General features: G+C 50.6%; 3 protein-coding genes, 2 long non-coding RNA genes and 2 pseudogenes across 22 annotated transcripts in view; 2 read left to right on the top strand and 5 right to left on the bottom strand.

Annotated features, from left to right (window-relative positions):
• Positions 1 to 28,416: 28,416 nt before the first annotated feature.
• TMEM44 (transmembrane protein 44) lies at positions 28,417 to 77,943 on the bottom strand. Of its 14 annotated transcripts, none has more exons than XR_016232453.1 (12): positions 68,234 to 68,472; positions 64,939 to 65,065; positions 63,107 to 63,200; positions 61,983 to 62,149; positions 61,719 to 61,805; positions 57,656 to 57,826; positions 56,095 to 56,241; positions 54,532 to 54,636; positions 48,871 to 49,029; positions 36,028 to 36,060; positions 31,206 to 32,170; positions 28,417 to 30,559 (listed from the first exon to the last, which is right to left on the bottom strand). XR_016232453.1 is itself a non-coding variant. In XM_089330824.1 (11 exons), exons 1-11 carry the CDS (start codon positions 77,803 to 77,805, stop codon positions 32,060 to 32,062), a joined length of 1,254 nt encoding a protein of 417 aa, XP_089186950.1. In that variant the 5' UTR covers positions 77,806 to 77,943; the 3' UTR covers positions 30,191 to 32,059. The 14 variants fall into 14 exon arrangements, 9 of the variants coding, with proteins under 9 accessions (XP_089186950.1, XP_089186944.1, XP_069928445.2 ...); XR_016232454.1 differs by having other exon boundaries at positions 30,191 to 30,559; positions 31,438 to 32,170; XR_016232455.1 differs by lacking the exon at positions 36,028 to 36,060 and having other exon boundaries at positions 68,234 to 68,471.
• LOC138849313 (complement component 1 Q subcomponent-binding protein, mitochondrial pseudogene) lies at positions 39,185 to 40,501 on the bottom strand (annotated as a pseudogene).
• LOC138849451 (checkpoint protein HUS1 pseudogene) lies at positions 43,745 to 45,660 on the bottom strand (annotated as a pseudogene).
• Positions 67,162 to 80,550, top strand: LOC138849314 (uncharacterized). The gene is made up of 3 exons (XR_011387991.2): positions 67,162 to 67,726; positions 79,976 to 80,111; positions 80,289 to 80,550. It is a non-coding gene; the product is annotated as an uncharacterized LOC138849314 (long non-coding RNA).
• A 1,952-nt stretch (positions 80,551 to 82,502) lies between these two features.
• On the bottom strand, positions 82,503 to 125,781 carry LSG1 (large 60S subunit nuclear export GTPase 1). 4 transcript variants are annotated; one of them, XM_002716520.6, is made up of 14 exons: positions 124,191 to 125,781; positions 122,424 to 122,550; positions 117,888 to 118,008; positions 117,642 to 117,728; positions 117,116 to 117,202; positions 112,533 to 112,593; positions 111,598 to 111,774; positions 105,617 to 106,033; positions 100,816 to 100,917; positions 100,591 to 100,734; positions 93,097 to 93,220; positions 90,743 to 90,822; positions 86,632 to 86,805; positions 82,503 to 83,027 (listed from the first exon to the last, which is right to left on the bottom strand). In XM_002716520.6, exons 1-14 carry the CDS (start codon positions 124,287 to 124,289, stop codon positions 82,848 to 82,850), a joined length of 1,980 nt encoding a protein of 659 aa, XP_002716566.3. In that variant the 5' UTR covers positions 124,290 to 125,781; the 3' UTR covers positions 82,503 to 82,847. The 4 variants fall into 4 exon arrangements, 2 of the variants coding, with proteins under 2 accessions (XP_002716566.3, XP_008264912.3); XM_008266690.5 differs by having other exon boundaries at positions 105,617 to 106,027; positions 124,191 to 124,379; XR_011387986.2 differs by lacking the exon at positions 90,743 to 90,822 and having other exon boundaries at positions 105,617 to 106,027; positions 124,191 to 124,380.
• A 9,095-nt stretch (positions 125,782 to 134,876) lies between these two features.
• Positions 134,877 to 138,883, bottom strand: LOC149127029 (uncharacterized). 2 transcript variants are annotated; one of them, XR_016232450.1, is made up of 3 exons: positions 137,952 to 138,883; positions 136,078 to 137,700; positions 134,877 to 135,899 (listed from the first exon to the last, which is right to left on the bottom strand). It is a non-coding gene; the product is annotated as an uncharacterized LOC149127029 (long non-coding RNA). The 2 variants fall into 2 exon arrangements; XR_016232451.1 differs by having other exon boundaries at positions 136,078 to 136,193; positions 137,952 to 138,879.
• A 1,276-nt stretch (positions 138,884 to 140,159) lies between these two features.
• Positions 140,160 to 140,759, top strand: part of FAM43A (family with sequence similarity 43 member A) — a 3,146-nt gene continuing 2,546 nt past the window's right edge. Inside the window, exon 1 of the mRNA XM_008266697.5 lies at positions 140,160 to 140,759. This exon is cut by the window's right edge and continues 2,546 nt beyond it. The gene's annotated coding sequence lies outside the window, so the exon portion shown is untranslated.

Raw genomic sequence — 140,759 nt, 5'->3', positions numbered from 1 at the left:
CTGATGGGATAGTGTGATCATCCAGGATAATCTCTCTTACTTAAAGCAAACTAACTGTAGATTCTCCTCACGTCTGTAATATACCTTCCCGGCAATGTCTCCTCACATCTGTAACATACCTTCCCGGCAATGTCTCCTCACGTCTGTAACATACCTTCCCGGCAATGTCTCCTCACGTCTGTAACATACCTTCACAGCAATGTCTAGGTTAGTGTTTGATTAAATCACTGGGGATTAAAATCTAGTGAACTTTACACATGAAAAAGACTCTGACATCCCTGAAATATTTCTCTTGGAACTTTGGAAGTCATTCACCCCATATACTGCATATGCCTATTTCTGTTTTTAATACATATTTTTGTAGGAAAGATTGATAGAAAATGCGCCTTAGGTATCATGTTTCTTTAGAAACGTTCATATTCTTTGCCTTGGACAGGAACTCTCATTTCATCTGCTAATAGAGAGGCACGAAGGCCCCACAGTGACCAGGTTCAGTGTTAACTTCCAGTCCAGTGCAATCATAGTTGTGTCTCCTCCCTCTGGAATGAACTCCTCTAGGCAGTGGGGCTTCAGTTCACAGGGAACAGGAGCAAAAATATTGCTAGTGGATCATTAACAGTCATGGTGAGTAGAGTCATTCGCTTTTCCACGCCTGGATTCCTGGACCTGTGAGTCCCGGCTATGGAAGCAGCAGCAGCAGCCATTGCACACTACCCTAGAGAACACACAGCACTAAAGGAAATCACCCAGGCCCTTGAGGTGGTGCCATTCAGCTGGTGCTGTAACTGGGTTCCACCGTGCTGTCAAGCCAGCTGCTTCAGGATGATAGGAACGTGGTGAGCCCCGGAGCTCCGTGAGCAGGGACCACTGTCACACTTCGTTTGCTGTGAAGCAGGTTCTTAGGACAGCAGTGCTGTGTGGAACAGTATGATGAAGACAAGGCTTCTATAGACCCAGGCGTGGTATTCTTGGCAGGTAAGGGTGTGCAGAGTATCCAGAGTAAGTAGCTGGCTCAGTGAAAACAAAAGACTGGCCCTCCCATGATGGAAATGGTCCAGTGTAAACAATTCGCCAGCAGGTAGCTGGCTGACAACCCCAGGGTCACACTGGGTTCTCAGTGTTGGTCCCTGCTGCTGGCAGATTGGACACTCAGCAGTGACCATAGCCAGGTGAGCCTTGGTGCATGGAAGCCCACATGGCTGAGCCTTTGCACAGCTCTCATCCTGCCAACATGGCCACTGTAACCCTGAGCCCGGTGGGCAGGGATGGGGCTGACCGGGGGAAGAGGTTGAGCAGTGTCCAGAGCACAGGCCCTCCCATCCACGGGTGGTTAAATCTGCCCTCGGCCGTGGCTACCCTTTGGTGAGCATTCACCCAGACAACAAACATCCCATAGTCTCTGCCTATTCTGAGAGATCTACGGGCTGACCGCTTCTCCAGAGTCCAGGTCACCTCATGCTCGTTTTAAGTCCCTGACCATCCAGTCAAACCACTGGCCACTCCCATGCTACGGGCTGCGAGTTTGTGTTCTTTTAAGATGTATATATTAGGGGATAGATGTTCGGGCCAGGGGTTGAGGCACTGTTTTGGAATGCCCGCATCCCTTATCAAAGTGCCTGGTTCAAATCCTGGCTCCTCTGCTTCTGATCCAGCTCCCTGCTAATGTGCACACTGGGAGGCAGCAAGCGATGGCTCAAATACCTGGGTCCCTACCACCTATGTGGAGGACTCAGGTGAAAATCTGGGCTCCTGGTTTCAGCCTGGCCCAATCCTGACTGTTGCAGCTGTTTGAGGAGTGAACCAGCAGAGGGAAGATCTGTCTCTCTGTTTCTCTGCCTTTCAAATAAAATGCAAATAAATAATTAATTTAAATAATTAAATAAAATGTGTGTGTTGAAATCCTAGTCCCCAGTGTGATGATCATGGGAGGTGGGACCTTAGATCCTAAAGGAGGAGCCCTCGTGAAAGGAATTAGTGTTTTTATAAAGACAGACTCAAGTGAAGTCGCTTTTTCTCTCCACGCTCTCCAGCCACTTGTGGACACAGAAGACAACTACACATCAAGAAGAGTCTTCGGCGGCTGTCAGAACTGCGCACACCTTGCTCTTGGACTTCTCAGGCTCCAGAACCATGAGAAACACATGTTTGGTGTGTTCACCCCCGATCTACCGTATTTTTGTTTCAGCAGCCTGGATAGACTATGAGAGCTCATGAATTAGTATACACCACTGCCTTGAGCCATTTCTGCTTCCAGCCATATTGAACAAGCAGGTTCTTTGCTCAAAGTTCTATCTCTTGGGTGGTTATGCTTTCCCCACTGTCCTTCAGGAATGTTCCAGAAATCAGCTGTAATGTGCAGCGCTCCACCTCTGGGTGCTGCCTGCACACCATGCAGGAGCACCTATGAAGAACCGTTTTCCTCAGTGGTCATAGTGCACTTCCTCCTAAGGCCACAGGGAATCTACAAGCATCAAGATCGCAGCTCACTAGACTAATCCTCCACCTTGCGGCGCCGGCACACCGGGTTCTAGTCCCAGTCGGGGTGCCGGATTCTGTCCCGGTTGCCCCTCTTCCAGGCCAGCTCTCAGCTGTGGCCTGGGAGTGCAGTGGAGGATGGCCCAAGTGCTTGGGCCCTGCACCCCATGGGAGACCAGGAGAAGCACCTGGCTCCTGCCTTCGGATCAGCGCGGTTCGCCGGCTGCAGCGCGCCGGCCGCGGTGGCCATTGGAGGGTGAACCAACGACAAAGGAAGACCTTTCTCTCTGTCTCTCTCTCTCACTGTCCACTCTGCCTGTCAAAAAAAAAAAAAAAATCCCTTCAAAAGTGAAGGCTAAGTTGTTGCAAATGTCCCCTCCTGCAACCAAAAAAGAGGCACAGCACCTGCTGCAACCCTCGGATCTTAGAGGCAACTTGATCGCAGTTCCTGCTTGTGAATTTACGCCTACAGACAAGAGCGGGACCCCTCTCATCATTTGTTTTCCATAATCATGATGAAAATACGTCCGATTCACCCTCCATCTCTGTCGTTCCACCTTTCAAGTAGGTGAAAATAAATACTACAAAATAAACATTAAATTCAGGATGTCTGCTTAGTGTGCCCTTAATAATAGATTCTGTCTGGTCCAACTTGGTGTCCTTTGTACCATGATCATGTAGTTTTAAGAGCCACTCTGGTTTTTGTTGTTGTTGTTCTGTTTTGCTTTTTTTTTTTTTTTAATTTGAAAGGCTGAGTTAGTTACAGAGAGAGAAGGAGAGATTAAGAGAGAGCTTCAATCCACTGGTTCACTCCCCAGATGGCTGCAACAGCCAGGGCTGTGGCAGGCCAAAGCTAGGAGCCAGGAGCCAGAAGCTTCTTCTAGGTCTCCCAGATGAGCGCAGGGGCCCAAACACTTGGGCCATCCTTTGCTGCTTTCCCAGGTGCCTTAGCAGGAAGCTAGATTAGAAGCAGAGCAGCAGAGACTTGAACCAGAGTCCATATGGGATGCTGGCGTCACAGGAGGTGGTTTTATCTGCTATGCCACAACACCAGCCCCAGAACCCAAATATTTATTAGCCTGAGATTAAGCAAAGAAACAGACCACTAGGAGATAAATATTAAGAGATTTATTTCAAAGAGTGGGCTTATGCTGCTGTGAGAACTGGCTAGGCAAGTCTAAAGCCCACAAGGCAGGGCAGCAAGGGATAGGCCGTCGCTGCCCCAGGCGTTAGCAGAAGCTTCTGCCTACATATGGAATTTCTTCTTTGGGGAAGCCTCAGTCTGCCCTGGACGGCTTTCAAGGCCTGATTGGATCAAGCCCTCCTGGGTTATCCATGATCATATTCATGACTTAAAGTCAGCTGTTTCTGGGCCTTTTAAAACTGTACTTATTTCCATTTTATTTGAAAGGCAGAGATAAACAGACAGTGAGAAGAGAGATCTTTCATCAGCTCATTCCCTGCTCCAAATACCTGCAACCAGTCAGAGCTGAGCGAGGCTGAAGCCAAGAGCCAGGAACTCCATCCAGGTCTCCCACATGGGTGGCAGCGCCCAGGCACTTAGCCACCATCCGCTGCCTCCCAGGTTGCACATTAGCAGGAAGCTGAATCAGAAGCAGAGTAGCTGGGACTCAAATCAGGAACTCTAATATGGGCTGCGGGCATGCCAAGTAGATTCTTAACCTCTGCACCAAATGTCCACCCTGATTACAGACATTAACTACCTCTATCAAATACCTCCACTTCAATGCCCGGATTAGTGTTTGATTGAATAATAGAGATTGCACCCTAGCAAATGGACCAGCACTATGTCCTGCTGCAGTTTGCTCAGTGGAGAGCCTTTTAGCAGACAATGCCTGCAATCATAAATACACCTTAAGTGAATCAACTGCCATGTGCAGACTGCATCCAAGAGGAAAACGGCTGGAAGGCTGAGAGAACTAAGTGAAGTATTATTCAGGCTTTGTCTGGAATTGTGTCTCCTGAAATCCACATGTTGGGGTTGTATTTGGAGACAGGGCTTCACGACAGGACCTGCCAGCCTCTGCAATCACATGAGCTGGCTCATAATTTTTTAAAAATCGCACGTGTGGAGAGAGAGATGCAGACTCTCATATTGATTCTGTGTCTCTGAGGAACCCTGATCAACACAGAGGGCAAGCAGGAGAGGAACATCACGAGGGAAGAATGGACAAGTAGACAAGTCGACGAAGCTGACACAGACCGTGAGCAAAGGGAAGAGAGACAAGAATAATTCTGAGGCTTTTGAGACCAACATTGTGGTGTAGCTGGTAAAGCTGCCACCTGCAGTGCCGGTATCCCAAATGGGCGCCAGTTCAATTCTGGCTGCTCCACTTCTGATCCAGCTCCCTGCTGATGGTCTGAGAAAAGCAACAGATGATGGCCCAAGTGCTTGGGCTCCTGCCACCCAGGTGGAAGGGCCATTTGAAGTTCCTGGCCCCTGGCTTTGGCCTGGTTCAGCCTTGGCCATTGCAGCCATTTGGGGAATGAACCAGTGGATAAAAGATATCTCTCTCCCTCTCCCTCTCCCTCTGTAACTCTTTCAAGTAAATAAATAAAAATATTTAAAGAAAAAAAAGAATAATTCCAAGGTTTTGTGTTGGGAGCTGTCCAGAAGAGCATGAGCTTAGCAGAAATAAGGAAGTCAGGTGGAACGGGAGCTTTGATAGAGAGGAAAGTGCATCTCATTTAGCCAGACTGAGTTTGCGAGGCATGTATTAGGGACATCCAGGAGCAGAGGTACAAGTTCCCAGAGGGCCGTGGTCTGAAAGTCTTTGTCTCCCTCCCCCAAATCCCTGTTGAAATTTCAAACTCCAAGGCAACAGTATTAGGGGAGTGGGGACTTCAGGAGGTGATTCTGTCATTAAGACCCTCAGAACTGAGACCCCAGAGCTGCCTTCTAACCTGGGGGGACACAGCAAGAATGTCCCTTTAGGAACCAGCAAATGGATCCTAACGGGATCCACTGGATCTGCCAGGGCCTTGATCTTGGAATTTCTAGCATCTAGAACTGTGACAAATACATTTCTGTTGCCTACAAGCCACGCAGGTTGTGGTATTTTGTTCCAGCAGCCTGAATGCAGTAAGAGATGCAGGGAAGTGAGGACTCATTCTTGGAAAACAGGTCTAGACATAGAAAGTAACGAGATTCATCTCTACAGTGGAGCCGGATGTTCAGAGTGGAAGAGCTCACACAGATGATTTCAGACCTTGTCCAGCTTCGGCTGTCCAGAAGGAGTACGGAATCTGAGACCATATCGGGCTCTCTCATAGTCCTGGGGCCAAATATTCTTTTTTCTTTGAAGATTTAGTTATTTATTTGAAAGAGTTACACAGAGAGAGGAGAGGCAGAGAGAGAGAGAGACAGAGAGAGAGAGACAGGTCTTCCATCCGCTGGTTCATTCCCCAGTTAGCCACAATGGCTGGAGCTGTGCAGATCCAAAGCTAGGAGCCAGGTGCTTCTTCTGGGTCTTCCATGCAGGTGCAGGGGCCCTAGCACTTGGGCCATCTTCTACTGCTTTCCTAGGCCATAGCAGAGAGCTGGATTGGAAGTGGAGCAGCCAGGACTCGAACCAGCGCCCATATGAGATGCCGACACTGCAGGCGGTGACTTTTACCTGCTGTGCCACAGTGCCGGCCCCAGGGGCCAAATATTCTTAACATTATAACATTATCTTTATTTCTATGTCTTTCAATTACATTGTTGAATGGAGGCCATCGTTTGAACCTTCCCACACCACTCCCACTGTGTGGTCGCCTTGTGTCTACTAACCAACGGAGGCAAGAAACTCACTGCCTCCCTAGGTGGACCATTTCTGCTCAGTCAGAAAGAGAGAATGGTTGACTCTAGAGGGAAGTCTAGGGGGAAAAGGGTTTGAAGGGAATTTGCCAGTAAAATGGAGGCAGTTGTAGGGGAACAAAAAAAAATTGGGATCAGGGAAGCCGAAGAAAGGGCAAATCAAGACAGTCCAGGAGAATGAGAAGTTAGGCTTATGGGGTTAAACATGAGGATTAAGGAGAGGATGCTTCCAGAAGCTTGGTGGAAGCCAAAGTCAGTTCTCAGGGGGCTAAGACGCTCTTGGTGGGAAGTAGGTAGCAGTGATGGCTTGTTCAAGGGCTCCTTTAGTTGACTCTGCCTGGCTCCTGCCAACAGCAAGTGGCTTCGAGCACTGTTTGGTACTTGAAGCCGGAGATCGCTCCTCTGTTATAAATACTCAAGAATAAATGAACACAATTTGAAAGATCGATCTAGGAGAATCCAGCTTTGAGTGATTATTTTATGGGGGGAGGTGAGTTTTGCAGATACACTTTATGATTACACACACACACACACAGAGCTAGGCTGGAGTTTTCTGTTGCTGACCAGCAACCTGTGGCAGGAAACAATAAGGATTTACGATCCCATTTTGAGGGTTTCATTTATGTATTCGAAAGGCAGAGTGATGGGGGCAGGGGGGAAAGGATCTTCCATCCTCTACTTTACTCCCCAAATGGTTGCAACAGCCAGGGCTGGGCCAGGCCACAGTCAGAAGCCTGGAACTCCATCTGGGACTCCCACAAGAGTACTTGAGCACATTAGCAGGAAGCTGGATCAGAAGCGGCACTCTGATGCGGGATGTAAGCATATCAAGCAGTGGTTTAACCTGTTGTGTGACGACACCCATTCTGTATCCTATTATTATTGTGGATCAGGAACTCAGACATGGAACAGTTAGCAAACTTGCCTCTGCTCCAGAATATTTGGGACGTTGGCTAAAGACCTAAATGCAGAGGAGCTAGAATCATCTAGAGTCTTACCTGGGACTGGACATGGCTTCCAGGCATGGCTCACATGTCTGGCAAGTTGCCGTTGGCAAGTTGGTTCTCTCAGTATGATCTCTCCACAGTGTAGCCGGAATGTCCTCACAATATGGCAGCTGGCTTCCTCCCGAATGAGCCATTCAAGGGCCCAAGGAGCAAGCTGATTGATCTGATTTTATTTTAAGAGGCAGAGAGCTAGACAGAGAGCCCCCGTCTGGTACTGTGCTCCCCAGATGTCTCCAACGGCCAGCCTGGACTGGACCAGGACCAGAGTCAGGATCCAGGAATGCAACCCAGGTCTCCCATATGGCAGCAGCAACCCAATTACTTGAGCCATCACCACTGCCTCCCAAGGTCAACGTTTGGCTGGAAGCTGGAGTTGGCAGCAGAACTGGGTTTTAAACCCGGGATCTCCAATGTGGGACATAGGTGTCTAATCGGTGTATTTAACACTTGGCTAAATGCCCACCCTGGCAATTAAAAAAAATGATAATCTTATACCACCAGATCTGCAATATCCTATAGGTCACATGAACCAGTCCTCCTCAAAGCAGAGCCGCACGCAGATCCCTCCGCGGGCTGGACACACTCCTCTTGCTGTGCAAGTGTTAGGTGCGCATCGTCTCCGTCCACTAATGGACTTACAGCTGATGGGAAGGTGGGGGAGCCACACAGGGCACAGCTAAGTAGACACAAGGCAGCAGATTTGGATGCAGAGTGGCTTCTCACTCTTTGCAAAGGGAAAGCTGGAAGTCTTCTGGGGTGGGTCTGACAGGCTCCTGGCAGAGGTTTCCACTTCGGCACACCACGGTTAGATGTCAGGACACCCCGGCAGTGGCTCCCCTGACCTGCAGGGTGACTGGAGACTGGTCATTTGACCTCATCCCCACCTCCAGCACCAGGCAGGAGCTTTGCTGCTACCATGTTTTTCCAAAACACTAGTAGGTGAAAGGTGTATGGGGGGACTTAGAGCAAAAGTGTTATTTTGGGGCTGGTGCTGTGGTGTAACACATTAAGCCTCTGCCTGTGGTGCCGGCATCCCAGATGGGAACTGGTTCGTGTCCTAGCTGCTCCTCTTCTGATCCAGCTCCCTGCTAATGGCATGGGAAAAGAAAGGAAGTCCTTGGGCCTCCACACCCATGTAGGAGACCTGGAAGAAGCTCCTGGCTTCTGGCTTAGGATCGGCACAGCTCCAGCCATTGTGGCCATCTGGGGAGAGAACCAGCAGGTGGCAGATTTCTTTCTCTCTCTCTCTCTCTCTCTCTCTCTCTCTACATATATATATATATATATCTATATCCCTCTCTCTGTAACTCTGCTTCTCAAATAAATAAATCAATCTTTTTTAAACAGAAAAGTGTTATTTTGCTCAACAGTCACCCCCTGACGTCTCTCCACACTGTGTGACGCTGTGGCAGGTGCGTTGGCATGGAGCTGGAGGCGAACACCTGCTTGCTCTGCCTTGCTGTCCTGGAACAAGTGTGTGACCTGGACAGAGATTGCCCTGCCCTGGGCTTTTCCACCCTGACTGTCCAATGTGCCACCTGCGGGAGCTTGTGGACAATGCCCTCCCCCAGTCTCACCCAGGTCAACTGAATACCCTGAGAGGAAGGACCTGGCATGGGTGTGTTTTTTGAAAAGCTTCCTCTGCCGGCCAATGCTGCGGCTCACTAGGCTAATCCTCCGCTTAGCAGCGCCGGTACACCGGGTTCTAGTCCCGGTCAGGGTGCCGGATTCTGTCCCGGTTGCCCCTCTTCCAGGCCAGCTCTCTGCTGTGGCCCGGGAGTGCAGTGGAGGATGGCCCAAGTGCTTGTGCCCTGCACCCCATGGGAGACCAGGATAAGTACCTGGCTCCTGCCATCGGATCAGCACGGTGCACCGGCCACAGCGCGCTGGCCGCGGCGGCCATTGGAGGGTGAACCAACGGCAAAAGGAAGACCTTTCTCTCTGTCTCTCTCTCTCTCACTGTCCACTCTGCCTGTCAAAAAAAAAAAAAAAAAAGCTTCCTCTGTGAGTCACTTACCCTTCTTGGTGAACAGCTCTCAGCAGAGAGAGGCTGAGGTCTGGGTCCTGACCCGGGTACACTATGAGTCGGCAGCGGGACTGGGACTGGACCTAAAGTGATGTCTGCAAATCCCTGTGTTCCCCACCTGTGGAACCTCGTGGGTTTCTGCAACCAACATCATCCTTGCTGCTGCAGGGAGCAGTGGAGGGCCAGCACCACGTGGGAGGGCAGCAGGGCCAGGCTCTGCTTCTCACTCCTGACAATCACTGTCTCCCCAGCGGTCTCCCACTGCGTCTCCCCTGCTCTTCCGGGTAACCCACCAGGAAGACAGCAGCAGAGGGACTGCTCTCATGTCCTGCTCCATCCTCTTCCAGCCAAGAGATGCAGGAGCCAGCAACCACAGAGAGGAGTTGACAGCGAGGAGGTCGGGATCCTGATTTTCAGTGTTTGATTTACGTGCTACGAGACCGTGGCCAGATCCTGTCATTCCTCTGAGCCTCTGGTCTCTCAGCTTGAACACGGGGCTCTAGACCCTGCCCTGCCCACCTCTCACTGGCTTGGCAAAGGTCACTCTCACTAGATCTCTCTAAGCTGTAACAGCTACTCGAATGAGGGTCTTTATTATCCCAGGAGTGAGGCTCGGATGGAAGCACAAACCCTCAAGAGGATTCATTTTGTGAAGAACTAGAATATTCTGCCCAAACCACTTGGGTGTTGGGAATGGATCTAGGGGAATACACCTGCTGGGGGGTGTTGGGGGAAGGTTAGCAGCTTCCTAATCTTTGCAGAGTGAGGCATCCTTGGTATCTCTGAGCTGTGTGAGGCACTCCAGGGCACACAGAGGAAGCCTACACAGAGGCTCTGTCTTTCCCTGGGTGGCAGAAGCTGTCTCAGAACCAAGGAAGCCTTCTGGCACCTGTGTTGGGGCAAAGCAAAAGACATAATCGTCCTTACTGCAGTCTATTGTACCCGGCACAGGGAAGATTTACAGATAAGTATTGAGTGAATTGATTCCGATACAAGGTAATGTCCACAGTAAGCTGTCTATTCTCTTGAGATCTGCAGCTTATCAGGGCAGAGGTAATAGATGCTACTAAGAATTAAATTACTAGGGTTACAAAGGAAGTAAGCAAATTAACCTCTTCAATTACAGAGTAATACATGTTCTTAGTCTGTGTTGCTACTAGAAAATATCCAAGGGGCCGGCGCTGTGGTGTGGTGGGTTAAGCTGCTGCCTGCGGTGCCAGCATCCCATATGGGCACAGGTTTAGGTCCTGGCCATTCCACTTCCAAACCAGCTCCCTGCTAGTGTGCCTTGGAAGGTAGCAGAAGATGGCCCAAGTGCTTGGGCTGCTGCACCTGTGTGGGAGATCCAGAAGAAGCTCCTGGCTTCTGGCTTCAGCCTGGCCCAGCCCTGGCCGTTGCAGCTATTTGGGGAGTGAACTAGAGGATGGAAGATCTCTCTCTTTGCCTCTGCCTCTGCCTCTGCCTCTCTGTAACTCTGCCTTTCAAATAAATAAATAAATCTTTAAAAAAAAAAAAAAAGAAAATATCTGAGACTGGACAACTCACGTTGATAGACATCTGTTTCTCATGGGTCTGGAGTCGAGCAGTCCGAGACGGAGGCCCTGGTGGGTGTGCTGTCTGGGCCTGGGCAAGGCAGCTCTTCACAGATGGTGCTTGGCATCTTCGCTGCCAAAGGAGATGGAAAGGCTGAAATAGGGGCCCCCAGTCATCCCGGAACCCTAAGGCCCAGTCATCTCCTAACGGCCCCACCTCTTTCATTTATTTATTTATTTATCTTTTTGAAAGGCAGAGTTACAGAGAGGCAGAGGTGGAGAGAAAGAGAGAGAGAGAGAGACAGAGAAGCCTTCCATCACTAATTCACTCCCCAGATGGCTGCAATGGCCAGAGCTGTGCTGATCTGAAGCCAGGAGCTTCTTCTGAGTCTCCCATGCTGGTACAAGAGCCCAAGCACTTGGGCCATCTTCTACTGCTTTCCCAGGCCACAGCAGAGAGCTGGATTGGAAGTGGGGCAGCCAGGATTCGAACCGGTACCTATTTGGGATACTGACACTGCAGGCACCGGCTTTATCCACTACACCAAAGCTCTGGTCCCGGCCCCACCTCTTAATATTATGGTGTTGAGGGATTAAATTTCAACATGAATTTTGAAGGGAACAAAAACATTCAAACCATGGCAAAATACAGCTTGTAGCAAAGGTATGGATATTATAATTGTATTACATGTACATACAACAAAAAGAATTGTTTCACAAAATTTCACTTGAGAATTTTTTTAAAGATTTGTTTCTTTGAGAGGCAGAGTCACAGAGAGAGAGAGAGAGAGAGAGAGAGAGAGAGAGAGAGAGAGAATGAGGTCTTCCATCTGCTGATTCACTCCCCAAATGGCTGCAATGGTTGGAGCTGAGCTGATCTGAAGCCAGGAGCCAGGAGCTTCTTCCAGGTCTTTCATGTTGGTGGAAACTGGGCCATCCTCTACTGTCTTCCTAAGCCATCAGCTGGGAGCTGAATTGGAAGTGGAGCAGCTGGGACTTGAACCTGCACCCTTATGGGATGCTGGCGCCACTGCAGGCATTTGGGGAGTCATTACTTCTTTGCAGGTGGAATCCCCTCCCCCTCATTCCCTCCCTGTCTTGCTGCCTCTCAAATAAATAATGAAGAAGAAAACACAGTTCAGAGGGCCCTGAGGTTAGCAAATCCCAGGAACGGGATTCGGACACTGGTCTCACTGGCAAGCTTGCTCTTTTGTAGTCCAGCATAGGCAGAATCACCTCTTACCAGCAAACCTGGGTTGGGGGACCCCTCCTAGAGATGTGGGTTTTTTTCTCACCTTTGACCCCTTTGAGAAGCAGAGGGGAGCCACAGCCTGCCGCAGAAAACAAAGTGCAGCTGCACACCAACATTCCCCAGGGCTGCAGGGGGCTCACAGAGCCCCAGGAGCGGCAGGGCCGCCGCTGGGTCTACCAGGGCCTCCCTGCATCTGAATTCATGACCACTTTTCGCTGCAGAGGAATGGTGAGGCGTTTGCAGTCGGCAGGACTCGCGAAGTCCACAGCCGGGGGCTGTCATTCTCGAGCTCCCTCCGGAGCCCAGGCCAGGCTTGGCACCGCAGCCGGGGCCAGGACTCTGTTCCCATCTTCCCCTCACAGCCCCGGCATTGTTCTCCAAATCCCTGGGTGATCTGAGCAGATACCCTGGAGACACGAAACAAGGCCCACCCCGGCTTCCTTGAGCAGGACGGAGCCCGCCTGTGTGCTTTTCTTTCGTCTCAGAAAAGCCAAAATTAGCCTCCCTGTTGTTTCTTTTCTCTGGAGCCTCGGAATTGTATCTCAGGAAAGGATTATTGTGCTCTGGGGACCCTATCTTATCGGGGGTGCAGGGGGGGAGGCGACCCGTGAAAGGAGAATGGTATTTGACAAATCGGTCTGATTTGGACAATCACATGACTTTCCAGTAACTGCCCACCACCGTGCCGGTCAAGCTATTGTCCCAGCTCCCAAATATTTAGCCAAGTAGGAGGCCTGTGCGGGCTGGGGAGGGCGTGAGCATGCGGGCAAGGGGCTGGCTTGGTGATCTCTGCATTTTCTTGGGACTAAGGATGCACAATTTTCATTCTATGTCATCAGCTTTGAAGGGCTGAGAGCTCTTAGGGTGGAAGGAGACGCCTCGGCAGGTGCAGGAGTGGGAGAGACCCCCGAGGGCCGGCCTCTGAGCCCAGCCGGATTCGGTTCTTCCCTGTCTCCCGGCCGGCCTGGCTGCCCCACTGAGCCTTCTGAGCTGAAGTGGAAATGATCTCTTACCTCTCACCAGCTCAAAACACAAAATGCTCAGAAAAACAAAATCACGCACAGGGAGCCCAGGGACAAACGTGACCTGAGCCATCAGAGCTAAAGGTTTCACACAGAGAATTTAAGGCCTGAGCAGTCATTTGTTCTTATGCAACTTTTCAAAAAAAAAAAAAAAAAATCCCAGGTCTCCAGGGAGAGAGCGTGCGAGCTCCAGGCTGACCTCATTGCCAACAAGGGACATTTAGGGGACAAGGCTGGGAGGGGGCGGCTGCACGTGAGAATGTGTGTTATCGGCAGGGAACACTTTTCCCCTGCACTCATGTGGTCATCCGTCTGATATGGCCGTGGGTGGAGGTGGGCAGAGGGGAAGGGCGTGTCCGGCGACAGAAAGAGCCATGAGGTCATCGGAGCACCGACCACTGGCAGCAATTGTCTTCCCAGCTCGCATTCCCAGGGGGTTACCTCCGCTCCCACAGAGGCTTCTGATGCTGGATTCCTGCTTTGGGCCAATGTTTTCTCCCGACTGAAAACACCACCTGACAGCTAACCAGACCTTGCATATGCTCTTTGGCAAGGACGCTATGAGACGCTATGAGAACTGCAGTTTGCTTGCAGTCTCTAATGCCGACCGCCTCCCACCTGATCCTCCCTGAGAGGCTACCCTGGCTTCTCCTAACCCCTGCCTGGGCACCACCCACCTTGGCCACAGCCTCTGCTCAGGTTCCCTCACTGAACCACCCACCCATACCCAAGACTAGGGGTTCCTCCCTGCTCCTCAACCCCCAGACCTTCGGAGTAAGCAGTACTGGGCAGGACTTGCAGCCTGAGACTGCGCTGTCAGCACCCCACCCACGTGCTCCGGCTATACCCCGAGCATGAGAGCCACGGCGCCGGCTGGTCTCTGTAAGCGCTGCTCTAGCTCCAGCTGTCTAGGAGGGAGGTGGTCCGAAGGGTGGCTGCCTCAGATGAAGCCGCACAGCCGTGCAGCCGCCCCCTTGTGCGGTGAGCTTCCGAACGCCGCATCTCAGTCTTCCCTCCCCCTATTCTCTGCTTTGACTACATGTGAGAATCGTGCCTGAGATGTTTAAAAAATCGCTCATACTATGGTTTCTAAGCAGAGATTAGCACATCAGGTGTTCACCCTCCTTCTCTAAGGAAGCTGAAGCCCGTTTTGGAATCCCACATGGTGGCTCCAACAGAAATGTAGGTCTAGGCACCCGGCAGTCTTGGGCGGAATGTCCATTATGGAGTCACAAGGGACAACTTTCTGAACAGAGTCAAGTATGGGCACTCCAGGATTTACCATGATAATTTCCTTTGGAAGAATGGCTTTGGGGACCAGCACTGTGACCTAGCTGGTAAAATCACCACCTCTGATGCTGGCATCTCATATGGGCACGGGTTCATGTCCGGCTGTTCCACTTCTCATCCAGCTCCCTGCTAATGGCCTGAGAAAAGCAGCAGAGGATGGCCCAAGTCCTTGGGCCCTGCACCTGTGTGGGAGACCCGGAGGAAGCTCCTGGCTCCTGGCTTCGGATCTGTGCAGCTCCGGCCGTTGCAGCCAATTGGGGAGTGAACCAATGGATTGAAGACCTCTCTGCCTCTCCCTCTCTCTCTCTCCCTCTGTGACTTTGACTTTCAAACAAATAAACAAATATTTAGGAAAAAAAAAATAGAAGAGCCTCAGGGTGAGTGTGTGGCTAAGTGGTGACGTCTGCATCTCATGTCAGAGTGCCTGGGTCTGACTCCCAGATCTGCTTCCAGGTCCAGCCCCTTGTTATTGCAGTACCCTGGGCGGCAGCAGGGGATGGCTCCAGTACCTGGGTCCCACCACCCTGCTCCATGTTACTGCAGTACCCCGGGCGGCAGCAGGGGATGGCTCCAGTACCTGGGTCCCATCACCCTGCTCCGTGTTACTGCAGTACCCCGGGCGGCAGCAGGGGATGGCTCCAGGACCTGGGTCCCATCGCCCCGCTCCGTGTTACTGCAGTACCCCGGGCGGCTGCAGGGGATGGCTCCAGTACCTGGGTCCCATCGCCCCGCTCCGTGTTACTGCAGTACCCCGGGCGGCAGCAGGGGATGGCTCCAGTACCTGGGTCCCACCGCCCCGCTCCCTGTTACTGCAGTACCCCGGGCGGCAGCAGGGGATGGCTCCAGTACCTGAGTCCCACTGCCCTGCTCTGTGTTACTGCAGTACCCCGGGTGGCAGCAGGGGATGGCTCCAGTACCTGGGTCCCACCGCCCTGCTCCGTGTTACTGCAGTACCCCGGGCGGCAGCAGGGGATGGCTCCAGTACCTGGGTCCCACTGCCCTGCTCCGTGTTACTGCAGTACCCCGGGCGGCTGCAGGGGATGGCTCCAGTACCTGGGTCCCATCGCCCCGCTCCATGTTACTGCAGTACCCCGGGCGGCAGCAGGGGATGGCTCCAGTACCTGAGTCCCACCGCCCTGTTCCGTGTTACTGCAGTACCCCGGGCGGCAGCAGGGGATGGCTCCAGTACCTGGGTCCCATCGCCCCGCTCCGTGTTACTGCAGTACCCCGGGCGGCAGCAGGGGATGGCTCCAGTACCTGGGTCCCATCACCCCGCTCCGTGTTACTGCAGTACCCTGGGCGGCCTCAGGGGATGGCTCCAGTACCTGGGTCCCATCACCCTGCTCCCTGTTACTGCAGTATCTCGGGCGGCTGCAGGGGATGGCTCCAGTACCTGGGTCCCACCGCCCTGCTCCGTGTTACTGCAGTACCCCGGGTGGCAGCAGGGGATGGCTCCAGTACCTGGGTCCCATCGCCCCGCTCCGTGTTACTGCAGTACCCCGGGCGGCAGCAGGGGATGGCTCCAGTACCTGGGTCCCATCACCCCGCTCCGTGTTACTGCAGTACCCTGGGCGACCTCAGGGGATGGCTCCAGTACCTGGGTCCCATCACCCTGCTCCCTGTTACTGCAGTATCTCGGGCGGCTGCAGGGGATGGCTCCAGTACCTGGGTCCCACCGCCCTGCTCCGTGTTACTGCAGTACCCCGGGCGGCAGCAGGGGATGGCTCCAGTACCTGGGTCCCATCGCCCCGCTCCGTGTTACTGCAGTACCCCGGGCGGCAGCAGGGGATGGCTCCAGTACCTGGGTCCCTGTCACCCCGCTACAGGAGACCCAGAGAAGTTCCCGGCTCCTGACTTTGGCGGGCCTCAGCCTCCAAGGTTGCAGGCGTTTGGTGAGAGAACCTATGGATGGAAGCTTGATTTCTGTCTGTCCTTGTGTGTCTGCCTTCTAAAGAAAATGAAAATAAATAAAATTTAAAACAAAATGAAGAGGCTCCCTGTCAGAGGAAAACGATCTATGCACACTCTTCAGGTTCCCAGGTGGCCAGAAAAGTTGCAGACCCCAGCGTGGACGTGTGGCAGGGAAGGGCTGTGGCTCCGGGAGCCGTGGGGCTGGCGCTCGGGCTGACTTGGCCTTCCAGGGCCAGCTGGTGTCCTGCGGGAGGGTGTGGAGGATAACTGCTGTGTTAGAAGCCCTAGGGGGGGTAGTTCTCTTAGCCCAGCTTTGCAAAGGGGGTGGTGGTCTCTTCTCCAAGGGCCACAGCTGGCCTGAGAGGCTGCAGAGATCAACTGGCAGGTGTCGGACCCGTGTCCAACAGTGACACCAGGAGGCAGGAGAGGGTAACCACAGCGACTAATCTGCCTTTGGTATGACTTGTTCATTGATCAGAAAACCTTATACTTACTCATTTAATAACATACAACCAGCAGTTGTGTGAGAAAGTCTCGATCACACCCATTTCTCAGAAAAGGAAATTGAGGCATGGGATGCCACGGTCTGAGAGCGGTTGCCAGGCTGTAAAGCCAAGCAGTCTGACTCCAAGGCCGCACCCCTAACCCTGGGCCTTGTTGCCTTCTTCGTGACAGCCGTGTTTCACTGAGCACATACTATGGGCTGTTATGTTCTCCATGCTTCTTAGCCTTCACCACGGGCTGAGGTGCTATTTTTACTCCCATTTCACACATGGGGAAAGTGAGGTACAGCAAGGAAAAGTGGTGGGCTGCTCATCTTTCACTCCCTCCCCTGCGGGAACGGAAGCTGGGCTGCCCGTGGCGGCACCTTCACGTTCCGGAATGTTCTCAGGAAACTCCAGCCAGGTGGGAGGATGCTGGGCTTCCTGCAGCAAGACACGTGCAGAGTGGAAGTGGAAAAACAGTGATGATGTGACACTGTTTGTACCCCCACATTTATGAGAGCAGATGGTCCCGGTGCTGGGAGCCCCACCCCACACGCACTGAATCAGCGCCCGTGAAGGGTGGGGGCAGGAAATCTGACTTCAGTCAAAACCCAGAACAAACCCCGGGTGATCCTGGGGCACAGCCAGGTTCATGGGCAGAGTCACAGCACCCAGAGAGCTGGCAGCAGTGAGCCCCACAACTGCTTCTCGCCCAGGAAGAAGCTGCGTGCAGCGTCTCACCAGGCCTCCTCTCCTGTCATGGAGGAGGACGGGCAGCCGAGCCCAGGGGCCCGAGACGCGTGGCCACACCCCCTTTGCTCTCATGGGTCTCTGTTCTCTACTTGGAAAAGCACCGTCTGTTCTTAGAAGCCAGGATCGATCAAACACCTCTTCCCTGTGTACACTCCCTGTCTAGGCTCCAGGAAGGGTGGAGACAGAGGGACAGAGAGGACAAAAAGTGTAAAGGGGTAACCACATTCAGGGCATGGCCAGTGACACCTGACAGCTGGCCCCTTTGCTCTGACCCATGGGACAGCCAGTGTAGACATTCACCTGGTCACCCTGGGACGGCGGGGGACTAGAGGGGGCTGTCACAGGGTACTGGGAAAGGAGCAAAAGCAGCATTTATGGTTTTACAGGAATCATTGTCAATCCTCATAACCACCTTTGTGAGACAGGTAACATAAATCTGCATAGGCCCATTTTGCAGCAGAGGACACTGAGGCTAAGAAAGGCAATCAACATCTCCGAGGCCACATGGCTGCTGAGTGGAGATTGGGAGTGCAGATTCGTTGTAAGACAAAGTAGCTTAGGTTCTTAAGGTTGAAAGGACCCTGATGTGTCGTCCAGTCCGACCCTCTGCTCAAGGGGGATCTTCCCGGAAATGTCTTAGAAGAGGGGTGAGGTACTCCCGCGAGCACGAGCCCCCCTGCAACCATCACAGCCTGCACAGGGTCCCTTATGCCGAGCTCACATCTGTCAGTCCTCTCCTGCCACCGAGAGGCCGCACCACGCTGATCCACCAAGGCCCTGAGTGGAGGCTGAGGGCTGCCGGCGCTGGAGGCTTGGGCAGGCTTGGGCAGGCCACTGACTCACGGGGCCAGTGCGCGTGACTCACTGCTTGCCTACGGGCACCCTTTTCCTGGTGTGGGTGCTCTCAGAGGGCCAACAGCCTCTGCCACTCGCTCAGCTCACTCCGGAGGCAGAGGGACATTGCCAAGGGTCTCAGTCCTACCTCCTCCAAAGTTCAAAGTCAAGTATACTCATACGATAAAAATGTACTAAGGGCCTAAAAGACATGCAGGGGAGTTTTAAGGAGAGAGACACACACAGAGAGAGGTGTCTTCCATTGGCTGGTTCACTTCCCAAATGCCTATAACAGCAGGGCTGAGCAGGCCAAAGGCAGGAGCTATGAGCCCACCCCCAACCCCTCCCCGGGGTGCACATTGGCAGGAAGCGGGCTCAGCAGCGGGGTAGTCAGGACTTGAACCAGCACTCTCCTATGGAACGTGGGCCTCCCAAGCTTCAGTCATTGTGCCACAAGAGCTGCTCAACATTTTAAGGAAATTTGGAGCTGGACCTGAAATAAGGGAAATGTACAGAGGAAGTAATGAGAATCACTGACACTTTATGCCATTTCAGAGCTGAAAAGGCCCCTGTGTGGTTTGTTATCAGTTTTCTCAGCCACCCAGTGAGACAGGTGGAAGAGGGTGAACATTTTTTTGTACATGGACAAGAGTAATGGACATGGGAGTCGCGCGGCTGGGGAGTCCCACGGCTGGGGAGTTGCAGGAATTAGGACTTGCCTGCAGGCCTGCTGGGTCTGAGGTCAATGACTGTGCCCCAAGTCGCAGGCCAGTGCTGGCTCCCCGGAGACCCCCAGGACTCTGACAGGGCCAGGCTGGTTCCCTGGAGACCCCCAGGACACTGACACGGCCAGGCTGGCTCCCTAGAGACCCCACACACACACACAGGACACTGACAGGGCCAGGTCTGGCTTCCTGGAGACCCCCCAAGACGCTGACACAGCCAGGCGCTCCCCACAGCTCGGCTCAGCCAGCAGCAGCGGTTGGTTCCCGCTGGGAGTGGCCCAGAAGGCTGCAACACTTCTGAGCCGGCTTTATTGTGTGCTATCTTATCTCAATAGGAAAAGGCAATTCGGGGAAGAATTTCCTTGTCACAGTGCTCCAGGCTTTCCGTTGTCCAGCTTTCTTAGGCCCGGCTCATCCCCTGGGTCTGACCATTAGTCACAGCCTCAGAGGTGCCTTATCAGGCTGCCTGAGATAGAGGGTCTATTTTTTTCTCAGGACCAGACAAACTGGAATCTGTCCACCCTTTGTGGCCTGCCATCAGACCACAGTTACGCGCCTCAAAACCCAGCCACTGTCGGGAACCGCTTGCAAAGCCATCGCAGTAATCCTGTTCTTTCCTTCACAAAACCCTTGGATTCCAGGGTCCTGGATGCCCAGAGTGATCGGAGACCCCGGAGGAGAACCAGCTCACCAGGGGCCAGCCGTGCCAGTCTTTCCTTTCTCCCCTAACTTTCTTTCCTTTATTTTTTAAGAACATTTCACTTTCTTATTCTTTGTGTAAAGATTTGTTTATTTGAAAGTCCGAGTTACAGAGAGAGGGAGGGAGAGACAGAATCTTCCGATTGCTGATTCACTCCCCAGGTGGCCACAATGGCCAGAGCTGGGCCAGGCTGACGCCAGGAGCCAGGAACTCCATCTGGTTCTTCCACGTGGGTGCAGGAGCCCAAGCAGTTGGGCCATCCTCCGCTGCCTGCCCAGGAGCATTAGCAAGGAGCTGGATTGGAAGTGGAGCAGCCAGGACTCGAACCTGCACCTTATGGGTTGCCAGCGCTGCAGGCAATACCTTCCTGCTTATTAATATTTTTCAATATTTATAATCTTGTGGGCTTTTGCCATGTATTCAGAAAAGAATTCTGAACACCAGTTCAAATAGAACAGAAACACGATAAGTTTTTAGGCTTTTTTATTCAATGAGAGAAATGTACAGGAGAGTGAGGGCTTTATTTAGGGGAGAAAGAAGAGTCTAGAGGCTAAGTTGGGTCCATACCAAGCACAGAGCAGGCCGGGTGCCACGTGGAGCAACGTTTGGTTCTGAGCACAAGTAGCAAAGGCAGAGAGCACTGGGCCAAGAGGCCACGCCCGAAGGCGGGACCCACCATATTCCGGGGCTTTTATTCATTCCCAAAGGGGAATGGTTACATAGTCTGATTGGCAGGTGGGCATCCAGGTGGGGTCAGGCAGGGGCATGAGGTCACAGAGAGGCTTGGTTGAGGACGTGGTCTTCCAGCTCACAAATCTAATCAGTTTTATCCTATCTGCCTGCCTACATCACAGGCTTTACCCTGTTTTTATTTTTTTTAATGTATACACTTGGTGCTATAAGCTTCCCTTATAGGACTACTTTTGCTGTACCCCATTTTAATGTTATATTTTCATTTTCATGTTTCAAGAAAATTTTAAATTTCCCTTTTGATTTCTTCATTGGTCCACTGGATGTTCAAAGCAATTTGGTTTGATTTCCATGCACTTGTATACTTTAGAGAAAGTCAAGTTCCTCTTGATCTTTTTTTGGTTTTTATTATTATTATTATTTTTTTTTTTTTGACAGGCAGAGTGGACAGTGAGAGAGAGAGACAGAGAGAAAGGTCTTCCTTTGTCATTGGTTCACCATCCAATGGTCGCCGCGGCCGGCACACCGCGCTGATCCGAAGGCAGGAGCCAAGTGCTTATCCTGGTCTCCCATGGGGTTCAGGGCCCAAGCACTTGGGCCATCCTCCACTGCCTTCCCGGGCAACCGGGACAGAATTCGGCGCCCCGACCGGGGCTAGAACCCAGTGTGCCGGCGCCACAAGGCAGAGGATTAGCCTAGTGAGCCACGGCGCCGGCCCCTCTTGATCATTTCTAATTTTAGTTCACTGTAGTCAGAGAAGATGCATGCTGCAATTTAAATTTTTCAAAATTTCTTGTGACTTGTTGTGTGGCTTAACATATGGTCTATCTTTGAGAATGTTTCATGTGCTGATGAGAAGAATGGACGTTCTGCAGCTGTTGGACGCATGGCTCTGTAGGGTCTGTAACACCCATTAGGTCCACAGTAGAGTTTAACTCTGATGTTTCTTTGTTAGTGCTTTTGGTCTGGATAACCTGCCCACTAGCAGAAGTGGGCCACTGCAGTTCCCAGCTATCATTGCGTTAGAGTGCATCCCTCCTTTTCAGCCTGATAAGGTTCATACGCTTCAGCTCTCCTGCACTGGGTGCATACATATTCACAATGCTCCTCTCCTCCTGTTGAGTCACTCATCATTATGTCCTCTCTGTCTCTTCTTACAGTCTTTGAATTAAAGTCTATTTCATCTAGTAAAAATATAACTACGCCTGCTCACTTTGGTTTTCCACTTGCATTGTATCTTTCGCCATCCCTTCCCTTTCAGTCTATGTATGTGAGTTTCTTGTAGGCTGCATATCATTGGGTCTCAGTTTTGGTTTTTGTTTTTATGCATTCAACCAATCTGTATGTTTCCATTGGGGAATTTAATCGGGCTACATGAAAAGTTATTGTTGTTAAGTAAATACACACCCTTCATTCTGTTTGTTTTTCTCGTTGTTTAATATATCCCGTGTTCCTTTCTTCCTTCCTTGTTTACCTGGCAAGCTGGCGGCTTTCTGTGTTGCTAGGGTTTCATTCTCTGGTATCTCACGTCCGTATCTCTGCTCTGCTGTGGGATGTCATACTTTCACACGTTTGCATGGTAGTTATCATCCTTTTGGTTCAAGTGTAGAATTCCCTGAAGCATGTCTTGTAGGCCTGGCCTGGCTGAGCTGAATTCCCGGTTTTTCTTGCTTAGACTCCTTTAAACTGAACAGCCATCTTCCTTTCTTCTTCTTTTTAAATGCTCTTAATTTCTTTATCTTATTTATTTGAAAGAGAGATAGAGAGACATCTGCCATGTGCTGATTCACTCCCCAAATGACTGCAATGGTCAGGTGTGGGGAGCAACTCGGACTAGACTAAGTTACTGGAATTAAGACTTATTCTATGCATCTGCTCTCCCACAATATGGTGCTGAGAAGGGAGAAACAGCTTCTACACAGCTGCCTCCAGTTCAACCAATAAACTGCAGGACCTGCTCCTGATTGGAGGAGAGCAGCGTACTCGGCGTGTGGGCAGCAGAGTTGGGATTGGTGGAAGAGGACTATAAAGGAGGAGAGAGACAACATGCACCAGGAACATCTGAAGGAACACCTGTGCAGCCCCCGAGAGAGCCGGCCGGCGGTGTGCCACTCCCCCGCGGAAGTGGGGAAAGTGGCCAGGGGGAACCGCCCTTCCACGGAGGTAGAAGGGACAGTAGCCAACCTGGGAAGAACCAGCAGCAAACCCGGGGAGGGCCGAGCAGACAAAAGAACAGCGCAGTGTCCTGTGTCGTTCCTCCACGAAGACGGGGAGCGACAGTCAGGTGCCAATGGCCTTTCTGGATCTCCTAGGGACTCAGCGACCTGAGGCCTCCCATGGTGCACGTTAGCAGGGAGCTGGGGTCAGGAGCGCAGGCAGGCCTCTGACCCAGACCCTCCAGAATGGGGATGCAGGCACCCCAAGCCGTGTCCACTGCTAAGCCAACGCTGTCCTTTTTCCTTTTTTCCTTTCATGACATTGGCAGCTTTAACACTTCAGCCCGACTGTCTTGTGGAATATCCCACAGTATGTATTTGTCTGGTTGTTTCCCTAAGCATACGTTCTTTTTTTTCTTTTAGATTTATTTATTTATTTGAAAGGCAGAGGTAGAGAGAGAGAGAGAGAGAGAGAGAGAGAGAGAGGTCTTCTATCTGCTGGTTCACTCCCCAGTGGGGCTGGGCCAGGCCGAGCCAGGAGCCAGGGGCTTCTTCCAAGTCTCCCTTGCAGGTGCAGAGGCGCAAGCACCTGAGCATCTTCTACCCCTTTCCCAGGACATAGCAGAGAGCTGGGTCAGAAGTGGAGCAGCTGGGTCTCAAGCTGGCGCCCATATGGGATGCCAGTACTGCTGGCGGTGGCCTTACCTGCTATCCCACAGTATGGGCCCCAAGAATATTCCCCATTTTTGATTATATGAATGTGATTACTTGATTAAGCCAATATTCTTATTGAGGTGATTTCATCATTGTAAAGAAACCCATTTCCCCTTGTAATAAGGAAAGTGATCTGTGGAGTGATATTTTGAGATCATGGCAATATCCTATCCCCAATAATCTTTCCTCCAATACTTTCAGCAAGTGGAGAGGTCCCTGCCAATTATTATTCTGGTGGTTCACTTTTTCAGTTTGTTTTTAGGCTATTTTTAATTATATGGTGGTTGGCTTTTTCAGTTTATTTTTACTTATTTGAAAAATAAGTATATATTCATTATAGAAAAATGCGTAAGATACTGAAAAGCATTTCTATATTCACAAAGCAAGATAAAAAATACATATAAGGGCAGGCATTTGGCCTAGTGGTTAAACCCGCAGTTAGGAAACCCACCTCCCACACTGAAGTGACTGGGTGCAATTCCCACCTCTGGTTCCTGACTCCAGCTTCCTGCTAAGGCAGACCCTGGGGAGCAGCAGGTGATGGCTCAGGTGCTGAGGTTCCTGCCCCTCCTGTGGGAACCATGAATTAAGTCTGGGCGCTTCCTTCGGCCTGGCCCAGCTCTGGCCACTGCAGGCATTTGGGGAGTGACCCAGGGAATGGGAGTTCTCTCTGTTTCTGTCTCCGCCTCTCTCTGCCACTCACATAAAACAAAGCTTTTAAAAAGATATATGTACTAGTACACAACAGATTTACTTAGGAATTTTCCTTTCCTGATGTTCATATAGATTTTATTTAGGGAGTCTATATGCATTTATGACCTTTTTAGTTTGCTTTTAAATTGTAAATATATATTATTTAATAAAGGTTATAAAATCTTTAAGAAGATAAAAATTACGAACTTATCAATGGCAAAGGTACTTATATATCTGAATTTTAATATTCAGAATAAAGTCTTTAGAAAAATTGTGAGGTTTTTTTCCCCTACCCTGCATTTAAGTAGTAACTTGGCTAACTTGGTTGTCAAAGCTTCTCAGGGGCTCTGAGTTTCAAATAAATAAATTTTTTTTTTAATTTGAAAGACAGAGAGAGAGAGAGAGAGATCGATCTTCCATCTACTGGTTCACGTCCCAAATGGCCACAATGAGAGGGGCTGAGGCCAGGCCAAAGCCAGGAGCCAGGAGCTTCCTCCAGGTCTCCTATGTGGGTGCAGGGGCCCTAACACTTGGGCCATCTTCTACTGCCTTTCCAGGCCATAGCAGAGAGCTGGATCAGAAGAAGAGCAGCAGAGGCTCAAACTGGCACCCAAGCAGAGGCCTAGCCTACTATGCCACAGTGCCGGCCCCTTTTATTTATTTATTTTGATAAAACATATTTTTTAAAAATTGCATCTGTACTGGATACCATAGACTTTTTGGGTCATTATCCTTAAAAATACTGTACAGCATAACATCTATTTATTTATCTTTAAAGATTTATCTATTTATTTGAAAGGCAGAGTTACAGAGAGGCAGAGGCAGAGAGAGAGAGAGGTCTTCCATCCGCTGGTTCACTCTCCAAATGGCTGCAATGGCCGTAGCTGGCCAGGAGCAAGGAGCTTCTTCCAGGTCTCCCACGTGGGTGCAGGGGCCCAAGCACTTGGGCCATCTTCTACTGCTTTCCCAGGTCATAGCAGAGAGCTGGACGGGAAGTGGAGCAGCCAGGACTCAAACCGGTGTCCAACCATATGGGGTGCCAGCACTGCAGGCCGGCGCTTTAACCTGTTGCTCCACATAACAACTATTGAGAGCCTTTCCATTGTTACAAGTAATCTAGGTGTTATAAGTAATCTAGAGATGATTTATAGGGCACAGGAGAGTTATATACAGATACTACACCATTTTATGTAGAAACTTGAGTGTCCTCAGATTTTGGTATTTGCTGGGATCCTGTTTCTCCATCATCCGTTAACAGAATCAGTTGAGGAGCTTGTTAAAGACTTCCAGAGCCTGTCCAGAGCTGGGCGATCATCCGGGAAGGAGCCTCCATCTTCATTTAACTTCACAACTGTAATACGTACACTGTCAGTGTGCACCTGTGAGTCAGAAGCAAAGGCCTACAAAATGGCAGTTCCCATAGGTGGCCACACCGTCCTCGGCAGTGACCGGTGGCTGCAAGACAGGAGGGCCCCGGTTCCACCTGCAGTTTAGGAAAAAAAAAATCTCTGGTCCTGGAGACTCCAGTGTGGTAGAGGCCTTTGTCTTTTAATTAAAATTCCTTCTAACTGAAGTTAGAGATGGCACCTGACTGCTTAAAGCTGTGGTAGAGGCCTTCCCAAGGTCAGAAGGAGAAAAAGGGAGGAACTTGTCCCGGGAATGAAACAGGGTTGTTACCTGCTTGCCTGTGAGGTTGCTCTCTGCTTGTTAGCACCGAGGGATGGTATTGGCCCCATGCTAGACAGCATACGGCTCAGGATGTGTGTGGGAAAAAACATCAGCAGTAACTATGTAGGCATACGCAGTATTTTTTTTTTTTTTTAAGATTTATTTATTTGAAGGTCAGGGTTACACAGGGAGAGAAGAGGCAGAGAGAGAGAGAGAAAGAGAGTCTTCCATCCGCCGGTTCACTCCCCAATTTGGCCGCAACTGCCGGAGCTGAGCCGATCTGAAGCCAGGAGACAGGAGCCTCTTCCAGGTCTCCCACGCAGGTGTAGGGGCCCCTTGGGCCATCTTGTATTGCTTTCCCAGGCCATAGCAGAGAGCTGGATTGGAAGAGGAGCAGCCGGGACTAGAACAGGTGGGCATGGGCAGTATTGTATCAATTCCTGCAGCCATGTCCTTTTAGAATATCCAATCAGGGGCCAGCTCTGTGGCGCAACAGGTTAAAGCCCTTGCCTGAAGCGCCCGCATCCCGTATGGGTGTCGGTTCTAGTCCCAGCTGTTCCTCTTCCAATCCAGCTCTCTGCTATGACCTGGGAAAGCAGTACAGGATGGCCAAGTCCTTGGGTCCCTGCACCCACATGGGAGACCTGGAAGAATCTCCTGGCTTAGGATCAGCTCAGCTCTGGCTGTTGCAGCCATTTGGGGAGTGAACCAGTGGATGGAAGACCTCTCACTCTGGTTCTACCTCTCTCTGTAACTCTTTCAAATAAATAAAATAAATATTTAGGAAAAAAAAGAATATCCAATCAAATGTATGCACGTAGCTGTATGAGGGAGACAAAGAAGCTAAAACCGTATATAAGACAACACCCCTCTTTGTTTGGGTCTCAGGCTTTTGGATGAAAGTCCACTTGGGCCTTATGCCCACATAAATAATAATAAGAGGCTACTTCCTGTTAAAGGCCTGCACATGAATTCCCCTACACGCGCGCTACGACACCCACCCGCAGGAAGCGAGGCTGGAAGGAGAGAAAGGCCAGCCCGCTCTGAGGCCTACATTGAGTCCGAGGGGGTTGGCCTCGGAAGCTGGGTGCGGGTCTGGAAGAACCGGGCGGCCCGTGAGTCCTCGCCCAAAGGGCCCGGCGGCTGCCTGCCCCGCGAAGACAGCGCTCAGCCACAGTGTCTGGCTCTGCGGGTGGCGCCTGGCGCAGGGCCTCTGCCCGTGTTCGCCGGTGGCAGCCCCGCCGCGGGAGCAGGGCAGGTGACACTGGGGCCCTGCAGCTGAGAGCGTGTTCCAACGAAGTCAACCACCAGAACTAGCAACAGTCAGAACTGGTGGCCTCAGATTAAAACAAACAAACAAAAAGGCTGGCGGTTGGGTGAGCAGCAGGAAGCAGAGTGCTGGGGGCAAAGGGGCAGGGCAGTGTTTCTCTTCACAAGCTTTTCGGTACAATCTTGAAGTAAAGAAATCTATATATAGGCACTATTTTTTTATTTTTTTAAAAGATTTTATTTATTTGAGAGTTAGAGTTACAGACAGTGAAAGGGAGAGACAGAGAGAAAGGTCTTCCTTCCATTGGGTCACTCCCCAGATGGCCGCAACGGCCAGAGCTGCGCCAATCTGAAGCCAAGAGCCAGGTGCTTCTTCCAGGTCTTCCACGTGGGTGCAGGGACCCAAGGACTTGGGCCATCTTCCACTGCTTTTCCAGGCCATAGCAGAGAGCTGGACTGGAAGAGGGGCAGCGGGGACTGGAACTGGCGCCCATATAGGATGCCAGCGCCACGTCGCCGTAGGCACTATTGTTACTTCAAAAAAGTTTAATGTATTTTAAATCAGAATAGTTTACAGTATAACCCAGGGCTGTTGAGCGGTCATAAATCCGCCAGGAACCGTAAACGGATGTTGTAATTATCTCCTTAAAAGCCTGCTTCAGTGAAACGCACCCTTGGGCACCTCCCTGCCCTGCGCCGCGGCGGGGACTGCGGACTGCGGAGTGCGCACGCGCCGAGTCGCGCGCCGCCCTTCTTCCCGGAAGTACCACCGAGAGGTCGCAGCGCGCTGTAGGGTGGCGGTGCGGCCGCCTTCTGTGAGCGGGTGGGCGCGGGGCGTCTGGCCTCGTTTCTGACGGGTGTTGGGAGTGGGTGCCCACCCAGCCTTACGAGCCCGAGGCGGCCGCCTGCTGCCCCGCTGGGACGGCCGTGGGCGAGGCGCACGCGGAGCCGAGGCCACAGCCGGTGGGAAGCTCCCCGGGCTTGGGAGGGTGTGCCGAGTGGTGCGCGCGGCCGATTAGCAGGGCATCAGTCAGCGGCGTTTGTTGACCTGTCCTGAATGCCCGGTGCCTTGCTTGGCTCTCACAGCGAGGGTAGGAAAGAGCGCGCTGGGTGTTCTCCGAGTCATTAGATCCAGCTCTGTCCTTGCGCTCTGTTCCCAGGCTCGCCCCTCCTGGTGCTGACCTCACGTGTCCACTTACTGAAGGGGTCGTCGCCTGCGCTGGGGGGAGGGTAGAGCAAAGCCCTCGGAGGTCTGAAATGGGAGGGAGAGGGGGAGGGGAGCGGGGAAGGGGCCGGAGAAGAAGTGCAGAGAGATGTGGAAGTGTTGGGAAATTAGAGGGGTGTTCCTAAGACTCCTCTGTCCTCTTCTTTAGTGATTGACACATTTAACTTCATTTTTTCCCCAAAAGATTGATTTATTTGAAAAGCAGAGTTACAGAGGGAAAGAGAGAGAGAGAGAGAGATCTTCCATCTTTTGGTTCACTCCCCAAATAGCTGCAAAGGCCAGGGCTGGGCCAGGCAGAAGCCGGGAGCCTGGAACTGCATCCCAGTTCCCACGTGGACGGCAGGGGCCCAGCACTGGAGCCATCTGCTGTTGCTTGCCTAGCTGCCTTAGCAGGAAACGCATCCGAAGGGGAGCAGCCAGGACTCAGACCTGTGCTCATGTGGGCTGCCTGCAGGCTGCCAGCCCCAGATTTGAGTTAAAGTGGATAGTAAGATCCAAACAGAGCGAGTATACATGATACAATGAAACCTATTTTTAAGGCATACCTGGAATTTGCCTTAGTATTATAATGCCTCTTGTAAGTTTATAAAGATGTCAGTAGTCTATGGGAGACAAACAGGCATGGTAATAAAATCAAACAGGAAAGAAAGGTGGCCTAACTTTCATTTCATGGATGAGGAAACCGTGACCCAGAAAGGGAAATGACAAGTAGCACACTGAATCAGACCCGTGGCCTGGAGCCTGGCCATGCTTCTTGGCCCAGTGCCTCTAAGCTAGGAGCTCATGCCCTTGTGTGAGTGTGTCACCAGATGACACACACAAATCTCTTTATCATGCTGACGCCCTAGACGGAGATAAAGCGGCTAGTTCTTGAGGATCTAGATAGGCTTTTAAGAAAATCTTAGTGATCAGAGCTCTCCCTAAATAATAGACTTCAGCAGATGAATAGGTGATGGGGTCCTTTTTTTCCTTTTTCTCCCAGAGGAGCATAAATAAAGATGAGGTAATCACTCACAGAAGATTCAAACCTCTGAAATCCCGTCTGTTAGTCTGACTCTTTGGTTGCCAACAGGAGAATGTGTCCAGGAAGTTTAGGAAGGAAAGCAACTAATCCTTTACTTAGTCTTTGCCACAGGCTTTCTAGTAGGCATGGCTCAGTCTCTCAGAAGTTGACGAGGGTGGTAATGGGCTCTGAGTCCTGCGGACACATTTAACAGGCAGCACGGTGAAGACTGTCAGATCGACCACACCTCCAGATGAGTAGGCAGCACGGGATGATTCCAGTGTCTTCCTTAGCCCCTTCCCAGTGTGGGTGACCCGCTGTGCTGCTCAGTAGGTCATCAGGGCAGGTAACTCCCATGGCCCTGGCAACCTGATCAATGGCTAGAGATGAAGCTGCAGTGGAACCCGCTCCTTGGAGAAGGGTAGTTTGGCCTCTTCTTCTTCTTCTCCTTCTTCTTCTTTTTTTTTTTTTTTTTTTTTTTTTTTTTGACAGGTCGAGTTAGTGAGAGAGAGACAGAGAGAAAGCTCTTCCTCTTCCTTTCGTTGGTTCACCCCCCAAATGGCCGCCATGGCCAGCGCGCTGTGCCGATCCGAAGCCAGGAGCCAGGTGCTTCCTCCTGGTCTCCCATGCGGGTTCAGGGCCCAAGGACCTGGGCCATCCTCCACTGCCTTCCCGGGCGACAGCAGAGAGCTGGACCGGAAGAGGAGCAACCGGGACAGAATCCGGCACCCCAACTGGGACTAGAACCCGGGGTGCAGGCACCCCAGGCAGAGGATTAGCCTAGTGAGCCGTGGTGCCAGCCGGTTGGCACCTCTTCACAGAGGCTCCTGAGGTCCAGAATTTCACATGCAGGCAGATTTCTCATTGAACGATGAAGCCCAATCCCAAGCCTCCAGTTTGGTGGGTCACCAGGAAGAGACGTGGTGCTCATCGGAAACAAGCTGGGGCTGTGATGACAGAAACTGGATGGTGAAGGGAGGGGCTGGGATGATGAGGTCTGGGGAGACAGCATCTGGAGCTCAAGTAGTTTGTGCTGCTGAAAGCACGATCATTTGATGTTCTTGGGTGAACGGATGGTTGCCAACCACCAGGATCCAGTTTCTGGTGCCCTGGAGAGCATCACCCAGCCTCTGCTTGGGATGTGTGTGTGTTGGGGGTGGGGGACAGCCTCAAGGCATACCATTCTGTCCCCATCACCTGCTTCGAAGATCAGCCGTTCCTGTTGTGCGGTTACTGCTCAGTCTCTAGACCAAACACATGTCCACCTGTACCAGGACTGTACACTTCTGCTCCCTGAAAAGTTGGGGCCCTAGGAGTAAAAAACCCATCAGTTGTGGAGTACCTGAAGGGAAGTCAGTCACTTCCTGTTCTGGTAGCTTCCATGACTATCAATTGCCAACAGAACCAAGCACCAATGCCCTAGTCTCTACCATCTGTTTCCTTTCCAGACCACTACCCACCCCCACCCCAGCCTGTACTGCACCATCCAATCTGACTACCTCAGATTCCTCCTTCCTGGACTAGATTCCACCCTTCCCTGCCTCCAGTGCTCTGTTCCATCTCATCTGCTGCAATGCTCTGCCCCCTCACACCCAGGCATCCTCTCACATCTCCTTCCTCCAAAGTACAACTTCAGTGGTTAAAATCACAAAGCAAAGCTAGCCTTAGCAAACTTTTCCCATGCACGATGACCAGAGACCATGGCAGCTCAAATAAGGGAAAGAGAAGGTGGCTTTAAGTTTACTTCTAGTTCAGAGGTCACCCAGGGGATTCAGATCTATGTGGGGACTTGCAGAGCCAACTTGCTTCTCCAAGACACCCACAGCTGCTGCCGGGGCATGCAGTACCCCTTAGAAGTGACTGGCAGCTGAGGCTGAGTCACAGGGTTACTGGGGTCAGCCAGGAGCAGAGCTGCTCCTTGGCATCTCTCCCAGTTCCCCTGGTGGCACACTTACCCCTGTCCTCCACGGTGAGTCACATCCATTCATTAAAAGCTTGTTCACACCAGTGTTCGCCCTCACCCGGGCGCCCTTCCCTTCACCATGCCCTCACTCGGTGATCACAGTATCAGAACAGTGCTACGTGGGGTTGCTGTGCTCCTGCCGTGCCTCTTACCCTCGGCATGCTCTCCGTTAGGCCTTGAAGCATGCAGTCCCCTTCATCTGCAAACCCTGCCTTGGCACATACCTTGCCAGGTTCTAAGAAGTCCTGGCGCCCAGAGCAGTTTGCTTTGTTTGTTCTTGCAACACCAGTGATCTCACAAACACTTGGTTGCCTGGGCAGTCCTAGCTATAGCTTCCAGCAGGTAACTCAAGTATATGACTGGAGAGCAGTTCCTGTGCACACCCCCAGGCCTCCTGGCGGGTGGGCCCACCTCTCTCGTCTGGGCTTAAGTCTTGCAGAAGAGGCTCTGCTGCAGTCCAAACACGTCAGCTGTTTGTGAAGTGAACTCATTCCTGGAACCTAGAAGGGATTCCGTTTATGGCTGAATCTCAAGGGAGTAGAGGGAAGGGGTGGGGGTGTGTGGGGGGGTAGAGGCCCTAATGTCCCGTGCGTGAAGGTTTATCTTCACAAAGCAAGAGCCATCTGTGATCTTGTGATCTTCAAACAAAGCTGACATATCCAGATCTGCCCACAGGACACACGGTCTGAACTTCCTGTCTGAGCCATGATGTAGATCGGCCAGGCTCACGAACAGCTTTTGGTTCCTCATTTTCCTGGGCAGCTTCTGTAGCGGCTGAAATCCTGCCATGGGATCCCTGCTGCGTTACTGACCATGGGCTCTGAGCTGGTGGGCTGGCTGCAGGTGTTAGTCATCCAAGGTCAAGTCTACAGGCCTCAAAGAGTCTCCACGTGACTGGGAGCCAGCCGGCTCCATGTTGCCCTTGTGTCCTTCCAGATTCACGTCTTCAGGGTCCCACTGTGGAGAAAAAGACACAAAGGCACTTTGCTGGAACAGACCCTTCCCATCTTCCATAACCCCTCCCCAAACAACAGCCTCAGTCGCGGCTTTCACCTGTTAACCAGGTGGTTGTCTCTGGGACCTGAAGGGGCAAGTGTGGGCATTAATTAATAGCTACTCTGAACAGATCAGCCTCACTTCCCTTCCCACCCCCTTCTCTACTCTTACCTGCCTTCCGCATGTCCTCATCTAGTGAGGCTGAGTCAGGTTCCCTTGATCCTGAGAATCCCTACCTCCCTGCTTAACGTTCCTGGAAAAGACCAGGCAAATTCAATTCATTATTTATGAATTCCAGGAAGCCTACCTGGAAAGCCGTGGCCCACTGAGCTCTCACCTGCTACTCACCTCCTGTTCCTCCATCAGTTATTTCCATCTGTGCAGGGACAGCCTGGCCTGCAGACACCTGCCTTGTCCTCTCAGCTCCTGGAGAACTGAGCTTGTGCCCCACATGGTGTCTCCTCTCAACCTGAGGCTCAGTGGACTACTCGAAATAGATACTTTTTTTTTTTTTTTTTTTGGACAGGCAGAGTTAGACAGTGAGAGAGAGAGAGACAGAGAGAAAGGTCTTCCTTCCGTTGATTCACCCCCCAAATGGCCGCCATGGCCAGCGTGCTGCGACCAGCGTGCTGCACCAATCCGAAGCCAGGAGCCAGGTGCTTCTTCCTGGTCTCCCATGCAGGTGCAGGGCCCAAGGACCTGGACCATCCTCCATTGCCTTCCCAGGCCACAGCAGAGAGCTGGACTGGAAGAGGGGCAATGGGGACAGAATCCGGCACCCCAACCGGGGCTAGCACCTGGGGTGCCTGAGGACTAGCCTAGTGAGCCATGGTGCCGGCCTGAAAATAGATGTTTAAAACCCACTTCAGGGCTGGTGCTGTGGTGTAGTGGGTTAAGCCTCTACCTGTGGTGCAGGCATCCCATATGGGCACCAATTTGTATCCTGGTTGCTCCACTTTCTTTTTTTTTTTTTTTTTTTTGACAGGCAGAGTGGACAGTGAGAGAGAGAGAGAGAGAGAGAGAAAGGTCTTCCTTTTGCCATTGGTTCACCCTCCAATGGCCGCCACAGCCAGTGCACTGCTGCTGGCGCACCGCACTGATCTGAAGCCAGAAGCCAGGAGCCAGGTGTTTCTCCTGGTCTCCCATGGGGTGCAGGGCCCAAGCACTTGGGCCATCCTCCACTGCACTCCCAGGCCACAGCAGAGAGCTGGCCTGGAAGAGGGGCAACCGGGACAGAATCCGGCGCCCTGACCAGGACTAGAACCTGGTGTACCAGCGCTGCAGGTGGAGGATTAGCCTAGTGAGCCGCGGTGCCTGCCGCTCCACTTTCTATCCTGCTCTCTGCTACGGCCTGGAAAATCAGTAGAAGATGGACCAAGTGCTTGGGCCCCTGCACTGACACGGGAGACCCAGAAGCTCCTGGCTCCTGGCTCCTGGCTCCTGGCTTTGGATTGGCCCAGCTCCAGCTGTTGCAGCTATTTGGGGAATGAACCAGCGGATGGAAGATCTTTCTCTTTCCCTCTCTCTGTCTGTAACTCTACCTCTCAACTAAATAAATAAATCTTTAAAAAAAATTTAGAGTGGTGGGCACTACCAGTGAATATTTCATTATGACTTAGATAAGTATGGGCAATTGAAACTTACAGGGGTAAGAATGAGAGGTTAAAAAAAAAAAAAAAAGTGGGATTGTAAGCACTGATGGAGCTGATTGCAAACTCCCCTGTTGTTCTATGAGGGATGATACGCGGTGGTCAAGGTCAAGGGGACCTCAGCACCACCCGTGAAGTCCCAGCCACAGAGGCAAGGGACTGGCTCCAGGCCTCCGGTCACTGACTTGCTCCCTCTTCTTGGGCATCAGTCTTCCCACGTGCAAGCCGTGGTGCTGCAGCAGCAGCTACATCAGACCTCTCCCATTTCTGAGCTGCCGTGACCGATGAGTCTCAGTCATAACGTCACATTTGACGTTATCAGGAAACCCAGGAAACAACCAGCAGAAGCCACGCAGGATGTGTCCGCCTAGGGGATGAACTAGGTGGGCAAGATCACAGACCCCCGCACGGCCATGCACTCTGAGACGCCCACTCCACCTACTTCGGAATCGTAAGCCGAAGCAAACAGTGCAGCCCTGAGGGGCCCCTGGGCCTCTGGCAGGTACTTCCTGCTCCATGCCCATTAGGAAACACGCGCTGGCTTTGTCTTGAACAGCAGGAGTGAGCCCAGTTCAGCCAGTGACTTATTGGCAGTAACTGAACCAAGAACTACTACTTGGTGATTTAAAAAGCTATCGTGTTGGAAAGGCCCCTTCATGCCGTGGCCCTGCAGGCCAGGGACAAAGTTCATTGGGTTCACACAGCTTGCCCCTCCCCGTATCTGGTTGTGGCTGTGCCGACCACTTCTGGAGCAAACTTCGTGGTTACTTGGGTAGGAGATGGGCTGGATGCCTTTGGCCAAATTCCTCCTGGACTTCATCCAAGATCCGGAGTAAAAGCTTGTCTGGCCCTCAGCCCCTGTGCCCCACCTGCCTGGGGTAGGAGAAGGGGCCGCTTCTGCTCTCGGGGATGGGCAGGGAGCTCCACAATGGATGCTTTTTTCAAGATGAGGTCCAAGGCCCGGGTCACAATTCCAGGGTGCTCTGGACCAAGCCCACTGGAGGTACCTACTGCTGGCTAACAAGGCTAATGCTAGGGGCCCATGCTAGACCTTCTGGGGTCGAGACCCAAGGTTTGGCATTTTAGCGAACTCTGAAGCTGATTCTTAGATACTCTGATATCTGAAAACCACAGCTCCTTGGATAGCTTCGTGAGTTAATCTTGCTAATCCCAACCAATCCAGCTGCCTACAAATGGAAACTGCCTGCCCCTTGAATCAAGCAAATTCTTTAAAGTGGAACAAGTCTCAGAAAGAATTTAAGATCTCTTTCTTCAGACTCCTCAGAATCGTGTGTTTTAAAATTTCACTTTAAGTAATAAAGACATTGCTGGAAACCAGGCATAAAAAGGACCTGAGCAAAAAGTGATCTGGTCTCAGAGACACAGTCCTGGGAGAGGAGAGGATAGGCCCAGGGACATGCAGCTGTCAGGAAATGTGCACATCTGCCACGGGAGGTGAGCGTGGCCTGGAGGCTGTGGCTGCCACCGTGGGACTGCTGATGGCAACGGCCACAGCCAAGCCCAGCACCGCTCCTGCTCGTGACCCACAGCTGTCCCGCGGGCGCACAAAACCCTGCTCCAAGCTATGCTCAGTTAGTGGGTTATGCATCTTCTCCTACCATCTGGGTTCATCTGAGTACCCTCCAAAGCAGAAGGAACTCTGAACTGAGAAAGCCCTAGAAATCCCACTGGTGGGGCTGGCGCTGTGGTGTAGCGGGTAAAGCCACCACCTGCAGTGCTGGCATCCCATATGGGCGCTGGTTCGAATCCTAGGTGCTCCACTTCCAATCCAGCTCTCTGCTATGGCCTGGGAAAGCAGTAGAAGATGGCCCAAGTCCTTGGACCCCTGCACCTGCATGGGAGACCTGGAAGAAGCTCCTGGCTCCTAGCTTCGGATCAGCTCAGCTCCAGCCATTGTGGCCATTTGGAGAGTGAACCAGCAGATGGAAGACTCTCTCTGCCTCTGCCTCTTTGTAACTCTGTCTTTCAAATCAATCAATCAATCAATCAATCGCACTTGTCTTTAGCCTTGCCTCTCATTTTCACATGTTTCCTAAAGTAAGGAATCTCTCCTGGGGCCCAGCCATCCAAAGAGGTCTGACACAAACAGGAACTGAATCAAGCCATAGGAAGTCCTTGCTGGAAGAGAGACAGCATGGTTGTGCATACCTGCTCCGAGTTTAGGGCCTCCCAATACTTCTGCTGCAGAATAAAAAGAGAAAGAGTGTTGGCCAGAGTTTGCCACATCACAGGGCAGAGCAGAGCCCAGTGCCAGCCCCTGTCTGCTCGGCGACCCAGCAGACAGCTCCGAAAAGGCCAAGGGACGGCTGAATTCAGCCAGCGGGAAGGCAGCAGCGGCTAGCAGTTACAATTTAGTTAAATGATCAATAAGGTAACTGTGATAATTATGAGGGGCAGCAGGTCCTGGGAAACAAATTACAATCTAGAGAGGTTTAAAAATTATTATCATTAGAAATTAGTAGTAGTAGTAGTGATAATAATAAATCTATCATTTATTAACTACATAGTTAAGATGAGTCAACACAAACCTATAAAACTAAGATGCAAATAAAATCTCCACCCTGAAATATGGGATATTATGCCCCAGCCAAGACTCATTTTAATCAGTGTTTGCAGCATGGTTGGTTCCACTCCAAACCTCAACTATGTCTGACTCAGGGTTTGGGAGGCTGCACCACATGGCCTGCTCTTCCTGCAGCATCTTATGCAGGGCTAGGGAGACGTGTATTGCTTTTTGTTGTTGTTGTTTTGTTTTTGTTTTTTAATTTATTTGAAAGACAGAGTCACCGAGAGAGGAAGAGACAGAGAGAGGTCTTTCATCTGCTGGTTCACTCTCCAAATGGCCACAATGACCGGAGCTGGGTTGATCCGAAGCCAGGATCCAGGGGCTTCCTCCGGGTGTCCCACATGGGCGCAGGGGCCCAAGCTCTTGGGTCATCTGCCGCTGCTTTTCCAGGCCACAACAGAGAGCTGGATTAGAAGTGGAGCAGCCAGCACTCGAACCAGCGCCCATATGGGATGCCGGCACTGCAGGCGGCAGCTTAGCCCACAATGCCACAGCACTGGCCCTGAGACATGCATTTCTGACTTGCAGCTCTGAATCTCCAAGTGCCTGTTACATGGATGTGTGTGTGTCTGTTACACTGCCAACGCAAACATCCACAGGCTTTGTGGTTACTATCTCATCAGAACAAAGCCTCCAGGCAGGTGGGAGTTGCAGCCATTAAGGAGCTGCTTGGGATACCCGTGTCCCATGTCAGAGTGCCTGGGTTTGAGCCCTGCCTCTGCTCCCAACTCCAGCCTCTTGCCAATGTGCACCCTGGGAGGCACCAGGGGATGGCTCAAGTGGTTGGGTTCCTGCCACCTACAACTGGCTGCTGGCTTTGGCCTGGCCCAGCCTGAACCATTGCGCACATCTGGGGAATGAACCAACAAATGGGAGATCTCTGTCTCTCTCATCACCTCTCAAATAAGAAGTAAAATAAACTAAGGAAAAACTAAAAACAAAACAAAACCGTGACACTAGCTTCCAACCAAACACCAAGAATATTTCCTTAAAAAGATTTTGTTTTATAAAACAAACCTTCTATTGTTCAATTGTTTAAAATTTTCATTTTAAACAGCTTTTTATTTACAGGATTTTCATGCATATACAAAAGTAAAAACAAGTCCAAAACCCACCAGGAACATATCCTGTTTTATTTGATCTAGCTCCCTATTGTTTTTATTTGCTAAACTATTTTAAAATAAATCATTGCGAGGGCCGGCACTGTGGCACGGAGGGCTAAGTCACCAGTCATGACACCAGCATCCCACATCAGAGCACCAGCTCGAATCTCAGCTACTCTGCTGCCAATCCAGCTTCCTGCTAATGTGCTTGGAAAGGCAGTAGAAGATAGGCCCAAGTAATTTGGCCCTTGCCACACACAGGGGAGACCTGGAAGGAGTTCTTGGCTCCTGACTTTGGCCTGGCCCCAAATAAACAAATCTTTTAAAAGTCATTTCATCTATAAATGCTTTAGAATTAGCTCACGGGTAAGGACCTTTTAAAAATCCTAAATACAGGCTGTTATATCTTAATGTTAGCCGTCGCAAAGCACACCGGGCACCGGAGTAAGGGAAAGGGTTTATTGGGGAACACCCTACAGACCGGAGTGAAGGGGCGGCGAAGGAAAAAGAAAGGGAAACTGTAAGAGAGACAGAGAGGAGAGGAGCTAGCAAGGAGAGAAGATAGAGCAGAGAAGAGGAGAGAGGAGAGCAGAGCCAAGAGAGAAGACCCAAGAGCCAAGAGACCAGAGGAGGAGGCTAGAGAGAGGAACTGAGAGAGAAGAGTCAAGAGAGCACGTGTTCAGGAACAGGCCCTTTTAAAACTTCACCCGAGTGCGGGCAGGGAAGCAGGAGCAACGAATCCTATTAGGACAGGGGTGGAGCCTGGCTCAGGTAGCTGGCCATGTGGCCACCTGGCTACAGCTGCCCCAGTTTCCTAACACAGGCCAGCGCCACAACTCACTAGGCTAATCCTCCGCCTGTGGCGCCGGCACACCGGGTTCTAGTCCCGATTGGGGCACCAGGTTCTGTCCCGGTTGCTCCTCTTCCAGGCCAGCTCTCTGCTGTGGCCAGGGAGTGCAGTGGAGGATGGCCCAAGTGCTTGTGCCCTGCACCCATATGGGAGACCAGGAGGAAGCACCTGGCTCCTGGCTTCAGATCTGTGCAGCGTGCCGGCCACAATGCGCTGGCTGTAGTGGCCACTTGGGGGGTGAACCAACGGAAAAAGAAGGTCTTTTCTCTCTGTCTCTTTCTCTCTCACTGTCTAACTCTGCCTGTCAAAAAAAAAAAAAAATCCTAAATACAATGCTATTGTTACACTCAAAAAAATTAGTACTAATACCTTAGTATTCCTCTTTAAGTGACATCCTGCCAGAGGGACATAAACTTGGGGAAAAAGAGATTCATTGGAGGAGACACAAATTACTAAATGACAGTTCCACAGACTGCAAACAACAGAAACGAGGGGTGGGGGCTGGGCACAACATCCCGTATGGGAGTGCCTGGATTCGAGTCCTAGCTCTGCTGCTGATCCCAGCTTCCTGCTCACTTGCACCCAGGTTGGCACCAAGTGATGGCCCAAGTATTTGGGTCCTTGCCACTGATGTGGGAAACCGAGATGGAGTTCCCAGCTCCTGGCTCCCATCTGGCCAAGCCCCACCTGTTGCAGGCATTTGGGGAGTCAATCAGTAGATGGAAGATCTCTTTGTCTGTTTTGCTCTGTCTCTTGCCTTTCAGCTAATAAATTAATAAATAAAAATTTTATTATTTTTGAGGAGATAAAACCAAATTTATTGTCCATCATTGTATGTTATATAAAAATCTAGAAGCAGTAAGTTTGTACAGAGAAAAAATGAGAGTGCAACAGTAATAATTTAAATTTGCTATTTTCCATGCTATGCACGGGTGTCTGGGGGTCAGGGCAGGTTCTGTTCATTGGCCACAGCCTGCCAGACAAGTTTCGCTGTCTTTACTGGCTCTCGACAGAACTTTTGAGGTCCTCAAGGAAAGTAATGCACTCCTGGTGCTCCAGCGCGGTGCTGGACTCCACCAGCTCATCCGCAAAAGTGTTGTCCACTCCTCAGTCCGCCAGGAAATCCACCAGGTGGTCATACAAGGCCCAGTCCAGGGATCTGTGTGGAGTGTGTAATTGGTGTCCTTCCACTCAGACTTGCCGGTAGCCTGAAAGCAAACTTCCCCGATAGAGAAAATGTCACGCTCAGCCGCCTCCTCTTGTCCAACCCCATCCTCCGGGTAGTGACAGTCCAGTACGAGGGCCTTCTTGCCGTCACTCTTGATAACTTCAACCACGAAATTTGGAGTTGATGCCAATTCAGGCTCCTGTTCCTCAGCCTTCTGTCATTGTGAGGGCTCCTCCTTCCATCAAAGGTTGGTGGGATGCTACTGTTAGTGTTGAAAGTGACAGCAATCTTCTCCCCGGCCACTTTGTTCACCTCTAGTTCCCAGCCTCCAGACGTCTTAGGAAGGGCTTTATGCTTCTGGATTTTCTTCTCCTCCTTAATCTCATCGGTAAGGAAATCCACAAAAGCTCTCTCTCCCTCTGTGTGCAGTGCAGGCAGCCGCAGGCTCAGGTGCAGAGCCCTGAGGCCACAGGAGGCAGGGTCCCTGCACCGAGCCAGCGCACACGCTGAGCTGCCCGAAGGGCCGGGTGCAAGGCCGGGGAGCGGGCGGGCAGCAGCAGCTGCCAGAGCCGTGGTGCGGAGACCCACGATGGCAGGGCCCAGGGCACAGGGCACGCAGCGAAGCAGAGGTAGCAGCACATAGACAGCAGCAGACATGTGCGGATGCAATAAATAAAAATTTTTAAAAAGACAAATTGTAGGGGCTGGTGCTGTGGCACAGCAGATAAAGCTGCCGTCTGTAGCGCAGGCATCCCGTATGAGCACTGGTTCCAGTCCTGGCTGCTCCATTTCTGATACAGCTCCCTGCTAATGCACCTGGGAAAGCAGCAGAAGATGGCCCAAATATTTGGGCCCCTGCACCCATGTGGGAGATCCAGATGAAGCTCCTGGCTCCTGGCTTCAGTCTGGCCTAGCCCTGGCCATTGCAGCCATTTGGGGAGTGAACCAGTGGATGGAAGATCGATCTCTCTCTCAAGATCTCTCTTTCTCTGCCTCTCCTTTGTAACTCTTTCAAATAAATAAATGTTTAAAAAAACATATAGGGGTTGAAAAGTTAAACTTACAAATGTAAAAAAGGTTAAAGAAAAATGCCAACCTTCACATTTAGAAAATACAGGCTTTCATGCACTTGACTGATAATTTGTGGAGATTACAGCTAGTCATATGTGTTTAATAAAAATTACTAAGTATGGGGCCGGCGCTGTAGCGCAGCGGGTTAATACCCTCGCCTAAAGCGCCGGCATCCCATATGGGCGCCAGTTCAAGACCGGGCGGCTCCACTTCTGATCCAGATCTCTGCTATGGCCTGGGAAAGGAATAGAAGATGGCCCAAGTCCTTGGGCCCCTGTGCCCACATGAGAGACCAGGAAGAAGCTCCTGGCTCTTGGCTTCAGATCGGTGCAGCTCCGGCCACTGCGGTCAATTGGGGAGTGAATCAGAGGATGGAAGACCTCTCTCTCTCTCTGCCTCTCCTCTCTCTCTGTGTAACTCTGACTTTCAAATAAATAAATAAATCTTTTTTAAAAATTACTAAGTGCAATGTAGTATCCTGGAACAGAAAGAGACCACTAATGGAAAACTTGGGAAATACAAATAAACAGTGCAGGTTTGTTAGCAGAGGTGGTGCGCCCATGCTGACAAATGCAGTGTGGCTTTGTAAGAAGTGAGCATCGGGGAGGCTGGGCACAGGACAGCCAGGAACTCTCTATACTGCCTTTGCCACTGCTCTGGAAACCTAAATTTCCTCCAGAATACAAGAGTTACTAAACCAAGCAAACAGGCTTGCATCTCTGGAAACCTTGCAAGTTTCTTTCCACACCGCTGGTGTCATGAGCAGCACAGAACTTACGATGAGTGCCCTCTAGTGGAAACAGTGGTCAGTATTTTTGAAGTTAACTTTTTAAAGGAATGATACTGTGCTAAGGACTACAATTAATAACCTGTCTGTGTAACTGACATTCCCCCAAAATGAAAAACAAATAAAATTTTATGGTCTTCTCCCTGTTTCTGTTTTAACAGTAAAATGTGTTCATTACAGAAAAATTTTCAAAGAAACAGATTTCCCATATTCTCTAAGAGCCTTTACAGTATTTTTTCAAAAATTGTTTTTGAGGCCGGCGCCGTGGCTCACTAGGCTAATCCTCCGCCTAGCGGCGCCGGCACACCGGGTTCTAGTCCCGGTCGGGGCGCCGGATTCTGTCCCGGTTGCCCCTCTTCCAGGCCAGCCCTCTGCTGTGGCCAGGGAGTGCAGTGGAGGATGGCCCAGGTGCTTGGGCCCTGCACCCCATGGGAGACCAGGAAAAGCACCTGACTCCTGGCTCCTGCCATCGGATCAGCGCGGTGCGCCGGCCGCAGCGCGCCGGCCGCGGCGGCCATTGGAGGGTGAACCAACGGCAAAAGGAAGACCTTTCTCTCTGTCTCTCTCTCTCACTGTCCACTCTGCCTGTCAAAAAAAAAAATAAAAAAAAAAAAAATTGTTTTTGCTATCTCTCTCCCTTTTAAAATTAATTTTAGCATCTTGTTTATTTATTTCATATTTTTTGAAAGGCAGAGCAACTACAAAGTGGCCCTCTGAGGGGCAGGCGTTTCCACAGGGGTCAAGATGCTGTTGGAGGGCTGGTGCTACTGCGTAGCAGGTAAAGTCACTGCCTGCAGTGCTGGCATCCCATATGGGTACTGGTTCGAGACCCGGCTGTTCCACTTCCAATCCAGCTCCCTGCAGATGCTCATGAGAAAGCAGTAGAAAATGGCCCAAGTGCTTGGGCCCCTGCACCCACATGGGAGACCTGGAAGAAGCTCCTGGCTCCTAACTTTGGCCTGGTCATTTGTGTAGTGAAATCAGTAGATGGAAGATCCTTCTCTTTCCCTCTCTCTCTGTCTCTTAAATAAATAAATAAATATTTTTATAAAACCATTTTCATATGTCATTTCATTTTGCATGATAAAAATCATTTTCACAATTTTAAGTGAAATAATGATTTTGTGGCTAGAATTCTTAAACGCCAAGGAAGGGAGAGAGGCTTTGCAAACTATAACTATGTCTCTGATTTTAAAACATTATTCAACATGATATGGCATCTTGTTTAACATTGTCCAGCATCTCTTGAAAAGTCATTCAAATACACTGGTTTTACCACATCAGAAGGAAAAAAAGGGAGAAATTTTCAATTTTGATGCTTTTTCCATTTCTTCACCTGGTGGTAAGCAACTCAGGTCTTTGTGATATGACCTTGAGACGATGCCTGTGATGCCTGCCCAGGGACAGCTGGGATTTCACTTGGTGGAGAACACGAGGACGCCCACGGGTGCTGAGCCAGCTCTGAGAGTATCTTCAAACAACGCTGGTCAGGGCTCCAGGTTCTGAAGCCTCACATGGTGATGGCGTCCTTGCCAGCGGCGACCCAAGGCAGCAAGAGTATGTGTCTGGATGCAGCCTCCACTGACGCCACCAGGGTCCTCTCCCGGGATGCAGGCTCATCACTGAATGGAATCCATCACTTGCTACAGCCCCCAGCCCCACCATCCTCAGACTGATCTCCACCCTCTTCCTATGATTGACATGACACGTTAGGCCTTCAACTCCTGCATGCGTTCCAGAGGAGACCAACTTAGCTCAACTCTGGCGACAGGTGCACCGGAACACGCCTCACCTCCCACAGGCACTGACTTACAAGTGACTCAACCACAGGCGCGCTTTGCCAAACGTCAGATCCGACACAGGGCAGGAACGACAAGCTTACGACAGCCCAGCACCAGCCTGAGAGAGAAGATGAGGGGCAGGGGCTCCGGGCCTCGCTGGCTGCTGCCCAAGCCCCAGGAGGGGAGGGGGCTGTGTCTTCTGTGCATTGAGGCACCACGTGCTGCAGCCCTGAGGTGGCAGAGAGGCAGCCCTCCTGTCCTGGTGCCACGGGACAGGCGCAGGGAGATGCCAGCGAGCTGGGCTGGAGTCTGAGCCACCCCTGCCAGTCCTGACTCCTCACCCAAGTCAACCAGAAACTGCTCCTTGAAGTCTGGATGAACCCAGCTTCTTACAGGCAAAGCCAAGCACACATGCCTAACGTGAAGCAGTGCTTCTCCAACTGGGTTTCTACAGAGCGAGGGAGCTGCGGCACGGTGAGGACAGGACCTCCAGCCCGTGGCCTCCGCGCCCGCGGTCCCGTCCTGCCAGGTGAGGCACTGAAATACTGGAGGGAAACGCTGTCAGGAAGCAATCGAAATGAACAATCCTGTTATGCACAGTATCGCATAGGGCTTTTGCGGCGTTCACCTGCTGTCCGGCAAGGAGCCTCATGGGCTTCTTGAAATCTATTTGCACTTCAGTCATTTGTTCTGGCTTCTGTCTTGCGAGGCATCTTCAGAGGCCAGCGGCGGGGGAGTTTCTGAGCTCTCTGGGGCCGTCACGCACGCTAGTTCAGTTTCTGTGTTCAAGTTCAGTTCTCCGTTGAGGTTTGCCCCAGTGACAAGGTGGCTGCTGCTGTTTGTCGTCTTGTCCACAACACTCCTCGTGGTCTTCAGGACAGGTAAATAAAAGCTAACGTCAGGATCTGGGACAGAGGGCTCCTGGAGGTTCTTCTAGAATCTTCTAGGAATAACTTTTGTCGGGATGCCATGTGTCACAATGCGACCACTGCTTGACACAGAAATCAGCTCCACGGAGGAGATGGTGAGGCATGGGGAGTGCTGACTGGTCAGCTTCATGTTCAAGGCCCTGACACTCTGGGCAGTCTTCAAGGTTAGAGAGAAGTTCTCCAACGACAATCTCATTGTTTTCTGCAGAGGCTCCCTCCATCGGAAACTCACTGCTCCAGCTCACACCACGTGCTCACGCGGCTGGCAGCCAGCGTGTTCCACAGGAGAAAGTTCAGCTTGTCTGGGCTGATGTGCAGGGTGTGGGGCTTGGCCAGCTCAGCTACTATGTTATTAACCCCAGCGAAGTGATTCAGACAGGCTGTGTCCACAATCTTGGCCTGGAACTTGGTGGCCGCGGCGGATTGTGTCCCGCCCGGAAACGTGGGGGCTCTGGGCGGTTCTCATAAATAAATATTTTTTTAAAAAATTACCTGGGCAGAAGGGGGGGCAGGTGTTTGGCACAGTGATCAAAATGCTGCTTGGGGGCCCACGCTGTGGCTCAGTGGGTTAATGCCCCGGCCTGAAGCGCCGGCATCCCATATGGGCGCCAGTTCGAGACCCAGCTGCTCCACTTCCCATGCAGCTCTCTGCTATGGCCTGGGAAAGCAGTGGAAGATGGCCCAAGTCCTTGGGGCCCTGTACCCACATGGGAGACAAGGAAGAAGCTCCTGGCTCCTGGCTTCAGATTGGCTCAGCTCCGGCCGTTGCGGCCATCTGGAGAGTGAACCATTGGATGGAAGACTTCACTCTCTCTGCCTCTCCTCTCTCTGTGTAACTCTGACTTTGAAATAAAATAAAAGAAATCTTTAAAAATAAATGCTGCGTGGATGCCTGTATCCATACTGGAACGCCTGGACTGGAACCCCCGCTCTGCTCGAGGCCAGTTTCCTGCTAACGTGCACCTTGGAAGGGTTGGGCTGGGCCCCGGGCGCCCATGTGAAAGATGCGGATTGAGTTCCCGGCCGTGGAGTCCCGGCTTCAGCCCTGACTGCTGTGGGCATTTAGGGAGTGAACCAGTGGACGATAAACATTAAGGAAGGCCCAGGGGCAGCAGCCTTCGTTTCCTCCACCGCACAAGCGCGCGGTCCTTTGCCAGTTTTCAGTTTCCGCCTGCACGCACACGCCTGCCCCGTTCAGGTGAAGACAAGGCTGAAATGCGGCATCCTCAGCAGATCCAGCGCTGGGGGAAATCAGCCGCACATCCTTGGTGCTGAGGCTGGCACGCTACCCACCGGGCACCCTGACCGGGCCAGCAGGCGGACAAGTGGAGTGGTTAACAAGGGAGGTTTCCGAGCAGCCGGAGCCGGGTGCACATGCCACGTCTGCCAGTTCTTCTTCCTCCTATCATGTTTTCCTGGAAAAATCACTTAGACTCCCGTAGTCCCAGACTCCTGCTGCAGGCGGACAAATGATGCTTGTGCAGCACAGACCACACAGCCCGGGCACACACCACGTCTGCAGCCATGGTCGGCGATGGGGACCGCAGTGGACGGCCTGCCTCGTTGACACGCCACTTCTCCACTTCCCTAACTCACTGCAGGAAGCAGGGGTTCAAAACAAGAATGTGGACGTAAGGCCAGCATCTCTGAGCTCCACAACGATGAAGGAGCATGCAGGAGACAGGCTGTTCGCCTTAACCACGCTGGGGCTCCTGGCCCAGGTCCCCCGCAGTGGGGAGTTGAAGGCAGCCAGTTTCCCTCGGTGGGAGGCTCAGGTGAAAGCCCAGGGGGGCAGTGGTGGGCCCAGTCGGTGGGAGGCAGGAGCAGCCCCCGGCTCGGCGGAGATGCCCTGGGTTGAGGGAGCCCGTGGGGTGGGTGCACTATGCCATCCTGGGAGCCAGGGGTCCCAAGCCAGAGGAATTGGCCATGGAAGGCCCAGCGCTCACCTGTCGGCTTCCATCTCTTGGGAGGGTGCTCCGGATGGATGAGGGGACAGGACCATTACCAAGCACTGCAGCCACCAGCCAGGGGCTGGGTTCGGGCCGCTCCATCTGTCTTTCCGCATTTCCTTTCAAAGTCCCACCATGGATGAGTGACAGACGGCCCCGTGACACCGTGGGGTTGTGCTCATCGCTAAAAGACCCTTCCAGGCTCACACTCAGCCACCGGCCAGGTCAGGATCCACCAGGAAGTCTGCTCTGAGAGGCAGGGCAGCGGCTCAGGCCACCAGGCCCCCACCCACAGGCAGCCACTGGATGAAATGCTTGGGGTTCATTTTAGTTTTCTTATGTTACATTTTCCGAATTTTCTACTGAAAACGTGTTTTCCTTTAGAAACAGGAAATAGAACTTACAAGATTGCACACCTGGAGAAAGCTACTGTCTCCTGCTCATGGATTAATCTCCGTGGACAGCGCGCCGTCCACGGTTGGGCAGAGAAGTGTTCCCACCTCTCTTTATGGGGCCTCAGGGCTTGGTTCCTTAGGATGAGTGCCCGCCGCAGGGGGTGAGGCAGGAGCGCCGATCAAAAGCGTCATTTCCACCTGTCTAAGTTAAGAGCACGCCCCATGCCCTTGGAGTTTTCAAACCTCAAACAACTGGTTTCTAAAAAAGAAAGAGACAATTGGGTCAGGGACAAAGAAGGCTAGCAGAACGGAGGAATGACCCAAACCCCTCCAAGCACAAACGTGAGCGTGCCAGCTCGCTGTCCCATCCCTACCTCAGCCAAAGGTGAGCGGTGGAAGTTTCCAGAGCCCACACTACTTCCCCCTCTGCCCGGCCCCTCCCTGCTCCACTTACCTGTCTGTCCCTTCCGCCCAGCCAAAGCAATGCTGTGGTCAGGCCCCTTCCTCTGAACTCCAGCCTGAGACCTCTGCCAGCTGCCGGCTCCAGGCTGTGGGCCAGGCGCCTGGGCACCCACACACCCTGAGACCGGATCCCAGAATCCGAAGAGGGCAGAGCCCCTAACTCAAACCCAGCTCTCCGTGACCACCAGTGTCCAGGGACAGAGAAAGGAGAAGATGACCCGGCTACCCAGGGCGGCCAGGCTGCACCTTATGCAGGGGAAGCTGTGCCAGGGCTGTGACTCTGGGTGCCGGGGAAGGAGCCATGACAGTGAGGGTTCAGACCTGCAGGAATGGAACCCCAGGGAACCCAGGAGGAAGGGCCCAGAGGCCTGTGGACAGAAGAGTCCCGGGCCAGGCCCAGCGCTGGGTGAGGGTCGGGGGGCTGTATGAGGCGGGCGGGTGGGAGAGGCCTGGCATGGCACGTGCAGGAATCTGGACCTCACCACAGTCAGGGGCTGAGTTTCAGGGTAAGGTCAGCAAATCTAGGGGGCTGAGGATGGCCGAGTGCTCCACCAAGGACACCTCGACCCCACACGGAGCAGCAGCCAGCACGTAGTGTTCGCACGGTCTCCGCGGCAGATTAGAAGGATGCAAACTCAGAATGAAAGATAGTCCTTCCTCCCCCGGCCGCAGCCGGCCACTTCCAGCATACACATGGCCACTACATTGCCATTAGCATTTTTTCAGACAAATGGAAACTTCCTGGGACCGGCACTGTGGTGTCGTGGGTAGAGCCGCCACCTGCGACACCAGCGTCCCATACAGTCACCCATTCAAGTCCCGGCTACTCCACTTCTGGTCCAGAAAAATAGAAGATGGCCCAAGTCCTTTGGCCCCTGCACCCACGTGGAAGACCTGGAAGAAGCTCCTGGCTCCTGGCTCCAGCCTGGCCCAGCCCTGGCTGTTGAGGCCATCTGGGGAGTGAACCAGCGGATGGAAGGCCTCTCTCTCTTTTCTTTTCCTCTCTGTAACTCTTTCAAATAAATAAATATTACTTTTTTTGTTTTGTTTTAAAAAAGGAAATTTCTGTCCGAATGGGACTGGGAGCACAAACAACTATGGGTCCCAGAGAGCCGGGACAGCTCAGAGCTGAGCGTGACACCTGTTCGAGTACTCAGAATGTGAACGTGCTGAGCTCACAGACGTTAAGCATTCAAATTGGGGTCAAGTTTATAAAAGCACTAGGCCTGGTGCCCAGTCCAGGGCCTCCTGTGTGTGACATCGCTGGTGCCATAGGACGGAGCAGGTGCCCACAGAGGCAAGAATGGCTTCCTGCTCAGGTGGGTTTGGGAGGCAGCAGAACTTTTTAAAAGTTTATCAAATAATAGACATAGGCATTTGGCCTATGTGTTTAGACACTGGTTAGGACGCCCTGGACCCACAACAGAGCGCCTGTGTTCCATCTCCAACTCTGGCTGCTGACTCCAGCTTCCTGCTGATGCACACCCTGGGAGACAGTGGTGAGGGCTCGATCTGGTGTGTTCCTGCCACACAGACCTGGATGGAGTTCCTGGCTCCCGGCTTTAGTCCAGCCCAGCCCCAGCTATTGTGGATATTTGGGGGAGTGACCAGTGGCTAGGAGCCCTCTCTCTGTCAACCTACATGTCCCTTTCTTTCTGAAATAAATAAATATAAGAGCTTATTGTTCATGCACTTATTTCTACAGGACTTGAATGTGCAGTGACTCCTGTGCTCCCCTGACCAGCCTGACCCTGAAGGCTGGGGCCATCCCTTGGGCAGGCTGTGGGATCCCCGAGGGGAGTCAGTCATTCAGCAGCTGCAAGGGTAATACGGGCAAGACTACTGAACGGCAGCGCCAGCCCCAAGCAGTGGGAAGCTTGGGCTGGGGAACCACACCCATGCGCCCCGCCCAGCAGGCCAAGCCGCCTACCTCCAAGTCCGAGTTGATGGAGGAGACCTCAGAGGAGCTGCTGGAAGACATGCGGGCCCGGATGACCTGAACAGGGGGATACGAGGGAGGCTCCTGCGGCGATGCGTCCCCAGCCCTCGTGTGTCCATCGCCGGGCAACCTGGTGGCGCTGCAGCTGGCCTGCGAGGTGTGCGGGAAGGGCAGGCAGGGACACTTGGTTTACTTCTTCATGTGTGAGCTGTCCAGGCACTCACACACTCCTATATCCACTCCGCACTCGTCCCCCGGCCATCTGGTCTCCCAGGGGCAGCCGGAGCTCGGGTTCCTGCATGCCCTTCCGTGAGGTTCTGTATGCGCAGCCGAGTGCACAGACCCGATTCCTCCCAGCTCCGGGATGGCAGCGCGCCCTCTGCTCCTTACGCACTTTGCTTCTTTTCGCCTGACAACTGGCCTGATGGGAGTTCTATATCGGAAATTTTGGGCAGCGCTGTAGGTGTTCACAATGTATTTAACCTTTGAGCCCTACTACTGGGTGTTTCCAACATCTTGCTTTTACAATCAGTGCTGGCTTTGGAAAGTGACACTATACAGACATGGTTTCAAAGGGCAGATTCCTAGAGAAGGAGCCACTGGATCAAAGGGTGTGTGTGTGTGTGTTTGTAATTTGGAAAGCTACTGCCAAGAATAGTGCAGCCCTTGGAGGCTTTACAACACACGCCCACCAGCAGCACAGGGCATAGAGGGGAAGAGGGGCGGGGGGCTAAGGGAGAAAGAACCTAGAGAGATTTCCTAGCATTTTTATCTACCGCCTGTCTATCACCTACCTATCGATTACCCACCTACCATCTATCTTTTATCTATCACTTTTCTATCATTTATCACCTATCATACATCCATCATCCACGCATCCATCCTGCACGGGACTCAGAAGTAAATGGCCCGAGTGCAAGAGAATGGCTCAGGAGCCCACATCCAGCAGGGCTCCAGCCTTGCCCGGTTCAGTGCAGCTTCCTGGGAGAGCACCCACGTCCAGGTGGCTGTCCAGTCAACACGTCTGAGGGCACTTCAAGTCCACGCAGAAGTTTTTCATAATACTCACTCTCCGTGAACTTTGCAAGGAAAAGAACTGCACGGATTTCAAACTTTTTTTGGTGCCAAAATACACCTATCTTTTGATTTCACTTTCCTTTGAAGTTTTGGAAGTGACTGTGTTCACCAGTGCACAGGGCCTCCAAGGGCACTGTTTGACCACGACCTTGCCCACCGAGACCTCCTTGTTCAACAGCGAAAAGCTGCTCCCTTAGCAGGCATACGACGGCAACACAGAGTCTGTTCCCTTTATAACAGCTCAGGCTCTGGAATCAGACTTAGCTTGAGACCTGTTTCAGAGATTTTTAAACTATAGGATCATGGGCAGGTTATTCAACATCTCTGTACCTCAACTGGAACTCACCATAAAATTGTCAATTGTTAATAACAATAGAAACAGTCATAGGGTTATGATGATGTGAATTAGTCATACGCAAACCAAAAGCCTTTATCAGATGCTCCCTTGGTGCCAGCCATCATGCTAAGGAGGAGGCTGCAGAGCTGGGTGGTCAGGGGTGTGACTCGGGCAGACAGGTCTGAATCCTGGCTCTGCCACTGGCAGGCTGTGTGACCTTGAGCAAGTTGCTTAACCTCTCTGTGCTCCAGTCATTTTTTACCTGGAACATGAGGATCACACCTCCCAGGGTGGCTGTGAGTTGACTCAAGAGTTAATCTAGGCAAAGCTCTCAGCCCAGAATGCCAGACTGCAATAAGCACGTGGAAGTGTTGGCTGCTGTTCCATACTCAGAACCTGGCCAGTGGTCAGCTCTCAACAAACAGGTGCAGAGGAGGTAGCTTCCTGCCCAGCACACAGAAGGGCTGGAGATCCCTGCTGGGAGCTGTCTTGGGGCTCCCCCTACTGGACACAGAAGGAAGAGGCCAAGGGGACACTCCACAGGCATGTGGCTCTGGTGGGAGGGTGGAGGAGGACCACGCTGTCAGCAGCAATGCACTCCAGACAGGTGGGGGGTGGTCAACGTGGTTACAACGTCTGCAGGTATTTCTTCTCGCAAGTCTCTTGATCTAAAGCTTTCCAGTGCAGAGCTTTGGCGAGATGCTGCCAGAGTTCCCGGTGCTAACACTGGCCCCGTACCTTCCCACACTGCCGCCCACTCAAAGATCAGCAGAGTGGCTGAGCTGGGCTCTGAGTTGAAAAAGCACGCTCCAAATCCCTCTGACATCACCGACATCACCCACAGGGGTGGCTGCACCCAGTACCCAAGGCACGAGAGCTGGTCTGGGCACCAGGCTGATCCTCTGGGCAGACGAGGACACCTTCAAAGCCTACCTAGACTGAGAGCCCAGGACCAGGGGCGAACAGGAGACAAAATGTACATCCTAGCAGGAGACAGACAACAGCGCAGCATGAGTGCTAAGTGCTTTGCAGAGAATCTAGAAAGGTATTGGAGTTAACAGCACAGAGGCTGGAGGCTGCTTCCAACCAGAGGGTTGGGGAAGGCCTCTGGAGAAGGCGATTGCCATGGTTTCACTGTATCCCCCCAAACGCCATGCACTGGAAACTTAATCCCCCAATGGCGTTAGTGGCTTTATAAGGAGAGGGAGAGGGGCTGGGCCAGCTCTGCCTCCTCGTGTGCTGCCCTCCGCCCCGGTGCACCATGCCCTTGAACTTCTTGCTTTCCAGAACCACAAGCCAAATAAAACACCACTCTTTATAAATTACTTGGTCTCAGGTGTTTTGTTGTAGCAGCAGAAAATGGAGACTGTGACATTTACACTGAGGCTTGCAAGATAGGAAGGATAGCCGTGGGGCCAGTGCTGTGGCACAGCGGGTTAATGCCCTGGCCTGAAGTGCCGGCATCCCATATGGGCGCCGGTTTGAGACCCGGCTGCTCCACTTCTTTTTTTTTTTTTTTTAATTAATTAATTAATTTATTTGGTAGGTAGAGTTACAGACAGTGAGAGCAGTGAGAGAGAGAGACAGAAAGGTCTTCCTTCTGTTGGTTCACTCCCCAAATGGCCGCTACAGCCGGTGCTGCGCTGATCCGAAGCCAGGAGCCAGGTGCTTCTTCCTGGTCTCCCATGCAGGTGCAGAGCCCAAGCACTTGGGCCATCCTCCACTGCTCTCCCGGGCCTCAGCAGAGAGCTGGCCTGGAAGAGGAGCAACTGGGACTAGAACCCAGCACCCATATGGGATGCTGGCACTGCAGGCTGCTCGGCTTCCGATCCAGCTCTCTGCTATGGCCTGGGAAAGCAACAGAAGATGGCCCAAGTGCTTGGGCCCCTGTACCTGTATGGGAGACCAGGAAGAAGCTCCTGGCTCCTGGCTTTGGATCGGTGCAGCTCCGGCCGTTGAGGCCAACTGGGGAGTGAACCATTGGATGGAGGACCTCTCTCTCTCTCTAACTCTTTCAAATAAATAAATAATTAATTAAATCTTTAAAAAAAAAAAAAAAAGAGGAACCAAACAGGGAGAATCAGGAGGAAGAGCACTGCAAGTCGAGGGGGAGATGAAAGCCCTGAGCGGCTACAGGAGGGAGCAGTGAGGACAGGTGCAAGGCGGGAGCAGGTGCAGAGAGCACGCGCAGGGAGGGGGGATCTGCAGAAGTCTCTGTAAGCAGATTCCATTCGGAGAGGAAAGAGCAGGCGGAGCAGCGTTTGAAACAAAGGAAGGGGGAACCTTCATTTGCATGTGTAAGGATCCTGCAGAAGGTGCCCAAGTGGGAAGCAGACCTCCTAGAGAGGAGGCTTTTATAAACTGGCAGATTGGGTAGCGCGGGCTGGGAGTGTGGTGCGGAGAGGAATGTCTGCCTTCCGTAGTCAGTGCATGGATGGGGGGGTGTCAGTCGCCCACTGAGATGAGGAGGACGGAAAGGCACACACGCCAGAATTCTGTGCCGGACGCACTAAGTGCGAGACGCCAGGTGGTGCCGCTGACTGGGCAGGTGGGCAGCCAAGGCTGGAGCTGTGCCCAGGGAAAGGACACAGGCACACACCAAGGGGGCGGCAAGATCGGTGACTGACTGCCAGGGGACTCGGGGGCCTCAGGAAAGTACTTGGATGGGAGCCCTCCCAGGCCGGGGCTCAGGGCCCCCCAGGGCCAAAGTCTGGTGGAAACGAGGGGAAAGCAGAGCCCACGAGGACAGCAGAGAAACTGGGAGAGCAGAGGCCGCAGCCACAGCAAGCGGTGTCTCCCTGGGGCTGGAAGTGACCTTGAGAAGGACAGTCTTAGAGGAACGGTGGGCTGACAGGGTGACCCTCCGGCCGCCTGCCCCCACCCTCCCTCCCGCAGGCAGCCCTGCAGTCTCCTGGGGCCCACCCCTGCATCCCTCTCCAACCCTGGTTAAGTTGCCCCTCCTCCTCCCAGGACCACCAGCTGTCACTTTCTGGCAGCCCTGCCTCTGGTCTCCTCTCCTCGAGGCCACGCAGTGAAGCCCCCAGTGCTGCAGCCTCGCGACTCCCCTCCCCCTCAGGGTGATGGAATCCCATAGTGGGACCCAAGCCCTGCCTCCTTGCTACCCTTCCTCCTCCTCTCACTCCTGAGGGTGCCAGACATGCACTACACACCACCAGCCCCACCCCACTCCCGCCCAAAGACATCCCTTTGTTGTGTGATTATTTGGAGCCAACAACCAGCAGAAGCAGGAGAGGCATCTACACAGAGCTCACCTCATCCTCCTGCTTCCTCCAGGTTTCCTCTAGACGACCCACGCCACCCCGGCCAAGGAAAAGGCTCTATTCCACAGTAATGTTAGGGACAAGGGACGAAACAGAGTCCACGTGCGTGCAGCATGGGTGCTGTGCTGGGCTGAATCCGAGGATGAGAACCCAGGCACAAAGGCCAGCTGCGTGAAGTTCCCCTTCCGCCAGGAAAGTTGAGTCTATGGCGGAGCCTGGCGTTGGTAAGGTTGGTTCACCCACGCAGCAAGGCGGCCCTCAGCTGTCACACCTGGCCTCCCGCCCCTCCCTCCCCAGATGCCCCAACCCTCTTCCTTTATTCCTCCGAAGCTGCCACCCCAGGGAATTAACAGGGAAGCTTGGTGCAAAGCTTTTGAAATCCACGTGTTCTTTTCACGACACTTGTTTTCCACCTGAGCCTTTGGAAGACCCCCAGCATAAGCCGCAGGTAACTGGCCGGCCACCTCCTTGGGCCACGTTTTTCTTCATGAACTTCTATATATGAGCACGTGCAAAACTGCTGCCTTTTTTTTTTTTTTTTAACTCTTTTATCAGTTGGTTGACAAGCCCCAGCCATTGAACCCAAGCGGGTAGAGAGAAAAAGACATTTCCTCCCCGCCACCCGTCTCCTCTGCTGCAGCCTTGGAGAGCTCCTTGCTAAGGACTTCCACGCCTTCTCCTGCCCATCCATCAGCAGGGCTGTGGGGAACGTCCACCGTGGGCCGTGGGCCATACAAGGCCTTTCCAGTCACTGGGTCCGGCCCTGCCAGGGCAACTGCAGGGGAGACTGGAAATTCAGTCAATCAGGCTAATCTGTAAGCTGATCACCTGATATGGCCTACGAATGACAGCCAGATGGCCCTTTGGCGAAAAAAAAGGTTCCCCACTTCCTCCAAGGAGCCTTCCATGACTGCTTCCCACCCTTCCACACATCAGGCTGGGGCCTGGGCTGCTCACCTGCTGCACGGGCTCAATGGTCAGCTCCAGGTAGTGACTGATGGCCGCCATCGCCCTCAGTGACTTGCCATGCGACAGGGTGGTGAGGGGCATCCAATCTGCCTTCTTTCAAGTGGAGACAGGAAGGAGAATTTGCAAAGTCAGGAGGCATTTTTCTAAGAACAAGGCCCTATTCTATTAAAACAAAACAAAACAACCCAGGGTATTTTGCCTGTTTTCTTATGGCAGGTCTCTCTTTCTGCTTCTTGTGTATCTCTGTGAGGTCACAGGAGGTCAGTGGTCCCCAAGCTCTGTGGCACAGTGGAATGAGCTGGGCATCTTAAAAAATAAAACGATGGGGACCAGTAAAGCCACTGCCTGCAGTGCCGGCATCCCATATGGACGCCGGTTCGAGTCCTGGAGGCTTCACTTCCGATCCAGCTCTCTGCTGCGGCCTAGGAAGGCACTAGAGGAAGGCACTTGGGCCCCTGCACCCACGTGGGAGACCCAGAGGAAGCTCCTGGCTCCTGGCTTCAGCAGCTTAGCTCTGATTGTTGCAGTCATCTGGGGAGTGAACCAGCGGATGGAAGACCTCTCTCTCTCTGTGCCTCTGTGTAATTCTGCCTTTCAAATAAATAGAAATAAATATTTTAAAAAAAAAGACACCACTTGGGACACCCAGTCTGCATTGAGTGCCGGCTCTGCTGCCAAATTCCAGCTCCCTGCTATTTGCCCCTGGTAAGCTCCAGTGCTTGGGTCCCTGCCACCGTGTGGGAGCCCTGGATGAGTTCCCGGCTCCTGACTTCAGCCTGGCCCCACCTCAGCTATTGCAGCATTTGGGGGGCGAACCAGGGAATGGAAGTTTTCCCTCTCTCTGCCTTCCTAATAAATAGCATTCAATAAATGATATTTTAAAAAATGGTTAGCTTTTTAGCCAGATCAACTAAAAAACAAAAGCAACGGAGCACTGTGCGGCGAGCACAGAGCAGACAGGTCCCGCAGCTGGAGCTGTACCTCGAGGCGGCAGCACCCCAAGGTGCATGCGAGCTGCACCTGGCAGCGCGGCCCCACAATAGGCTCTGGAACGCTGAGAGGGGGCGCCAGTGTGGGGGGCAAAGATGCACATGTAAACAGTCGCACATTCTGAATGAGGTCTTAGTGGAAAATCATGTTATTTTTAAATTAATACAGTCACTGATATTGGGCATGGGTTTGCATATCAATTAGAAAATAACAAAAGTAGAATTTGACCATTTCATCTCTGCAGTTATATTGTTCATGAAGCAATAAAAAAAAAAAAAACCACTCTTTAAAAAATTGTTTTTTGTAGCAGAAGGAAGGGTAGAGGAGGGCTCCTGGGGTGGCGCCTGCAGACCGGTCCCCAGCCACTGAAACGCTCTTGTGGCTGGGAAAGCCCAGGGGCTTAGTGCATTCAGGCCCACAGTGACTTTGGACACTGAACAGTAGCTTTGCTGTGATCAACTGGCCGAGGGCACAGGGCCTCCCAGAATTCCCAAGCCCCAGCCCTCAAGGCTCGTGCCCCACCCCCGTGCCAGCCATCACTGCGGTGGCACCAGCACAGACCTTGTCCCCGGTCCTCGCCTCCTGGCTCTCCTCCTCTTTGTCGGCACAGGTCAGCAGGGCTTCGGTGTCGGCGCTCTCTGTGGCTTCCGCAGCCAGGGCCAAAGCCCTCCTCCTCTTGCTCTTCATCGCGCAGGACAGCAAAATGATCTGGGACACCGAGGTTAAGGTTCCAGCGGGTGCAGCACCTTCGGCCCCACCCGCCCCGGACAGACGCCTGCTGCTGTGTCGAGGACATGGCCAAGCCTGGCTCTCTGCGTCCCCATCCCTACCAGGGCCCGTGCCTAACCAGCACTCCGTAAGGCCTGGTTAAACTGAGCCCCCCGCAGCAGCACAGGGGCGCCCTGGCTGGTGGCCCCGCGCTCCCGCCCAGCTGGAGCCCCACGGGACGTCAGCCGCGAGTAGTCCCAGCTGATAGGATCAAGGCGACGTCGCAGTGCGTTCCTGCGGGGCCCAGCCGGAGTCCTGAGAGGAGCCGCGGGCAGAGGCCGGAGCGGACACTGCGCTGCCAGGCCGCCAGCACCAGAAGCTGAGGCGGGCGGTGCAGGATTCTGCCCTCAGCCTTCAGCGCGGGGGCAGAGGGGGGCCTACGGCGGTTCCCCACGTCCCGGCTGGTCTCCCTTCCCCGCCTCTCACACGGACACGCCCACACACACACACACACACACACACCACACTCATGCAGCCACACACCACACCACACACACCACACACACACCACACTCATGCAGTCACACACCACATCCAACACCACACTCACCACACACATCCACACCACACACGTCCACACACATGCATTCACACACCACACACTTGCACCACATACACACACCACACCACACTCATGCAGCCACACACACCACACACACCACACACACACCACACTCATGCAGTCACACACCACACCCAACACCACACTCACCACACACATCCACACCACACACGTCCACACACATACATTCACACACCACACACTTGCACCACACACACACACCACACCACACCACACACACCACACTCATGCAGTCACACACCACACCCAACACCACGCTCAGCACACACCACACACGTCCACACATACGCACTCACACACCACACACTAGCACCACACACACACCACACCACACACACCACACTCAGGCAGTCACACACCACACCCAACACAACGCTCACCACACACTCATATCCACACACCACATACACATTCACATACCACACACTCATACACCACACACACACATACACACACCACACAATACCACACTCACACATCACCACACATTCACATATCACACTCACCACACATCTCACACTCAAACACCACTCACTCACATCACACTCACCACATTCACACAGCACATACACACACACTTTCACATACCACACTCACACTTCACTACACACCACACACTCACAAACTACTCACCACGCACACACACACACCACTCACTCCACACATACACACATGCACACACCACACACACTGACACACGCACACACCACCACCACCACAGCAGAGTGTCTGGGCATTGCAGCGGTGCCCTGCGGGGCCTGGGGTGGATACGGCAACGTCCAGCGCAGCTCGGCCGAGGGAGGTCAGGAGCCAGGGCGTGGCCCGCAGCAGGTACTCGGGCTGCCGGTCATGGGCCACGATGGCCGAGGCGTACAGGAGGCCCGCCAGGCTGGCCAGGGCCCGGGCCCACAGGTGGATGGAGGGAAAGGGCTTCCCCCGGCACTGTGCAGAGAGGAGCACGGGACCCTGAGACCCATGAGACCCAGGCCCCTCGGCGGCTCAGTGTGGCTGGGTGGGGGAGGCAGGCCCTCTGCCCAGGGCCGGTCCCCAGGGGTGCCACCCCCTTTAGTCTGCCAGCTTTTGCTCCAGCTGCTGCATCTCTGCACTCGGCCTCCGACCCTGGGCGGGGCATGAGGGGCCCAACCTCCGCCTCCTGGGACCACCAGTGCTGACCTCGGCCAAATGGGGAGGGTAGGAGAGTGAGATGCACTCCGGGCATTCTGAAGCCCAGATGAGGGCAAGCGATGGGAACACCCGCTCCGGGGTGCTGTGATAGGCAAGCAGCCTTGGCAGGTACCACGGTGCCCCACTCGTGTGCTTATACACACACACACACACGCACGCCACGTGTGCCCCGGTGGGTAAGGGGCACTTGCATTAACTCATTCTCATCTAAATGGACATCATTGAGTCTGTTAATCAGATGACCATGCTACATATGGGAGTGGAAAAATTCAGGGGAAAAAGCATGTTTTGGCCAACTTTCCCGCACGTTTTTATTTTAACTGGGAAGACTCTCTGGGACCGCGGCCTTTCCCTGTGCGTTTGGGAGGACTTTGTTCCCAGGCCTCCCCGTATCTGGCTGTCGTCCACTGCAGAGAGGTTAACAGAGCACAGCCGGATGTTTGGTTGTGAGCACCTGGCCGGGAGGCTAGAGGCGGCACCCATGCTCACATGGTAGGAAGCCACGCCGTGGCTGGTGGCCCCCGGGGTGCCCTGGCCCACCCCACCCCCCGAATCTGCAGAGGAGCATGACAGCCGGGGTGAGGGGGTGGCCTGCTGAGCTAGGCTCGGACTTCCTGCCTCTTGGCTTCCCTCTAGTCACTGCCCACCCTGGGGAGCCCTCCGCGTCCCCTCCCACGTACAGCTTCCACATTCAGTAGGGCCTACGTGGCACTATTTCTCTGCAGCGCCAGACATACAGTAGGTGCTTACTAACTGCTTGAAGGATGGGACTGGAGTGTGGCCACATGAGACAGGGGCTGGTCCTCCTGTAGCACAGGCGAGCCTTGTCTCCCAGCAGGATAGGCTGGTAGTGAGACCAGGGGAGGGGCTGGAGGCGGGGCCTGCCCCAGCCTCTGCAGCAGCCACCACGAGGCTTTCTGGACCAGCACGACCTTCACACCCCTCGTGCCATCCAAGGACTCACTCCTGGAGCAATAGGATCTTTGTCAGCAAGGCCACCCAGCCAGCCATTCCTCTCCTTGGCACCCCCACCGACGCTAAACTAGAGAAGCTTCTGGGAACCAGGGTCCAAGGCCATGGCTAAACCCTGCTGGGCTTCTCCCTAATCAGCGAACCCTAGCTCTGAGCTCTTCTTTATGGAACCAGAGACTCCTGGGCATGGCAGCGCCTCGGAGGCTGCTCAGACAATTCCAAGGCAATCTCAGGCTTGAATGCCCGTAGTGATGGGGAGCTCGCTACCTCTGAGGCAGGAACAATACTGACTGCTCTCTGCATGCCAGGCACTGTGCCGCATGTCCCACTGTGACATCCTCTTTACTCAGTGGGAAGTGCCCCACTCCCAGCCTCCTCCCAGGCTTGGGCTCGGCTCTATCCTCTGAGACCACAGAGTACAGGCTGCTCTTTCTGCCCCTAAACAGCCCCTGAGATCGCTGTACCCGCAGGCTTCCTTTCTTGCAGGCCAGATTAAGTCACTCAGTAGTCAGGCACCCAGCACGAGCAGCCCCGAGCTCCACTGGGGAGCAGAGCAGTCAGGGCCACCGCTGTGCAGACCAAGCTCCTGCTGCAGACCCAGGCAGCCACGGCGGGTGGGGGACACCAAAGGAGCTGCCTTCAGGTTACAGGAAACAAGGCAGGCGGGGGGCTGGCCGGGGGATGTTTCAGGTGGGGTGGGGGTTATACTCCACCCTGCCAGAAGGTGTTGACATTCTAAGCCCCAGAGCCTGTGGGTGCGGTCTTATTTGGAAACAGAGTCTTAGCGGACAGTCAGGTTGGGATGAGGACAGAAGGTGGGCCCTACTGCAACATCCTGGCACACAGAGAGTCGAGAGGGAAGGCTGTGAGGATACATGCACCTAGGCACCTAGGCAGCGCCATCTGAGGCCTGCAGCTGTGCTGCCCCAAGGCAGGCCGGGAAGGAGGCTGGACAGACCCTTCCCCCACACATCAGAGGGAGCAGCACTGCCTGCACCTGCACTTTGGACTTCTGGCCTCCTGCTCTAGGACAATACAGTTCCTTAAAAAAAAAAAAAAAAAAAAAAAAGATTTATTCAGTTGAAAGGTGGAGTGACACAGACAGAGATCTTCCATTGGCTGGAAATGGCTGCAACAGCTGGGGCTGTTCCAAGTTCAAAGCCAGGATCCCAGAGCTCCACCATCTGGGTCTCCCAAGTGGATGGCAGGGGTGCAAGCACTTGGGCCATCTTCTGCTTTCGCAGGTGCATTAGCAGGGAGCTGGACCAGAAGTGGAACAGCCGGGACTCAAACTGGAGCTTAGCTATGGGATGCTGGTGTCACAAGTGCTGGTTTAACCCGCTGGGCTACAACGCCTGCTCCTGAGACAATGCAGTTCTGAGGTTCAAGGTCTGTGGGACTTTGCTATTGCAGTCCAAGGAATCGAATACTTGCCCAGTGGTGAGGGGACCGCACTAGCTCCCAGCCCCTAGGCTACCTGGAGAGTCACCCCCAGGGGCTGCTGAGCCGAGCCCAGGGCTCCCCGTTGCCCTTCTAAGTCTGATGATAGGAACCTGCTGCAAACACAGGCCAGCAAGGCTTCCGGCGGTCAGAGCGCAGGCTGAAGCCTCAGGTCACTGGTCACCCGCCATCCCCAGTCCTCTTCCCAAGGAACCACCGCTAAATCATGAGGCTCTGGGGTTACAGAGTCTGTAGACTAAATGGCGGGCATGGGGTGGGCCCTGTGACGCGGGGTTAAGCCTCTGCTCGTGACACCAGCATCCCACATGAGATCGCCGGTTTGAGTCTCGGCTGTTCTGATTCCAGTCCAGCTCTCTGCTAATGCCGCTGGGAAGCAGCAGGAGCTGACTGAAGTACTTGGGCCCCTGTCACCCACGTGAGAGACTCAGGTAGAATTCCTGGCTCCTGGCTCCTGGCTCCTGTCTGGTCCAGCCCCGGGGGAGTGAACGAGCAGATGGAAGATCACTCTCTCTGTCTCTTCCTCTCTCTCTCTCACTTTGTCTTTCAAAAATAAATGCTGGGCTGCAACATTCATGGTGGGACATGTGGCCACGGTTCCCATCAGAGAGACAGGAGCAGCTGTCTCAGAAGTGCCTGCAGAGCTGATTTCACACGTCCACACAGCATCTCGCCAGTGCTCGGGCTTCCTGTCGGCTGCCTTTCCCTGGCCTCCACCTCCTGAACCCCCCCACCCCCACCCCGGGGAGCTGGCGCGACAGCTGCTAGCCACCCTGGCCCAGCAGGGTAAACACGCTCCACCCCGCATCACGGACAGCGCAGGAGCCTCGTCTCCCTGTCTGGCAACAGCTGACGCCGCTTAGACTTTCTAAAGCACCGAAATGCTTTGCCTGAGCCACAGGGAAGCCCAGCACTGGCGGGGGCCACCCTCTCACCTGCATGCACCCCAGAGTCTTCATGCCCTGCCTGCTTGCCATTTGCTCCAAGGAGCGGGGATGCAGGCAGCGGGCTCCCCACGTGGCCCAGGACTCCCTGGGGCCAGCTGCCACTCTGCACACAGACCCTGGCAGCTGCCATACCTGGGGGCTCCTCAGAGAAGCCTAAGGGTGTGCGTGGGGTGCACACACACCCCGCCCCATGACCTGGGGCTTCCAGGATGCTCCCAGATGCCCTAAGACCTGCCCCGTGACCCACGCTCCCAGCCCTGCCCCAGCCTTACAATTCTGGAGAGTTGGGGGATCTGGGTAGCCCAGGAGCCAAGGGCAGCGACGACACCCAGCAGGTAGCCGAGGATTTCAGCGTCGTCCTGTGAGAAAGAGGGATCCACTCTCAGTTTTCTGCGGAGACTGTTCCCTGGCTTTCCCCCAACAACGGTCAAGCCTGCCTGCCCCAAGCCCCTTCCTCCCACCTGGGGCATTTGGAGAAACCACGGCGGAAGGGACCTGCACGGCCCTGAGTCTTGCCCACAGCCACTCAGCCTCACCTGCAGCAGGCTTCCCAGCAGCCTCCGCTGCGGCCCCCGCACCAGGGCGGAGGCCTTGGGGACAGCAGCCCACAGAGCCCAGCCTGGGCCCAGGCTCAAGGGCAGGGCCAGGGCAAAGACACTGGCCCTGAGGCGCCGCCTCCTCTTCTTCTCTCGGGTGTTCCCACCTGCAAGAGACAACAGAATCCCACATGGCTCCTGGAACCCAGGACTCTCCTAGGGGAGAAGTGGTCACTCAGGCGGGAGGCCTCCCTGGCTGCTCAGCTCCGCCCCTTCAAGGCCCCGGAGCGGGGTAGGGGGACGCTGGTCACCACCCACCCCTCCCAGCCCTGTACCTGGCACTTCTCCTGCCCCAGGCAGGGGTGACCTTGTCTTTCACCACACAGACCTGGCACACGGCAGAACCTTACCTAGCCTAGCCCCTAGGCAGGCTCCTGCCCTAGCAGCTTCTGCCAGCCCCAGGAGCCTGGCGAATGCATCAGTGAGCAGATGTGTGTGCGCCCAAGCACCTGAACTCGGAGCAGGGTGAGCAGCCACAGCAGCATCTTTGGACGTTTCCTTGACATTTAGCCTCCCCTGAGCAGGTCTAACGACCTCTCTCCTGGCAGCACTAGGAAGCTGAGGGGTGAGGTGGGCATTCCCTCCGTGGGGATGAAGTCCAAGGCCACTCCTGCCCCATGGACTCAGAGCTGCTCATCCCACCTCTGTCACTTCTGGTCCTTGCCCTGGCTGCCATGGTCTGTGCCTATTCCTGGCGTCCAGAAGTCATGGGGTTCTGCTTGCCCACCCCAGACTTGCAGGCTAAATTATCACTGATCAACCCCCAAAGCCACACCCCAGCCTCCCTTTTTGGCCTTCGTGCGCCTGGAACATCCTTGCCTGCAGTCCGCTATCATGTGTTTCTCTGAAACCTGCAGCCCCCTCCCGGCCTCTGGTAGCCCACCACGTGCCCACACTCCCGAGCCAGCAGCTTGACTGTTTAGGGCCCTGGGCTGAGGTCGGGGCCACATTCATTCTTCAGTGCCTGGCAAGGGCTTGGCTCAGGGCGTGATGAGGAGCAGGCACTTAGGGTTCCCATGAATGAACGGGTGGATGAAGCTAGGGACAGACGGCCACACACTCACCCGAATGAGACTTGACCTTGGATCCGCAGACTGGGAAGAGAATGAACACGAAGTTCGCTAAATCAATGGCTGCTAGGTAGGCACCAGTGAAAACCTGGGAGCAAAGGGAAGTGGAGCGTTGGTGTCCCAGCGTCTTTTCCAGGCCATCCAGCGCCTGTCACCTGGGTCCCCTCCCCCTTAGGCATCACACCGATGCAGCACCTCCACATGCATTGCGAGGTGGCGCCTCCCACCAAGCCGGGAAGGGGCCGTTATCATCTCCATCTGGGTGTCTGGGTGCGTGATCCTGGGTGCGCGTCTGGTGCAGTGGCTGAAACGCCACGTGCGATGCTGCATTCCACATCGGGGGACCTGGTCTGAGTCTGGCTCTGCTCTGACTCAGCTTCCTGCTAATGTGGAAAGCAGCAGACGATGGCTCAGGGATTTAGGTCCTTGCTAGCGACAGGGAAGACCCGAAGTTCTGGGCCATGCAAGGGCTGTTGTGGGAATTTCTGGGTGGGGGTAAACTAGTGGATGGAAGATCTATCTCTCTGTCTCTCTCTATCCCCGCCTCTGTGTCTCTCAAATACAATGAAAATAAAAAATAAGTAAGTGTCTGATACAAAGCTATATGGAGGCCCACTGGCGGAGGTGAGAAGAGAACTCTGCCTTCCGCTTCCCACTGCGGGAAGAGTCTACGCTGTGTGACTTTGGCCTCAGCTTCTTCATTGGTCAAGAGGCCCAACACCACCAGTACCTCCCAAAGGCCATCAGGCGGCTCACTGGGGACAGCACTAGGAAAGCTCCTGGGCCAGAGGCGCGCACACTCCCTGCACGGGCACCAGCGGAGTCAGAGGTCAAGAGCAGGTGTCTGGAGTTTGCATCCTGGCACTGCTACTTGGGGGAGGAGGGATGACTTCAGGCAAGTTCTGAACGTTTAACCCCTTTCCGTTGGAGTTTCCAAACTTGTGAAACAAGGACAAGGAGAAGGAATACACCTGCCCCTGGGGGAGTGCTCTCAGGGTATAAGACATCAACACATGCAAGGTCCTTAGTACCAAGTATGGAGTCAAGTTTTTAATCAATGTCAGGTGTTGTTACTGGGCTTAGGCTGGCCCTTATCATATCCTATCAGCCAACGGGAATGACCTGCCTCTGAGAAGCTACTGCACAAGCAGAGTCCAGAACTCTCCAAATCTGCAGGGCTGGGCACAAGGGCACGACAAGCCCCATGGATGCCTCTGCAGGGAGGCCCACCAAGATTTCCTGGGGATGTGTGTTTTGGGACAGGACTGTTCTGTTAAGGTTCATGGACTTTTGGGAAACATGAAACTGCTTCTCACTTGCTCCAAAGCCTGCGCTGCCACCCGGGGCGGGATCCAGGCAGTGCTACATTAGCTGGGGGCGCTCGGGGCTCTAAACATGGTGAGAGCAACGGCAGGGTCATCGAGCGTGCGTGGTGTGCTGCTTCAGGTGACGGGGGACAGCAGTGATGAAAGTCCTCGCCCTCATGGTGCTGCCAGCATGCCGGTGGGGTTCACAGACAAAAGTAAAGAGCACCGAGTGTCAGGGTAAGCGTGGGAAACCGAGCAGGAACAGGTGACCCAGAGTGCTCGCAGAAGAGGCGCAGCATGATCTCACACAGGCAAGGCTTCCTGAGCGGAGAAGGACGGAGGTGAGTGGGGAACCATGCGGATGAAGGCTCAGCAGCATCGGAAGGGGGCAGAAAGACCCCCAGGGCAAGGCCCTGAGACTGAACTGTGCCTCGAATGTTGAAGGAACAGGACAGGAGCCAGGATGGCTGCAGCCGAGAAAGGAAAGCCAGGCCTGCGCTGGTCTCAGCGCCAACATACCTGGATGGTGAGCTGTCTGGCCAGGACGGCCCCGACGGTGTCGCACAGGCTGGCCAGGAGGCAGCACGCAGCACACAGCGCCGACTGCTCCCGTCTGCCTCTCCTTGTGCATCGCAGGTAGAGCAGCCTGGGGGGACAAGGGTGTGAGGCTGGGCACAGGCCCGAGCAGGTGCCTGGAAAGCACTCCCCCATCCCCACCCCGGGGGTTCAGCAGGTGGTTTTGAACTTGGTCCCTGGCCATGGCAGGAGCCACAGCTCATGAAAGGTGAGGACACCGCCTTTGCCACGAGGAAGACAGACCTTCCTCCTCCAGACCAGGCCGGCTCCGGCTGCGGAGCCAGCACCTGCGCGCACAGCCTAGCTGCCAGGCTGGATCTATTTTTTTCTTCGAAAGGGAAATAGGGGGGTTAGGAAAGTAGCTTGGCCACTGCAGGTCACTGCGGAGCTGCCCGTCGGTATCCAAGAGGCACCTTGTTTGTCTGAAATGAAAGTGAGATCCTTTCAATCCGCACACGCGGTGGGGGCGGCACGGCTTCTGCTGGCCTGGGTCCAAGCTAAGCACGTTGTTCACATGCGGGGAGAGCTGGGAGCTGACCTCCCCCTGAGCCCCCGCTGCCAGCCTTCCTCCAGACTCCGCACACACCCAGGAACAGGCACGCGTGGGCAGGGCAGGCGGGCCGGAGGGGCCCAAGCTCTTCTGTCAGCACCATGGACTGGAACTCAGCGGTGGTTCATGGTATATGTCTCCCGGCTTCATGCCTACGGAGAAACTGAGGCACAATCGTGGCCGCCCTAGCTTCCTTTAACCAGGGGCTGTGCTCACTCCACACCAGTAGCACTGGTTCTGAGCGCCGGCCCGGGGAACACAGGATGAGCACGGAGGCTACTGGGTCCCTAGTCACTTCCCCACCTGACCGCTCGAGCTCCGTCTGCGCTCCCAGCTCCCACTGGGAACATCAACCTGGACTCCTGAAAGCAGCTCAAGGCCCAAGAGTGAAGACTCTCCAATGAGAAACTCGGAGTGGGGCCAGAGGAGCATCAGTGCTTTCCACCACTCTTCTGAGAGAAGAGAACGCCCGGCCCCCGGAGCTCAGCTGAGTGGACGGCAGGTCTCTGGCCTCATGGGTGGCATTTTCGCTCTGCATCCGTCGCTCTCAGCGTTTCCTCAGCTCCCAGGGGCCAGGGGTCACGGATGACTTCAGTGCAGCCCCTACACCACTTACAAAGATAAGGGGACAGTCAGGGCCAGCGAGGTCCCCTAACAAGCAGGTATGTCCAGCGCCAGGCAGGGTGAAGAAGCAGAGCTGGTTCTCAGGCTGGCCGGCTGGTTAACCTGTCCAGGCCTGAGATTCCACAGCTGTGCCGGGCCTGGCAGTGCTGACCGCAGAGGGTGACGATGCACCTGCAGTCCACCCTGGGACCAGCGGAATTTAACCCTGACAAGCCTGCCCCTTTAATAGGGTCGGGGCTTTTGCTCTTTCCTTTCACTCGGCCAAGTCATTTAACCCCTCAGACCCTGAGTGCGCCTCCTCAGCAGATGGGGAGCACTAGCACCTATCTCCCAGGGTTGGGCCAGGCCAGGCCAGAAGGAGTTAATGAATGCCACACCTGGGGGCAGGCGCTGTGGCGTAGTGGGTAAAGCCACTGCCTGCAGTGTCGGCATCCCATATGTACGCTGGTTTGAGTCCAGGCTGCTCCACTTCTGAGCCAGCTCTCTGCTATGGCTTAGGAAAGACAGCCCAAGTCCTTGGGCCTCTGCACCCATGAAGCAGACCCGGAAGAAGCTCTTGGTGCCTGGCTTTGGACTGGCGCAGCTCTGGCCATTACAGCCATCTGGGGAGTGAAGCAGTGGATGGAAGACCTCTCTCTCTCTCTCTCTCTCTCTCTGCTTCTGCCTCTCTGTAACTCTGCCTTTCAAATTAAAAAAAAAAAAAAAGTGCCACAGCTGGCCCACAGGGACTGTTCCAGGTGTCTTTATTCATGCTCCAGTCACTGCACTTTGAAACACCATCAGGGACTGCCCACCGGGTGCCAAGGTGCTGGTCCTCTCTCCCTTCCAGGGAACACTTAGGTGGCACCATACTGGGCATTGCCTTGTGGATTTCTGCAACTGGAGAGCTCATCCCTACAGCCCAGGCTATGAGGAGCACTTGGCCAACCCACTGCAGGTGCAGCAAAGGCTGTGGCCAGAGTCAGGGCGTTGCCACACCCCTTCCCAGTTAAGAAGGCCTTGGGCAAATTGAGAGGACAGGGGGAGGTCTCCCAGGGTTAATGGCATAGTTGTATCAACAGGAGCGATGTTTAACAAGCACTTATTAAGTGTTTTGCAGGTACTGCCATTTAAGCCTTCCATTTATCCTATAAGGTATTATCCCCGGTCACAGGAGGCCCAAAGGTTGTATAACTTGCCCAGCGAGTCACAGGGAAAGAGCTGACAATAGGACACAGGACCCGTGGTTTCCAGTCCAGGGCCCTATCCACTGCACCACCCAGCCTCCTCGTGTTGGCTCACAGCCCAGCCTCCCGGCGCGTGGAATCCGGCTAAGTATCCGACTTCAGTTTACAGAGAAGTGCTCGCTGCGATCCTGCAACTGGGTTGCCCCGTCCACCCCCGCGATCCGCCGCTTCCTCCGGGTCTCCACGAGGGAGCAACGCCCTCCCCCCACTCCACAGCGCGCCGCGGGCCCGGGGACCCTTACAGCGCGTGGGCGGCGATCCAGCAGGAGGCGGCGCAGATCCAGAGGCCGAAGGAGATGCAGACGCGGTGGCGGGCGAAGCAGCGGTCCAGGTATTCCCAGTCCCAGAGCGCGGGCGCGGGCGCGGAGCTGGGCACCTCCCCCATGGCCCGGCCCTGTGCCGAGCCGCCCGCGTGGCCAAGACTCGCCGCGGACAGCCCGGGCGCCGCCGTCCCGCGCCCCCTTCTGCGGCCCCGGCGAGCGCACCGGGCGCGGGCCGAGATGGGCGCGCCCGCTCCGCGCTCCCGGGCGCAGGCAGCGGCGGCGAAGGCACCGGGGAAAAGTTTCCGGGACCGCGCGGCTTCCCAGCCCTCTCGCTATTGTCGGGGGTCGGCGGGGCAGAGGCCGCCCCCCAGCGGCGGGAGCCGGAAGCGGCCTTCGCACAAAGGCTGCGGCCCCCGGCCCGACACGGGTGCGGCGGCGCCGGCTCCCACGGCCCCTTCGCGGTCACCCACTCCCAAACCGCGGGGCCGGAGCTGGGCGGGCCGCTGCCGGCCGCAGCCTGGCACTTAGTCCCTTCCCCTTCCCCGCGCTCCCTCAGCCACACAATACACACACACCCTTGCGCCTGCGGGCCCCCAGCTCCGTGGGACCGGGGCCGGGGCCAGGAAGGAAGGAGCCAACGAGCCGAGGACCGGGTCGTCCCGACATCTGCCTCTCGTCCCCCTCTTAAGTGGTCGGGGGCACCGTCCGCCCGCATCCCGTCACCCAAGCCGGGCTTTCGGACGCCATCGCAGACCGCGCCCCGCAGCCCCGGGAGCCGGGGTCTTTGGAATCCTCCACCCCCCCACCCCACCCCACCGCCCCGCCACGCCCCAAATCCGGGCGCGTGCTGTTTTTCGTGAAGACACACTATTATTGTCAAATGTTGCTTACTGATTTTGGTGTGCTGAAAGCAAGACACGACTCTCATTTCACTGTTCGCAAACAGCGTTGCGGTGTTCACCCTTTCAAAGTGGACAGTTCAGGGGTTTTTAGTCTCTGTGGAGCTGTGCAGCCGCGCCACTAACACTTTCATCACCCACCCCTCAGAATCGACTCTACTCGTAGGCTGTTCACCTCCACCACCTGTCAAGGCTCCAAGCCTGGGAATCGCACGTGCACCCTCTGTCTCCTGGACCCCCCCATTCCGGCTCCATACGCACGGAGTCTTCCCATGGTGTCCCTTGGGTGACTACTGCTGTCACTGAGCCTGGTGCTTTTGGGCCAGTCAATGCTGCAGGAGGCGTCTGTGCCTCACGCCTTTTGATGGCCGGAGATTCACACACTGTGCGTGGACCACGTTCCGTTCCTCCGCCAGCTGTCACCCTTTGGCTCTCAGGAGTCCTGCTGCTGTGGGACATCTGTCTGTGAGCCTCTGTGTGCACACGGGTTTCCATTTCTCTTGGGTACATGCCGTGGAGTGGAATGACTGGGTCATATGCTGACACCATGTTTATTAACCTTCCTAGGGACTTCCAAGACCATTCTCCAAAGTGGACACACTGTTTTATGGGTTCATACTTTTAAAAAGTATTTTTCAAGACTTTTATTTTCAATTTATTTTAAAAAGAGACAGGGAGATCTTCCATCCACGGCTTGACTCCCTAAATGCCCACAACAGCCAGGGCTGGGCCAGGCTGAAGCCAGGAGCTCAGAACTCCAACCAGGTCTCCCATGTGAAGGACCCCACGTAATTGAGGCATCTGCTGGTGTCCCCCAGGGTACACATCAACAGGAAGCAGGATCGAAAGGGGAGGAGCCTGGCACTCTGATCTGGGATGCAGGCATCCGCAGAGGCAACTTACGCCGCTGTGCCAAGTGGCCAGCCCCAATTCCTGTATTTTTAAAAGTTACGACCACTCATGGGAGAAATGAGTGCTCTATGGTATGTCGGGCTTTGCTGTGGTCTGAATGTTGTGTCCCCTCAAACCCCACAGGCTGAAGCCTAATCGCCAGCTTGTCAGTATCAGGAGAGGGGCCCTTGAGGGGTGACTGCATCAGGAGGGCAGGAGACACAGCCAGAAGTCTCTGCAAACCGGAACCCAGACACCAGGCCTGCCAGTGTCTTGGTCTCGGACGGGCAGCCTGCAGAGCAGAGCATGCTCAGTTCTGCTGCTGGCAAGCCACCCAGCCTGAGCTGCGTTGCTACAGCAGCCTGCATGGACCAGGTGCGGGCCCTGAACTGGGAGCTGGGGACACGTGGTTGAGAGGAACAGACAGGGTACCTGCCCTCCTGGAGCTCACATTGCATAGCAAGGGAACAAGTAACGGTAAAGAGGCCAACTTGAGCTACTCAGATGACGAGGATGGAGTGACAGGAATGGGAACCGGTGAGAGCATGGTTAGAGGGTTCAACAGGTGGTGCAGGTTTCAGGTGGCTGAGCCAGGCCTGCCCCACTGAAGCTCAGGGCGGATACGCCTGTGCTGCGTCCGTCCGGGAGGCCTCTGCTTCCCTCCGACGCCGGCCAGGGAGTGCCTGGGTCCTGGGCTCCAGTGATCACCCTAGTGATGCTGTCGCCACAGCACGGAGAGCTGTGCCGTCCGCTGACCGAACCACAGTTAATTTGAGCCGCTGTCTAGGGTGTCTCCCCTCTCTCAGGTTAGCGTGAGCCCCCAGAGACCGGGCCTGCACCTCAGAGTTGCTCCACGGTGGCATCTGGCCTGCAGTGAAGACACCACGCATGTCTCCTGTTGCTGTGCCTCAGTTTGATGCCCGCCCCTGGCTCCTGCCAACGCAGGCCCTGGGAGACAAGACTGATGGCCCAAGTAGTCAGCTTCCTCCACCCATGGGGAGTCCTGGATCGAGTTCCTGGCTCCCAGCTGTGGACAGCTGGGGAGCGAACCAACAGATGGGGAGCCCTTTCCGTCTTTCTTGGCCTCTCAAATACATTTAAAAATATTTTTTTTAATTTTTTAATTTTTATTTTTTGATGGGCAGAGTGGATAGTGAGAGAGACAGAGAGAAAGGTCTTCCTTTACCGTTGGTTCATCCTCCAATGGCCGCCGCGGCCAGCGCGCTGCGGCCAGCGCACTGTGCTGATCCGATGGCAGGAGCCAGGTACTTATCCTGGTCTCCCATGGGGTGCAGGGCCCAAGCACTTGGGCCATCCTCCACTGCCTTCCCGGGCCACAGCAGAGAGCTGGCCTGGAAGAGGGGCAACCGGGACAGAATCCGGTGCCCGACCGGGACTAGAACCCGGTGTGCCGGCACCGCAAGGCAGAGGATTAGCCTAGTGAGCCGCGGCGCCGGCCAAAAAATATTTTTTTAATCCATTTGTTCCTCCTCACATACCCTGGACCAAGTTTATGTACCTCAACTGTTTTTTCTTAGAATAATGGTTATTTTTTAAAAAATATTTTATTTATTTAAAAGAGTTACAGAGAGACGTGAAGACAGAAAAAGGTTTTCCATCCGCTGGTTCACTCCCCAAATAGCCGCAATGACCATAGCTGAGCTGATCTGAAGCCAGGAGCCAGGAGCTTCTTCCGGGTCTCCCACACGGGTGCAGGGGCCCAAGCACTTGGGCCATCTTCTGCTGCTTTCCCCAGCACAGTAGAAGGGAGCTGGATCAGAAGAGGAGCAGCCAGGACTTGATCTTGCGCCCATATAGGATGCCAGTGCTGCAGGCCGGGGCTTTAACCTGCAGTGCCACAGTGCTGGCCCCAGAAAAATGGTTCTTAAAATTTTCTATGGGGCCAGCACTGTGGCATAGCGGATAAAGCTGCCACCTCCAGTGCCGGCATCCCATATGGCTGCTGGTTTGAGTCCCGGCTGCTCTTCTTCTGATCCTGCTCTCTACTATGGCCTGGAAAAGCAGTGAAAGATGGCCACGTCCTTGGGCCCTTGCACTTGAGTGGGAGACTTGCAAGAAGCTCCTGGCTCCTGGCTTTGTATCAGTGCAGCTCCAGCCGTTGTGGCCATCTGGGGAGTGAACCAGTGGATGGAAGACTTCTCTCTCCTCTCTCTCTGTGAAACTCTTTCAAATAAATAAATCTTTAAAAAAAAAATTTCTGTGACCTCTTAAAAAATCTGAAACAAAAACAAAAACCTTCACCCTTGAAAAATCTGAACATGTGCACCCACCCAACACAAAAGTCTGATAGTCATCTGGAAATTCAGTTACGGGTCCCTTTGGAGGAAAGGAACCAGGACTGAAGGCTGTTAGTCTAAGAGAGTAAGTCCTTTCCCGAGAGCCCCCTGCCTGAGCAGCGGGGCAGTGCGACCCATGGGTCTAGTCGGAACCAGTCCACCTGTCAAAAGGCAGAACAACCAGAGCCGGTGCTCTGCACAGGAGTCCTTGGTTTGCTGTGGCTGCTGTCTCAAATTACCACGCACTGAAGTGGCTTAAAACAGCAGAAGTGAGTCCCTCAAACTATTTTTAGAAAAGATTTATTTTATTTATTTCAAAGACTTACAGAGAGAGAGGTAGAGAGGTCTTCCATCCACTGGTTCACTCCCCAAATGGCTACAATGGCCAGAGCTGAGCCGATCTGAAGTCAGGAGCCAGAAGCTTCTTCTGGGTCTCCCACATGGGTGCAGGGGCCCAAGCACTTGGGCCATCTTCTACGGCTTTCTCAGCAGGAAGCTGGATCAGAAGTGGAGCAGCTGGGACTCAAACCAGCACCCATATGGGATGCTGGCGCTGCAGGCTGGGGCTTTAACCCGTGGTGCCCCAGCACCAGGCCTCCCCTCCCCTCAACAGTTTTGTAAGCCTAGAGTCTGAGATGAGTGTTACTGGACCAAGACACAGGTGTGAGCAGAGCTGCACTCCTGCTGGGGGTGGGGGTGGGGGTGCAGAGGCTGCTCCTTGTCCTGCCTCTTGCAGCTGCCAGTGGCTGCCAGCAGTCTCTGCCTTCACGGTCACTTTGCCTTCTCTTCTGCGCGGGTCACATCTCTGCCCATCTCTCCCTCTTGCAAGGACCCCTACGATTCCATTTATGACCTACTCAGATAACCCATAATCTCCTCGATTGTGAAAAACGCCACAAGGAACGAGGGAGTACAGGTGTCTCTACGGGGCGGTGGTTGCCTATCTTTTGGGTGTGTCCGGAAGAAGAGTTGCCAGGTCACGTGGAAGTTTCTTTAATTTCTTGGGGACCCTCCGTACTGTTTCCCACAATGGCCGCATACACGGTGTCCCACCACAAGTGTGCAGGCTTTCCCTTTGCACGCCACGCCAGCTCTTCTTGTCTTTGCGAGAGCACCTCTCCTGATGGCCCTGAGGTGGCGTCGCACAGTGGTTCAGTTTTACATTCCCCTGATGGTCAGTGGTGCTGAGCACCTTTTTATACGCTCGGTGGCCGTGCTTATGTTGTCTTCTGAGAAATATCTATTCAAATCCTTTGCCTCATTTTAAATCAGGTTATGCATTCTCTTGCTATTGAGTTGTATGAGTTCTTTATATATCTTAAATGTGAACACCTCATCTGATGCACAGCTTGCAGATACTTTCCCCAGTGTGTGGACTGCCTTTTCATTTTGTTGATGGTTTCCTTTGCTGTATGGAAGTGTTTGAGGTCGAGGTAGTCTCATTTGTTTTTGCTTTTACAGCCTGAGGTTTTGTTGTGATAGTCAAGATTTCAGTGCCAAAGCCAATAGCAAGGGTTTCTCCCCTTCATTTTCTTCCAGGAGTTTGATGGTTTCAGGTCCCATTTAGGGCTTTTCTCCATTTTGAGTTCGTTTTTGTCTGTAGTGTAAGATAAGGGTTCAGCATTATTTCTTTGAAAGTGGAAATTCAGGGGCTGACTTTGTGGCACCACAGATTAGGCTGATGCCTATGACACCGGCATCCCATATGAGCACTGGTTCGAGTCCTGGCCGCTCCATTTCTGATCCAGCTCCCTGCTTATGCACCTGGGAAAGCAGATGACAAGTGCCTGGGTCCCTGCCACCCATGTGGGAGACCTGAATGAAGTTCCTGGCTTTGGGAAGTGAACCAGCAGATGGAAAACCTGTCTCTCCCAATCTCTCTCTCTAACTCTGCCTTTCAAATAAATAATTCTCTCTTAAAAAAAAAAAAAAAAGAGTGGAAATACAGCTTACCTAGCACCATTTGTTGAAGAGACTATCCTTTCCTCGTTGTGTCTTTGAGTGCTTTTGTTGAAAATGAGTTCACCAGGGCTGGCGCAATAGATGCAATTCTAAGACAATATAACACTTTCCTTTCTCATCCTTCCTTTTAATTTTTGCGATAACACTTTTATTTATTTATTTGAAAGTCAGAGTTACACAGAGAGAGGAGAGGCAGGAAGGGAGGGAGGAAGGGAGGGAGGGAAGGGGGGGGCAGAGAGAGAGAGAGAGAGAGAGAGAGAGAGAGAGAGTCTTCCATACATTGGTTCACTCCCCAATTGGCTGCAACAGCCAGAGCTGTGCAGATCTGAAGCCAGGAGCCAGGAGCTTCTTCTGGGTCTCCCATGCGGGTGCAGGGGCCCAAGGACTTGGACCATCTTCTACTGCTTTCCCAGGCCACAGCAGAGAGCTGGATCGGAAGTGGAGCAGCTGGGTCTTGAACTGATGCCCATATGGGAATCTGGCACTTCAGGCCAGGGTGTTAACTTACTACTCCACAGTGCCGGACCCAACGATAACATTTTTAATTTACTTTATAATCACAGGCGTAATCCTCCATTAAATGAAGAGTTCAACACTTTTTTTTTTTTTTAAGATTTATTTATTTGAAAGGTAGAGTTACAGAGTCGGGGCAGGGCGGGGCGGGGGAGGGGAGGAGAGCACTTCCATCTGCTGGTTCACTCCCCAAATACCCACAGTGGGCCATTCTTGGCTGACTTCCCAGGTCATTAGCAGGAAGCTAGATGGGAAGTGGAGCAGCTGGAACTCAAACCAACGCCCACATAGGATGCCGACATAGCAGGCAGCAGCTTTATGCGCTACGCCACAGTGCCATCCTGAGTTCAACAAGTTAAAAGTAGAAAGACCACTTTTCTGCTGGTGTAGACAAGGGCTCTAACCAATAATCAATGTAGTATCACTTTAAATAGGGAAGTGTGATACCTGCAACTTTTGTTCTCACACTGCTCTGTCTAGTCAGGGTCTTTTGTAGGGCCATAAGAATTTTAGGATTTTTCACCCTAGTTCTGTGAAGAATGCCTTTGGGATTTTGATGGAGATTTGCGTTCTGTCGTTACGGGCATTTTAACAGTACCCTTCCATCCATGGACACAGATTATCTTTCTGTCCACTTGTGCCCTCTTCAGTCTCTTTCATCAGCCTTCTCAGTAGGCAGGTTTCGGTAGACAGGCCTTCTGTCTCCTTGGTTAAATCACTCCTTTTTTTTTTTTTTTTAAACTCTGCTGTAAATGGGATTGTTTTCTTCATTTCTTTTTTGACTTGGTCATGATGTGTAGAAACGCCACAGATTTTTATAGGTTGATTTTATATCCTGCAACTTTATTGAATTAATTTCTTGGCTCTGACAGTTTTTTTGGTGGAGTCTTCTACATATAGGATACGTTATCTTCAGTTAGAGGCACTTTTCCTTCTTGGAACCTTACGTTTCTGTTTCTTGTCTGATTGCCCTGCCGGCACTCCCAGTGCTGCACTGAGCGGAAGCAGCGAGACTGGGCGTCTTCGCCTTGTACTGGTTCTTAGAGGAAAAGCTTTCGGTTTCTGCCCGTGAATTCTGATGCTGGCTGTGGGTTTTGCCATAAATGACCTCTGTTATGTTGAGGAATTTCCCTTCTGTACCAAAACTATTCAGAATTTTATCAAGAAAGGGGCAGCCCTGCGAAGGCTCTCTTAGAGGTGGGAAGAGATAGGCCTGTGGAGAAAGGCAAATAGCAGAGGGGCTGCGGCTCAGGTGGGCGAGGAGGTGAGAGACAGAGAGACAGAGCCTGCAGCCCAGTCATGAGGGCAGCAGGACCTCATCTCTAGGGGACTCTTAGTGTTGTATCTTTTCACCAACACCTCCCAGTACCCCCACAGGGGCTCTGTGCGTGGCCAGGCCTCAGGAAGTGAATCAGCTCCTTTTCCAGAGTCCTTGGAGGTCTGGCAGCTGCCCAGAGTTGGTCAAAGATAACGCTCTGGCCATGGTTCAGAGTTGGCCAAAAAGAAAAGCTAACACGGGGACCGTAGCACTTGTGCGTCACGTCACTGCTACAGGCATTTCCTGTTGGCAGAGGCAGTGCGACTCGTGCATTGTCCTGCGGAGGAGCCAGGGCCGCAGCCAGCGGGCAGGCAGCCCTCAGGAGTGGCGGCCAGAAATCCCAGGCGCCTGGGGGCGCACCGGCCAGCAGCTCCCGAGCTTTCTCTGCAAGTGCACCGTTTCCAGAGTAAAATGCATTACTTGGAGGAGCGGCTTGTGGCTGCTACTCACAGAGCAATGTTCAAGACAAGTCTGCGCTGGACTGGTGGACTCGCCCAAGGGAGTAGATTCCAGGAGAATGCATCTGGAAGTCATGGCTTTTTCCAGTCCTAACCAACCCTGTGGTGGACACGCTGGGGTGCCGGGACTGAACAGGTGGCAGGACTGTTGGGGTCTCAGCTGTACCTTGGACTCTCAGCAACTCCCTGTGTGGCCCCGTGAAGGGGTCTTTACTTTGTTCCCTCACCGTGTTCCTCATTTGTAACATCTGATTGCCACAATTCACACACTTTATGATGCTTAGAAACTGCGAGAGGGCAATGCAATTGACAGACATTGAAATGTGACTACAAGGAAAGCCCCGCATTAAAAAATATTTTTGTTGGGGCCGGTACTGTGGCGCAGTAGGTTAATCCTCCGCCTGCAGTGCTGGCATCCCATATGGGCACTGGTTCTAGTCCTGGCTGCTCCTCTTCCAATCCAGCTCTCTACTGTGGCCCGGGAAAGCAGAAGATGTCCCAGGTGCTTAGGCCCCTGCATCCACATGGGAGATCCGGAAGAAGCACCTGGTTCCTGGCTTCAGATCAGCGCAGCTCTGGCTATTGTGGCCTTTTGGGGAGTGAACCAACGGAAGGAAGACCTTTCTGTCTTTCCCTCTCAGTCTGTAACTCTACCTCTCAAATAAATAAATAAATCTTTAAAAATTTTTTATTTTCATCTACTTGAAAGGCACAGAGAGACAAGAGAGAGAGGGAGAGAAAAGAGAGAGATTGTTCATCCACTAATTCACTCCCCAAAAGCCCACAACTACCAGGACTACACCAGGGCAAAGCCAGGAGCCTGGAACTCAATCTGAGACTCCCATGTGGGTGGCAGGAACCCAAGCACTTGAACCATCATCTGCTGCCTCCCCGGATGCGTTAACAGGAAGCCGGATCAGAAGCAGAGCAGGCTGGACTTGAATTGGCACTCTGACTATGGGATGTGGTACTGCAACACCTTCCCCCTACATTATTTTTTTTAAAGTTACTTATTTGAAAGGGAGAGAGAGAGAGATCTTCCATCCACTGGTTCACTTCCTGAATAGCCACAACAGCCTGGGCTAGGCAGGCTGGAGCCGGGACTCTAGAACCCTATCAGGTCTCCCACTTGGGTGGCAGGGGCCCAGGTACTTGAGCCATCATCTGCTGCTTTACCAGGAGCATTAGCAGGAAGCTGGACTGGATGCAGAATCCAATATGGAATCCAATATGAGATGCTGGCATTGCAAGCAGTGGCTTAACCCACTGCACCGCAACAGCAGCCTCGAGAGACCATGTACCTTCTTTTTTTTTTTTTTTTTTTTTTTTTTTTTTTTTGTGTGACAGGCAGAGTAGACAGTGAGAGACAGAAAGAGACCATGTACCTTCTAAGAGCCGATTACATAGAATACAGTACTTGAATATTTGCATCTGAGTAATTGTTTAGAGGCAGTATCAGTTCTTGCTGCAGAAAGAGCCCAGCGTCCTGCCGAGTCTATGCGTGCCACCATGGGGGCTGGAGAACACTGCTTCCTGAAGGGCAGTGGCTGGCAAAGCGCCCGCAGAGACAGGAGCAGCATTTCTCCTTATCATGACAACCATTTGCTTCTCTCTCCTGGCCCAGTTCTCTCTACTCCACTACGTGACTCCAGAGCCCTGCTGGTATTTTACTGAATACTTAGTGTCCCCTTACCCCCCGCCCCCCCAAAGTGTTTTGGAAAAATTTCAGATCTACAGAAAATGAAGGAACGCTTACCTTTCTTTCCAGACGTTAGATAAGGTCCTGCAATTGTTAACATTTTGCCACATTAGTTTTTTCTTGTACTCTTAACCATTTGATAGTGCAACAGGTTCCTGCCACTTAACTCCTAATGCATCAGTGTGTCTCCAAGGAGAGTGATGCAATCACACGTCTGCTGTACCGACACTATATGATCTAATCTGTCATCCGTATTAAAACATACTCAGCCGTTCTAATGATACCAACGCAGTGGGGCTTCCCCCAGTCCAGCATTTGATCATTGAGCCCAGGTCTGGAATTGTCTAACTGTTCTCTCACGATTAGGCTGAGGAGGGGTCAGCATGTCAAAGGTGACACCGTGCGCACCTGTCACACCACCTCAGGCAGCACAGGGTGTCAGGCTGTGACACTGTGGGGGACGCCAGATTGCGGTCAGTTGTTTAAGGTGATGTCTGCCAGATCTCTCCATTATGAAAAGCCTGTTTCCTTCCGTTTGTACTGAGTGGTGAGTGAAGCTGCACAATTGCCTGGCCCTCCAGTTCCCCACGTGGTGGAGTGGTTCCAGCTCCCACGGTGACCTCCTGAGGCAGTGACTGCGCTGGTGGTCACCAAGTGGAAATTCCGCCACTGCTACATTTACTGACCAGGGTTCCTTTGCATAAAAGTCCTCGTCTTCCTGGTTTTTGTTTTTTCTGAATATTACATGGACTCAAGAATCCCTTAAACACTCCAGGTTTTATTAATTCATATAAGACATTCTATGTGTTTCAGTACTGTTAGTCACATACTTTAGAAGTGGAAGAGATATACGCATGATCAATGTGAATTCCACCCCTCCGGTCCCCATCCACCTCTCACCATTCTGTCCTCTGGCTGCTGGGTCAAGTGGCAGTTGGTGGTTGTTAACCTTTAGCAGTTACCTTCTGAGGATGTCCCCAAGCTTGCGACTTCAAGTGTGGTCCCTGGATGAGCAGGATCAGCATGACCCATGGACTTGTGAGAAATGCAGAGGCTTAGGCCCCACGAGACCTAAGGAATCAGAATCTGCGTTTTAACGAGACACATGGATCATCTGTACACACACGGAGTCTGACAAGCATTGATCTCTAGACAGTGTTATGAGAGTGCTGGGTTCAAGTCTGTAGAGAGTGTGTACAAATAACAGCCAAGTATTAGGGAAGACTGAGTGGCAGCAGACATAGCACATGTCTTGCCTGAAGGTAACAAATCCTATTCTATTTTCCTAAAATAGTTGTTCTACTTCTGTATTCCCTGGTAGCTGAGAAACTAAGAAAATAAAACTTAAAACTCCATTTCAGTCAGAGAAATGACAGCAAGTGCCTAAAACCAGAGTTAGAAACACTGGGTTTTTTGAAATGCATTTCCCAAAATGACTCTCTAAAATAATCTTCCTTCGGTTGCTGCTGTTTTCCAATCATTGCAACAACAGCCATGGCAACTCCAACTGCATTATCTAGAATATGCAAACCAAACAGTTTGTTTTTATTCTGTCCTGGGAGGGACTCAACAGTTAGCCGCACACTATAAAAATACTATGGCAGCCACTCAGCACACTTCGTAATTTAGATAAAAGAATAGAGAAGGGTACAGTGCAGATAAGAGGCTGAGATTAGGGATAGAAAAAGAGCAAACGACATGCTGACGTCAGTCTGTCCAGCTGTGTTCCTGCAAGCTGGGAGCACTTGTCCTGGCAGGTGCTCCCCGGGGGCTCAGGCGCAGACCTCACCAGCCTTTCCCCTAAGTACCAAGGAGCACTTCCCAGAATCTGCCCAGGCACTGGATGCACTTGGAGGAGGGAGAATGTATTCAGACGCAGACTCATGACACCCCGGGAGGCCCCTGCACCTGCAGTCAGCAGCAGAATGGAGGATCTCACTTACCTCTACTGAGAAGATGCAGATGTAAGTGGATGTGCAGATACTTCGGTTTGATGCCAGCACCTTCACACCCCTCTCCCGCAGTTCCACAAATGAGAGCTTGTTAACTGTGAGCCACGTGCTGGTCAAGGCCCCTGGCATCAGGGGGAGTTCCCACTGCTCAGAAAGACGTGGGAAAGACTGAGCGGGGACAGTCTCCTCCACCTCACCACGACCTCCCGTGAGGGTCACAAGACTGGAGTCTCAGGCTCATCTCTATACACACAATTCAGTTTCAGCCCCTGTGAAATCAAAGTGATGAGACTGAAGGGGATATATTTCTTCTTTGTGTTTCCTATAGAGATCCATATGGAAGAGAAAGGAAAAGAAGTAAGATTGATTGAGGTCTTCTGACGCTGAAATCTGCGGGTCCTATGACGGAACATTCTACTACATAGAGCACACTCCACAGAAATGCACACAGCGTTCACTTAAAGGTGTGTATTATAAATAACTCTGCTGGCCAATAGGTAGCCACTAGTCACTTGTGGTTGTCTATATTTAAAAATACTTAGGGGCAGGCGCTGTGGTGTAGCAGGTAAAGCTGCCACCAGCAGTGCCGGCATCTCATTTGGGCGCCAGTTCAAGACCCTGCTGCTCCACTTCCAATCCAGCTCTCTGCTATGGCCTGGAAAAGCAGTAGAAGATGGCTCAAGTGCTTGGGCCCCTGCACCCGCATGGAAGAAATTCCTGGCTCCTGGCTTTGGGTCAGCGCAGCTCCGGCTGTTATGGTCATTTGGGGAGTGAACCAGCAGATGGACGACCTCTCTCTCCCTCTCTCTCTCTGTAACTCTTTCAAATAAATAAATAAATAAATATAAATAAATCTTTAAAAAAATACTTAAATAAAAATAAAAATTCACTTCCTCAATCACACTGGCTACATTTCAAGTGCTTAATAGCCACATATGGGTGTGGTCACTTACTGGCCAGTTCCATCATAACACAGTTCTATCAGAACGCCTATGGCAGCACCATTCTTAGAACAGGTAGCTTGTAATATAGCCACTCTAGACTACTACACAGCAGTGAGAGTGAACAGCCCCATCCCTTTGCTTTTAGAATGCACAAAACTGTTGTTTCCTCTTCACAGGAGAGTCTCTGGACAAAAGCTCTTTCCTCCTTGTATGTCTTCCGCTTCACCCTCAAGTGTGCACAGTGCACTGAACACAACATACAATAAATGGTTACTGAGGGTGCAAGGTTTGAATGATATCCCTGGCTTCTCCATAGACTGCAGAGGGGAGAGGGCTATTAAAACACAGGGCAGTAGGTAGATTTCTGGCTCACTGTCAGATTGTCCTGTTCACCTATCAAGAACATGCACGTGGCTCTGGGCTTCTTGGATAAAAACCTCAACTTCCTTCGCCTGCAGCGTCAGCTTTGCATATGGGCATGACTTTCAGTTCAACCCAGCTCCCTGCTAATGCACCTTAGAAAGCAGTGGAAGAAGGCCCAAGTCCTTGGACCCCTGTACCCATGAGGGAGATCTAGAAGAAGCTCCTGGCTCCCAGCTTTACATTGGCTCAACTCCAGTTTTTGGGGAGTGAATCAGAGGATGGAAGACCTCTCCCTGTCTCTACCTCTCTCTGTAACTCTTTCAAATAAATAAATCTTAAAAAAAAAAAAAAAAAAAAAAAAGTCCCCATTCAGGGTGTTCCAGTGTGGGTTCCTGATTCAGAGCAGAGGACTTCAGTTTATTTGGGAGGCAATTCCAGGAAGCGGAGGGAGGGAATGGCGGGAGAAAGGGGAGTGTGACGAGAGGGAGGCAATGAGGTGGTCCTAGCAGTGGGCAACAGGGGCTCCCCTCCACCAGGATGTCTTGAGGCACATGCAGAATGTACCCACTGTGGGTGGGCAGGCAGGGTGTTTCTACTAGTCCATCACTACTGGGTATCCCATTTCTAGGGAATGTCCAGCTTCGGCAAATCTATCCATGGAGGAACTAGCAGAGTGGTCGGAAGGGCTGAGGGGGTGGGAAGATTGAGCACTGATGGCTACAGGGTATGGGGTGAGAAAAATGTCCTAAAATCATGGTGATGGCTGTGCAATTCCAGGAACATGCTGGGAACCACTGACTTGTTAATCTTACACTGGTGAAGTACATGGGATGTGAAGGACAGCTCAGTTAAGACTCACGAAAAGCAAAGTTTAGACTGCAAGCCCATGCCGTGTCCCTGTGGCCTGAAAGGCTGCTGCGGACAGATCAGAGCACGCTGTCAGAGGCAGGCGCTCGACCCCCCTCTGCCATGGGTGTTTGCCCGCGTTCCTATGCTCCGGGAATGACGGGCGGCAGGCGCTACAGAGGGGAGCTGCACAGCGCCGACAATCCTCGCAGCTTTCCCGCCTGCTTCAGCCCTGACCTGGAATGCACTTTGAAAACCAAATCCTTGAGTGAAGAATCACTGACTCGTATAAAACTCGCTGACTTAGGCCCTGCTTTTCAGAAGGCATTAAGAATCCCCTTGCAGGGCCAGCATCGTGGCATAGTGGCTAAAGCTGCCACCTGGGCCGCCTGTGACGCCAGTTCCAGTCCTGGCTGCTCCACTTCCAGTCCAGCTCCCTGCCAATGGCCTGAGAAAGAGCAGAAGGTGGCCCAGGTGTTTGGGCCCCTGCACCCATGAGGAAGACCCAGAAGAAGCTCCTGGCCCCTGGCTTCAGTCTGGCCCAGTCCTGGCGATTGGCAGCCATTTGGGGAGTGAGCCAGTGTATGGAAGATCTATCTGCCTTGATAACTCTTTCAAATAATAAATCTTAAGAAAAAAAACCTGTCATGTTTCAGCAGATTGACTGTTAAAAGAATGTGGAATATCCAAATGGCAATTTACTTAAAGCAACAAAAGCACCAAAAAATGCTAATTTAATTATATTTTCAGAAAATTCAAACTGCAAATTAGTAAGCATGTGTCTACATGCACAGGCAGACACCATTCATCACTCATTCACTCATCCTGGGGCCAGCCTTCCACAGGAGCGGGTTTCTGCGGCTCCGGATGACCACAGGCGGACGTGGTGTTTCCAGGTGCCCCTCCGTCTTGACATCACTGGGTGTGGCTGTGCACCCCAGGGCAGGGTCCATCCTGTGCAGCCAGGGTCCTAGAAGAGCTCCACAGGAGGCAGCAGCCTCTGTTCTCTCCTGCTCCACGCAGATCCATTTCGGTTGCAGCCCAGGTTCACATATCCAGGTGCTTGTAAAGTCTACGACTTTTCTCTTTCTTATTTCTGTTGCCATGTTTTTTCCAGGGCTTCCCAGCCCCATTCTCAGAGCTCACAGTAGCTGCAGTCACCATGCCACTCCCAGGCTTATAACCCATCACGGCCTGGACTCCCTTGGTCAAGGCTCTCACATTCTCCTGGGGAAGAAGAGAAGACGTTACTGGAGATGGCGGCAGGCTGTCTCCTTGATGCGCTGTGCACAGCAGTGCGCTGGACCAGCAGGAGAGATCACCCAGTGGAGTCCCATCTCTTTCCTGGCCTTCTTTCCCCATCTGGTACCTAAGTCTCCCAGCATTCTGTCTTCAGTTCATCTCTTTCCTTCCTCTTCTCCCTTGTCAACTTAGTTTAGCTCCATAACTTCAAATGCCATCTAAACCATCTATGAACGCACTTCTATGCATAGATCTTTCAAAGTATTCATGAACTTTTTTTTTTTTTTAAAGATTTCGTTATTTCAAAGCAGAGTTACAGAGAGGCAGAGGCAAAGAGAGAGAGAGGTATCCCATCTGCTGGTTCACTCCCCAAATGGCTGCAACGGCTAGATCTGGGCTGATCTGAAGCCAGGAGCCAGCAGCTTTTCCAGACCTCCCACATGGGCACAGGGGCCCAAGGACTCAAGCCATCCTCCACTGTTTTCCAGGCCATAGCAGGGAGCTGGGTTGGAAATGGAGCAGCTGGGACTCAAACCGGCGCCCATAGGATATGCTGGAACTGCAAGTGTGGTTTTACTCACTACGCCACAGTGCCAGTCCCATCATGAACTTTTTGAAGATCCTTTGTTAATTAGACTCATGATACTAGCTGTTTTCTGGAATTCTCTATCTTGATATCAGAATTCAACCTGCCTTAACCAAAACTAGAAACTGACTCGACACAACAAACTTTTTTAAAAATACTTTTTTATTTGAAAGGCAAAGACACAGGGAGAGTCAGAGATATCCTCTATCTGCTGGTTCGCTCCCCAACTGGGCTAGGCTGAAGCCGGATGCCAGGAACTCCATCCAGGTCTCATTGTGGGGGAAGGGTAGCAGCAGGCCCCCAGCAGTCCCCACTCACACCAGACACTGGAGGCATCTGTCCCAGAGAACCCTGCAGCCCTCACAGGCTCTGAGCCCAGCTTGGGGAGCATACTGGGATACCATACTGAGCACTGTTCTGGAGAAAGAGCCCAGCCCACACTGTGTCCTCCCCTCCCCTGGATCTTACAACATGGAGCCATCTTGAGACCCTGTTTATCTAGGGTCCTATGAAACAGCCAAGCAGCTGCTCCCAGAAGCTCCAGGGATCCAGTCCCATAAGAAGCCAGGAGGCCCTGTCAATGCTCCCAAGACTCAGGAAGAACCAGGTGGCACACCTGGACAGCTAGGCCTACAGAAGCGCCAGAAACAGATGGCTTCAACTACCCTACTACTGCCCTGGAAACAGCCAGTGGCCTCACCTATACTTCCTAGGCCCCAGAAAGCAACAGAGCAACCAGCCTTGAGTAGCTCAGCCAAAAAAGGCTCAGGGAAGCCGACAAACTGTCATCCAGCCACCGATGACTCCAGAAAGAAACTGGGTAGCCTCACTTACCTCTGTGGCTCCAAGAAGCTGAGCAGCCAACTGAGGCTCGGCTTACAGAAGCCCTGAGAAGCAGGTGCTCAGCCCTGCCTATCCACCCTGGTCCCGGGAAGCAGCGAGGCAGACCTCTCTGAGCAAACTGGCCCCAGAGGCCTCTGAGTTTGCCCAGGCAGCCCCTGGACAATGATGTGTCCCATCCAGCTGCACTGGTGTGGCCTAACACGCAGCCCTCAGACACTGACTTTTCCCGCTCTGCTACTGGGCACACTCACCTTGGCCCTTGAGGGGGGCACTGCCCCCACATGACCCATAGAAACTGGCAGGCACCCCACACTCACAGCCAGGTGGACCTCACCCAGAGATGCCAGGGTACTTGACTTGCATAAGAGGACAGCACCTCAGCTGGCAGTGAAGCCCACAACTCTTACAGTCTAAGCCACTGAGACACCCACAGACACTGCTGACATTTTTTACAGCTACAGAAGCTACACAGACACTGTACTAATGCACTCACCCGGAACCAGAGCCAACACAGCTTATCAAAGCAACACCCTAGACATATCAGCAGAACAAAGTCTTTTACTATGAAAGCCACCCTATAAAATTAGAAGACCTGCTAGAAAAACAAACAAACAAACAATAAAAAAACAAAAACAAGGTAGGATTATGCTTTCAAAAGAATACAGTAACTCTAGAACAGACTTTAAAAAAATGGAAGTCAGCAAATTACCTGCTAAAGCATTCAAAATAATGACTTTCAGGAAACCTAATGAGATGTAAGAGGATTCAGATAATTCATAAGATGAGTAAGAAATTCAGAGACAGATCATAAAATAGAGCCAATCAGAAATCTTGGTGCTATGCTCAATAAATGAGGGTCAGGCACTTGGTGCGGTGGTTAAGACACCCGCATCCTGTGTTGGAGGCACTGGGTTTGAATCCTGGCTCCACTCTCCATTCCAACTTCCTTCTAAAGAGAACTATGTAGGGCAGCAGGTGATGGCTTGAGTGCATGGGTCCTACCACCCATGTGGAGGATGAAAATTGAGTTCTAGTCTCTGGCTTTGGCCTAGCCCAGTCTTGGCTATTGTAGGCATTCAGGGAGTGAACCAGTGGATGGGGGACCTCTGGCTGCCTGCCTTTCAACTAATAAAGTGAATAACAAAATTACAACAAAAAAGAACTCAATAAATAAATAATAACAGGGGCTGGCACTGTGGCACAGCGGCAAAAGCCACTGCCTGCAGTGCCTATATCCCATATGGGCGCTGGTTCAAGTCCCTGCTGCTCTACTTCCAGTCCAGCTCTCTGCTAATGTGCCTGGGAAAGCAGCAGAAGATGGTCTAAGTGCTTAGGCCCCTGCACCTGTGTGGGAGACCCAGAAAAAGCTCCTGGCTCCTGGCTTCAGATCGGCCCAGCCCTGGCTGTTGTGGCCATTTGGGGAGTAAACCAGCAGATGGAAGGTCTCTCTCTCTCTCTCTCTCTATATATATCTTTAACTCCCTCTCTGTAACTCTTTCAAATAAATAAATGTTTTAAAAAAATGAACATTTTTTAAAAAAGTTAAAAATAATTAATCCTGTGGTCTAGCAATCCCACTCATGGGTATGTAGAGAAATGAGAAGCCTTATACATTGCTGGTAGGAATGTAAAATAGTACAGTCACTTTTGGGAAGTCTAACTTACCTCAAATGTCAAACATGGAGTTACCATATAACCCAGCAATATCACTCCTCAGTATACCCAAAAGAACTGAACATACATGCAGAAATTTGTAAACAAATGTTCACAACAACATTATTCATAATAACCAAAAAGTGGAAACAAACCTAAATTTCCATTAACTGGAAAATAGATAGATGCACAACAACAAAAAGATGTATTTATACAGTGAACTTCTTGGCAACAAACAGAAATGAAGTACCAACACAGGCTACAACATGGATGGATCCTGAAGCCCTTATGCTAAGTGAAAGGAGCCATCACAAAGACCCACGTCTGAGTCCATTTATATGAGTGCCCAGAATGCAAGGGTACCAGCAGGGGAATGGGGAGTGACTGCTCATAGTATAGCTTTGAGGGTTGGCTATAAAACTATACTAAAAGTAATGGACGCACAACTCTGAATATCCCATCAACCACTGAACTGCACACCTTAAAAAGGAAAACTTGAAGACTTACTTGATGGAAAAACGTTTTGTCAACTACATTCTCAATCTGTTTTGCCTTCTTATTTCCACCTGGCTGCATTTTTACTTCATCGCCATTTGTTCTGTCCTCCAGGAGCCGCTTATGTTGATGCTGAAACATCACAGGGTCTCTTCCAGGGGGAGGATGACAGTACAGCAGCTTCCCCTACAAAGACATCAGCATGTTGTTAACGCCCTCCATGTCACCCCAGAAGAAAGAACCAGTCCTGGAGGAGACATCTCCAACTAGCCAGTCCTGTTGGAGCATTCTGCTGTTTGATTAAGCTGGCTGCAATGAGTTGTCAGAGTCCTACCTCTAAAATACAAATAAGGACCTGTACAGGCTTCCTCAGACCTAGCTCTTCCCATGGCCTCCCAGATCTGAATGGTATCTTTCTTCTCTGTGCTTTTTATCCTGGTTGTGTCTCTACTAAAGTGTTCTTTACGTTATAGTGAGTATTTCCCAAAATCGACATAGTTCTCAGATTATTCTTTAATGTGGAGTTAGTTGCAGTTGCTGAGTGCAAATTTGCTTCATTCCACTATAAATTCTTTGACTGTTTTAAATTCATCTTTGTTCTCTCCACAGTTAAGTTAAATAAATAAATGGTAAATGGGCCAGCGCCACGGCTCACTAGGCTAATCCTCCACCTGCGGCGCCGGTACTTCGGGTTCTAGTCTCGGTTGGGGTGCCAGTTCTGTCCTGGTTGTTCCTCTTCCAGTCCAGCTCTCTGCTGTGGCCCAGAAAGGCAGTGGAGGATGGCCCAAGTCCTTGGGCCCTGCACCCGCATGGGAGACCAGGAGGAAGTGCCTGGTTCCTGGCTTCAGATTGGCGCAGCGCGCCGGCCGTACCAGCCATTTCGGGGGGTGAACCAATGGAAGGAAGACCTTTCTCTTTGTCTCTCTCTCTCTCACTAACTCTGCCTGTCCAAAAAAAAAAGGTAAATGAGTAAGTTTCCACACAAACAGTATTAACTACTTTCTTCTCTAACTGAAGTCAACACATTATGGCTATCCATTATTTCTGTGCTCCAAGAGCACAGATATGTTCCTGAGAAGAGGGAATAATTCCAGTTCCTCACAGCTAGTTATTACAAAGGCCCTGTGATGCCCTGGAAAGAATGAAGCTTAATACAGAACAATTATTGTGGCTTTATTTTGTGCCAGGTACTGTACTTAGTGATACATAAGGAACTTCAAAAGTTCATGGAGGGGCTGGAGTTGTGGTGTAGTCGGTAAAGCCACCATCTGAAATGCCAACATCCCATATGGGTGCTGGTTCATGTCCCAGCTGTTCCACATCCGATCCAGCTCCCTGCTAATGGCCTAGGAAAGGCACTGGAAGATGACCCAAGTGCTTGGAGCTCTGGTACCCATGTAGGAGACCTGGAAGCTGCTCCTGGCTTCAGCCTGGCCCACCCTGGCCACTGAGACCATCTCAGGAGTGAACCAACAGACAGAAGATCTCTTCTCCCTCCCTCACTTCACAGCACTTCAGAAAATTAATCTAAAAAAACAAAATTGGAAAAAAGAATTTAAGGTTTATTTTGGTACAAGAAATTCTAAAACCCATGCATATTTTTTCATAATATGCATTTTTTTAAAATCTACTTGGCAGGTAGAGTTATAGACAGAGAGAGAGAGAGACAGAGAGAAAGGTCTTCCTTCCATTGGTTCACCCCCCAAACGGCTGCTACGGCCAGCGCGCTGCGCCAATCCGAAGCCAGGAGCCAGGTGCTTCTTCCTGGTCTCCTATGCAGGTGTAGGGGCCCAAGCACTTAGGCCATCCTCCACTGCCTTCCCGGGCCACAGCAGAGAGCTGGACTGGAAGAGGGGCAACTGGGACTAGAACCTGGCACCCATATGGGATGCCCGCACTGCAGGCGGAGGATTAACCAAGTGAGCCACAGCGCAGGCCTGTAATATGCATTTCTATATTCTGAAAACTCCTAGTATGCCTGTATTTCAATTTCTTTGCACTAAAATAAAGTTAACCTCTTAATTCCATTCCCCACTAAATATATGAAGTACCCTTGTGTGTGCATATTCTCATTTATTTCCCATAATAATCTCATGAGATAAAGTACTGTTAGTCGCCATTTTACTGAAGACAAGAACAGCATGTCCTCATTTTTAAGCAGCAAGAGTGTCACAGACTTGTTATGTATTTTTAGTGAGATAACATAAAACAGAACTAATCCTAACGGGGTTAGCTTATTAAAATTTTATTTATTTATTTATTTTTCGACAGGCAGAGTTAGACAGTGAGAGAGAGAGAGACAAAGAGAAAGGTATTCCTTCCGTTGGTTCACCCCCCAAATGGCCGCTATGGCCAGCATGCTGCGCCAATCTGAAGCCAGGAGCCAGGTACTTCTTCCTGGTCTCCCGTGCAGGTGCAGGGCCCAAGCACTTGGGCCATCCTCCACCGCCCTCCCGGGCCACAGCAGAGAGCTGGACTGGAAGAGGAGCAACCAGGACAGAACCAGCGCCCCAACCGGACTAGAACCCAGAGTACCAGCGCTGCAAGTGGATTAGCCTAGTGAGCCGAAGCACCGGCTAAAAATTTATTTTAAAGATTTATTTACTTGAGGGCCGGCGCCGTGGCTCAATAGGCTAATCCTCCACCTTGCGGCGCCGGCACACCGGGTTCTAGTCCCGGTTGGGGCGCCGGATTCTGTCCCGGTTGCCCCTCTTCCAGGCCAGCTCTCTGCTATGGCCAGGGAGTGCAGTGGAGGATGGCCCAGGTGCTTGGGCCCTGCACCCCATGGGAGACCAGGAAAAGCACCTGGCTCCTGGCTCCTGCCAGGATCAGCGCGGTGCGCCGGCTGCAGCGGCGGCCATTGGAGGGTGAACCAACGGCAAAGGAAGACCTTTCTCTCTCTGTCTCTCTCTCTCTCACTGTCCACTCTGCCTGTCAAAAAAAAAAAAAAAAAAAAAAAAAAAAAAAGATTTATTTACTTGAAAGTTTGAGTTATAAAGAGAGGGTGAGACAGAGATCCTCAACCTGTTGGTTCACTCCCCAGATGGCTATAACAGCTGGGGCTGGAACTCCATCCAGATCTCCAATGTAGGTGCTGGGCCATCTTCTGCTGCTTTCCCAGGTGAATCAGCAGGGAGCTGTATTGTAAGTGGAGCAGCTGAGACTCAAAATTGGCATCCATATGGGATGCCATTGCCACAAGCTGGCCCAGAGAGTTAGCTTTGAATATAAATATTAGCTATTACCATTTCTGTGACTAGTAAGTATAGGAAGACAGAAATGTAAACAGCTAAATCAGGAAAAAGATGGGGCTAATAACTGCAATGGAAACAAGCAGAGGGCTTTAGGAGTCAGAAAACCCAGATGCATAAACTGAGAGCCACCACTTGCAACTCTAGCATCCCATACTGGAGCGCTGGTTCAGTCCCAGCTGTTCCACTTCCATTCCAGCTTCTTGCTGGTGTGCCTGGGAAGGCAATGGATGATGGCTCAAATACTTGGGCCCCTGCCACTCATGTGGGAGACCAAGATGGAGTTTTGGTTCGTAGCTTCGGCCTGGTCCAGCCCTGATTGTAGTGGCAATTTGGGAAATGATTCAGTGGGTGGAACATCTGTTTTTCTGTCTCTTCCTCTCTCGAATAAATCTTTTAAAAAGAAGGAGATCATATTTTATGTTTTCAGTCACATCTATATTTATATAATGCTAACTACCCTAGCTCAGCTGTGGCATAGTGGGTAAAGCCGCTGCCTGAAGTGCTGGCATCCCATATGGACAGTGGTTCAGGTCTGGCTGCTCCAGTTCTGATCCAGCTCTCTGCTATGGCCTGGGAAAGCAGTAGAAGATGGCCCAAGTCCTTGGGGACCCTGCACCCACGTAGGAGACCAGGAAGAGGCTCCTGGCTTCAGATCAGCCCAGCTTCGCCACTGCAGCCACTTGAGGAGTGAACTGGCAGACAGAGACCCCCTCCTTTAACCCTGACTTTGAAATAAATAAATAAATGTTTATACATAAAAAAACCCACAACCTTAATTATAACACAATCTCAGTGGAAAAACATCTTAACAGGTTGCCAACACATGTGGAAAAAGAAGCCTGGCTTATTTAAGAAGCAGGTTTGCTTACACTGACGTAGTCCTTCAGGATATAGCGTGCGGATCGAGGCTGGTCCGGCTGCCCGTGCGCTGTCATGAAGCCTCGCATGTCTGTGAGGTGAAATGAATTTAGCAGAACCTCACTTAGAACATCACAACAAAGACGGCTGAGATGACGCGCAGTCAGTCCTTTCCATCACTGCACCAGGCATGCTGACTCCTTCCTAGCTTTTGAAAAACTAACGCTTATCAACAGACTGTGGTTCGATCTGCTGATATTCTAACAAGATACGTAAGACTTTCAATTTCTCTCTATTCTGGCTATGTCTTCTATCCCTTGACTTAAAACACTTACTCATGAAGGCTACCTGTGAAATAATGCTACATCATCAATATTATTAACAAAATTATATGCAATTAATCAAGCTTTCTTGTTTAATGATATACCTAAATTTTCCTCCAAAAAATCAATAGTGAACTCCTTCATATTTATTCCATTAGCATATGGTAGGAGAATATAGTAGCTAATAACGTCACATGTTAAGTTCAAAACTCAGCTCCCTTACATACTAGCTATGTGCTGGTTTTTCAGTTCTGAAGACAAGATTTAGAATCTCAATTCACACCACACCCCAAAATAAATTTAGGCAGGCACAAAATGTAGATGTTAAGATATATATTACAGGAAAACAACTTTATCCTTTTGGGGTAGGAATGGCCTTCCCTGTAAAACACCAAACCCAATGAAACCAAAAAGGAAAAAGGTAGTCTTTTCAAAGTGCAATGTCTGTAGGACTGAAGAAGCCATAAACATTGGGAAAAATGTGCAGCGCATAACAATGAACTACAAATCATTACGACAAAAACAAACAAGGGACCAGTGTTGTAGCACAGTGGGTTAAGCCACCACTTGCGACACTGGCATCCTATACCGGATTGCTGGTTTAAGTTCCAGATGTTCTGCTTCCAAACCCACTTCTTGCTAATATACCTGAGAAGGCAGTAGACGACGGCCCAGGTGCATGGGCCTCTGCCACCCATGTGGAAGACTCGGGTGGAGTTTCAGGCTCCTGGCTCTGGCCTGGCCCGGCCCTGGGCACTGTGGCCATTTGGGGAGCAACCACCAGAAGGAAGATCTCTTTCTGTCACTCCCTCTCAAATAAATAAATGATTCCTAACAAACAACACAACGAAGAAGGTAACTTCCAGAAGAAATGTGGCCAGCAAACATGGGAATTTCATTAGTATTTAAAAAACAAAGTAAAACGACAGTAATTGGCAATGCATTTCAAAGTTCACCACTGATAACTTAATTCTACATGGGCCTGCAGACAATGATCTTGGAGAGTGTATGAGTGTGGTCATCTGTTTTTATAAACTGGCTTTGCCTTTACTCTATCAGGTTGCATTAGATCAAAGATCTTAAAAAGACGCACATTATTTTTAGTTTTACGTGGCAGTCCCGCTCTCAGCTTTCAGAGTAACACACTGGGGACAGGTCTTTCAGGCTGCTCAACTCACCAGGCCCATCACCCTGGGCAAGTTATCCCACGCTCTGACTACAGATTAATGGCCTTAAGAAGGCAGGGTATGAGGTAAGGTCATCTTTAAGGTCTTTCCTAATTAGTACCTGTCCTTTCCTCTCTAAGGTACAAGTTCAAAGTCTGCATGGCTCATATCACATCACCTTTCTCTCCCAGGAAATGAATAACCTGAACTCCTTCCCAGTCAGGGGCCGTCCCTTTAAAGGATCAAGCCACACAAGCAAATGTTGCTAATGCTGCTTCTTTAGGTATACTCAGGTTCTTTCAGACCACCTTACCGTCCACATGCAAGGTACGTAGTCACACTCAGATGGGGAAATGACAGACTCCCATTTGGAACTGGGGAGAAACATGGAGGTGGGAGAGCTGGACTCATCTTAATGTCAAATAACTTTATAAGGGACTGGTAGAAGGGGCACAGGTAAGTCTTCTGTCTCTATCCAAGGCAAGCTCTGCTCTACCCCGAACTCAGGGCTCTCCCTTCTGATGGGCCCCTTATCAATCTGTTCTGCTCTGCTAAGTGTAATTGTTTCCCAAACATCCTTTTTCTTCTGTCTGGGAGAGGACCCCAGATAAAGCAGACACAGCCTTGGATCACAATACCTGTGTCTGTGCTTAGGCAGTGTCAAAGCAGCAAACATGCTAAGGGCTTTTCCGTTAGGTCAAACTGTAGCTAAGGCCAGCAAAGACATCAAAAACATGAACCCTGGTAGATGACCTGAAAAGTGCTCAAGAAAGATTCTGAGTTTGCACCTCTGCAGGATTATACTCCTCTCTGTTAACCACTTCTGCTGCTAACAGTTATACATTTTGTTCACGTTTTAAGATTGACCACACTCACGTCCATAAGCCGTCAACAGTTCTTCTGATGTTGGAGGTCGATGGGGATCCTCATCCTCTCTCGGCTTTATGATAGTAATGCCATAGGTAGCTTCCAAAACGTGCCTGGGGATATTCTGGCAGACGTCAACTTGTCAAGGAATCCATTCTCACCAATGTGACAAACACCCTTTCTCTTCCCCAAAGAGTACAGTTACGTGTTAATTTAAAAAGACTGCTTATTTTATGTTAAACATAACTTATGCTTATGTTATATTAAAATATTATTTCTAAAACAGACCTTAAAGGTGACAGTTTACCTTAAAAAGCCAAGATTCCAAATAAATTGTATCTGTGGGATGATCACAACTCAGAGATAAAGTGCAGGGTCCCTTGATTTCTAATGCCCACAACTATGCGAGATTACTTTTGCTCAGATGCCTAATCTCCCAGTTTACCTGTACTTTCCTTCAGTCATTTAGAGTGTTTTCCCTGTACCACTGATGTACTTGCCTCATACTCCCATAAGCCAGTGCTCCCTAAAGGGCAGGATCCACCTCTGCTTTACACCCAGATCTTCCACAGTATCTTACTGAGTATGACCTGCAGTAATTGTTAAATAAAGTCTGATGATTGATAGAGAAACTTAAAAAATACAGAAAAGCAAATACCTGGATTCCCTACTACTAGGAATAATACTTAAAATGCTATTAGTGGGGTCAGCATCGTAGCTCAGTGGGTTAAGCAGCTACCTGCAAGGCTGGCATTCCATGTGGGTGCTGGTTCAGGTCCTGGCTGCTCCACTTCCAATCCAGCTATTCACTAACACTCCTGGGAAGGCAGTGGAAGATGGCTGAAGTACTTGGGCCCCTATCACTCACGTGGCAGACCTGGATGAAGCTCCTGGATCTGGGCTTTGGCCTGGTCTAGCTGGGGCCAACACAGCCACTTGGGGAGTGAACCAGCAGGTGGAAGACCTCTCTCTCTCTCTCTCTCTTTGTCTGACTGTAACTCTGCCTTTGAAATAAATGAATAGATCTTTAAAAAAAAAAAAAAAATCTTAATGCTATTAGAGGGACTGGTGTTGTGGTGCAGCAGGTTAAGCCACTGCCTGCAATGTCAGCATCACACACCAGGCTGCTGTTTGATTCTCAGTTGCTCTGCTTCTGATCCAGCTCCCTCCTAATGCGCCTAGGAGAGCAGTGGAAGATGGTCCAAGTGCTTGGGGTCTTGCCACCCATGTGGGAGACCAGGATGGAGAGGCCACTTGGGGAGTGTGAACCAGAGGATGGAAGATCTCTCTCTCTCTCTGCCTTTAAAATAAATGAATAAATCTTTTAAAAAATTGCTATTATAAATTTAATCTTTTGAAACATTGTATCAGCTTCTTCCAGAAGCAAACAATGGCTGTGGTGTATCAGGTGTCCGGCCAGTTTTTATATTTATACATACATACACTGTATGACTTACAACACACTATGTATTCTGAGATGCAAATTTCTACAAAAATGATGTCAAACCATATAATCATGGAATATTTTGAGATTTTCCCAGGTTGTTTAAACATACATTTAGTGCATTCTTTTTAACAGTTGTACATATTCCATTTTAATGACACGAGGGTACTTCAAAAAGTATGGAAAATTGGATGTAAAAATGTGAGCTTATTTTGATGCAAAAAACATTTTTTAAGCCACAGAAAATGTATGTAATGAAAACACAATGCATGGATTTCAAAGTTTGTTTTGTTTTTATTTATTTAGTTTCTAAATTTGAGAGGCAGGGAGACAGAGTACCCATCTGCTGGTTTACTTCCCAGTAGCCCACAAGGGCCAAGGCTAGGCCGGGCTGAAACCAGGAGCCAGGTCTCCCAAGAGGGTGGCAGAAACCCAATTACTTAAGCCACCACTGTGCTTCTCAGGAAGCTGGAGTCAGGAGCCAGAGCTGGAAATGGGTGTGAAGAGTGGGTATCTTAATCGCTAGGCTAAAATGCCTCTACCCTCAAAATCCTTTGTGCACCATAACGCATTTTTTTTCATTAAGCCATAGTATTTTGCTCAGGATTTTATGGGTCAGAAATTGCGAAGGGTTCTACTGGAGGGTTAATCTGATGTACTTAGCAACAATGAGGGTACTCTGGGCTGGAGAATACATTTTCAAAATGGCTTCTTCATTTACAAGTCTGCTTCCTTGGTCTCTCACTTTACAGCTCATCTTCTAGGGCTTTCTCACATAACACTGGGTTTCTCACAACAATAAATTCAGTGTAACGACATTTCTTACACAATGCTTTGCTTCCAAGAGGCAGGAAGCTGAAACTGTCCAGCTAGCAAAGAGCAACACCCAGAACTGGCGCATCACTTCTACCACATTCCCTTGGTCAAACAAAGGACCCACCCAGAATTAGGAAAATGCAGACTCTGCCTTCTGACAACCTAGTGATAATGTCACACTGCAGAGGAGCACAGTGAGCTGGGACACAGTGTTGTGGCCATCTTTGGAAATGCTACAAACACATCACCTGCTCCATTTTTGTTTATTCTCTCATGGACTGTTCAACCATGGGTATATACTTACATCTTTTTGTGTTGACTTAAAAAATAATTATAACAAATGGTATGGAAATGTTTAAATCGGAAAGTAATAAGCAAAAATATCTCTATCTGTAGGTAACAACATAACATTTTTCATATAGAAAACCCTGAGCTATCTACACAAGAACTTCTGGAGTAAAGGCTACTGGTTAACACTAATACATAAATATCAACTGAATTTCTGTACACTACGAAATAATAAAAAAACAAAGCAAAAAACAAAAAGAAATGTTTAAAATCATTAATGCCTCCATTTTAACCCTTTAATACAATGGATCCATCCCCCATTATAAACTGCATATACCCTTAATAAAATAAACTAGGTGGACACTCTTTACAATTTCATTGAGGCCGGCGCCACGGCTCACTAGGCTAATCCTCCGCCTTGCGGTGCAGGCACACCGGGTTCTAGTCCTGGTCGGGGCACTGGATTCTGTCCCGGTTGCCCCTCTTCCAGTCCAGCTCTCAGCTGTGGTCTGGGAGTGCAGTGGAGGATGGCCCAAGTCCTTAGGCCCTGTACCCGCATGGGAGACCAGGAGAAGCACCTGGCTCCTGGCTTCGGATCAGCGCGATGCGCCGGCAGTAGTGGCCATTGGAGGATGAACCAACGGCAAAAAGGAAGACCTTTCTCTCTGTCTCTCTCTCTCACTGTCCACTCTGCCTGTCCAAAAAAAAAGACAGTTTCATTGAAAACATGATCTCTTTCACCAAAAAATAATTCCTTAAAAACAATTCAAAATCTAGAAACATCATTTCAGAGTTAAAACCCATGAAAATGGTTTACAAATAATTTTTTAGACCAATGGAACATATAGAACTGTTTTATTCTATTATGGGATTTGAACAATTTCTTTTTATGCTAACCTAATAAAATTTTCACAATATATTTCATGAGTAGCAGACAACAAGTGCTTTACAGATTTTCTATATATATATATATATATATATTTTTTTTTTTTTTTTTTTTGACAGGCAGAGTGGACAGTGAGAGAGAGAGACAGAAAGGTCTTCCTTTGCCATTGGTTCACCCTCCAATGGCCGCCGCGACCGGCGTGCTGTGGCCGGCGCACAGCGCTGATCCAAAGGCAGGAGCCAGGTGCTTCTCCTGGTCTCCCATGCGGTGCAGGGCCCAAGCACTTGGGCCATCCTCCACTGTACTCCTGGGCCACAGCAGAGAACTGGCCTGGAAGAGGGGTAACAGGGACAGAATCTGGCGCCCTGACCGGGACTAGAACCCGGTGTGCTGGCACCACAGGCACAGGATTAGCCTATTGAGCCATGGCGCCGGCCTAGATTTTCTATTTTTTTAAAAAGATTTATTTATTTATTTGAAGGCAGAGTTATAGAGAAGCAGAGGCAGAGAGAGAGAGAGAGAGAAAAAGAGGTCTTCCATCTGCTGGTTCACTTCCTCAGATGCTGCAACAGCCAAAGCTATGCTGATCCCAAGCCAGGAGCTTCTTCCAGGTCTCCCACGAGTGCAGGGGCCCAAGAATTTGGACCATCTTCTACTGCTTCCTCAGGCCACAGCAGAGAGCTGGATTGGAAGTGGAGCAGCCAGGCTCAAACCGGTGCCCATATGGGATGCTGGCACTGCAGGGGGCAGCTTCACCTGCTACATCACAGCGCTGGCCCCTTCAGATTCTTTCTAAAAAGGTGGAGTTACGCATCTCTCTTCATCGTCTAAAAACTGTTAGTAACAGAAAAGAAAACTACAGCAATGTATATTTGTAGGCCAAATTCTGGCACTTTGTGATAAAAATTAAGGAAGGGGCCGGTGTTGTGACATAGCAGGTAAAGCCATTGCCTGTGACACTGGCATCCCATGAGTATGGGTTTAAGTCCTGGCTGCTCCACTTCTGATCCAGCTCCCTGCTAACGTACCTGGGAAACCAGCAGAAGATGGTCCAAATGCTTGGGCCCCTGTATCCATGTGGGACACCCAGAAGAAGCTCCAAACTCCTGACTTCAGCCTGGCACAGCCCCAGTTGTCACAGCCTTTTGAGGAGTAAACAGTAGATGAAAGATCTCTCTCTCTCTCTCTCTCTCTCTAACTCTGCCTTTCAAATAAAATTTTAAAAAAGTTAAAAACAAAAGAATTAAGGAAGTCACTAGTTCATTTTTTCCCCAGAATAGAATAATCATAGCATTTAATTATAAAAATGTAACATGGCGAGAATATCTTATTAGAATCATGTCCTTATTATAAATACTTTAAAATTAAAATGTTTTTTAGAAAGGGAAGTAAATGACTTGGGAAAAAAATTGCAAAATAAATTAAAATGTCATTTAAATTCTGGAACCTCACAGGCATACAAAAAGGGAAAGCTGGAGAAAAAGAAAAAAAAAAAAGAGGGAGAGGGCAGAAGACAAAACAAAATGAGCTCAAAGTTTTTTCAAGCTTTAAGATACAGAATCCTTTAAGTGATAGGATGCATGCATATAATCTTTCTTTTTTTGTGTGTGAACAGTTTTTTTTTTTAATCTTTCTTTCTAATTGATATATCTTTTAGCCTACATTCAGTATTTGGAAGTAATAGTTGGTTTGCTCTGTCTTGCTCATAAAAATTGTATGATAAATACTCTGACTTCAAAAAATAAGGCCCAAGAAAGCACAGCTAATCATTCTGTTCTGGAATACAGAAACAAAGCAGAATTCCTCACTGACAGGCACGGAAATTTAAAAAATACCTTTCTGGAACTGGAGCTGTGGCCTAGCAGGTAAAGCTGCCATCTGCAGTGCCAGCATCCCATAAAGGTGCCAGTTCCAGTCCTGGCTGCTCCACTTCTGATCCAGCTCTCTGCAATGGCCTGGGATAGCAGTGGAAGACGGCCCAAGTGCTTGGGCCCCTGCACCCACGTGGGAGACCCTGAATAATCTCCTGGCTTCATTCAGATCAGTGCAGTTCTGATTTTGCGGCCATCTGGGGAGTGAACCAGTGGATGGAAGACCTCTCTCTCTCTGTAACTCTACCTTTCATATAAATAAATAAATCTTAAGAAACAAAAAACCAAAAAGCTTTCCTTATTTTCCCAGAAACCTAATTAGCCTTCTGGTACAGTGACAGGGTAGAGATACACTCCATGTTTAAGAGTACTACAGGAGGCCGGCGCTGTGGTGTAGTAGGTAAAGCCACCGCCAGAAGTGCTGGCATCCCATATGGGTGCCAGTTTAAGTCCCGGCTGCTCCACTTCTGGTCCAGCTTTCTGCTATGGAATGGGAAAGCAGTAGATGATGGCCCAAGTCCTTGGGCCCCTGTACCCATGTGGGAGATCTGGAAGAAGCTCCTGGTTTCAGATTGGTGCAGCTCTGACTGCTGCGGCCAACTGGGGAATGAACCAGCGGATGAAAGACCTCTTTCTCTCTCTCTCTCTGTCTCCCCTTCTCTCTCTGTAAATCTGACTTTCAAATAGGATAAATAATCTTAAAAAAAAAAAAAAATAGAGTACTACAAGGGCCAGCACTTTGGCAAAGAGGTTAAGCCACCATCTGTGGTGCTGGCATCCCATATAGGCACTGGTTTAAGTCCTGGCTACTCTACTTCCGATCCAGCTCCCTGCTAATGTGCCTGCAACTGGAGCAGAGGGTGGTCCCTGCACCCACATGGGAGATCTGGAAGAAGCTTCTGGCTTTGGCCTGGCCCAGCCCTGTTGTTGTGACCAGGGAGACATAGATGAAGCTCCTGGCTCCTGGCCTGGTCCAGCCCTGGCCATTGTGGCCATTTGGGGAGTGAACCAGTGGATAAATATCTCTCTCTTTTCTCTCTGTCTCTCCCTCTTTCAAATAAAGAAATATTAAAAAAACAAAAGTACTATAAATATATTGAACTTAAAAAAGTAAAATACAAGTACATAAATTACAACAATCTTTTTCTCTTCCAATAATATAAATGAAAAACAAGGATCAAAGGCTGAATGGGTGATTTGTTGTTCTGCAAATGCAATTTTACTATGTACAGTTAAACTCATACTTTATATTCTATTTTTCCGAGAACTCTGATGTCCCCTTGTATACCATTTTTTTTATTTATCCCGGATAACTTAATTTTAATGTACTACTTCTTATAGAAAGAAAAGCTGTGGCCTCAGAAGTCATTAGGAATCTTGTCTGAACTGTGCAGCGTCTAGGATTCTACCCTGCTTACAAGCTCACAGATTAGAATGCCAGCTTCATGCAGTCTCCTGTCTTCTACCACCAGCCACAAAACAGGAATAGACTTGCTGATTAACTTGTAAGTAGGGTAACACCTCACCGCTGTACAGTTCTTACCAGATCTACCTTTGAGTGCTTCCTCCAAGCAGGACAGCCAGGCACCTCCTTACACGCTTCCAAGAAGCTGACTCGGGCTACTGGGCAGCAGCTGAGTTCCTCATTTTGAACTTAGCTGCCATGAGAGCTCAGCCAAGTCACTTCACTTCTCTGGGCCTCAGTTTCTGCATGTACGAGGAAACAGTCATAACAGCCTAACAGCTTGTTTTCGGAAGATCAAGTAAGTTATTACTTGGTTTAGAAAAGCACATAGCAAGCATTCAAATAACATGCGTTATTAAGATTAAATACAATCAGCCACGGTATAAATACTTGGGGATACATCCCTGTTTTATAGAATAACAAAAGGTATTTGTAAGGTTAAGCAAGTTTTCCAACGTCACTCAGTCAGCCAAATGGCACTATTTAGCAGGTTTGCAACGTGCTACCACTTACAGCAGTTCACACTGACGGAACCAGGCCATGGGGTTCTAAGGCTGAAGTCCTGATGCTATCTCACTGGACAAACTGCAGGTCACAAGTAAGTATTGTGGACTGTCCATTCTTAAGACATCAGACCTGACTCCTTCAAATACTGTTGGTAGGTAACGTCCAAAGCACACAGGAAGCCCTAATTCCAGCTCACAGCCACAGTGGTTCAGAGCAGGAAGGATATCAGTGATATCGGTGGGACATGGTCTCTCATCTGGTCAATTGGGAGGATTCCACTGCAAGTCATCTCCGCCTTCGTAGACACAAAGGACGGCATCACCAGGCCTGGGCAGTCACATAAGCAGAGGCCGGGCTCCACATAGAGAGTCTGAAAGACAAGAAGCTGATGTTGAGTGTACAGCAGATGCAGGGAAAGAGTAGCACGAGTGACAAAGAACTGTGGAAATACCTGAAAATGCTTGGTGTGGCCAGGGGTGGCAGACACGGACACTTTCTTGTTGCCCATAATGGTGTTAATGGTTGAACTTTTACCAACATTCGGGTAGCCCACCTGTAAGAGACTCAGAAGTTACCACACAGTACATCCATCAAATACCCAAAGGTATTACACAGATGTTGGCAACACCAGTGAAAGCGTCTAATTACTTGAGAAGATGATCCGAAACAGATACTCTGTACTTGTTGACACTTTTTTCTCCTGTGGTGTGGGTATTTTTACTCAGCTATGCCTTCAGTGACAAATGGTCAAGCTATGTACACTGCATTTTTTAAATTTTTATCTTTTTAGCAGTTAAGATGCCATTTAAGATTCCCACATCCCACAGTGGAATTGCTCGGGTTTGATACCCAGCTTCAACTGCTGACTTCAGCTTTCTACTAATGTGGACCCTGGGAGACAGCAGTGACGGCCCAGGTGATTGAGTTCCTGCCACCCAACCAAGAGATTTATATTGTGTTCCCAGTTCCTGCTTCAGCCAGGCACAGTCCCAGCCATTGTGGCCATCTGGGGAGTGAAGCAGCAGATGGAAGCTCTGTCTCTCTCCATCTCTCAAATAAATGAATGCATATGTAACACAAATTTAACTTCTATAGATTTTTCTGTTAACTGCAGACGCTACAGTAAACCTTTCCTTCACTCTGGTTTATTCTAGATGGAGTTCTAGATGGAATACCTTCTAGATGCCTTCTCTAGCATCTTACACTTCCATGGCTAAGAATGGGGTCACCCGGAACCAGGCTGTAGGGCCCAGGGGTTTGGGTACTTCCATAGCCATTTCTGGAATTAGGGTGTATATTTATGCTGGGGATGTATTTTCCTTTACCCTGTTTGCTAAGTGGGGTCTGTGCAGCTTGTGTGCTAGCCAAGATGCTGAGATTCTCCCTAACATGTACCTGGAACATTTACAGAGTAAGTTGGAAAGGGCCACAAGATGCCAACAGAACACTGGACTGGAAGTCTGAAGACAACATTAAGAAATTTTCTCTCAAAAAAAAAAAAAAGAAAGAAAGAAAAAGTCTCTGACACAGACACACTGTGCTGAACAGGGTAGCTACAAACGGTGTTCCAAGGAGTTAAAGAGCCTAAAGCTCCAAAATTAGGAATTCATGAGCAAGCCATTCATAGAAGGATCCTCTTCAGATCAGTTACAGCTTAAATGCAAGGGACATTCCCAGGTGCTACTGAGCATAACTACCTCAGTAAAATTCGGGTTAAACTTCTAACTCTTAACTCTTCACAGGTGCACCCAAAACACATGCCTGATTATTCCTGTAAGCCAATCAGAGACCTTAAGTACCTCTTCAAAAAGCAAAAAGTAAAGCTTTTGCCTTTGTCACATCACAGCTGCTGCACCTTAAGGCACACATGCTGTACCTGCCTCTTTTTGATTCTCTCCGTAAGCAGTTATTGACAAGAAAACTCCTTAATGGGTTCTTCTATTATAATTCTCTGTTTAGGCTAAATGGTTTTATAATCTACATAAGGGTAACCTATCACCACCCCACTATCTGGGAGTCTGTAAGATACATTCTTTCCTTCTTAAGGGGCACACCACTTGCAATTGGTTTTGTCCCAGTTTTGCTTATGCTGACTGATAAACTTGTATCTTTCAGAACTCAATGACTTCCAGAATAACTGACCATGCAGGGCACACAGCCATTAGTGACCACAGCTCATAAAACAGATTCATTAGATGAGACAGGTGGAGCCTTACAGACTCAGGACAGGCAGGGCCTATACCCCTAATGAGCTACAGAAGATATGATGATTCTATGCCCTTCAACATCCCTTAAGATTAAGGTCTGTTGGGGCCGGCACTGTGGCTCAGCAGGTTAAAGCTCTGGCCTGAAGCACCAGCATCCCATATGGGCGCCGGTTTGATTCCTGGCTGCTCCTCTTCCGATCCAGCTCTCTGCTATGGTCTGGGATAGCAGTATAAATCCTTGGGCCCCTGCACCCACGCGGGAGATCAGGAAGAAGCCCTTGGCTCTGGATCGGCGCAGCTCTGGCCATTGCAGCCATCTGGGGAGTGAACCAGTGGATGGAAGACCTCTCTCTCTCTCTTTCTCTGTAACTCTTTCAAATAAATACATAAAATAAATCTAAAATAAAAAAGTTAGCTTAAAAAAATTAAAGTTTGGAATCTAAGAGGGGAATGATATAGGCAGGCAGATGGGATAAAATCGATTAGACTGTGAGCTGGAAGACCACGCCCTCTGTGTGATCTCATGCCCCTACCTGACCACACCTGTACGCCCACAAGCCAATCGGACTACATAACCACTCCCCTTTGGGAGTAAATAAAAGGCCTGGAGCACTGTGGGCCCTCCCCTCGTTGCCCAGTGACTCCAGGGTTCGAGGCCTTATGGCTTCCACCCTGCCTCTGCCTTCCTACCTGCATGCATGCTCCTCGTGGCTCCCGGCATGCTCTCTGCCTGGTATGGACCCAACTTAGTTTCTAGACTTCATTTTCCTGCGTATTTCTCTCACTGAATAAAACGCTTAAAAACTTAAGAAAAAAAAAAAGGAAAAAGAAGTCTCTAATTCTATTCTCTCTCAGTAACTCACCTGATAGGAGGAGCTGAACTCAAAGGAGATGGGAGAATATATGAAAGTACTTCCAAAAGTTTGTAAGTTTGTGGAAAACAGATTTAAAGATGTTATATTGGTACAAAAAATCTGAAATCATATGTACAAGGGGTATTCAAAAAGTTCCTAAAAATGTATATTATAAAAACACTATCATGGATCTCAAATTTTTTTCATTAAAATAAACCTACCCTTGAATCCATTTTTCCATGAACCTTTAAAAAAAGATTTATTTATTTGCGAGGCAGAGTTATACACAGTGAGGGAGAGACACAGAGAGATCTTCTAACCACTGATTCACTCCCCAAAAGGCTGCACAGCCAGGGCTGGGTCATGCTGAAGCCAGGAGTCTAGAACTCTACTCGTGCGTCCACGTGGATAGCAGGGCCAGAGCACTTGGAACATCATCAGCTGCTTTCCCAGGCACAGTAGCAGGGAGCTTGACAGGAAGTTGAGCAGCCAGTGCCCATATGGGAAGCCAGCATCATAGGCGGTAGCTTAACTTGTTATGCCACAACACAGGTCCCCCCCATGAACTTTTGATGTACCCTTATTTAACATAAATAGGTGTGTTGGTGGAGCTGAGTGGAATAGATTCTTGTCTTAAGAAAGAATTCAGGGGGTAGCGCTGTGGCATAGTGGGTAAAGCTGACACCTGCAGTGCCAGCATCCCATATCGGCACTGGTTTGAGTCCCAGCTGTTCCACTTCCGATCTGGGAAAGCAGTAGAAGACGGCACAAGTCCTTGGGCCCCAGCACCCACATGGAAGACCTGGAAGAAGCTCCTGGCTCCTGGCTTTGGATCTGCCCAGTTCTGGCATTGCGGCCATCTGGGGATGAACCAGCGGATGGAAGACCTCTCTCTCTCTCTCTCTGCCTCTCTGTAACTCTGCCTTTCAAATACATAAATAAATCTTTAAAGAAAAGAAGAAAGAATTCAGACATGAGACAGAGAGTATTGGTAAGCAAGGTAGCAAGGTTTAATGGGGTAGGGCAACCATCAGAATGGATGGGTACCTCTTCAAACCAAATCTGAGAATGTCCAGCCATCTAGGCAGGGGAAAGCAAGGTTACATAGTCTTACCAAAAGACTAAACTGGGGGGTGGGGGAGTGTGCGTGGCCAGGGCTGTGGCGTAGTGGGTAAAGCGGCCGTCTGCAGCGCCAGAATCCCATATGGGTGCCAGTTCAAGTCCTGGCTGCTCCACTTCCAATCTAGCTCCCAGCTAATGAGCCTGGGAAAGCAGCATAAGATGGCCCAAATCCTTTGGCCCCTGCACCCACATAGGAGACCCAGGAAGAAGCTCTGGTCTCCTGGCTTGGGCCTGGCTCAGCCCTGGCTGAGGTGGCCATTCGGGGAGTGAACAAGCAGATGGAAGGTCTCTTCTCTTTGTATCTCTTTTAAATAAATAAATAAATCTTAAAACACACACACACACACACACACACCTGCCAAGTCAGGCAGACATCTCAACAAAGAACTGAGAGAGCCAAGCCTAGCAGAGCTGAGCTGAAATACACCTGAGAGATCAGGTGGGTGTCTCAGGAGAGGCTGAGAGCTGAAAGCTGAAATATACATGATGGACCAGGCAGGCATCCCAGAAGGAGCTGAGTGTGCAGTCTGTACACAGACTGGGGCTTATAAGGGAATGAGGTCCAATTCTTCCCTCCATTTCTCCTTCTTGCCACCCTCTCCTCTTGGACACAGGGTTCGCTGGGTGTGAAATGGGTAAAATTCCTCCCAAGGTTTTACTGCCCACTGTTATCAGACTGGGTAGCTCCCTTGGCCCCAGGCAGAGAGGACTGCCCTGGGGCACGTTCCTTGGGGGACGCTGGGTTTGGGCAGGACTGTGTCACATCAAACACTGGGCTGCTTGCCAAGGAGTGCTCTGAGACTGCTGGAGGATACTTTCCTTCCCACACGTGCTTCGTTTTCCTTGGGCCCCCCTCACACACACAGGCTAATTTCTAACGTCTTACCTAACAGGTGTGTAATCAACACGAGCCTGAGAGTGTGCATTCCTTACAGCTGGACTCTGCCTGTCACACTGCCTCAACCCGACACCAGTAGCAAAAAGAGGGCAATGCCAGAAGCCTCACTGGTCTCCTGAGTCTGTGTCAGGACCCTCCGGTGTAGTAACTGTATGACATATTCCATCTTACCAATCCTACAGTGAGCTGTCCATCCTTCACCCTCCTTCCAGTGTGCAGCTGCTTGAAGAGGTCCAGTAATTCCTGCTTTGACACCAGGTGGCTAAGGTTGTGGATCTGCCTCTTGCATGGGGCTTTCCCGTTCTGAGCCTCAGAACCCACAGCGCAGCTCTCCTCCTGGGCCTGCTCACAGAGCTCTTCCTCAGGGCCACTGTCTTCTTCTGAACACGTCCGCCAATCCTCCTCCTCCTCCTCCTGGCAGTCCTCATACTCACTGTCATCTTCATCACTGCTGGACTCTCCACCGGGAGGGTGAGGACCCCTGACCTGGAGACGCTCAGTCTCACCCGGGAAAGTTTCAGTCTCATCCGAACTAGAGTTTTCAGACTCGGTTGTGTTGGGCTCTCCAGGATCTCTGTTTACCTGTTCCTGATGAAATAACACAGGTCACACAAGCTGAAAAGTGTCTAACAGCTGCATCTTGCACTCTCGTGAAAAGAGCCAATGAGCAGGTTATGTGAGATGAACAGAGGACAGGAAAAGGTACGGCAGACACTGGGAAGTGTGACTACAGAGATGAGTGAACCTTTCAGAGCAAGGACACACAACCAAACCACCAACAGTGGTGCCCTTTGAGGAGGAGGAGTGGGGAGGAGCTTCAGTGCTTATACATTTCTATAGTACTTGACACTTGTGCAAATAACCTATGCTATTTTTGTAATTTAACATAAATCTTCAAGGAAAATAAGGGGAAATCTGTTAAACAGAACTCTTTGGCAGTACATTATTTTTCAGTGGGCTGTAGAATAAAACATAGCATTTCCCATTAGCAATAAATCATTTAGCATTCTCTTTACACAAAGAAATCATCCTTTGTAATTTTATTTTACATTTTTAAAGAGTGGTTTTCCTATTTTAGGAAACTGCTATTCCTTCTAATTGCCTTTAACAAGTCAGAGCATAATTTTTTTTAAAAGATTTATTTATTTATTTGAAAGCAGAGTTACACAGAGAAAGAAGAAGAGACAGAGAGAAAAAGGTCTTCCACCCACTGGTTCACTTTCCAATTGGCTGCGATGGCAGAGCTGCGTCAATCTGAAGCCAGGAGCTTCTTCCAGGTCTCCCACACGGGTGCAGGGGCCCAAGAACTTGGGCCATCTTCTACTGCTTTCCCAGGCTTTAGCAGAAAGCTAGATCGGAAGTGGAGCAGCCAGGACTCAAACCTGTGCCCATGTGGGATGCCAGCACTGCAGGTGGCAGCTTTATCTGCTACGCCACAGTGCCGGCCCCAGAGCACAATTCTTGTGCATGAACTCAACTCCCTGTGCGGAAGTCATTTACCAAAGAGAGGTTTCTTTTGGACTGAAAAAGGTAAAATCATTTACTGCTCACTAATGTATTAGTTCTTCTGAATCCCTACAGACAATTGAGCAGAAGTAAGGCAATTCATAGTATTACTAATTCTTGTCAACAAGGATGAATTACCTGGGATTTCAAAGTGATACAAACTTTGTATCATCTCCAAACAATTTAGTGTTCGAATGATTCAAAGTCACAGCAAGAGGACATAATGTACTCAGACATGCATCTTATATTTTAGGAAAGGAGCAGTAAAAACAAAATGTCAAGAAAAAGAATATCATATCTAGCAATTCAAAAAGACATCCAGATTACAGAAGAACCATAAAAATGTAAACAATTCTGATAAATGAACAACAAATGTGAAGAAGTTGGTGTGTTGCCACTGCGAGCTTCTCTGAATAATTTTATAGATAAGAAATCATAATCCGAGAAAACATGGTGAATGGCAGAGATTCCAAAAGGTGTCCAACTTTCAGGAAGGAATAAAGAATAAGCCAAGCACTATTAACCCAACGAGTTCAGGAAACAACTCTGCAAATTAGCAGGTGAGACCTAAAAATAAGGCAGTCATCAACAGGAAGCAACCAGGGATCCATGTGCACAATTCTATTTCCTTTTGAAATTCCAAAATGCAGAAAACAATCCTTTTCCCATTTATGACAGGGTTACTGGTTTGGTACAGAACCACACAGTGATAAATATCTATTTAAACACTTCAGGGGACAGCATTGTGGTGTAGCAGGTAAAGCCACTGCCTGCAGTGCAGGCATCCCATATGGGTGCTGATTCCAGTCAGAGCTGCTCCACTTCTGATCCAGCTCTTGGGGCTGGGGCTGTGGTGCAGTGGGTAAAGCCACTACCTGCAGGGCTGGCATCCTATATGAGCACTGGTTTGAGTCCTGGCTGCTCCTCTTTAGATCCAGCTCTCTGCTATGGCCTGGGAAAGCAGAAGATGGCCCAAGTCCTTGAGCCCCTGCACCCACGTAGAAGACCCGGAAGAAGCTCCTGGCTCCTGGCTCTGGATCAGCCCAGTTCTAGGCGTTGTGGCCATTTGGGGAGTGAACCAGCGGATGGAAGACCTCTCTCTCTCTCTCTCTCTCTCTGCCTCTCCTTCTTTCTCTGTGTACCTCTGACTTTCAAATAAATAAATCTTTTTTTTTAAAAAAAAGGTAAACAGTAAGACACTGACTTAGGATAGATTTCTCATGTTTCAAACAGCAATAACAGTTAAGACAGCAAACTATGAAGACCAATTATCTGCTGGGAGATTTTTTTTTTTTAATTTTTTGACAGGCAGAGTGGACAGTGAGAGAGAGAGACAGAGAGAAAGGTCTTCCTTTGCCATTGGCTCACCCTCTAATGGCCGCCGCGGCCGGCGCGCTGCAGCTGGCACACCGCGCTGAGCCGAAGGCAGGAGCCAGGTGCTTCTCCTGGTCTCCCATGGGGTGCAGGGCCCAAGGACTTGGGCCATCCTCCACTGCCTTCCCAGGCCACAGCAGAGAGCTGGCCTGGAAGAGGGGCAACCGGGACAGAATCCGGCGCCCCAACCGGGACTAGAACCCGGTGTGCCAGCACCACAAGGCGGAGGATTAGCCTAGTGAGCCGTGGCGCCGGCCTCTGCTGGGAGATTAAAGGAATAAAATATGTAAGGTGTTCAGAATGTGGTGCTGGCAGAAAATAAATTAACTAATTAATCTTTTAAAAATTTGTTTTACTTAATTGAAAGGCAGAATAGTACAGATATCTTCCATCTGCTGGTTCCATGGCTGTAATGGCTGGAGCTGGGTCAGCCTGAAACCAGCAGCCAGAAATTCTATCCAGGCCTCCCATGTGGAAGGTAGAGGCCCAAGTACTCAGGCCTTCTTTTGTTGCCTTTCCAGGCAGGGCTGCCGGGACTCGAACCTGTACTCCAATATGGGATACTGGCATTACAGGTGGCAGCTTAACCTGTTGTACCACAAAGTCAGCCCCTTAACTAATTAATTTTGTGTTAATTTTTATGAACAGTAATGCTATATTCTTGTGGCTACTGATATTCACTACATTAATATTCTTGGTATATTGTACTTAGTAAGCCCACAAAAGGTGACAGAGTGCTATCCTTGGTCCCACCTAGTTCAACAATATTATAAAAACTGGAAAGAATATGTAGAAGAGCAAACACAAAATCTGTAGTTAATTCAAAGCTACAGGGAGAAAAAAGCAAACTGAATACTCAGAAGTGAACTTTAGGGGCAGGTGTTCACTGCCGTGGTTGACACCAGTTGGGATGCCTACTCAGCCTCCTGGAGTGCCTGGGTTGAAGTCCCAGTTCCACTCTGATTCCAGCATCCTAATAATGCAATACCCTGAGAAGCAACAGGTGATGGCTCAAGTAGTTGGGCCCCAGTTACCCAACTGGAAGACCTAGACTGAGTTTCTGGTTCATGGCTTTAGTATAGCCCCGTCCTGAGAGTTGTATGCATTTGGGAACTGAACCAGCTGATGGAAGAGCCATGTCTCTGTCTCTGTGCCTTTCAAATCAATCATTCAATAAAAATATTTTAAAAACATGAATTCTACCTTGGTTGTAAGCCGTTAACATAATAGTTAACAGCAACAGTGAGGTGGGCACAGTGGTGCAGTGGATTAAACTGCCTCTTGGGACAACTGCATTGCATACCAGAGTGCCAGTTTACGGTCTCAGCTACTTTGCTTCACATCCAGCTCCCTGTTCATGCACCTGTGAAGGCAGGAGATGATGGCCCATGTTCTTGGGTTCTTGCCACCCATGTGGGAGACCTGGATGGAGCTGCTGGCTCCTGGCTTTGGCCTGGCCCAGTCCTAGCTCTTGTGGGGATTTGGGGAGTGAACCAGCAGATGGAAGATCTCTCTGGCATTTTGTCTTTCAAATAATATATATTAAAAAAAAAATGGAATGAGGTCTGCTAATAAGTTTTTTGTTTTGTTTTTTTTTTTTTTTTTTTTTTTTTTTTTTTGACAGGCAGAGTGGACAGTGAGAGAGAGAGACAGAGAGAAAGGTCTTCCTTTGCCGTTGGTTCACCTTCCAATGGCCGCCACAGCTGGCACGCTGCGGCAGGCGCACCGCGCTGATCCGATGGCAGGAGCCAGGTGCTTCTCCTGGTCTCCCATGGGGTGCAGGGCCCAAGCACTTGGGCCATCCTCCACTGCACTCCTGGGCCACAGCAGAGAGCTGGCCTGGAAGAGGGGCAACCAGGACAGAATCCGGCGCCCCGACCAGGACTAGAACCCGGTGTGCCGGCGCCGCAAAGCGGAGGATTAGCCTAGTGAGCCGCGGCGCTGGCCGCTAATAAGTCTTTAAAAAATATTTTTGAAGGACTTTGTTGTTCAGAGGATCAACGACTGGACAACATAACACAACTCCTGAAAAGGGAACAAGTTAACAAAAACTCTAAATTGACAGGAGTATCTTGATCACAAAATATGAGTTCCCTGGAATATGTCCCAGGCAACCAACACCTGGAACAGATTCCATTAAGTGCTGCCAGTTTTAGCTGTACTAGTGACACAAAATAAATTATCTGCTCTCCAGAGCCCTGCCATTTAAAGTAGTGACCGAGGGTTGACTGCCTAACAGGGAATCAGAGGAAGGAATTCCAGAGTTAGAGGTTAGAAATCACTAGGCAAAGGGTATTTTACTCATGAAACCTAGCTCAACACACACTAAATAGTCAACAGATTTTTGGTAGAGACGAGAAAAGGAGAAAGGGAAAAAGGTCCTTTGTCTAAATCTCTTCCAAGTCTAAGATTCTATTACTAATTTCTTTTCATACTTAGTTATTATTTAAATAGAGAATAAAATAAAGCTAAAACTGTTTTTGTAAAGTCTGGATTAAAAGATAAAAGAAATGACACAGTATCTTAATTTAGGGTTATTCATTTCTTTGTTTTCAAAACAAAGTCAAAACAGATTCTGATCTAGTCCTGAGATGTTCCTCTATCCTTCAGTTGTACCCTTTCGTTCTGACTTCTCTTAAGGTAATTACAAGGTCATTATGAAACTTCCAACACAGCTTCCTGCCTAAAATTAAAAAAAAAAAAAGAAAAGAGGGGGCCGGCGCTGCAGCACAGTGGGTTAAAGCCCTGCCTTGAGGGGCCGGCATCCCATGTGGGCACCAATTCTAGTCCTGGCTGCTCCTCCTCCGATCCAGCTCCCTGCTATGGCCTGGGAAAGCAGTAGAAGATGGCCCAAGTCCTTGGGCCCCTGCACCCACGTGGGAGAGCCAGAAGAAGCTCCTGGTTCCTGGCTTCAGATTGGCGCAGCTCCACCGTTGTAGCCATCTGGGGAGTGAATCAGGGGATGGAAGACCTCTCTCTCTGTAGCTCTTTCAGATAAATGGAATAAATCTTAAAAAAAAAAAAAAAAAAAAAAAAAAAAAAAAAGAGAGAGACCACTGATGATATGCCAGACTATTTGACAACCATGGAGAAAACAACCTGTGATTCAGGTTTTCTATAGGTCATCTTTCCATCATGGCATCTAGGGGAAAACAGAACAAAACTAATTCCCACAAAATCCCCAATAAGAAAAACTGAAGCACAATAAAGCACAACTCAGAAATCAAAATTCTCCTCCCCAAAACTCATCCCCAGAATATCCCCCAGGTCACCTTAGAGTCACCGTTCAGCTGAGTGGTTTCAGCCAAAGCCGACCAGAAGATAACCTGCACATCTTCCTTTTCAAAGTATGAGGCCCAGGCACTGCGCTGCTCAGCAGTCAACAGGTCTGCCTTGTTTATGAGAATGACGTTCTCCTTACTGGCATCTACTTCTTTCACGTAGCATTCCTAAGCAAGACAAGGATGTTAGAAAGGCTTCTTCAAACAAACACAAAACGAGGCTAATCACACCAAAGATACAACACGCGTCTTTCTGCCTCCAGTCCCAAATCATTCCTTAATTTAAAGACTCTTTAATCACAACATATCCTACTAATCTCCTCAGCAAGGTACAAAAAGAAGGTTGACAAGTAAGATTTTTGTTATTCACTAGTGCATTTAAGAATAATCTGTTCTCTTCCTACCAGGGTCCTCACGGAGGAACAGGCATCCCTCACATGAGCACAGCACTGTGTTAATTCAAGGCTGCCCTGCATTGTTTCATGCGATCCTCACACCCTACTTACTACCCTCCAGTGGTGCTGTATAAACTTTGCTTGTAAGATACCACAGGGAGCAGTAACTACGGTGTGAGAGAACTTAATGGTGTGGATTAAAAAGCGGAGTGACCAGCAAAATGCTAAAATCAACAGATGCTCTTGAAAAAAAAACAAAACTGGCAAATATGTAGTCACAAAGTGGCTTCTGAACTAAAAGCTAAAAAGCCCATGGAACTGTTTGCATCTTCCTGCAGATGGAAGCTATTGTGTGATAAAACATCTGTCTAAACAGTGGCATTATGCAAGCTCCTGACCTTGGGAGGAAGAGGAGGCCTAATTTAACAAAGCTGGCAGGTACAGAATGCCTGCCGACAGTCCCTGTTCTGACTGATGTTGTGCTATCCTGTGCAGGGTACCAGAGCCTGAATGTTGCCAAACGTTACTCACCAGATCCTCACATCGAAACAGGAGGGGGTTTCGGGCATCTACTATCTGCACCACGATATCACTGAAAAACAAATGTCAGATATTCCAATTGCTGGGAAGTAAGAGGGATCACTGGCCATGTAATAACAGCAGCAGCAAGCACTTTCCATACAGCAAGCACTTGACATGCATTCACGTTTCAAGGCACGATGATCCCTAGCTTATACATGAGAAAACTGAGGCTGAGATCAGTCAAGCAAGGTCACGAGCTAGTCAGCAACGGAGCAGGAACAGGGAGCCAGGCAGCAGGTCAAGCCTACTCTGATTTCGCCCGGAGGGGCTCAGATGACACCTCACTGCTGAAACTGCCACTCTAACTCTATTAAGCTCCCCTGGGCAGATAAGTTTTCCAAAAACTTCAGGCCAAAGTGAAGTCTACCAAATATTTACTTCCTAATCTGCATTCATGCTAAGGCTTCAAAAAAAAAAAAAAAAAACACACAACAACAACAACTAATGAGTCATTTGCTGACAGCTGCCACGAGAAGCCAGTATTTTATTTAAATTGAGAACGACAAAGAAGAAAGCTTATACCTAGCAAACCATCATCCACTGATTCTAAGAATGTGTTTAAATGGCAAAAATCCAAAACGGCAAAATATCAACTAGAGCTGCCACTCTGAAGCAGGAATGTGGAAGCCAGCTTCTTCCATCACGTGGAAGAAGACCTTCTGCAGCGGAGAGCAAGCCCCTCGGATCCCTCACAAATGTGCTGGGGACTACAGCAGCGCAGCCCAGCCCAGCCCAGCCCAGCCCAGCCGCCACAGGGCAGCAGCACCCCCCCCCCCCAACCCTTGTCTGGTCAGCCAGCCTTTTCTAAGCTAACCTGAATAAGAAGGAATCAAGGTTACCATTTAGGGCAGCAGTATTGACAATTAAAAGTGCATTTTCTTTCAGAATAGTTAAAATCTCAGCATAATTTTGTGATTCAAAGGAACACAAAGACTTGCTAATTTTTGATAAATCATTTTAAGTTCTCTAATTAAGCTGGTCCTAGCAGCATTTCCTTATAATCTCTCTTTCAGACTGAATCAAGCTGACTGACTGCAAAACTTGGACAAGACCTAATAAACTGAAACAGACACCTCAGACACACCAAAAAGAACAGGCATTTCCTGCCCACACGGCCTCAGCAGTTTGCTGTGTTTCAATAATATGTTAGACAGCAAACCTCTTCTGATAACTCCCACTGAAATCAAAGAGGCAGATGGCTTAGCCAGCCTGTTACCAAACAGGAGACATCTGCTGTAGGCAAGACATCAATAAATATTTCCGCTCAAAGATGTGGTAGTAGTCGCTTTATTAATAATATTTCTGTGTAACTCAGATCTATTTTCATGTAATACAAACTATGTCCTTGAGTGAGAAACACATTCTCACTCTAAAAAAATAACAAGAAACAATACATAATATTGTAATCTAAGTGAAGTTCTCTCTGGGGGAAGCAGCTGTTAATTTAGGGGCATAAAAAAAGTGTGTAATGAACCTTCCTGTTCAACACGGAAGCCTAAATACTTATGGTTCCCTTTAAAAACTACAAAAACCAATGTAAAAGCTGCAATCTATTAGAACACCAACAACAAAAAAGAACAGTAGCAACTGAGAAATGTGAAACCAGTAAGAAACCAGCCTGTTTCTGCAGCCCCAGAGCCCCAAGGAGGCTTAGGGTTAGAAGTATCTTCTCTCCTTCTCAAGGCAAGGGAGAGGCCCAGGGCTCTTAGGATGGCCTCCTCCCATTCAGCTGCCCACCTGCAAGGCACCTCTCAGCCCCCCTGCCCACAGCAGCAGCAGCAAAGGGACTCGAGACGCTCCAGAACCGGCATCTCCGGCGCAGGAGAAGGTGGGATACTGAGAAAAGGAAGATTAAACCCAAGCCTACATCCTGAACTGGGAAGACGCCTAGCCTCCTTGCTCATCATATCCCCATTTAACCCTATGTCCAGCAAAATAATTCTCCTGAAGAAACTGGCCCTAAAACAAAGACCTACAGATATTAACATCTCGGGGCATTCCAAGGAAAACTGCTCCCAGCCCAGGCACCTTACGGGGAGGCTCACCAGTTGGCAAACTCCACCTAAATAGGTAGGCGTGTCAATCAACTTTGTAAAGCTTTCTTAAAAATGAATAGAAGACAAACATCACTAGACAGCTGAGGAAGGTTTCTCACTTGAGTCAGAAACCAGAATAAATATACAAAAGAACACAGAGCAAAGAATATCTAACAAAAAACTGTCAGTGCATGGCGCGGGGGCCCAGCTCCAGGTCAGTGTGGCAGTGTCTCAGGGCCTGTACCAGTTCTCTCTGGAAATAAGAACACAGGCTCTCCCAGCAGCACAGCCCCTGCACTGCTGTGGAGGCACTGAGGGAGAAGAGGCCATCTGCTCCACACGAGTTCCCCAGGACAATGACACTGGGTCTCCCCCAGCTTCCCTCAAGCCCAACGCAAGAAAAGGGGTTTGCCTGGAGTCTGAGATCAGGCTAGGTCAGAGCTGCTCTGATCTGCCTGCACCAGCCAACAGCCCTCTCTGCCCCTGAAGAGCAGGCTAAGTGACTCTGGGAAAAAACTGACATATAATTCACATATTAAAATTTACCCTTTTTAGATTGTACTGTTCAGTAGTTTTTAGTATATTCACAAAGTTGTGCACTATCCGATTCCAGAACATTTTTATCACCCTTAAAAGAAATATGATTTTTACAAGTTAAATTCAAATCCCATTTTCTTAGTAACAATGTTAAATGTGGTAATAATCTTTCCCAAGAATTTCAATTAAAGCATCCTGGCTTTCTAGTTAGTGTTCTTACAAGGTACATTTTACAGATTTATAAAAAGAAATTCAGTTTGATTCTTTCTTTAAAAAAATTATTTAGGGGCCGGTGATATGGCATAGAGGGTAAAAGCTGCAACCTGCAGTGCTAGCATCCCATATAGATGCCAGTTCAAGTCCTGGCTGCTCCACTTCTGATCTAGCTCCCTGCTAATGTGCCTGCGAAAGCAGTGGAGGTAGGCCCAAACATCTGGGACCCTGCCATCCACGTGGGAGACCTGGAGGAAGCTCCTGGTTCTTGGCTTCCAACCAGCCCAACTCCTCCTGGCAGCTATGTCCATCTGGGGAGTGAACCAACGAACAGAAGATCTCTTCGTCTCCCTCTCTCTGTTCTAACTCTGCCTTTCAAATAAAATAAACAAATCTTAAAAAAAATGAGGTTTAAAAATTATTTAAAATATAAAGTCCATTTATGCAGTCTATGAAAATAATTCAAATACTCTTTGACGAAAATAAAAACCTTTTTACTATACATAGAGAGGCAAAATTAAGAGAGAAATTTGATCTATTAACTTCTATCAGTAACTGTCCCTAGTATGATGTGGGAAAGAACGAAAATCTCCCATTCTCAGTGCGTCAAAATCATTCTTTTCAAAGCTCAATTAAAAAAAAAATCACCCCTAGGGGCTGGTGTTGTGACACAGTGGGTTAAGCCGATGCTTACAACGCCCACGCTCATGTCAGAGCACTGGTTCCAGTCCCAGCTGCTCTGTTTGTAATCCAGTATCCTGTTAATGTGCCTGGGAAGACAGCAGAAGATGGCTCAAGTACTTACTTTGTCCCTGCCACCCGCTTGGGAGACCCAGATTAAATTCCTGGCTCCTGGCTGGCCCAGCTCCAGCTATTATGGTCATTTAGGTAGTGAACCAATGGATGAAACATTTCTCTCTCTGTGTCCCCTCCCCTGCTCACTTGTTCTCATTCTCTTTCTGCCTTTCAAATAAATCTTAAAAACAAAATTCATGCCTCGATTTCCTCCAGTTCTTATGAATCTGTTAATGACAAGCCTTGCTGCCTTTCTACCTGTAATATACAGAAGCACGCTCTTCTTGTATTTTACTAGATATTGAGTTCTCTGAGTTCAAGGACTGCATTTTTTTTTTTTTTAATTATTTGAAAGGCAGAATGACAGAAGATCTTCCACCCACTGGTTCATTCCCCAAATGGCTGCAATGGCCAGGGCTGGGTCAGGCAGAAGCCAAGTGCCTGGAACTTACTCCATCTAGGTCTTCCAAGTATTTGGGCCATCATACACTGTCTTCCCAGGGACATTAGCAGGTAGCTGGATCAGAAGCACCAGCGTTCTGTTGCATTTCCTCTGCCTGTGCCCCTGCTGCCTGGCCCAGCTGAACTCCATAAAAGTCTGAGATGCACTTTCACATTTGCTTCCCCCATAGCACATATGTTCTTTGTAAGCATGAACCTACCCTTTCTCATGCCCATATTTTTCATATTACCAGGAGGAACTCAATATACATTTGTGGGGTAACTACAGGTGCTTTAGAATTCATCTACACACACTTATCAACGCCCTCATCTAGTAATAAAACACAGTCCATTTTAAAATATAGCACTAGATTTTCAGTGTTTCTAATTCCCAATAACTCTTTGCATAGCCTGCACCCCCACCCTCAACCAGATGCTAAGCCCATGAGCACAGATCAAATCTAACTGTACTACAATGTCTTCATTACACTGAAGAAAACAGTCACTCACCTTCTCTCAATGACCCTCCAGAGCTGGCGCCAAAAGTCCAAATTTCGCTCAAATGGAGTGAGAATCAGCTTTTGTTCCTCTTCTAGCCTGGCTTTAGAATGAGAAGTTTATATCTTTGCCAGGTAATACTTTCGAGGAGCATAAGTGCTCCAATTCATTACAATAAAAAAATCAGTACACAAATACTTCAAATTTTATATACCCCTTTAAAAACTGAGACAATCCAAAAGCAAAATTTATGAGCATCACACTCCACCAAATTCCAGTTTCATCCCTAAGTCAGGGAAGCCCTGGAAGCTTTCTGTGGCAGGTCTCTCACAGTGCTTCCTGACAGAATGCGCTGCTGGGCAGTGGCCAGCTGCGGCGCTCAGCGGCTGCAGAACAGGCTGGAAGGAGAAAGGCCAGGAGCCGATCAGAGCCAGCGCTCATCCTGTGCAGGACGCACTTGTGAGGACTCGAGACTTCCGAGGGAGACGGCACCACGAGCACAGTGCTATGTGGAAGCTCAAGGTTTTGAGGCACTCACCGGACAAGCTGACGCCTCCATTTTAGGAAGTTGTCTTTCTCTGCCTGTTTGAGTTCTTCTGGGCTAGTGTTTTTGTCCCAGTTTGGTCTGAAACAATCAGAAAGGGGAAAAAAATTCCACACACAGTTTATCAAAATAAAACAGGGAATCTGGATCTAATAAAGGGAAACAGGAAAAATAAGAACACCAGCTTAAAAAGTTCACACTCAGTGGACTGGCGATGTTCCAAGTTCTTATTCAACTCACCTTCTCGGTATACACAAGAACTGTCTGTTTTCCTCGTGGAGTTTCTTAATTCTCTGGCTCTCTTCGAATGACAGGAGTCCAGTTCTAGCCTCAGGGAGCACAAACTTGATATTAAGCTTCTCTGTTCATGGGAAAGAAAAGTACTGTTATTAAAGAGGCAACACTGACACCAAGGGTTGGTCATTTTGATAAACTTGAGAAACCACAAACATGAAAATCTAAAACAGATTTTGAACTTTCTTAATCTTCTAGCCTGGAGTAAACTGTAATTTCCAAATAACAATTTCTATCAAAGATCTTTTAAAGCTTTCAAAAGGTCAACTGTTTTTTAAGTACAGGTGTTATAGAACTCACAGGCTGAACACATTTCTAGAAGCAGAAACACAAAGTGGGGAAAGAAACTGTCAGGATTCAGGACTATCAATGTGCTTTTGTTAGAGGGAAAGTAATTTTAAGTCAATGCAAGTTGGTGGAAACGCAGACTTAGTGAAGAAACAGATCCACTAAGAACCGGTGACCTTTGTGTAGGGTGTTTAGGAGGAATACCCACTATCAGTGCTACATCAAAAATGTTTACAAAGCCAAACCTACACACCAGACCACTGACCCGGCCTCCACCCCTCAGGCAGCTCTGGGCCTCCCCTATTCACTGCACACAACCTCCACAAACTCTCCATGGGCAGTGGGAACTCCACTGGAGAAGATCACTTGAGAAGCCAGTGAAGCCTTCCCACAGCAATGCCAAGGAAAGGTTCTGTTTCAAAGACATGGAGACATTGTCAGCAACTTCTCAACTGTAAGCAAAGACTGCAGTCTGCTATTCTCATCAGACAACCACCATATCACATGGGACATCAGTCTGCATAATCAATAATCTGGCATAATAAACTCAACCCCACCACGATTCTCATCCATGTCATCCTCAACCAACAGTCAAAACACACTGTCCTCCTGCCCCACAGCTGATATTCCACACTGATTCCTTCCAGTGATCTCCCACTCATCACTGCCACTTTGCCTTGTCCAACCTCTGCAAATTGCTGAGCCCCTGGATTCTCGCCTTTCTCCCAGTCATCTACCTTGTAACTACCTCCATAGTTAGCTGAAACTACGTGGTACTTCCCTTCAACCAAGTGCTCAAATTCCTTACCCCACTGCACTCACCCTCCAAATATCCAACCACCTACTCTCTTTCTTAGTTCACTGCTGCAGGAAATCACACAATAATGCAAGAAACCCGTCACTGCATACATACAGGCTCCAACATCAGCTATGCCCTGAAGAGTTCCTGGAAGGACAAAACGCTTCTATGGTCTTGATTTATTTCTCCTATTCCCTAAATGGTAGCCGCCTTCTTTAAGCCCCGTTACTCATCCTCTGCCCACCCCTTCTGCCCCCGAGCTTGTGAAGAGAGAAACCAGAGCTCTCAGGTCTGCAGCCTTCCCTCTTCTGGCCTCTAAGGAGGCTGAGGTCCTCCTCTTGCACGAGTTCATGTACCCAACTCTGCTTTCAATGCCATTCTATCCCATCTCCTCATTAATCTCCATTTTTGTTTTATGCTCTGAAAAATTAACTTCTTGAAAAAAGATTTATTGATTGATTGATTGATTTGAAAGTCAGAGTTACAGAGAGAAAAGAAGAGGCAGAGAGAGAGATAGATGGGGAGAGATAGATGGGGAGAGATAGATGGGGAGGGGGAGAGGGAGAAGGAGAGGGAGAGGGAGAGGGAGAGGGAGAGGGAGAGGGAGAGGGAGAGGGAGGAGAGGGAGAGGGAGAGGGAGAGGGAGAGGGAGAGGGAGGAGAGGGAGAGAGAGAAAGAGGTCTTCCATACGCTGGTTCACACCCCCATTGGCCGCAACGGCACCGATCCAGAGCCAGGAGCCAGGAGCTTCTTCTGGGTCTCCCATGTGGGTACAGGGGCTCAAGCACTTGGGCCATTTTCCACTGCTTTCCCAGGCCATAGCAGAGAGCTGGATCAGAAGTAGGGCAGCCAGGACTTGAACCGGTGCCCACATGGGATGCTGGCACTGCAGGTGGTGCTTTACCCACTATTCCACAGCGCCGGCCCTGAAAAATTAACTTTTTTAAACCAAGTCTGTTCACCTTCCTTTAAAAAATTTTTTTTTTAAGAATTTATTTATTTGTTTGTAAGGCAGAGTTACAGAGACACAGACAGAGTGACCAAGAGAGATCTTCCATCCACTGGTTCACTCTTCAAATGGCCAGAATGGCCGGGCCAAAGCCAGAAGCCTGGAACTGCGTCAAGTCTCCCATATGGGTGGCAGGGGACCCAAATACTCAAGTTATCTTCCACTGCCTTCCCAGGCACACTGGCAGGGAGGTGGACTGGAAGTGGTGCTGCTGGGACTCAAACTGAGAATTATATGGGTGCAGGCACTGCAGGCAAGGGCTTAACTATCTGTGCCACACGCTAGCTTAGAAAAATTAGCTTTTAATTATACAATCACATACCACATCAACCCTTCCTGATAATATATGAAGGTAAACATTCTCTTTGCCCAACCTCTAACCTCTTTCTCTGCAATTTCCATGCAATTCTAGTTCACTCCCTTCAGGTTATCAATTAAATGTGTAGTCTTTCAAGTCTCTTTTTACTGTTCATATATACACATGGAATTTTTTTAATGCAAAAGATACCATGCTACATGCACATTGCATGAAATCTGAAAGAGCTGAGCTCACAGAAGCAGAGCATAGTGGTCACTGGGGCTGGCGGGACATTGTAGGTCAAAGGGCACAGGATTTCCCTTAGGCAAGATAAAGTATGTTCTGGAGAACCAATGCATGGTATGGACTACAATTAATAGTGTACAGTATGCCTAAAATTTGGTACAAAAATAAATCTTGAGTGTTTCTCACCCCCACCCCCCGCTCCGGCCACATACATACACAACTGAGGTGATGGATACGTCAGCTGGACAGTGGTAATCATTTCACAATGCATACTTAAAACCAACCATAAAGTTGTATACCATAACTACATACAGTCTTAAATTATCAATTAGACCTCATTAAAGCCGGGAAAACAAACAGAAGAGGAAATCTGAATCACACGGTGTCGCTCCCCCTCTTCGTGGAGGAACGACACAGGACCCTGCGCTGTTCTTTTGTCTGCTCGGCCCTTCCCGGGTTTGCTGCTGGTTCTTCCCGGGTTGGCTACCGACCCTTCCACCTCCGTGGAAGGGCGGTTCCCCCTGCCACTTTCCCCACTTCTGCGGGGGAGCGGCATACCGCCGGCCGGCTCTCTCGGGGGCTGCTCGGGTGTTCCTTCAGATAGATGTTCCCGGTGCATGTTGTCTCTCTCCTCCTTTATAGTCCTCTTCCACCAATCCCAACTCTGCTACCCACACGCCGAGTACGCTGCTCTCCTCCAATCAGGAGCAGGATCAGCTCCTGGAGGTCATCACTCAAGTTGGCAAGAGGCAGCTGTGTAGAAGCTGTTCACTCCTCTCCCAGCGCCATATTGCGGGAGAGCAGATGCATAGAATAAGTCTTAATTCCAGTAACAGTCTAGTCCAAGTTGCTCCCCACAACATGGTACACCTGTTAAACCCCTGTAAAGGCTCCCTCTACGCTTTATGCTCTCTGGAATTTGGCCCCTGCCCGCCTCCTTGGTGTGTCTGCACATCACCTCCTATGCCCCCGCACCATCACAGCCAAACCTCTAACCAGTTTTGAACAAAGGAGGCTGTGGCTTCACATTTGGGCCTGCACACACTGCATGCCACCACACAGGGCCCTGCATCATTTCACTGTCACATCTCTCAGTGTTCAAGTTTTTGCTCCGGGATCAGGCTTGCCCCAACTGGCTTTAGCCTTCCTTCAGATACGAGCCACCTTTCTTAGAAGCCCACTGTCTCCTATAGACTTCGTCCATAACAAAGTGTTACAGAAATACAATTTATCCTATTCAACCCTGTACCCTGAGTAGCCAACGCAATGCCAGCATGAATAACTGCTAAACAATGTGATTAATGGGTATCTGTATATTAATGAGGAGCAGAAACATTAGTTTATACTGCTATTTCGAAATGTGCCAGGCACTTTTCCAAGTGCTCAGAACATACACAAAAAGACAAGAGAGAAGACTAAAACAAATCGTGTGCACAGCAAACTCCCCATGATGTGAGGAGTGGCACTTTACAACACACATGAAACTGCCCAACAGCACAAGGCCCGAATCTGTCTTCTAATAATATCAGAAAAAGTTTTCTAGAAAATGCCAGAACTGTCCACCACAATGTCGGCTGAGTTTCTTGAACTAGACACAATGAAGCTGAATTCCAAGTGTTGTTGAGAGGTGAATTTGAAACAAATGCAACCCACTCTGTGTCTCACAGCTTGGGTTCAACTGGACCTCCCCAGACTGCTTCTTGCTTCTGGGATATGTGCCTTTGAGTTAGACCGCCCATTTGTGAGTTCACCAAGAGTCTCACACACTTCCAAGGAGGCTCGTTGGTATCTAGTCAGCAGGACGGAAGGGAACAGTGTCAAGGGCACCCAGCGATGACCTACCAGCTATGAACTCTGTTCCTGCAAGCTCTGCAGTTGCCAGGAAGTCATCAAGGGAGCTCTGTTCTGTCACCGACTGAAGATTAAGACGACCCCAATCATAGCCATCATTGAGTTCACTTGTGTGCAACTACGAACAAAATACAAGGTAATAAATACATCTGCTCTCTCCTGCTACTGACAACCAAACATTCTAAACTTCCTTGCAACTATTCTATGTTTTTTAGGTTTTTATTTCTTTTTGTTTTATTTGAAAGTCAAATGTTTGCATTAGCCAGGGCTGTCTGGAGCTCAGGGCCCGATCCAGGTCTCCCACATGGGTGACATGGACCCAAGTACTTGAGGCCTTATCTGCTGCCTACCAGGTTGTGCATTAGCAGAAGGGGAACAGTAGCCAGGATTCAAACCAGGCACCCCCACATGGTATGCAAGGATCCCAAGATGTGACTTCTGCTGTGCCATGTACCCTTATTCTATGACTGTAGCCCCTTCAGAATCCATACTACTAATAACTAACATTTTAATGAGAACTTTTTTAAAAGATTTTATTTATTTGAAAGGCAGAGTTACAGAGAGGGAGAGACACAGAGAAGAGAGAGAGATATCTCTCGTCTGTTGGTTCACTTCCCAGATGGCTGCACGGCTGGTGCTTGGCCAGGCCGCAGCCAGGAGCTTCATCCGGGTCTTCCATATAGTGCAGGAGCCCAAGGACCTGGGCCATCCTCTGCTGCTTTCCCAGGCAAATAAGCAGGGAGCTGGACTGGAACTAGAGCAGCTGGAACTCAAACCAGCGCCCATATGGGATGCTGGCACAGCAGGCGGCGGCCTCACCTGCTAAGCCACAGCACCTGCCCCTTACTGAGGTTTAATAAAATGCTAGTGCAAACAGCTAAATTGATTTCCAGACACAACCCAAAATTTTCTAAACATAATCCTAAGCTATATGCTCTGTAGAGGTAAAAGAAATGGAAAAAAGTTAGAGTCAAAGTTTATACAGTTTGCCCTGGACCACAGAATCTGCAAAACTGAGAATAAAGAGAAGACGTCTTTAGACTGCATATTCAACTCCCCCGTTTCCTAAAGGCCATGTTGACAACAAGCTTCTTCAAAAGCAGTTCAAATTACCAGTGCCTACTGTCCAGAGCACTTGTGACCTGGTGAGTTTTGATGAATAAGGTAAGTCTTTCACTCTGCACACTTCACATGATGCAGTCAGGGGGTGCGACAGTGGCCCAGGGAGCATCGGAGCTCACCCCACGCACAGGATTTGAGAGCCGATGACCAGAACGATGGACACAATCACACCGCGTCACCCACTTTTCTAAAAGGATCCTACTCTGATCTCCCCTGGGCCAAGGAAGTACTAGAGCGGCTTGGAAAAGAACGGCTCCCCTTCCACAGCTGAGCCACCAGGGACGACAAGGATGAAACAGGGATCTGAGTTATCTTCTATTTCCGGGGGCACTCAAGCACAAGATCAATCAGTTCTTTGAAGAAATCACTACAAAAACAAACTCTGCTCTTTCCTGCTCAGAAACGTCCAAGGGCTTCTACAGCTGCCGGAGCAAAAATCCGACGCCTTTAAGACATCCTGGCAGCCAAGAAGCTCCAGACTGAGCAGCCTCGTCGCTACACTAGCCCTCCTTTCAAACCTCTTCCTCTGGACCCTGGGCCTTGTCCCGAGAATCTACTTTTCAAACTTCCCCTCACCCTTCCAAAGCGTACTCTCGAAACTAAACAGAAAGGAACGGATGACATTGTCTGTCTCACCCAGGAGTCAGCGTGACGGTGGCTACGGCTCCGCTGAGTCTGATGGCGGACGAGGGTCCGGCCCAGCGACCCACTGCCCGGCGCTCTCCTCCGACCCATTACAACACGGCTTCTACACCGATCTCCGTCCTGCGCGTGCGGCTTCCGCCATGCCGAGCTCGACCCCCGGAAGTGACGTATGAGAGAGCCCAAGTAGTGCAGACCCAAAATGGAGAGGGGAGAATGGAATGAATGCTTTTTGCGTACCTTGACCTATCCGGCCCTCTATAATATGGCTGTAAAAACTGTTCTATGAATTTTTCCTTAGTTGTTTCCACGAATGTCCCAAACTGGGACAGAATGATTGAGTTAAAGGAATGGTACATTCCCTATTTGTGCGTCGGTCTTTAGGGTCCGGCGAGAAACTAGGACAATTGGAAAATATGCCCGTTCATATTCACGCGACTGACCCCGCCTCCGCGGTTGGCGTCAGGAGCAGGCGGAGATTCGGCAGCAGGGTGTTTCTGTGGCGCGACGGGGACAGTTTCTTGGCGCTGGTTTCCAGCCGGCGTCCCAAGGTGTGGCGTCGCCACGGTCTGGCCCCGTGACTAAGTGTTTTTTGTTTTGTTTACCTAGCCCTCCTTAGCCGCCGCTCGGGGAGGAAAGGCTTGGCCTGGATGGGAGTTGGAACGGGAGCTTGATCGTATTTCCAGAGCTTGGCAAGCTTGTCCGGAAAGGCGAGAGTCTGACTCTAATTTCTAACAAACGATGTTTAATAAAAGTTCTAGACAAAATGGCATCCCCGTGAAAACAGAGAGCCGACTGCACCCGGCGTCCGGGGCGTTTGCTCCTCTCGTAGCGGTTAGGGCACCCGGTGAAGTGGACGAAGTTGTCGGCCGCTCTGAGGCTGAGAAGCACAGAGGGAACCGGAGGTGGTGCGGCGCCGGGCGTCGGGAGTCGGACGTGCTTGTCCCCGCGTCCTGCGCCCGGCCGTCCCGGGGAGAGGCGCCGTGCGGAAAGCGCAGGGTCCGGGGGGTGCCTGGGCCAGCTACATCGAGCGTGTAATGTGCGGAAGCATGATGCTATGCATCATACGTATTAGCAGCCTTGTCGTTAAAAAAAAAATAAGATTTTATAAAAAGCCAAGTCACAGGGACCCAAACGCCATCTGGTCCAGTCTCGCCCGAATGTGCATCTGGTGTCCTTGGGCTTCTTGTCAACAGGAAGACTGGTTCAAGGGCAGGGGTGAGGCCTGGGTCTCCGGCTCTAACACGCCTCCGGGAGATCCCTGGGCTACTGGCGCGTGGGCCACACTGTGAGTAGCACGAGTCCCCTTGGCTAGCGATGAAGGCACTGAAGTGGCTGAGGGTCGTTCACCCCAAGTTAGGGGCGAGCAAAGCTGGGACCACACCACTCACCCGTTTCTGGGTTCCCTCCCATGCCCTCTGCACCCAGGGGGAGTGAACTTTGGGACTCACCCAAGCATAGGAATTGACAAAGGTTTCAGAAGGGGAAGGTGGTGCTCACAGGCCAGCAGAGGAATGGAGCAGGGTGTGATTTGTCCCATTTTCCAACGTCAGAACAGTGTGTCTCTGAGGTCCCCAGACAGAATCTGCAGAAGCAGGACAAGGAGAAGACCCGTGGGACAAAGTCAGCACAGGTCCTGGCGACTGCTCTGCAGTTGAGTGATTGAAGAGAAAACCAATTCATGAAAGTAAAGAGTACATGGACTTTATTTTATTATTTTATAAATTAACCTCTTGGTATTGTAATCTTGGTGTAGTCCTTTCCTTTTTAAGATTTATTTATTTATTTTGAAAGGCAGAGTTACAGAGAGAGTGGGAGACAGCAAGGTCTTGCACCCATTGGTTCACTCCCCAAATGGCCACAACAGCCGGAGCTGGGCCAGGCCAAAACCAGGAGTCAAGAGCTTCCTCTGGGTCTCCCATGTGGGTGCAGGGGCCCAAGGACGTGGGCCATCTTCCGCTGCTTTCCCAGGCCATAGCAGAGAGCTGGATGGGAAGTGGAGCAGCCAGGACATGAACCTACCAGCATTGCAGGCTGTGGCTTTAATCCACTGCGCCATAGCACCAGCCCCAAGTACATGGATTTTATATTTTAATAATAGTAGTAGGAGATGGTATAAAGAAATCCACCGTGTCATTCATAGAAATCCAACCAGGAACCTGGAGTGTCACTCTTGTTCCCTTTTCCAAATTTTGTCACCCTCCTCCAGGGATTTTGAGAAAGCAGTGTTTCTATTGCTATTCTTTGAAGGGCTCCAAGAAATCTTGATAAACTGAAGTGATCATTTAATCAGGACTGGGGCAGGGTGTCCAAAGGACGTTGACTTGGTGGGATTAATTAGCAGCAACTATTCCCAGCTTATATAGCATAGATGATTCCAACATTTTCCCTAAGATGTTACTCAGACTTACCAATGACAGATTCTCTGTTTGTGTCCTGGTTGTCTTACTTGGCTAATTGGCTTAATAATAATACTAACTGCTGTTTGGTGAATGGAGGAGACAAGATAGAACTGCAAGACCATTGCCTAGGAGTTTGGGGACAGGGGATACGACTTTGGCTCAGATGGATGCATTTATTTTCCCAATAGCTGGGCTTTGCAAGTAAAAGCCTGGCTGGCTAGTTGTCCAGAGAAGAGGACAAGGAGGAAGGGAATTGAAGGTGTTTAAAAGACAGGACTGTGACACCAGGATTCAGAGGCATGAAGCAAGATTGAGGGAGAGTGAGGCTCCCGTGATGGAGAACTGAGTAAGCTGCTGGCTGCGGCCCGAGTGAGGGGGTTGCGAAGATGAATCAGCCCAGGTCCCTGCCCTGGACTGCGGGAGCTGTTCTGCCCACACACCTCAGGGAACAGCACCAATCCAGCCAAATCCCCCCTCACTTTGTCAGGCCAGAGGAAATGCTCACCCGCCAGGCTGTGTGCGGAAGAGTGCTCAGATCCTCCTCTTTCCCCACAAGGCTGAGCCCTTGTGTTGAAGCCAAGATTCTCTGAACAGTCGAACCCGTGGAGGAGGTTGGTTTGGGGATTGGAACCCTGGTATCCAGCTTCCAAACAGCGACACAGGGCGTGTTCTTCCTTTATGGCATTGCCTAATGCTTGCTTTCCTGAGTCTGCACAAATGTAGTTACAAGTTCTGAGACACACAGGCCAGGCTGTAGCTTTCAGCCATCCGGCTCCACATCTGTCTGAGGAAGGAGACGGAATGTGGATGGGTTTCTGTTTTGTTTTTCCTTCCACCTCTTGGCCAGAAATGTGCCAGAGGCTGAAGAATTGTCCCAAGGCAAGCTTGCAGCCCCATCTCACCGCTTCTGTTTTCTACACCAACCCCTTCTGCAAGGACATCGCAGTAGTTTGTGTAAGGTTGACAGTGGTGAAAATGGAAATCTGGCGGTCTCCGCAGGGCGTCATTGAATTAGTAGGGAAACTCCCCTTGATTATATGCTGGTCTTGGTTTATCCCTGTTCAAATTGGGTGGATTCTCACACATGAGTGAGTTGCAATAATTCAAGACACTTACTGGTCATTGTTAGAGATGACTAATTGGAGTCACTGCAACAAAACCTTGATTACCTGCTTGTGCACGTTACTGGGCTTGTGGGAAAGTGTCTAACAGACCTTTTGCTTTGGTGACAGACTATTTATACACCATATCTGACCCGTGAGTTTATTCACAGCTCTTATAGGTATACATATATGGAATATCTTAAGTCTTTTATTCATGGGTGACATTTCAATCTTTTCCTACTCGATAATCAAGTGGAAGGGTATTGTTCTTTCTCTGCTTTTAATTGTAGAAATAGAGATTCAGTAAAATGGAGCAAAGTAAAACCAAATCGAGGGGGCCAGAAGTGGAATTCACGCTCAGCAGCTCTACAAGGCACAGGTAGGCGGTGCTGGGCTGATCCCATTCATTCGTTACTAGGCTCTGAGGAGTCAGCACTGACAAACTCCTTGCCTGGGAGAGATTACAATTTGGCAGTGGTCAGCCTGATGGGGAATCCTCTGGGTCATGTGGCTCAAGTCAGAAGTGGAGCCATGGACTACACCACCTGGTAGATCCTACTCCATTGGGAGGATTGTCTGAATCCTGGGATCTTAATGTTTTGCCTCTAAATGTGACCCTTTTCCTTAAGTCAGTACTAAACACACTAGTATGTGTTAGCACGTAAACCTGGGTGGTGAAGGAGGGCGGAGCGATGTTGGAAGAGGCCAAGGTAAAGGAAGTGTCGCCAGCAGGAGGAGGAGGGACACTAGGAGTATACATGTAGGGCTGTCTCAGGGAAGCGGAGAAAGTTGTTCTGAGTAGACAAGGGAAGCAGACCCAGAGCACAAGAGCAGAAACCACAGAGTTGCAATTTTAGGTTTAATGTGTCTGAACCTGCTCACAGTCGCAGTGGCTCAAAGATGGAAAGCATAGCTTTGTAAGGTAGTGAGCTACCAGCCACTGGGGGTGTTTAAGCAAAGGCTACATAACCAAGAGTCCAGATGTCCTAAATCGGGTTTGTGCCTCACAGTCGATGTTGGAACGGGTGACCACTAAGGTGCTCAGCACACACCTGACCACGGAGTGCCACCTGGGTCACCCCAGGAGCTGAAAGAAAGGGGAGCAAGGATGGTCGCAGCAAGGGTGTCTGGGGTGGGGAGGGGGCTGTGAACTTGGGGAGAGGGTCACACCTTGCCGTCTGTCAGGAGATGGCTGAGATGATGGACGTGAGGGAGCATCTAGCAAATTCAGCCATCAGTTATGAGTATTGTTACAGATGGAGATGCTAAAAATAACCACTTCCCTTTGCTTCTGGTTTTCTACTCTTTCTTTCTGATTCAGGGTTTCTGTTCTAAAGCTAGACACGCAGGGGGTTGGACTTCTCCCTTCACATCACAGGGGACAAGCCCACCTGATCCTTCCTCACTGGCCCTGTCCCCACCTCCAACACCCACTTCCCCTCAGGTGTTTCTTTTCTGGGACTAGATTTGGGTCACGGCTGCAGCATGGCCCCTGTGGTTGGTGGCACTGATGAGAAGGCTCACTTGAAAGGTGAATGGTTTCCCTTTTCTTGGCTCCCTTCCCACGCATTTGCTTTTCTGCAGGGGGCCTCGTCCACATGGCCAACATTCCACGCAAACAGCCCATGGCAGGAGAGGCTCTGTGGCAAGGGGCCCAGTGAGGACATTTCAGGAGCTTGGGCCGCAGGGTAACCTCCCGAGTTTGTAGACTTCTGGTTTTGTCAATCGTTCCTCTCTCGCTCCTCGATCTCCTTCCATGGCCTCTATTTTGAATTGACTGAGGTTCCTCAAAAGGAACCCACAGCACCTGTGAACATGACCTTATTTGGAAAGTGAAGATTATGCTGGATTCGGGTGGGCCCTCATGCAATGACTGCTGTCCTTATAAGAACAGACACATTTAGCAGCTGGTGTTGTGGAGGCCGCCTACTGTGCCTGCATCCTATATGGGTGCCAGTTCGAGTCCCGGCTGCTCCACTTCCCATCCAGCTCCCTGCTAATGATCTGGGAAAAGCAGCAGAAGATGCCCAAGTGTTTGGACCCCTGCCACCCATGTGGGAGATCTGGATAAAGCCCCTGGCTCCTGGCTCCTGGCATCAGCCTGGCCCAGCTGGGGAGTGAAGCAGTGGATGGAGGGTCCCACTCTCTGTCTCTCCCTCCCTCTCTGTAGCTCTGATTTTCAAAATAAATAAATCTTTAGAAAAAAAGAAGAAGCAGAGACACATTTGGACACCTACACAGGAGACAGAGGGAGAAGGCCATGTGACGTCAGTGTTGGGGATGGAAGCAATGTGTCTCTGACCCAGGAGCCAAAAATTGCAGGCGACCACCAGAAACTAGGAAGAAGCAAGGATGAGGCTTCCTTCTGGCATGCAGAGCTGTGAGAGAACAGAGTCCTGCTGTTTACAGTCATCTCTTATGGCAGCCCCAGGAAACTAACATGGCTCCCTGCAGTCTCAGCACTGGAAGGGAGTGTGCTCGACTCATCACCTGGGAGGCAGAGGCCCAGAGAGGGGCGGCAGCTCGCTCTGGGACCCTCAGTGTCAGGCCAGGGCCTGGTGTCTGGGCTGCTTCCCTTCCTTCTCTGGGTATCTGACGGCACATCTCTGCTCCGGTGCCTCCAGTGAATCACCACAGCTTGGACGATGCCTCCACCTGCCATCCAAGGCCCCCAGCAATCGGGCCCCAGCCTGACTCAAACACAAAGAATGCTGACTTCGGGGATCTTGGGCAAGTTTCTTAATGTCACCAGGCCTCAGTCCTTCCCCTCCGGCAAATGAAGAGACTAGCACAAACTTCTCAATAATGGGCACTGGACAAACTCCCTGTTCTACAAGCTTACAGTTGGGGGTCTTGGGCAAGTGAAAAGGTTACCAGGCAGAGCAGAGGAACACAATGGACCTGAACATGATCTTGACCACTATGGAGACCAAAGTCTCACTGGTGGCTGCCATGACAGTCACGCGTGACTCCAACCTCTTTGGGAGCGGTGCAAGCCGTCAACAAGTGGAGTTTTCATTTGGGGGCCCAGTGGGTGCTCAGTCAGAGCACAGGGAGAAAATTGTTTGACTGATGAGGCTGCTCCTGCTAAGTTCCCCAAATGAATCCGTAAGTCCCCGAAACCCTGCCCTCATGGCGGGAGAGCAGGCGCAGGATGCGGATTCTGTGCGCTGATGTGATCCCAGGTCTTTGGCTTCTGTTTAGCAGAAGGAAAGAGCCCTGAATTGAGATTCAGGCTACCCGAGTGCCAACCTTGGCATGGCCACTAAATCGCCACGTGACCATGCATGTGCCCTTGCAGGGCCACAGTTCCTCATCTGTAAAACAGGTGAGGGGTTTGGCAGAGTATTTTAAGGGTTCTTCCAATGCTATCAGTCTGTGCTTAGGACAGTCCCACTACTGTGAAAATGAGTAGACGGTCAGTGTTCGTTCATTCCACATTCACCATGCAGTGACTTGGCCACAGGCATTGCACTGGGAGTGGGGAGCACAGACAATGAATAACATACAGTCCCACCCTCAGGGAGCTCATAAGCTGGTGGGGGAAGCAAAGAGTTGAAAATGCTAATGTTATTAACAAGGCAAGTGCAGAGCCCCACACAAGGGAGCAGAGGGAAGGAGCTGGATAGGCCCAGGACATTTTCCTGGAGAAGTCGCTAGCTCAGCGGGCTCTTAAAAGTCAGCCAGGGCTGCCACTGTGGTGTAGCAGGTAAAGCTGCCACCTGCAGCACCAGCATCCCATGTGGGAAGTAGGTCCTGTCCCGGCTGCTCCATCAGTGATCCAGCTCTCTGCTAATGGCCTGGGAAAAGCAGTGGAAGATGGCCCAAGTGCTTGGGCCCCTGCCACCTACCTGAGAGACCCATATGAAGCCCCTAGCTCCTGGCTTTGGCTTGGCCCAGTCCTGGCTATTGCAGCTATATGGGGATGAACCAGTGAGTGGAGAAATCTCTCTCTCTCTCTCCCCTTTTCTCTCTCTGTAACTCTGACTTTCAAATAAATAAATAATCTAAAAAAAGAAAAGCCCAGGAGTTGTGGAGGGGAAGTGGCAGTAGGAGGTCATTCCAGTTAGCTAAACCACAGGACCCATGGCAAGAAGAGAAAAACCCAGTTCGTGAGCATGAGGAGAAGCTTCGGCTATCTGCTGTTGTTGAGCATAAATTTCGAGGCTAGTTTAGGGGAAGAATGAGAGGTGAGAGGTAGGCAGGTGGCTACCTGATAATTCTTGTGTGCTATAGTGAGGAACTGGGTTTGCACCCTGTGGTTGGTGGGAAGCCATCGTGGGTCGGATGGAAGAGGTACAATGTCAGCTTGGTGTTTGGCAACAGCGTAGAGAATGGCTTTGAGGAAACAGGCTCAGGAGAGAGACTCTGGGCCTGGAGGAGAGGGCCATGTGCTGTGTGAGCAGCTCAGGTGGGACCAGGCCACAAGTGAGGATTCCTCTAACTGCCTCGCTTTTGCTGGGGCAGCACCAGGTCAGCTCTGCCTCACTCTGAGGGAAGCAGCACCCTCGGGAAACTGGAGGGGAGTTGAGTATTCAATGACAAGAGTACTTGATGGGAGGGCAGGGGGAGGGGGGTAGTCAGGGACAAGATGAATGGATGGAGATGTGTCACAGATGGCTCCAGACTTGGCTGAAGTCAACACATACTTACCATTTTGCAGGTTAGAGTTTGGGGTGCATCTTACTGGGCCAATATCAAGGTATGAGGAGGGCTGTGTTCCTTTCTGGAAGCTCCGGGGGGAGATTCAGGCCTTACCTTTGCTAGCTCCTACAGGACGCCTGCATCCTTTAACCTCAGCTCCTACTCTGTCTTCAAAGCCAGCAAGGGTGGATTGAGTTCTCATATTGCTTCACTCTGACCTTCCCCTGTGGCTCCTATTTTTTAAAAAACTTGAGATGAGGGGCCAGCATTGTGGCATAGCAGGTTAAATCACTCCCTGCAGCACCATGGTCATAGCACCAGTTCAAGTTCTGGCTGCTCTGTTTCCAATCCAGCTCCTGGATAACACGCCTGGGAAAGCAGCAAAAGATGCTGCCACCCACTTGGGAGACCCTGATAGCGTTCCAGGCTGCTGGCTTTGGCCTGGCTCAGCCCTGGCGATTGTGACCATTTGGGGAGTGAACCAGCAGATGGAAGATTTCTGTTTCCCCTTCTCTCTGTGTGTCATTCTGCCTTTAAAATAAATAAAATCTTTTAAAAAATGAGCTAAAGGGTTAGCATTGTGGCATAGCAGGTAAAGCCACCACCTGTGATGCTGGCATCTTGTATGGACACAGGTTTGTGTCCTGGCTGCTCCACTTCTGATCCAGCTCCTTGCTAATAGCCTGGGAAAAGAAGCAGAAGGTGGCCCAAGTATATGGGCCCCTGCTGCTCATGTAGGCTACTGGAATGAAGCTGCAGGCTTCTGGCTTCATTGCAGTCATTTGAGAAGTGAACCAGTAGATGGAAGATCTCTCTCTCTCTCTCCCTCTCTCCCTCTCTCTTTCTCTCTCTGTGTATAACTCTTTTATTTTCATTTTTTAAAAAGATTTTCAAACATTCATTTGAGAAGTAGTGTTACAGGTGTGGAGAAGGAGAGACAGAGAAAGATTTTCCATCCGCTTCAAGGGCCAGAGCTGAGCTCATCTGAAGCTGGGAGCCAGGAGCTTCTTCCAGGTCTCCCATGTTGGTGCAGTGGCCCTCCACTGCTTTCCCAGGCCACAGAAGAGAGCTAGATTGGAAGATGAGCACCTGGGACATGAACTGGCACCCACATGGGATACCGGTACTGCAGGCAGAGGCTTATCCTACTACACCACAGCTCCAGCCCCAACTCTGACTTTCAAATAAATAATTTTTTTTAAAAATTGAGATTCTTATAACATTAACCATTTTATTTATTTATTTATTTTTTTTTTGACAGGCAGAGTGGACAGTGAGAGAGAGAGACAGAGAGAAAGGTCTTCCTTTGCCATTGGTTCACCCTCCAGTGGCCGCCGCGGCCGGCGCGCTGCGGCCGGCGCACCACGCTGATCCGATGGCAGGAGCCAGGAGCCAGGTGCTTTTCCTGGTCTCCTATGGGGTGCAGGGCCCAAGCACCTGGGCCATCCTCCACTGCACTCCCTGGCCACAGCAGAGAGCTGGCCTGGAAGAGGGGCAACCAGGACAGAATCCGGCGCCCCAACCAGGACTAGAACCCGGTGTACCAGCGCCGCTAGGCGGAGGATTAGCCTAGTGAGCCGTGGCGCCGGCCAACATGAACCATTTTAAACAAATATTTATTTATTTGAAAGTTAGAGTTACACAGAGAGAGAAGAGGTAGAGAGAGAGAGAGAGAGAGAGAGAGAGAGGTCTTCCAACCACTGGTTCACTCCCTAATTGGCCGCAGTGGCTGGAGCTACGCTGATCTAAAGCCAGGAGCCAGAAGCTTCTTCAGGGTCACCCACACAGGTGCAAGGCCCCAAGGACTTGGGCCATCTTCTACTGCTTTTCCAAGCCATGGCAGAGAGCTGGATTGGAAGTGGAGCAGCTGGGATTCGAACCAGTGCCCATATGGAATACCAGCACTGCAGGTGGCAGATGTACCTGCTACGCCACAGTGCTGGCCCCAAAATTAACCATTTTTTCTAAAAAAAAGATTTATTTATTTGAAAGAGAGAGAGAAATATCTTCTATCTGTTGAGTCCCTCCCCAGATAGTCCCAATGGCCGGGGTTGGGCCAGGCTGAAGCCAGGAGCCAGGAGCTTCATCCAGTCTCCCCCTTTGGATGGCAAGAGCCCAGACACCTGGGCCATATTCCGCTGCTTCTCTCAGGCCATTAGCAGGGAGGTAGATTGGAAGTGGAGCAGCCTGGACTTGAACTGACCCCCATATGGGATAGAAGTGTGGCAGACAGCTGCTTTACCTATTACACCACACTGCCAGCTGCAAAATTAACCATTTTAAGGGGAAAAATAAAATGGCATTTGAGGGGCACACGTTTGGCCTAGTAGTTAAGCAATGTGTTAGTATATCTATATGCCACATTGGAGTACCTGGGTTCAAGTCCTGGCTCTGGCTCCTGATTGGCACTTTTTGCTATTGCAGGCCCTGGAAAGCAGCAGTGATGACTCAAGTAATTGGGTTCATGTGGGAGATCTGGATGGAATTCCTGGTTTGCAACTTCAGCTGTGGCTGTTGTGAGCATTTGGGAAGTGAAACCAGTAGAAGGAAGCTCTCGTTCTCTCTCTGTCTGCCTTACATAAATAGATACATGGCATTTAGTACACTCCCAATGTTGTACAATCAGCACCTCTGTCTAGTTCCAAACATTTTCATCAGCCCAGTAAGGAACCTGTATACACTGAGCACTTGCTCCCTGCTTCCTCCTCCTCCCAGCGGCTAGCAGCTATCAGCCTGCGATCTGTCCCTGTGGAGTCACCTATCCTGGATATTTCATACAAATGGAGCCCTGCAATCTATGATCCTTGGTGTCTGGCTTCTTTGACTGCACATACCACTTTTCAGGTTCCCTCTTCCATGTTTAGGGACCTGTGTGATGACACTGGCCCCGACTGGATAATCCGGGCTAATCTCCCTATTTTAAGGGCAGCTGGTTGGCAGCCTTAATTCCATCTGCAGTGTCAGTTCCCCTGGGCCCTGGAATGGAACAGATTCCCAGGTTTCAGGGATTGGGAGCTTGACATGTTTTGGGGGGAGGGGCACATCATTCTGCCTTTCTAGACGAGGTCACAGTGTGCAATACGTCACTGACCGAGGGATTCCACCCAGCAGGCCAGCTGCAGGCAGAGCACACAGGCTGTGGGGAGTGGCTCATGCATGTTTTGGGTGGGAGGAGGGATGATAACAGCTCAAGAAGGAGCTGGTAGTGGGAGAACCAAAAGAGGCTAGGCCGGAGCTCTGCGAACATTAGTGTGTGTTTGAACCCAGGAGAGCCTGGGCATGCACACTCCCTGGCCCCGCTCCAGAGATGTGGATATAGAGGGGGATCAGGCAACAGTCCAGGGAATTTTGATGCAACCACACGTGAGTCCACTCCGCGAGCGGTGCCATGCGGCTCCCAGAGGGCTTGCGAAGGTTAAGAAGCTGGTGTGATAGAGTCAGGAATGACGACGGCTGGGATCGTGCAGCGGGATTTTGAACGTGGAGAGTCCTTGAACCTTTTGAGCTCATTCTCTTGAATCTTTTGAGTTCTCCACTTCAGCTGTGCCCTTTGCCTAGGACAATGTTGTTCATATATGTGATTTAAAAAATTTCTAGTAGCCACATGAAAGAAACAGGCAAAATTAATTTTATTCTTTTAAAGTATTGATTTATTTATTTGACAGGCACAGCGACAGAGACCAAAAAAGCACCCCCTTCTACAGGTTCACTCCCCAACTGCCTACAACATACCTTGGCTGGAGCTGAAGCCAGGAGCCCAGAACCCAATGCAGGTCTCCATGTGGGTGGCAGGAATTCGATCACTTGAGCCACCACTGGTGCCTCCCAGGGTCTGCATTAGCAGGAAGCTGGAATCAGGAGCCAAGGCCAAGGATCAGATCCAGATGTTCTGGTATAGGGCACAGGCGTCTTAGCTGCTAGGCCAAATGCTGGCCCCTATTTTTTTTTCCTTTAAATATTTATTTATTTGAAAGGCAGAATTACAGAGAGGCAGAGAAAGAGAGAGAAGTCTTCCATCTACTTTTTCACTCCCCAAATGGCTGCAACGGCCAGAGGTAGGCCAATCTGAAGCAAGGAGCTAGGAGCTTTTTCCTGGTCTCCCATGTGGGTGCAGGGCCCCAAGGACTTGGGCCATCTTCTGCTGCTTTCCCAGGCCATAGCAGAGAGCTGGATGGGAAGTGGAGCAGCTTGGACTCGAACCAGCACCCATAAAGGAGGATGCCAGCACTGCAGCCAGTGGCTTTACCTTGCTATGCCACAGCGCCGGCCCTGGCCCTTGCTTTTAATACTATATTTTATTGAATTCAGCATAGTTAAAATATTATCATTTTACCAGTTCATGTAAAATTATTGAGACATCATATATTCTTTCTTTGTTTTCAGAATCCAGAGTTTATTTCACATTGTAGCTCATCTCCATCTGGTCAGCTGTATTTCAGATACTCAGTACCCACATGTGGCCAGGGACTGCCATACTGGCCAGCATGGGCTAGACTGCCCCCCTTATCTTTGCACGGCTGCCTCCATCTCATTCAGGCCTCGGCCCAGGGCAACACATTTCTTGACCGTGCTGTCTAAACCAGCCAGCATCTTCTACTACTAACACTGCTTCCTTTTCTTCAGAGACTTGTCACTGCCTGATATTGTATTAATTACTTGTAATTATCTGTCTCCACGTTAGCTCTAAATCCCATGAAGGCAAACACCTGTCTTCTTTATGCTGTACCCCCAGCAACCATGTCACATAGACACTCAACAAATATTCATTGAATGGCTTAGAAGCTTCCAGATTCATCATTTGTCACCTCTGAAGTCAATGTCCATTCAATGGGTTGTTGGAGGAAGGGGTGGAGAGGGAATTATACAAGACATAAAGAGGGAGAAAGTGAGCCCAAGGACCTTGGGTGAGGAAGAAAAGCTTTTTCTGAGACATCATGCCAGGGGCCAGAACCCCTGGCCGCAGCATTTTCTTCCAGCAGTGATTGGCAGCATATTGATTCAACCACGGGCTTAGCTTTACGAGAAACCATCCCACCAAGTGGCACTTCTGCTGGCTACCAGTAGATGGGGCAGTGTCCTTAAAAAGTGCAGACATTTCCGAGCCCCACTCTGCAGATGTTCTGTCCTGGGTCTGTGCTGTGGGCTCATAAAGGGCGAGGCCAGCTTTCCCAGCTGGCACCAGGCAGTTTCAGTTGCGACGTGTGTGCTCGCAGCGGGGGTGGCCGATTTCTCCCCACAAGGTGAAGTGGGCCCAGAGGCTGGTGCAGGCCGCTGGGAGACTGTGGGTTCTCCTCCTGGGTTGCCGAGCAGGACTCGCACACCAGAGGGCCCAATTTGCCCAGAATCTCTGCTGTCCTGAAGTTGAAAACAAGCTTGCTAAGAAGGCAGTCAAGACATGACAGGGACTGGGTAGCAGGAGCAGCTCTGAGGACATGTGCGTCAGAGACGGGCTGGCCAGTGGACTCCTTCCCACCACCCTGGTGCCCTGGTTGCTCCGCCATGCGTGAGGTGCAAGGTGGTGCCTCCTGCAGAGGCTGAGAGCAGGCCTCACTCTGTTCCCACCATCGCTCCCTCTTCCTCCTTTCCAACCCTTTTGACCCTTGCACCTCTGAGCCACTTAGAAATGGTTAACTCCTTGAGCACGATGTTTGCTTCTGTAGGGTTTAGACTTTGAGATCATGGACCAGTAAAAGCCAGTTAGCACAGGTGAATTCAGTAGTTTTCATCAGCATTTTCAGCCTTTGGAGCACATGGGGTCTACTTCATTGCCACTGCAAGCTGTTTCAGAAATGTGAGCAGAAGAGAATTCCTGTCGGCTCCCATGGCGTATTAAAGTCCTAAGCAGCTCTTGTCACAGGGTGTCTGACACCCTTCCATGAAGCAGGAGAGGAGGGCGTTACGGCTCTACTCGAAGGACCCCAGAAGGCCAGTCTGCAGTGAAAAGGCAGACTAGGAGGGCCCTGCTGTGGTCTGGATATGATCTGAGAGCTGCCCAAAGGTTCACAGTGTGGCAGAACCTTGAAGAGGCGGGGCCTAGTGCAAGGTAATTAGGTCATGGGCGCTCTGCCCCCACAAGGGATTGATGTAGTTCCTCCCACGAGAACGGGTGGGGAAAAGGTGAGCCTGACCCCTGGATCCCTTGGTTTCCTGTCTCCCCGAGTCATCCTTGCCACACACAGTCCCAGCACTGTGATGCCATCCCCAAAGAAGCCTGCACCAGACCCTGAATAGGTGGAGCCACCCGATCTTGGATTTCCAGCCTCCCCCAAATACAGGCTGAAGACAAACTCCGTTTTTATACGTTACCTGACCTCAGATATTTTGTTATAGCAACTGAAAATGGACCTGCAGAGGTCCTAAGAGCAAGATCAGGAAACTTTCTCCTTTCATTGTTACAGTCATTCAGTCCCATCGTAATCTGTACGTGGGAATGTATTTTCATGCTTCTGTCATTTTGCTGTCCTCTCTACCTGGAAAGCCTTCAGTCCTTTCCTGTTTGGAAAAATCTTGTTTTCCCCTACAACATCACCACCTCCATGAAGGCTGTTCTGATTTTTAATGAACCTTTTCTTCTTCCAGCTTCTCATGGTATTTGTGTCTTTCTCACAGCACTTAGCTCACCCTGTCTTCTTTTCACACACACCTCTCATTCGTCAATTCAGCATTTACTGGGTGCTTATTTGTACCCCACACTGGGGACCCGGAGTCCAGCATTCCAGACAAAGCCCAGAGTTGGGTGGAGTTTACATCCTTCACTGGACTGGGCGCTTCTTGGAGCCAGGGGTTGGGTCTGTTACTAGCGCCAAAAGGTACTCAGAAAAGTTAGTTAAATTGAAACTCAGCACCTATGACCCCGAGAAAAATTGCTTTAGAGTTCAAAGGAAGGTTAAAAGTGGCCAGGAGTAGCCACCATGGCTCTGAAATGAGGATCTGGAATGGAAGCCCAGACACATTCAAAACCCTCAGCGGACGGGCGATGGGAAGGACCAGCCGGGAGTCTCCTGCAGCGTGGTCCCACCGTGGCTCACATAGTCCAGCTCCCAGTCTTTCTGCTCTCAGCAGCACAGACTGGAGAGGCAAGCAGGTGATTTCAAGGGCTCAGCAATGAGTTCCTGACCAAGGGTCAAGCCAGATGATTAAAACATTGTCCACTTGGCACAGGAAAAAACAAAACAAAAAAAGCATGATTAATGCCATTGTGACTCCCCTCGGAGGGGGGTCAGGCATTATATGACACCCAAATAAAGCACTGTCATTTGAAGTTTTATTAGGAATTCGCATCCAAAATGTGTCAATGACATAATAAAACTGAATGACTGGCCTGCCAAAGTAAACTGGACAACCACACACAAGTATTACTAAGACATTGTATGCCTCTCAGAAAACTGCTCCCCACTGAGGCCTGTCAGGCTGGGGTCAGGAGCTGGAAGCATCTATTGAGTGTATGTTATCCCCATACAGTTCACTGCAGACACCTTGGCATTCACCGTGGCTTTTTGCTGTCTCCCTATGGATTCCAAGCTTCAAGATAGTGGGAAGTGAGTGTCTTTGTCCCCTTCCCTTGTAATAGAATGAAATTCTGAAAACAGTAATACTAAACAGCACCCAGCGATTCTCAGAGAGCTGTCATACGAGGAGGAAAACACTATTTCCCCAACCTTTTCGCACCGGAAATTAGACCGTACAACCTCATCCTCCACTACCTCCCCCAGAAGTTTCGATCTAGTCCTACATTTATTCCGTGAGTTGCAATTCAGCCTGGGGGTGGAGTGCCAGAGTTCCAGTTCCCTTTGCAGTTGGGTACAGCCAAGTCTCGGTGCTTTCCATACTTAAAAGAGAGGCTGGTTAATTTGGAATGTAATCGCGGGATTGGACCGGTCTCCCCCCTCCCTTGGCCAATGGCGCAACCGGGTCCCTTTAAGAGACCAGGAATCCGTCGGGCGTCGGAGTCCGAAACGGATCCTCTCCTCTGGCCTGCTCCTCCCCTGTCCCCGCGCGGCGAATGGTTCGTGCCGGCCTATATTTACCCGAGATCTTCCTCCCGGACGGCAAGGATGTGAGGCGGGCGAGCCAGCTACGGCTCGCGGCACCGGAGAGGGCGAGCTGCAGAGGCGAGCAGCCGACCGAGGACAGCCGGTGAGGGAAGGAATGAGGTAGCGGCGGGCCCCGGAGCCGGCCATGCGCGCGCCCCGCCCTCGGAGCCCAGCGCTGCCCCGGCCGAGCCAGCCCGGACAGTGAGCGGCCGGAGCAAGGATGCGGTGAGCCCCAGCAGGACTGCTGCGCTGGGCCCCCGCCGCCAGCCGGACCCACCGCCCGACCGCTCTCCGGGCACGCCGCTGAGCTGGGACCAGCCCCGCCGGGGGCGCTCGGTGGCCGGCGCCCCGTGGGGGTGGGGAGCACTGGCCCCTGGCACT

Source organism: Oryctolagus cuniculus, chromosome 4 (genome assembly GCF_051225735.1).
Source record: "Oryctolagus cuniculus isolate XC-2025 breed Fujian yellow rabbit chromosome 4, ASM5122573v1, whole genome shotgun sequence".
In the NCBI taxonomy this organism is placed as follows: Eukaryota; Metazoa; Chordata; class Mammalia; order Lagomorpha; family Leporidae; genus Oryctolagus; species Oryctolagus cuniculus.
Note: the sequence above shows the minus strand (reverse complement) of the source record. Positions and strands in the feature narration are given on the sequence as shown.

Excerpts from the sequence above, each read along its gene's own strand:
- TMEM44 (XM_070072344.2), bottom strand. The coding sequence starts at position 67,780 with ATGGGGGAGGTGCCCAGCTCCGCGCCCGCGCCCGCGCTCTGGGACTGG. Across the intron at positions 63,201-64,938 it reads CCAGACAGCTCACCATCCAG|GTTTTCACTGGTGCCTACCT; the intron begins GTATGTTGGCGC and ends CTTTGCTCCCAG. Across the intron at positions 36,061-48,870 it reads CCATCAACTCGGACTTGGAG|CAGAAGTATTGGGAGGCCCT; the intron begins GTAGGCGGCTTG and ends TTTATTCTGCAG.
- LSG1 (XM_002716520.6), bottom strand. The coding sequence starts at position 124,289 with ATGGGTCGGAGGAGAGCGCCGGGCAGTGGGTCGCTGGGCCGGACCCTC. Across the intron at positions 117,203-117,641 it reads TGGAGGCGTCAGCTTGTCCG|GCTAGAAGAGGAACAAAAGC; the intron begins GTGAGTGCCTCA and ends TTCTAAAGCCAG. Across the intron at positions 86,806-90,742 it reads TCCTGAAGGACTACGTCAGT|GGGAAGCTGCTGTACTGTCA; the intron begins GTAAGCAAACCT and ends ATGTCTTTGTAG.